The sequence below is a fragment of the Cygnus olor genome, chromosome 2 (assembly GCF_009769625.2).
Source record: "Cygnus olor isolate bCygOlo1 chromosome 2, bCygOlo1.pri.v2, whole genome shotgun sequence".
NCBI lineage: Eukaryota > Metazoa > Chordata > Aves > Anseriformes > Anatidae > Cygnus > Cygnus olor.
Window position 1 is genome coordinate 58,780,896 of NC_049170.1, and position 144,179 is coordinate 58,925,074.

At 45.2% G+C, this 144,179-nt stretch overlaps 1 protein-coding gene and 1 long non-coding RNA gene across 3 annotated transcripts; one reads left to right on the top strand and one right to left on the bottom strand.

Moving 5' to 3' along the window:
• Positions 1–781: 781 nt before the first annotated feature.
• VOPP1 (VOPP1 WW domain binding protein) lies at positions 782–73,229 on the bottom strand. 2 transcript variants are annotated; one of them, XM_040548284.1, is made up of 5 exons: positions 73,002–73,229; positions 24,594–24,652; positions 7,992–8,069; positions 5,692–5,828; positions 782–2,029 (listed from the first exon to the last, which is right to left on the bottom strand). In XM_040548284.1, exons 1-5 carry the CDS (start codon positions 73,050–73,052, stop codon positions 1,848–1,850), a joined length of 507 nt encoding a protein of 168 aa, XP_040404218.1. In that variant the 5' UTR covers positions 73,053–73,229; the 3' UTR covers positions 782–1,847. The 2 variants fall into 2 exon arrangements, with proteins under 2 accessions (XP_040404218.1, XP_040404219.1); XM_040548285.1 differs by lacking the exon at positions 73,002–73,229 and adding an exon at positions 54,719–54,748.
• On the top strand, positions 11,044–28,233 carry LOC121065440. The gene is made up of 3 exons (XR_005817063.1): positions 11,044–11,054; positions 27,050–27,061; positions 28,010–28,233. It is a non-coding gene; the product is annotated as an uncharacterized LOC121065440 (long non-coding RNA).
• Positions 73,230–144,179: the final 70,950 nt, after the last annotated feature.

Here is a 144,179-nt window from a genome sequence, read left to right on the forward strand (position 1 = left end):
AAGATCTTTGAGGCCACCTGAGAATCACCCATCCTTATGCACCAGAACCGCAGCTCTCACCACGTCCTACAAGTGACGGTGTCGCACAAACGGTTTTCCCCAACTCTGAGCAGCCACTGGTCATTGCAGAAGGCAGGTTACAGGGGAGGGTGTTGGGGAACATAACACCAACATCACAACATGAACCAGAGTTTTGATGCTGCTAAGCCAAGCGGGTCTCCCCGGCACACATCAGTACAGCAGGTTGCAAAATACTTAATTTTCCCTTCCCTGTCAAACAACGACTTCAGTTACAATTTCACCCAAGTTCTGCTGGAATGAGCTCCTCAGAGATTCGGTCTGCTCCAGAGTACCACTACCAGCACCACCAGCATTCTGAAGCACAGTATCCCATAGTGTTTTCTGTTAGATACTCACGTTTATGATGAAAGGGATGCTCTTTCCTGTCATTTCCACAAATCTAACTTGCTGCCTAGGAACAAATTCTCACAAGCCACTGGCAAGCCTTAGCAGCACAATAAAACTCTTGCTCCCCGAGCAACATAGGTCTTCGAATTACTCCAAATTACCTCGGTGACCTCTGTGCCCTGGCTGGAGATGGGTCTGAAAGCCCTCACAGGAAAAGGGACTCTGTTTCTTTGAAGGTGTCGACTTGTGGTCACTCAGATACTCAGCCACAAGCATGAAATGACAAATTGGGAAACAAAGCAAAGCACGCAAAGAGCTAACGCAAAACCAAACCATTTGTGCATCAGGTTAAGGAACTGCTTTTAAGCACAAGTCCCAAAAAGTTATTTATTTATCCTAGAGAGGAGAGCATTTTACAAATCCGTCACCCGGATGTGACAGCTCTTCTTTGTACTCTTTGTGGCAGCAGCAAGACCATAATAAAAAGTATTACTTCTCAGTGACAAAATTCCCATCAATTTCAAAGGGAAATGTGCTCCCGTTCCCTCTTATTGTAATTGTTCTCCAAATTATGGAAGAAAATTTTCTTGTGTATTTCATTATTTCTAACCGTTTAGTCTAGAGGCACAAGCACAAGTAGTTCAGAGGTCCTAACACTTCCTTCTCACTACCCACGTTTAAGTCATCAGCTGTTTCACACAAGCTCACCTTTGGCAAAACAAGGGGAGCCAGGACGCAGCTCACACAGGCAGAGTCTAGGTGGTGGCCAAGAAACACGCGGCTCCTGGTCCTTCGTTTTTAGATGCACCATTTCAAGTAGTGAAGGTCTCTTCTCTAGGGCACTTGGCAAAGCTGCTGCCGTGACTCAGCCAACAGTGGTGCCCCAGTCACTCAGCACCTTCTATCACAGCGCCTCTCTGTTGTGCATCAGAACCAAGTTTTACAAGAAAACCATAAACAAAAAAGATGGTGGTCACCATTTCTGGTAAAAGCATTGCCCTGATTTTTCTATGTCTACCCTCTTTCTCTGTAGTTTCCCTTAGGTGAGGGCATTTCTTCCATTTTAGGAGAGTGCACATCACTCTGAGGTTGCATAAAGAGCTGCTACCGTAGCCTGCCACAATGCGGTTATACACATGGTTGAAACGAACAATAAATAAAGAGAAAGACATACAGGTTTTAAATATAGGTTTCCATTAAAAGCATTACAAAGACAACTTCTTTCATTTTGAAGACAAAGAAAAAATTCACTTCTACTGAAAAAAAAGATTAAAAATCACCCCCTTTGCAAGTAACTTTAATGAGGAAAGGTGCAGGGAAGGGAGGGAGAGAGGACGCGGAGAACTAGCAAGTGTTCAAAAGGGCAGATGCCCACCATCTTGGTCATTTTGCAATGGCACCTTCTTCTCACACAGTCAGGTCAGAGCGCCACAGAGTCCTCACGTGGAGGATTTCACCACCTGCTCGTATGGGGGAGGCGGCGTGTTGCAGTAGGAAGGTGGGGGTGGGTAAACCGGGTTTCCCTGTGGGGAGTTGGGCTGGACGTGGAAAGCCATAGCCATGGGATTCATCACAGGTCCACCTGGATCTGTGTAATACGGCACTCCAGGCTGTTGTGACCCTGGAAGAAAGAAAGGGAGAGAAAAGGTATCAACAGCAGCAGCAGCGTCAGGCAGCAGTCATGCTCTTCCAGGGGTTAGGAGAGACCGTGTACCTGTGCTCTGTGCACTCACCAAGTGCTCACCAGACCAAGGACACAGAACCAAGTTTCTCCCATTCCAGGGAAGACCCAGACTGACAGGACTACATTCACTTTTCAAGATTTCAGCAAAAAGTTTCAATTTTGCATGCCATGGAAATAACTTAGTGGAATGAAGGGCACCACTGCCCCAGCAAAATGCCATTTGAAAGGGAGCCCTCCTTGGTTCTCCAGACAGAAGAACTGTCATGCCTACAGAAAGGAATCTCAGATGGACCAAAAGGGGGTTCCTGTTGCACCTCCCAACTCAGGTGGGAAGTCTTCTGAGACAAAGAGGTCTTCACAGATTATTTTCTAACATCCTGGGTTCTCCTGTATGTCAGAGCACATCTCAGACAGACCCATTTCCCCTCTAAGACCGGATATGTCTAAGGAGTAAACAGGTACAAAGCAACAGTCTGAGTTGAAGCCAATTACGGCTGGCTAACAAAATGGGACAATATTGTTCAGCACAGATTAAATTTAGGAAACGACAGCAGAGCCTGCAGGGACAAGGAGAGGAAACTTACAATCAAACACTAAATTCCTTAATTGTGACACATGAGGAGTAACAGAGAGCGCTGCCGTGAGGAGTAATGGAAATAGCATGTAACCCTCCTCAGACATCACAATGTCCAGTGGAAGACTACTGAATGCAATTTTGGCAATTAAAGTCACAGAGCGCCTCTATCTCAATATGTTAATTAGTTTCCTTTTCTTCCTCTCTGTCTCTTTAAATAAGGCTGGACTGGAAGTTTATATATATATATTATGACTGAGCAACACACTTTCTTCTTTTGGTAGTAGTCTATCTTTCCTATAATGAAACAGCCTCTAAGGGATTTTCAACTCAATCTTTCATTTTCATGACTTGCTGACTCTAGGACTCAGTATTACCACAGAAGGAATACAGGCATCTTGAAGCTTTAGGCATCCTTTAGTACTTTAAGCATTCGGGAAGGACTTACATACTGCATCCAAAAATGCACCCTTACAATATTAAGATCAGATTGGTCAAGCCATAATGCCCACGGATGCAACTAATCCCAGAGCCTGGAGTGTCTGGCTCAGGAGGTTTTTTTGGATGCTTATCAGCAAAGAGGACAGAAAGCAGATTGTGAATGCAGTTATTTCCTTCATAACAAGAAGGATTTTTTCTTTTTGCCTATGTGAGCGAAAAAGGCTGCTCCACAGCCTCTCTTCCTTTGCTGTGGAGATGAGGAACCCTTGTTCTGCTTCCACCCAGCATTAGCACGCAGCTGCAGGAGAGCCAGGCTGGGAAAAGGACCCAAGTACTCCTTCTCCAGAGTCTGTGCTAATATCCTCTTAGCACAGAGCACTTTTTCTTAAGCTTTTTTGTTTCAAACTTAAATCCTGCTCAGCTCTAGAGTTTCCAGGTGCACAGGGAGAAAAGAAGTAAGGTAGCTAGCTCGCTGCACTCTGTTTTTTTTAGAAAAACTGGTGTTTTCAAACCCAGCATTTTCATTGCATTTCTGCACCACCAGCTGTCCCTCAGCGCACAGAAACTCAAAAAGGAAGCCATGAACTAGGGCACACGCAGCACCTCACAAACCCACGCAGCAGGGGATCACAACAGAGACACCAAGAAGGTGCAGGAATTCAGAACAGGCAGGACAGCAAGCGAGGAACAGGGAAAGCACTTGGGATTGCTAAGAGACTGACTCCAAGTTCAGCAAAACAAGTACAAAAAAAGTTTTGGTGGGCTTAGCTCAGATCCCAAAGCTTTTACAAACAGCAACAGCAATCTGGAAGTAGGTGGCACAAGCAAGCTACCAAAGGTCTCGTGCTTATTTTATATTTGCTCACAATTTGTATTCCATGAGGTGTCATGAAAAACTAAAAACATGTTCTAAAATTAAATCTGGCATTCACCAATTCAGCCAAAGACGCTCCTTGTTTACATAATCTTGGAGTTATTTTTCAGGCTTAAAAATATCCTTTAGTTAGTTTCATTCCCCGCCTCCAAACCTCCACTGCTGAAAAATAAATACTCTCTGGGGAAATGCGTGGAAAGCAGAAAAACAGATGCTGAATGGATGCTTTCCAAAAATAAAATAAAAAAATAAAAAAATGAAAATAAAAAACCAACAATTTAGGATTTAAAAAAAAGGTGAATAGAGTGATGGTTTGTGTCTGTAACATCTCTTTATCCATTTAGACCTGTGACAGAGAGGGAGAAGTGCATGTCTATGAGCACACGCTGAAGAATGCAAGAAAGAGCATTTCAAAAATCTGTGCAATGCATGAGGGTGTCCAACAGCATGCATGATGGAGGGGAGAGCCTGAATGCTCCATCTCTGTACAATGGTTGTAGTCAGAGCTCGCTGAAATGTTTTTTATGACACTTTTCTAAGGAGGTTGTCTAGTATGCCACAGAGATGTGATGGTTTAGAAAATGACTTAACAAAGAAGTTCGAGGCAAAAGTTCGAAAAAGTTCAATGCAAAATACTCACTTGTATTTCCACTTCCAAGGCAGTGTGAAACAAAAACAAATTGCCAGTTCCTAAAAACTTGTCAGAAAAGGTTGTTATCCTCTGGCTTAAGCTCGCTCTAATATATCTTGTGACAAAATGACAGCCCAGGAAGAAAAGTGCCATTGTACCAAGCAAGCCTGCATATGTGTGCCTTCACAGGCAAGTGTGAGCACTGTCTTTTGCCATCGGTAGACTGGTCAAAAATGTCTTGGTTTGGCCTTGCTGAGACTGGGAAAAGGCAAGCATCTCAGCACTGCGCATCTTCCAACTAGAGGCAGCTGGATTTAAAACGCTCCCACCAGGTACAGACATCTTCTGCTTACAGGTGAGTCTTAACTCTGCAGGATTCTCCCAACTGGGACTCTCTAACAGCCAGAGGGTAAGACATAAGAAGCTTAGAAACAGTACTGCCAGAGAAGCCATCACTAGGTAGATCCTCTTGATGCTCACAGCCACGACTGACCAGAGAGCAATCACATTGACAAAGGCAGAACTTTGCCACAAAAAAAAACCTAGCATGGAACATGGAAGGCAAATCAAAAAGAGAAGACTTGCAATACTGCCAGACCACAGAATAATAATATTGGGCTTTCCTTCACCCCTGCCAAATGCTATTAACTATATTTAAAACTCTTTTTTCATATTCCTCACATGAAGAAAATGTCACTGCTGATTTTGGCTACCTATCACCTTGTCTACACTGCAAAGTGAGCACTTGCCATCCCATTCATGGGTACACAGCTGTAAAGATGCTAGGAACCATAATGGAAGGGAACTGAAAGTTGTGTTATCCTGGGTTTCAAAATACTGTTGCACACTGCTGCTCCACGATGCCATTTGGAAGGCAGAACTTCATTCATCAGAGGAGGTGGCTGAATGGTTTAGTGCAGGGCAATTCCTTGTCCAAATCCCCCAGTTTTCAAAAAGCAAACCCACCCACCCACTCCCAAAAGAAAACAAACAAACAAACAAAAAACAACCCACACAATTTCTAATGATTTGGCAAATATAAGATATTAATGGAATTTGTTAAGTGAGCAGTCTCTGACCTGATGCAGTGTTGACTGGTTGTCTGGTGTAAGACACATTAAAAGTAGGTTCTTCTACTAGTGGAGGAGGGTACATCCGCCTTCGGATAAAGAAACCAGCTCCACAACAGAACAAAACTCCCATCATCAAAAGAAACCTAGGCAAAGAGAGGAAGGAGGTCAAAATCCACCTGCATTCAGGCAGCTCTCAAACTGAGATTGTTCACTGAATGAAACAGAGTACCACCTACCAGCCGTCAACCTATGGCTTATATTGGGGTTTCTTGCATCACAAAATCATTTAGGTTGCACAGGTTGTCTCTAAGAGAGCAGACCTATGGCATGTGAGATCGCCATATCTTGGGGCACTTGTGGACATACTGTGGACATTTCTTGCGCTTTATTACTGTTCAATGTTTACTGGCATATAAAACACAAATCTGAACCTGAAACACCCTTGAACTTTTGGAAAGTTCAGATTCATATCTGACCTTCGTTACGGGATTGTTAAACTGAAATTCCACATCCGTACAGATACAAACTGCGCATCTTGCACCCAAGTCTAGCTCTCACAGCACCTAGGCTGGCCAGTAGGTTTGGGGTGGGAAGGTCTGGCTGTAGGAACAGGAATGTTATTCTGCAGCTGCTCTTAAAAGAAGATTCTTAGATGTTCTTAAATGAGTAACACTGCAATTTTGTCTCCCATGGGAAATATGGTAACTGACATTTAAGTTCAAGCAAGAAGACTGAAGCATTGAGCAGTGAAAATGACAGGTTTTGTTTTGTGCTTCCTAGACAACATATACATTGTTAAAGAAAAGGACATTATTTTGCGTCAGTTCTCCTCAACTCCTTTTCCAACCTGACTAAGGCTTCCTCATCATTCTTCTGCCCTGATGCTGTGAAAACAGGCATATGCAGCAACAGCACATCAGGAGATTTTGTTCTTAAGAGTACTTTAATTCAAACAGTGACTTTCCCTGTGTTTCTTTAATTAGTTATCAGATGCAGTAGTGACTGATGCAAGTTCCAGTAAACCTAAGTGGTTCTTCGACTTTAATTGCCACCTCATTTCCTTTATTCTCAGGGCCCTTTTCGGGAAGACAATAAAGCTGTGCTCTTTTGGAAAGGTTGGAGGCAAGAAGAGCATTTTTATATTTATTTTTTCTGCCTAAGTTGGCCAGAGGCAAGTCTACACACCACACTTATCTTCTCTGGAGCACTCCCAGAGGCCTGAGAGGAACTGTGACACTGCATGACAGTGGGAGATATTTTATGCAAAGGGTCAAATTCTGTTCTTGTTTCTACAGTGGACACAAGAGAAGAATGAGGTCCTGTTTCCCTGAGACAAAATTAATGTATTCCTTTTTGGCTGCGTTCCTGCAAAGGATTTGCTCTGAACAGAAAAACAGAGATTTACGACGTCACTCTAGGGATTCAGATGCAGAACTCTTCAGTTATATCACTAAGGATTGTACGCTGAAATCCCACAGTCTGCTTTGGGAAATCTCTGTATTATATCAGGCTTCTGTGTTTCAGTGGTTATTCATTTCAATTTTGAAGGATTTTTTTTGAGCAGTCTTCAAATCCTATATAAAAATTCCTAAAGCCAGGTTTTCTCAGAGAGCTTTTGCTTTCTCTCTACTGTAATGAGAAGGTTTTATTCAGGTGTTTTCTTAAATTCCTCTCTAAAAATAATTTACCTTATTTTTTCGTTATGCATATAAAAGTGATTAGTTTAAGCTTTATCCAGATTACTGAGCTGCTGATTTCGCAAGCTTAAATCTTTCTGCCTTCTTCTCCCTTGCTGTCATCTCCAGTAAAATCCTCAGAGTCATAAATGTACTACTCTTTCCTTTTAACTGAAGCCTCAATTCATCAGGCAAGACTTTCTTAAACCCTGCTAAAGCACGCAACTCTCCTTATGCAACTCCCTTTTAAAACTCAGTGTCCAACAAAACTGGACAAATGCTGCCATTTGGAAGTAGCTGGGATGGGTGTAAGGACAAATGTGAGATGCCTGCCTGTACAGCCCAACAGGATGCAGAAACAGGAAAGGCCAACCTGAAACAAGTAGCCTCCTTTTCTAGTATTTTCTCACTGCTTATCATAGAAACACTTCTTTGTTATTGTTGGGAGCATCAAGAGGAATGTATAAGCAAAAAAATAAAGTCCTTTCATTTATGCGCACACGTATACATTACCACATACTTGTAACTATTTTAAAATACTAGGGCTGGCAATACCCTGATTCATGTCCTACAAACACGACAAGAAAAGACCACTGGAAACATTAAAATCAAAATTTAGCTGTGACCTACCAAAAATACCATAGTCGCTGGATAGAGAGAGCTCTTACACAGCATCTTGAACCACAGCAATCCTCATAGGAGCGACATCTGCACAGGAAAAAAGAGAAAAGGATATTAGGGGAGTGGTTGTCACTCAGAGCAAAACAAACAGCATCAGATCAGACTGGGGAAGGGAATACAACCTCAACATAAAACTTCCAGCAAATTCAGTTGTTTTAAATTAATGCTACAGAGCTTAAACACAGAGAGGAGTCCCTGACTCAGATGCTGCTAGCCCCCCTGCCAGAAGCTTTATTTACAACATCACTGTGAGCCTGGGAGGCAAAACCTGCAACTGCTGCCCTGCTGGCACAAAGCGCAGCTGGGGCTCTTGATAAGGACAGACACCACTGCTTATTTAGGGCTGTGAAGGAGCTAACATCTCAGACAGTAACCCCGGCCTGATCTAGTCTTGCACCCTGTCCATTTTCCTGGAGTTGCTCCTGGTCCAGGAAGTTGTAGGAGTAAGAAAATACCACGGTCCTCACTCCTCAACTGCCATGTATACATGCTCGCTGGGACTACCACCCAGTGTAGGATCCCAGAGCTACCACCAGGAAAGAAGTCCAGCTGAACTGCTAACAGCAAACTACACGTGGCTAGATAAGGTTGTCACTCACATGTACATATCCATGGCACGGCGCTACCACAACCCAGAAGCTTTGTACATGTTATTGAAACTGCCTTCCTATACACTTCTTTCAAAGCCGCCTCAAAAAGATTGATTTTAGCATTTAATTCTATATAACAGGACATGCTACAAAGAAAAGTGGTATTACTGTGTTTTATTTCACAGTAAATGAATGCTGCATGCATCAAAAATGAACCATTTGGGGTTTTATTCACTGCAACAGTCGAGAATTACAAAGTCAAAAAGTGCCAGATCACTCATTCTTCACACATTGGCAGCGTTCGAACACAGAAAACATCAAGTGCAGAAAAAACTTCAAGTGTACCATTATTAGCAATTTTAAAGGCATTTTTTGCTTTCCAGAAGTTGCAGCAGACTGCAGCTGCCAACAACTCCCATTATTTCAGTAGGCATTCCTCCAACAATGCATTGCAAATTAATATTTCATATCGAATGGAACAGCTTTAAAAATATTACAGCACCAGCCACTGCAAGTACAAGGTACAGCTTCACTCAAACCAGAGCCAGCACATACGTTAACAGCAACAACCTCTGAACAATTTCTATGGTAACTGCCATTCCCAAACCAAGGAAACACGCTACATGTTTAGCAGGATAAAGGACAGAGGTAACACAGAAACCATGGGATGTGACAGACCTGGATGAAAATATTCAGATTATCCACATACCAAAGGAAAAGAGGTGGGTATCACAACTGGATAAATCTTTTTAAGGGTGGCTACATCTGTATGTTCAATGAACACATTTAATTAAGCATCCGGGTTTGGGAAAATTTGCCCAACTAAATAATTGTGCTCCCATATTTGCATGCCAAGCTAAAAAAAACAGTTGGGTAATTGTACAGACATTTACACAGTTACATGCTCAATTAACACACCTCCACTCAGAAAATTCATCAAGTCTCACAGGCTTCAGCCTGTAAATGGGGGCAGAGGAGGATGATCTACGGATACATAATCTGCCAGTGAAAACTGCATCCACCCTTCTGATGACAGGCAGGCAGGATTTCTTCTAGTAAGCCTGAGGATCTGATACTTTGGTCAGCACAGCAAAGTCCCCTCTTATGCTCAGACACCCAGCTTGGCATTTGAGCATAGTAAGCTGCTAACACCAGAGGAGAAAATACCCACTTTACTGTCCCTGAACCAGAAAGCATCCCCATCGCCAACATCTCTTTTTCAAAGCTCACCATGACCCTAACAACTGCTCATACTGAAAACTACCAGATATCAGAAAACTACCAACAGGACTTTGCAAGCCAACATTAACTTTGAGCCTGACTGGGGCCAAGAAATAAAGCATTCCTCCATGCTCCCCATGCAGATCGACCCAATGGGAGCTTTAAAGACAAGCCTTAAATGCACTGACAGGATCGGGCCACTTACAAAATGGCGGAGCAGCCTCTGCCTTCTGCTAAAAAAACAGTGACAGTAACCCTGATGCTCTTAAACACATTAACAGCTGTTAATCCACACCAATGAGCGCTTGCCCTTTTGCTGATGCTGCACAGCAAGGACTTTTAAGGCTCTTTGGGCCAGAAAAGCAGAGGAAACGGCCTGTAAATCCATCCAGAAGGATGGAGCTGGAGGTCTACTGTGTGGGACAACTGTGCTAGCATACAAAAACACTTCTCACAGATTCTTGCCGCTCCGCATTTCGAAAGAGTGAGCTATGCTCCGATCTGTGAAAGACAGGGAACAAGCACCCAGAATCACCAGGGGACTGCCCTCTTGTAGCCCTTCCTCAAGCAACTGAGGCCCCAAAATTGAAGGGTTTGGGGGCTGTGGGCGCTCTGCACCTTGGCCTCCACACGCACACCTCACCACAGCACCTCACGGGACAGGGAGCGGATGCTCTTCTGTCTAACTTGAAAGCCCCTAAATAATTTTCCTGATCAAGCCAAGCCCCAGGAGCTTTGCTTTTATTAGACTCTAGCTAAAATCCAGAGTCTGGGAGATGAGACATACTCCTCCCCCCCCCCCCCCCCCACCTTGCTTATTTTGTATCTGTTTTCTCTAGAACAAGAAGGGATGGGAAAAGGCTATTTTAAAAATCTGTAATTATGGTCGTTCCAACAATGAATATTAAAAATAGCATCTGTGTGATGAGTGCAGTACCTGAATTGACTTTTTACTTTTAATCTCTAAATTATCTAGGCTACAAGTCAGCACCATTTTTAAAGTGTCAGTAGCTTCAATTTTCTTCCTGCAAAAGAAGACAAAAGTACCAGCTGGAAAGCAGAAAGGCTCAACTGCTGAATGTTTATGAAGCTCTTGAGACCACTGAATGGCAAACAAACAGGCCATCAAAAAGGAGTTTTGTCTCCTACACAGATGACTGCATTTTCAAATGGTTGAAAATGAGATGCAAAAGACTGAGGAGTCTCTCCCTATGGCTGTGTTTAGAGTAAACCCATTTTATAATAGCCAATACGCTTTCCAAGGCAACTCATCCAAGGCTAAGCATTGTGTTTACTGGGTTGATCTGTGAAGCTAAACCAGTGTCATGACTCAAGGGAAATCTCTTTGAGATCTGACACAAGTAACACTCACTTTTTACCTATAACAGCAAGCAAGTGCTTGATTTTGTGTCTGTGAGTATGAACACAGGTATGTAGGAGTTCAGAATCACGGATGGTACCACGATCACAATGTGCTGGCTGTTCGTATTTTCCACCAGTTGGTAGCAGCTGCTCAGACTGGCAGAACAAGCAGCCATTTGCTGCTACCACTGCTTGGGCACTGTTCGAAAGCTCTGCTCGTCTTTTGTTCTTCGTTCAATGTACTACGAAAAAACAACACAACTTCTGCCAACATTGATCCTAATTACAACAAAATTAACTTACTTATAAAAGCCATTATTATTTGCAGGCAAAAGACGACAATAAAATCAGCTTATTAATGGAGCAACAAACAAGCTTAAGCATAATCAATCTTTGATGTACTATCTCTTACTGCCTGACAGCAAATCCCAGCAGAATTAAGACTTCGGTTCAGAAAAAAAACAATGAAGCACACACACATATATTTATTGAATTGATATGCATGTCCTTTAAATTACCCTTGTGCATTGGCTGTGCTTAACAGGGAAGGACTGGTTGTGCCTAGTGCTGGTATACCTTCCACACAGAAATCCCAACAGTTATAGCCCCCTGGAACGTATGTCCGCCTCTCATGCTGGATTAAAATTTTGCTTTGGGGCAATTTTACTCGAAAACAAACAAACAAACAGAGTTGCTTGGAATTAAAAAAAAAAACATTTGTCACGTTTGGTTCTGTCTTCCTTAAATCGGACACATCAGTTATTACAGAATTGCATTCTTGAGGAATGAGCTATACAACCAATCTAAACTGGACTGAGTTCATCCCCTACAGAAGACTATTCTAAAGCCAATTTCCCTCTTTCACACATAAACAATGATCCAAGATCTGCATTTCCCCAGGGCGATGCCTGCATCATAGATCAAAATTTAATCCATTATGTAGGATAAGACATGATCCACTAGTTGCTTTGCTAATCTGCAACTTCACCAAGCATATCTTCTCTCTTTTAGAAACTGCCCGCAACGTAATTTATGATTTAGAAGGTACATCTTTTCATTCATAATTCAGTGAAGTGAAATGAATGCATCTCCACATCTAACTACGTGCATTACTAGCACACCAAGGAACTGCTGTGTCAGGGATCAAAGTTACACTCTGTAAGATCACAGCAACAACCTTTTTACATGTGTTTTCACTTAAATCATGAAGCCGAATTTCATTCCTTAATGGACAAGCAAAGCAAGAAGTTTCACATGAAGGGTACAGAGTATGACCCAAGCCCCAAAAACAAACCCTGTACTTGCATGTGTTCTGCAGATAACAACTGCTAGATTTAACAGTCCAGAAGCTATTTTTCCATGTATACGTGCACGTACATAACCAAACAAGTCCCTTCTTAGCAGAGCTGCTGCAGGAAAGAACTGCATCTAAAAGTAATTCCCTGATCAGCACTTGATGAAAACTGGAGAAATTAAAGAGGTAAACAAGGATTACAGTCTTTAGAAGACCGTATGGTCACAGTGGTCTAACTTATTCCCCATCAACACCATCCCTTTGAAACGCAAGCTGTAATGTTCCTAGTTTTCCTCTCTAAACTGTTTGTATCATATGTGCCAAAATCTGATTTAACATTGAAGATGTTTGACTAGCAATGTCTTTTAGAAGCATAAAACAAAACACAAATTGTTAATCCACATGTGGTGGCAGAAAGCCTGCTCTAGACACAGGGACAGAGGAAGGAAGGGTGAAAGAAAACCACGAAAAATCCACAACCAAAAGTCCTTTACATACAGTAAATTGTGTGATTTCTAACTTGCGTCCTGTAGACAAGCCTGACTGTGATACCAAAAAAGGCTGCATGCCAGTGATAAGTTAAATGATTGCTGCATCGTTTATGACCCCTTGGCAGAACCAAGAGTTAAATATAAGTAACAGAGGGCGTAGCAGGAGACTGAAATTAAGAACAGAAGAGAAAGATTTGTGGGAAATGTCTAGTAGCATTAGATGAAGCTAAGAAAGTCCCAGCTGTGGTCTTAATACTGGCACAGGCAAATCACCAGAAGGAGATCCACAAGTGTTGGTAAGAACTGAAAGGGATAAGCCACTGAGACTGGGGCACCTCCATGCAGAGCCGATGCTGGGCCTTCAAGTCAGGTCTGCTACTGTTAAACAGATGAAGGCAGACAGCTGAAGTATGCATACGTATTTATTTGTTCAAGGACAAAAAGAAAAAAAAAAGTTGTGTGCTTTTATAATTTTTTTTTTTTAGGATATTTAATCTGCTTGAAACTCAGATGCCAGGATGCTGTGATGCTGAACAGAGAAAAAACAAACAAACAAAAAACAAACACCAAGCCACGAAACAAAAAAGAAAAAACAAAGCAGGCAAACATCACACAATGATCAGCAAAGACAATCCTGATGAAACTTAGAGGGCTTGCTTGTGCCATGAATGAGGAGCAATGCCACTAAGCTCAAGAGCAATACCCTGCCACAAAAAAATCAGAATTAGACCTTAAGGAAGAGGAACGAGGAAGAGAATCAACAAGAAGCATATTGGAATCCAGTATACTTCACCAAGCATATGGCGTACTGGAAGTTATACTGGAATACCAATATAACTGGAAGAAAGGGAATTATTTTTGTACCAAGTTCATTTCACCACTGATCAATTAATTTACAGCCATTTTGCATGCGCGTTTCTGTTTTTCAAGAAAAAGTAGTTTTCAAAACAAAGCCGCTGCCTGTACAACTATGGAAATAAAGACCCAGGTTACTGACTAAAGACATGGGGGAAACCACCAGACAAGTGAAGGAGCTTAACATTACACGTATGGTGGAGAGGTTGTCTCAAGGAATCCATTTTTGCTATAGCAGCCCACTGAGCATGGAAATCATTGAGTACGCTCCTGAAAACACAGAGTCCAATTCAGGTGTCTCACCTAAGTAATTTTTCAGCAGCAAGTCCCAAAGTGGTTTAATCTCTCTCCAGAAAAATGCTACAACATGAATGCCATATCCCTCCACTGTCATCCACTTAAATGCTTGAGGAACAGCAACAAGTGCAAAGTCTTTGGCTGTTAAAGTGAAGTGACAGGCAACATCTGCTTTCCAGCCTCAGTCTTAGAGCTGGTTGTGTCTCCCTGGCACAATTTTAATTTGGCTAATTTTAAGGAAGGAGACAACCTCATCATGGTTACCTGTAGTCACAGGTTCTCAGCACCCAAAACCATCCATGTTGAGCATGCTTACATGCACACACACTACAAATAAGATACCTTTGACTAGGAGTGATCTATTAAAAAGGTCTTTATCTTACTACTTGTGGCTAATGTTGAGGAGAACCAAAACTCTCCAAGGGATCACAGTAAACCACAGAAGCAAGCCTACTGCAACCACACCTACATTTGCTATGCAAAGGCATGCACCTCTCCAGATAAAATTTAGGGCCCAAGAAATTGAAACAGATTGAAAATCACTGGTTCAGTAGTTATGTGCAACAATCTGGTTACCTGTCAGCCATTGGCTTTGGTTGGGTAAGTCACTCTTGTGTTTCTCTTCTTATACATAGCAAAGGTGATCTCTCAGTGCATGTAAGAACAGCGTATTTTAATATGTAGGTCTAATTTTGGCTAATATAATTATAAGGAATATAACTGCTTCATAGATGAAATGCAGCTGGGACCTCAGTGGAATGTCTGTACTTGGATGTAAAAGACTGCTGCTGGTAACCAGGGGAGCACTCGAGATAGAGTTACCAGGTACCTGAAATCACCCAGCTCTTAACTAGTTAAAATGTAAGGCAAAAAGAAGGTCAAAAGCAGGAAAGGGGCTTTCAGGTAATTTTTTTTTTACTGAGTAGAAATAAGAGAGACAGAACTGATATTTGCTCAGATTAGATTTCTGTCTGCTTTGGGACAATTAAAATCTCCCACAATGAGACAAGATACTTGACCCCTGTCTTTCACACAAAGATGAAAAATAAGAGCAGGCAGCAGACGAAAAATGAATTATTTCACACTTCTTTAGGTGAAGAGCTTATAAAACACTACCTCTGTTCAAGAACTCAGCAGAATACAGTAAAACCTTCCCTACTTCTTATGAGCTGAGAAGTATTTGCTCAGCTGCTCCTATCAAACCAGCCACACCACAAACCTTCTGCTACCCAATGGCTTGCCATATCCTCAGCTCTCTCCTCTTAGACCCCAAGAGGAAAGCCACTCTGCAGAGGGATTCTCTTTGTTGTCTGTAAAGGTTGCATATCTCCTGGCTTTCTGGCCCACACACACACATTTAGACATTTTCTCTGCTCCTACTGTGGCTTTGGGCTTTATCCATCAGTGGCAGTATACAGCACCTCAAATACCCATGTTTTAACAAGGCTGCAGGCTTTTCTTCAGCTGAAAAAAGGCCTAATTTAAGGTTCTAGCAAAATGAAAACATAGATAAACTGTACCATGACAGTTCTTAATTATCTGAAGTTGGACATGTAAATTTCTCATACCAGCAGGAACCAGAAGGTCTCATAGTTAATCATCAGGCCCCATATTAAACACACTATTAGTGCTTCATATCTCAAACTTCTCCCAGTGGGCAAGTAGTCCTACTACATCTAATTCCTTATCTGCTTCAGGAGATTACGAGCAATCTGCTAGCAGGGGGCAATGGGTGTCCAGGAATCCAGTAGGTACTAATGGCCAACAGTTAGGTGCTAGCAAGTCTTTCAAAATTTTCATTCAAGGTCTCCCTGTCCAGAAAGGATTAGAAACTTCAAGATGGCTTTAGGGTCCAGTGCTCCCTGATGCAGTTCACTGGAGCTCAAACCACCTACCAGCCTTCCTGTCCCTCTGACAGGAAGCCAGAAGAAATTGCCTCTCCCCCTTGCATTAGGGTTCTTCCTGGGACATGAAAGAGTTAGTGCTCTGATGAACATTTCAAGCCAAACATCTCCAACTGGAAACACTGAGGCTCACTCACAGCTGTGGAAGTAAAAGGGAGTAGGACTGCATTTCCTGCTCCACCTAAGGCAGAGTCTGATTTCAGACCCCACATCTCCCAGAGGAGTACTTCAAAGAGACAGACTGCCTCCTTTCCCTCCTTCCTCTCTTTTTTTTCCCCTCAGACTAAGCTGCCTACACCTGGTAAACCTCCAACTCTGAGTGAGATGAGACCAGAGCTTCAAATCTCAAATTTGGTCAGTCACCTGCTTGACTGCCTGCGAAGGCAGTGATATTAAATTCTTCACCCCTCACCAGGAATCACTCTTACAAGCTATCCTTTTTGTAAATTTGATAGCCTGACTCACCCCAGGTTGTGCACAGGACAACTGATCCATCAACAAAGATTCAAGGCTTCTAGTAGGTGGGTGATTACGGTGCTCAGGACTGCAACATCCACAGATTTGTCAACATCAAGGGAATCCAGCACCTTATTTTAAGTAAGGACATGGACAACTGAAGCTAGCTGTGATGTTTTGTATCATTACTGTTTAAGACCACATAGGGCTGAACAATGGTGGTGGGGTTTTGTTGCCTTTATATACAGATGGTCTGATAGTTCCTGCTGCCCTCCTTCAACAGACAACCCGTGCGCTTTCATTCCTGAGTTGAACTAAGTATACAAACAGGCCCCTTCCTGTAGCTGCTAAATTGGTAGCCCTGGCCCAAATCCAGGTCTGTTTCTTTACTGTGCCAGCCATTTGAGATGCCTGGAATCGTGCAAAAACTGCTACGCTGCGTCCCCTCTCCCTCCCATGCTGCTTTCAAATCAAATGGAAGAATAAATCAACAGCTAGATTACTGCCCTAAGCACACACCTGCTGACATTTCATGCAGCTGTAATTGCAACTGGAAAGCTAAGTGTATCATCAGGAAAGCCAACTTAATTAAAAGCAGTAAACATAACAGGATGCGGAGCACAGAAAGTAACACCCATAATGCAACAGCCCCTGTCTAGATGGTGGGTTTTTCCTCAGCCTCCTGTACACACTTTGACAGAAGAACTGCTTCCTGAGCTCTCAGAGTAAGGGTGAGAGAGATCTTGTCTATTGTTTGCACCTGGAACATTTTTCAGGTTCTTGGTAATGCAGAACTGTTGTTATAGACTGGCTACCAAGCGAATAAGGGCTTACATTCAAAACCCAAATGAATATGACTGTGATAATGTGATAAATACAACAAAATTTAATCAGCAAACAAAGAATTATGTGGAAATACACAAGAAATTTATTTCAAAAGCCACAGAAAAAAAATACAATCAGCATTCTTCTCTAAAATATGAAAAAGAATGGACTGTTCCTGTACACTGCAGAACATATGTTTGCTAGGATTATTTATGTTCAAAGCATTCATTTTTTAAGATTTATAAGGTTCTTAAACTAATTCAAACTGAAAAATTAAATAGTTAACATAATTGTGTACATGTGCAGCTGTAAGCTATATGCAGTAAACTACCTTCCATGGCAGCAACATATTAGCCTAAAAATACTGTACTTCCATCTGCACAGGCTTTTAACATGAATTCAGGTCCTGCATCATGTAACAAGAATTAGAAGCGGTTACAAGATGACATTCCCCTTCTGTTCTTCACTTTTTTTTGTCAGCAGCAATGGTAGCATTTTCTTCTGAAGAAAGTTTCCATGTTCTTTTCTGGAGGTCTTCCTTGTAATAGCACACCAGTGACCAGCCAAAACATACTTACACAGGAAACACATGACGAAGCTCATCCAATGCAAAAAGTCTGTATTCAAGAGGTGGAACCAGGTACAGGCTCCGAAGGAGGAGTTTAGAAAACATCACATGCGCAAGTAGAGATGACATTTGGAAAGCCAAGCCTCACCTAAAACTGATACTTGCAGAGGACACCAAGAGCAGCAAGAAGAGCTGCTATTCCTACACTAACAGTGTAAGAAAAAAAAAAAAAAGGAAATGCAGACCTTCCACTGAGTGGGCTGAGCAATTTCATGACAGCAGACACAGACAGGCTGGGGTACTCAACACTTTCTTTGCCTCACTGCTCACTGGCAGTATCTCCCAGGCCTCTGTGCTTACAGGTAATCTTGGAGAAGGTGATGGAATTACCAGAGGTAGATGGGGATCAAGTCACAGATTGCTTACAAAGGTATACAAGTCCATAGCACCAGATGAGCTTCACCCAAAGGCAGAGGGAGAGTTGGCCAATGTCATATAGCGACGGCACTTTTCAGCATCTGTGAGAAGTCATGGATACTGGGGGAGATCCCCTGCCACTGGAAAAACATAAATTTGCACCCATCTTCAAAACAGGTCAGAAGTATGATCTGGAGGACTGTAAGCCAGTCAGACTCATTTCAGCTGCTGGCAAAAAAATAAATTAAAAAAAAAAAGGACTGAGTCCTCCTGATACATGTTTTTGGGCATAGGAAGGAGAATAAAGTGACTGAAAACAGTTGGCATAGGTAAATTTACCAAGGGTAAATTACACCTGACTTGCCTGAAGGCCTTCTAGGGTAAAACAATGGTATCTGTAGACAAGCCAGAGAGCAGATGTCACTTACTTTGACCTTAGCAAGGCCTTCTACACTTCAGAGAACAGTGTTCTATGGGTCCCACTCCCCCTGGAGAAGATGAAGTAACCCCTGATGGTAGCACAGAGGCCTGGACTTGTTCTGTTGACAAGCGTGTAACTAATTGGTGATATGGTACTCTCACCAAGTCCACAAGATGACACCAAACTTGTGGAGGATCAGTCAATGAGCTCAAGGGCAGGGCTGCCACTCAAAGACCAGGACTGACTGGAGGAATGACTTGACAGGAACCTCATAAAAATGAACAAAAACAAACACAAAAGCCTTGCCTGTGGAAAGGATGAACATCCTGCAGGTCGTGGAGCAGATCTACTGGAAAGGCCCTAGGGGATCATGGCACATAGCAAGCTAAACACAAGACAGCAGTGTGCCACAGCAGCAGTAAAGGCCAACAGAAGCCTAGTGAGATCAAGCAAAGTAACTATCACCCTTCACTGAGCACTCTTTAGACCACATCTAAAACACTAGTCTGTTTTGCAACGCCCCAGTAAGAAGAATAACACTGATAAACTGCAGCAAGCTCATCAGAGGGGTATATAAAGATACTCAGAGGCTGGAGCACTTGCCCCATGCAGAGAGGTTGAGGGACTTGAGCTTGTTGAGCCTAGGGAAGAAACAACTTCAGAGGAACCCAAGGGCAGCCTGCCAGTACTCAGGAGGGGGTTACTGAGAAGATGGTGTCAGGCTCTTCCTGGTGGTGAAGGGTGGGACAACAACAGACGAATGTATCCAAAGGAGGGTCTGACTTAATATGTGGGAAACACACAAAAGAAACACACTTATTCACAATGAAGACAGACAGGCAACAGACTGTACTGCCCAGAGAGGCTGTGCTCTCTTTTTCCTTGGAGGTTTTCCCAAGACCCAACCAGATAAAGCCCAGGGCAACCTAGTCTGGCCTCATGGCTGACCCTATTTCTGAGGTTGGACTGGAGATCTCCTGAGAGCCCTTCCCATCTGAATTACTCTCCAATTCTCTAGTAAGAGTTACTCTCCTCACTACTTCTCTTAGAATATCACATCATTAAAAACTTCAGCACATAATAATTCATCAGGATGATCTGAAATAATGCTAACTCAATATTGGATAACATCAAAATTCTTTTCTCCCTTTAAATCAGCCAATCCCCCTTACTGTGGGTGACTACTTCACTAACCTGCTGTATTTCCATTTCCCTGAACATGTGCTTACCACTCACACTCAAAAACATTTGTGCTGCTTTATAAATATGCCACAGCGTCTAGAAAGGAAAGGATTAGAAACATGCAGGTTCTAGCATCTGGATTTTATCACTTCATTAGATGTGATGGTAGCTAACAACAGGAGGAAAAATAAACAGAAAAGTCCTGTGGGATTGGTCAGTCATACCTGGAGCATACTTCAACCTGCAATAAGATATACATTCATAATTATTCTAATCAAACTACTCCTCATCAGTGAATGTAAGGCAGCCTTCCCTCCGCTATTCATTCCCAATCAACAAGTGAGAAAAAAAACACAATTAGAGTATCTTCAGTGCTGCTGGCATCTGTATCCAGAGGAGGAGGTTCCGCAATCTAATGCATTCACTGTGCTGTGTTCTGTGTCATCATTCGCTGTGTCAAGTCGGAGAAGTATCTCGACTGTCTCCTCTGCCAACTGTCAGCACTTCAACTACATCTAGAACAAGACTGAGCTAGTTTAAGTGAGGGTAGGATGATGATCCTTGTGGAGAATCAGAGACAAGCCTGTTCCAGCAGCTTCGATTTTGAACTGCTTTTTGTGCATTCAAACAAGAAGTAGGATCTAATTCTTTCAGCACAGTCATGGATAATTTGACTGTCTTCTTTTCCAAAGGACAAAAATTAGAATTCAATGACTAATTCCCTTCCCAGTTTAATTTGTGTTTACTTATTTTTCCTGACCACAGAAATAAATATTTTGCTGAAGCAAGAGAGAAGTAACCAACAGACAATATCTCATGACTCAGACAACTAGTTGGTTAGGTTAAAGAAGTAAATTAAGAGTTCTCTTAGAAATTCTCTGTATCAACAGCCAAGCTGCAGTATGTCTCTAAAAATCCTGGCAAGCTTTCATGAAGACTTCCAGCCTGAAATAAGCTATACCTTAAGTTAACACATTCACACAGCAGCGTTAGAAAACTTTGGAAAGTTATCCTCATAACTCCCCATAATTGCCTGAAGAAATAGAAATCTATCTGGAAAAAAAAAACCACCAACAAAAAAACATTAAACTAGAGCTTATCGCTCATTTATGAAGGCTACAACAATTATGGCCACTGGAAAAATATTAAAAAAATATCAATACCATTAGCTACTTAGAGAGATATGATCATTTCTATAATAGAGACTTCCACCTCTGCCTGAGCTTTAAGTACAGAAAATATAACCAACACATTTTAAGGAGGTTTTGAGCAACACTTGTAACAGCGTTTTCTTTTCAAAATACAGTAGAAGACAAGCTGAATCAAAAAAACAACAAAAATTATATAGAAACCAAACACTCCAGTTACAAAAAAGACAGTTGTATCACTGCAAATTTTGTCCCCAATCTAGCTGTCTGTCCAGGACACTTATTTTGGCACTCTGATTTCTTATCACGCTCCTTTTGCTTAGCAGACACAACCTTATCTCTGGCTTTGGATAGCTGAAGTAGAGGCTTTACAGGGAAGATTATCTCAGCTATTCTGCCACTTAACTTTTATCAAAAGTTCACAACCATTTCATATGATAGGTCACCTCGGATTTCTGTTACTTTGCGCAATTTTAAGAAAAGAGGCGCCTTCTAGGAAGAAATGCCTCCCCAGAAGAGATATGGCACACTGACATGCCAGTCCTGGGAGGCCTTACTCCGAGGGTACCACAGGATAACTCTGAACCAACACAGGACTTCCTATTTCTGAGCTGACAAGCTAATCTATTCGTTCGAATACAAAGTGTCTCCAAGAGAGACATGACATACTGTCAGCACGGGACTGAAATCACAGGGAAATCATTAAGGACTGCACTGTTGGGTGTCATAAGTCTCCCAAGATAGTCTAGAGACCGAAGGACAGACTACATATGTTAACTGGGTGGAAAAAACTTCTGTTACAAAACCAGAGATAAAATGGAATGGAATCTATTATGAACCTGAGTGACTAAATATATCTGCTTCTTATCATTTTCTGGAGCAGCAGTCCATAAGATAAAATAAAACCCACCTCACTACAGCACATTCCAGATCTAGATTTGCACAGAGGAAACACTCAAGATGCAGTTACATATTAGATGTATGAGCTTTAGATGATTTAACATCTAACCACCATATGCTAATGGAGGAGATCCTTTTCATGTATCCTCCCCCACAATATGCATAATGCTCCCTCCTTCCTTCCCATTTCACCAGCATTCGCCAGAAACCGTACCAAGCTGATTCAACACTGACTTTAATCTGCTAAAACGATCTACTTTCTGTGGGACTAGCAAATTGAATTAACTCCATGAACGGTCAAAGAAATGCCAAAGCAACAGGATTTCACCCTAAAATACCAAGATTGCTGTTGTGCATCTCTTTTGCCATGCAAGTGTTGAAAGGCAGCACAACTAGGAAGCAGTGAGCGATCCTATCCAATACGATATGAAATTGCAAAAGTAACAAAGCAGGAAACTCCGGGCATTGCAGAGATTAATGACTTTCCTATACTTTTGGAGCATGCCTCTTCCCCCCTTTAAAACTTCACCCAAATAGACTCTCCCCTCCCTTCCACATTTCTTCACTTGTCAACCTCATCTACCCTCTGAGCTTTATCATCCCCAAACCCTTATTGCTTTTCTTTAGTGTTTCTTCTTCCCCACTTAAATTCATAATCACAATAGTAACAACGGCATCAATACAACGCTCATCACCATCACAATAATCACTGAGCACACACATCCCACCCCCTTCCTCTTCCTTCTTCCATTTATTTGCATTGTCCAGCAGACTGGCAATTACCACGCATTTATGCGACATCTCAGATAATAGGGTGCTGTAGCAACTACCACAACAAACACAATTATGAGTAGCAGTGTTCTGATTGACCTGACATAGCCAACAGATTTCCCTCCACATTATAAATCACATCAAATAAAAATCTCTAAACAAAGCAATTCTTTTTAACAACCACCCTCCAACACCACAGCCCCTCTCCCAGTTCTCAGTTTTATTCACAACTTTCTTCCTTCCAATGTGCAAAGACGTGTGCGATTCCAATTAACCTCTTTGATGAACTGGAAAATAAACACAATGCTTTTCTGCAAGAGAATCCATTTCAGCACACAAAGAAAACAGTAAACGAGTTACCAAATGAAAACCAATTAAAAAGCAACCTTGTGTGCATTAGATCTATTGCAGATAGCAAGCCTCCCCTTTGTACTCCCCGCTTTCACAGGACTCGGTCTGTGTGCACCTGTGGCATGAAGAGCCTGAGCTAACACCCAGTATCCAAGCAGCTACCCCTTTGCATTAACAAGGAAGACAAACATTGTCTGCAAAAACATGCGGGCAGAAACGTAAGCAGAACGCCAAGGTGATGATGAATAACATACTCCTGAATGTCAAGGTACGGGGCGGGGGGGGGGGGTTCATAACACCCCAGCTTCTTTCCCACATTGCAACAAAATAAAATGTAGGTGGAACCAACGTCCTGCTGTTATTAGTATGCAAAGAAAATTAACTCATTGAAATTCACCTATCTGTTCTGGCCAACCATTTATGAGTAACTCTCAACATTTCAGTCACCTGAAAAAAAAAAGACAGTAAATTCTAGGCCCAAACACTTCCTAACCAGTTAATATTCAAGATCACAGATGACTAAACCACACAGAGTTTCATTCTTTCAGTGAGCTTTGTTTCTTGCCTGACTTCCTGGCTGCTTTTTGTCTCTAGCATTTCTCTCCTGCTTCTGGCAAACAAAGTGGAGAAGAAAAGTGAGGAAGGTTCCTGGGGAGCATCAGGATTGCAGTAATTTCCTACCCTGAAGCAAGGAAAAGTTTGCTCAGGGAGCAATGACCTGTTGCTGCTACCTAATCCTCCACCCCCTTTTTTTTTCCAACTTAGGTTTAAAAGGTGTTTGCATTTGTAAAGTTATATAACCCAGAGGCAAAGCCTAGTGCATTTATCTCCTTCCTACCCCCAAATCCACAGGAACAATACCTCCCACCCACACATTTCCTCCACGTTTTTATTGTCGCTGTGGGCAATTTAAAACAGAAAACTGCGATTCAGAAAGATCTTCAATCATGCACCTACAGTTCATTGACATTTGGTTCACATCCAAGCCTGATGTGAATGTAGATGCCACTCATCAAAAGGACAGTTATGCCACGGATAACAAATCTTCTCAAGTCCCTAAATTAAACAACAGTATTACCACAGGGACAAAGTTATTTTCAAAGCATTCTTGGTATTCTGCCTGCTTACCTGCCCTTGTTCAAAACAAAGGGAGAACTGTCCTCGCACAGCTCTACTTACATTTCCTTTCATCATCCTGAAATAAGACCTGTTTAAGATCCAACATTTTGTTTTCAACTGGAAAGGTCGTCTGGGGAAATGAGTCTCTACTTTTTTTTTTTTTTTAATAGGGGGGAAGGGAAAAATATATGACAATACATAGGGAAGGTGGGGAAAGAAAGTTTCTTACATCATCGCTTTTTAAGTTAGACACAAAAAAGGTCTCAAAGAAATTATGGAAGAAATATCATTAATGACAGAATAACATTTTAAGAGACAAAAGAATCTACTTATCTCTTGCTCGCTAGAAAACACAAACAGCAAAGTAATGACTACTTACATATAATATGTAGGATATAATCCTTCAAAGTACCAGCAATGCTTTTTGGCCTCCGTACACTGCAAAGAAAGAAATATATATTATTAATATTTACATAGGACAACGTGAAATTCTAAACGCAACCACTGAGTGCTTATAAATACCGTAACTTTGAGCAATTAGAAAAGGTGTCTTTTCTCAAAGGCTTCACAATCCTAGCACACACAAAAACTGGGAACTCAGTTAATTGGAACTGCAACATGCCCTGTTAGGATTCAGATCCTTCACACCAGGCTTTGTCTACAGGGCCCCAAGGGTTACCACAGTTCATGACCATGGTTAATAGATTCTGTGCAGATACAGGATCCAATTGCATAGCAAAACTCCGGTCTTAAAATCTGGAGAACTTAAGAGCCCATCACGGCTGTAGTCACTTAAGAGACCTCCAAGGCATGCCGGGTTTGACGACACGAGGCATATGACTGTAGAGCGAATTCATTAATCGCAGGGAATTACTCATCTTTGTGGAATTCTCTGCGTGTGGAGCCAGGCTTGGAAAGGAAGAAAACAGAGAACCCATGCTAGGATCCCAGCTCGTCTTCCTACACCTTGGAAATGTTTCAAGTGTTCATTACAGAATCCGGGAAAGGAAACTGCTTTCTGCAGTCCAGGGGCATTGTTCTCTTTTGCAGATTGTCAGTGTATCCTTGTTAAAGGATGGTGACAGGCATTCTCTCAGCATGTGTGTGCAGGCAGTGTGGGAAACGCACATCATTACGGGCACGGCTCGAGTACAGACAGCAGTGAAGAACAATAGCGATGCTTAAAAAACAAAACCAGATGTCAAGCCCAAACTACATATAAAATACAAAATATTTCTGCACATCCTGCTGACATCGCTAGCATAAAATGCTGTATCCCTTGCAGATGTGGTTCCAGAAGCTCCACCACGAGCTGTATTATCTGGTTGCACACAGACTGGGTGTTCTGGGACACCCTCCACAGAGCAGCAAGCTTTATCTTGTGGGATTTTAACAACAGCTCTCTGCTGCTCACACCTGACACCCAAGGTCAGGGAGCACTCGCACACCAGCAGTACTTGGATCATCCTTCATGCTCACTTGGCAGCTCACCTTTAAATAATAGCTCATATAAGTTTATTAGCCTCCCTGAATCCCAGAATACTAAATGAATCCAGCTAAGACAAAGACAAAGTGTTTTTACATCTCTGACTCTCACTCCTCATGAATAAGAAAGGCTGCAAGCTCTTTAATGAGCATCTGATGAGCTAAATCACAGACAGATCAATTACAGCCCATGAAGACAAACTGCTATGGATTAAATTGCTAAGACCAGTATGGAGATGGGGGGAAGAAGGAGATTTTTGATGCATGTGATCAGGCCTGTCCACTAATCATAAGATGGGCTCACACCAGTCTTCAAGATACGCAAGCTTTAGGTTCTGTTGAACGAACTGGAGCTTCTTCCTTTGGGGAAAAACAAAATGAAACAAACAGATTCCTCATTCATTCCCTTCTCAAATCCATGCTGCTACTACAGCAATGTATGCAGGAGGGCTCCACAGCTGCTGCTGGAAGAAGTGGTGTTCAGAGAGCAATCTCCACATTTGCCCTATTCCCCTTCTCCCCCCAAAGCTTCCAACTTCTGAAACCTTTCTTCTGAATCTTGTCATCAGCACGCTATTTCCTCTTACTCTAAAATTAGAAGCACGGCAAGTTTCTCTTGGTATCACTCTGCAAACATATATCCATTGTAAATTCAGCAGGTCCACTGCAGATACAGGGCAAAATACTTTGGCTCTTTTCCTTTGAAAGCTGCAAATCAGCAAGCCCTGGCTAAAACCCCAGTGCCTGCAGGTCATCCCCTTGGGAAGTCTCATTTCAGAGTCCAGCTTGGAGTGTATGCTCCTAAATGTTTTTCTTCCTGCTCCTGAACCAATATGATTCACTGTTTACCTCAACATCCTTAAAGCCTTCATCAGTCTCAAGCATTTTAATTGATGTTTTCCCAGCAATGTTTCTGAGCCTGTGGAGCCTGCATACCCTTTACAAGCGTAAAGGAGGCATTTATATTCAGTACTCGTTCTGCCACCCTCCTCCCCATACTTCAATCCACTTTGCAAGTTCTGAAATGAACTAGGAAGATTCCTCCCTTCCCACATCTTCCAAGCTGTAAAAATTCTGTTTCTGCCTCGATTTATTTTGACTTTTCTGCTTCAGACAGCCAATCTGCTTACTGCTATCCAAAAAAAGGCTTTAGCCTAGGAAAGTTTTGCACATAACTATTCCCTTCAGCTTACAGGGCTTAGACACATACACTAAAAACTCTCCGGTGCAAAGACTATTTTTGTTCTGGGTCCTAGAACAATCCTGATTCTGCCTTTAATATCCATGCGTTATTTATACTGCTGTGAAGTTGTTCAGCTCTCCTACATAGGAATCAGGCAAACAAACAAGTAGACCTCAAATGTAAGCAGCATGTCAGACCCTGGTAGAATCGTGGTTTGGGTTGGAAGGGACTTTAAAGATCACTCAGTTCCAACCCGCCTGCCTTGGGCAGGGACACCTCCCACCAGACCAGGTTGCCCAAAGCCCCATCCAGCCTGGCCTTGAACACCTCCAGGGATGGGGCATCCACAGCTTCTCTGCGCAGCCTGTTCCAGTGCCTCACCACCCTCTGAGTAAAGAATTTCAGAACAGAACATCCTGAGTTGGAAGGGACCCACAAGGATCATCGAGTCCAACTCCTGGCACCGCACAAGTCTTCCCAAAAATTCAGACCATATGACCAAGAGCACAGTCCAAATGCTTCTTAAGCTCTGACAGGCTTGGTGCCGTGACTACGTCCCTGGGGAGCCTGTTCCAGTGCACAACAACCCTCTCAGTGAAGAACCTCTTCCTGATACCCAGCCTGAACCTCCCCTGTTGCAGCTTGTCTTCATTCCCTCCGGTCCTATCGCTGGTCACCAGAGAGAATAGATGGGCACCTGCCCCTTCACTGCCCCTCATGAGGAAGCGCTGAGAACCGTGATGAGGACTCCCCTCAGCCTCCTCTTCTCCAGGCTGAAAAAAACAAGTGACCTCAGCCGCTCCTCATACATCGTCCCCTCTAGGCATTTCACCATCTTTGCAGCCCTCCTCTGGACACTCTTGAACAGTTTCATCTCCTTTTTGTACTGTGGTGCCCAGAACTGCACACAGTACTCAAGGTGAGGCCAGACCAGTGCAGAGTGAAGTGGGACAATTGCTTCCCTTGACCGACTAGCAATGCCGTGCTTGATGCACCCCAGGATACAGTTGGCCCTCCTGGCTGCCAGGGCACACTGCTGGCTCATATTCAACTTGCTATCAACAAAAACACACAGATCCCTCTCTGCAGGGCTGCTGTCCAGCGTCTTGTCCCAAAATGTAAATAAGTATCTGAGGGGAAGGTGTCAAGAGGATGAACCTGGTCTCTTTTCAGTTGAGCCCAGCTACAGGATGAGAGGCAATGGGCATAAACTGAAGCACAGGAGGTTCTGGCTGAATATAAGAGGGCACTTCTTTACTGCGAGGGTGACGGAGCACTGGCACAGGTTGCCCAAAGAGGTTGTGGAGTCTCCTTCTCTGGAGATAGTCAAAACCCACCCGGATGCCATCCTGTGCAATGTGCTCTAGGTGATCCTGCTCGGCAGGGGTGCTGGACTAGATGATCTTCAGAGGTGCCTTCCAACCCTGCCCATTCTGTGATTTTGTGGTTGTGCGATGATTCTATGACGACACCACCACTTCAGGTAAGCAAGAGATGCTGTTCGTTTCTACCATCCCCCTTGGACAACCAACAGCTGCTGATGTTCTGATATTCTTGGCCGATGCTGAGCTCCCAGCCTGGACCCCAGCCTGGCAGATATTGCTCCTGTCAGCATGGAGCAGCCATTTCACATCAGCATTTTCTCACAACAGTCACATTAATTCCCTAAGTGCTGCCGTCAGGGGCACCCCAAGAGCCGTGTGACATCACCACAGGGTCACTGTCACCCTACGGCCTCACAAAATGCAGCTGGCCATAAGTACCCTGAGCATCCAGCCTGCATCGAGTCCAGCTGGTGGCACTCGAGAGCTCGAGATCCTACTGCTGGAACATCAGAGGTGGTGTTGCTAGTGGAAGGTGCGGTGTCAAGGAATGCGAGACGTCAAGGTCCTTCCTGTGGCGAGAGAGACGGTGAGGTGCTTCGGGTTGCAGGTGAGGCATTCAGGTCCTTCTGCTGGGACACGAGATGACGATGTCCTTCTGGGGGCACATGAGATGCTGAGGACCCTCTCATTGCAGGCAAGGCATCCAGGTCCTTCTGGTGGGGTGCAAGGCATTGAGGTGCTCCTGGTGGGATGTGAGCCTTTGAGGTTCTTCTGGTGACCCGTGAGGAAGGTGCTGAAGACCAGAGGCGCTTGACACCCACTTGACATCAGAGCAGTGTCCTGTAGAAGACACTCACCTCCACACCAGAGCAGCTGCAGGCACAATGAGCCCGCCATGCCAGGAGCAGCCAGCGGAGGCCCCTGTAGAAGAGAGCTGCACCATCTGCCTGGGCCCGCTGGCTGACGCAGCTCGGCTGGACCCCTGCGGGCACTCCTTCTGCAGGGAGTGCATCCAGCCCTGGGCCGCCCACAGAGCCACCTGCCCGCTCTGCCGCCAGCCCATCACAGCCATCGTGAGGCTGGTGCCACCCGCCCGACGTGATGCCTCAGCCCGCCGGCCATGGGGAAGGGCCCAACGCAACGTGGGGCAGCGGTGGCAGCAGCGGAGCCCCTCCAGTTACCGGTCCCGCAGCATCTCGCCCAGGTGCAGGGACCGCAGCCCCTCCATGCCACGGCAGCTCATCCGAAGCTTCTCGTGGCACTGGGAGCAGGATGGGCGCAGACGGCCCTGGTCCCCACTGAATGCCAACGCCGGGGACACGTCGTGGCTGCAAAGGGCCCAACAGGAGGAGCCGGTGGCTGGCGACCACATGAGCCGCCAGGCTGGGCCCCGCATTTAAAGAAATAAAAATAAATCCTAAAAAGCAACCCAGTTGGAAGTCATTTGGGGGATGGGAAATTATCATGGAATTGGGTAACTGGGTGAGGGCAGCAGCCATAAAGGTGACTATGCCCTAACTGGAAAAAAGGCTGATAGAAAAAGTCTCCTGAAGCTGGGGTAGAAGAAAATGCCTGCCAGGCTGAGAACTGCCAATCTGGGAGCTGTACCACAGGGTGCAGTCCTTCAGGAGCAGACTGCTCCAGCATGGGCTCCTCTCCACAGAGCACTCTCCGCAGAGCAGCACAGGAAGTTTCTCAGACGAAAGAAGCTCCGTTTGGGGTAAAAAGCGGGCCCATTTTATACCATTTATAACTCTTATACCTAAGAAGGCATAGGACACCACCACATCAGGTAACCAAGAGATGCTGTTCACTTCTACCATCCTCCTTGGACAGCCAATAGCTGATGATGTTCCTGCTATTCTTTAAACAACTCTTGATTTCTCACGCATGTTCCCACTTTCTTGGGCCAATTTCCTCATGCCCAGGCTCTTTTTCACCTTCCCAAGTGATAAGTTCTTCCTCACATTCTTTTTGTTTCCTCCTCGATGGTCTCTTCAGGATGTCTCAGGTGCTCAGGTGTCCAGCTGCACGTCAAGGACGTCCCTGGCTCCCAGGCACAGTTCCCAGGCCGAAGGCTGAGCTCCTACCCTGGACCCCAGCCTGGCAGACGTTGCTCCTGTCAGTGTGGAGCAGCCATTTCATGTCAGCATTTTCTCACAACAGTTCCTGATCTTCCTGATATTCTTTACACAACTCTTGATTTCACATACTACATGTCCCACAGATTCACATACGGAGGACCAAGTGCTGCAGTTTCTGCTCAGTTAAAACTCCCGCTCTCCAGGGCAACTTTGTTGGAGTAAACCCCGACACAAAGCAGTAGGCTACTAACCGCTGTCTGCATTGCTAGTTAGCAGACCTCACGGGAATTCACTGATAAGAAGAGACCGTCATTGCCTCTACAGACCTCCATCTCCTTAGCGCTCAGATACCAGAGAGACAAAGAGGTTAGTTAGGACATGGACTAGTTTTTCCCCATCCCACACACATTCTCTGAAACAGATGATGATCATTCATCTCATGCAAAAATCCAAATAATTCCCCTGAGCCGCTTAGTTAAGCCAGTGGAGAGCCATATGAGCTCACAAGGGGATGTCTGCCACCAGCACTGGGTCTGATACTCACCGTCTTTTGAGGATTACATCCTTGCAGTTGTTTGAGACAAACCCCCAAGGCAGCTAAGAACCCTCAGCTGGCAGCAACTAATTCCAGTCCACAAACAGAAACAAAGGGAAGATTACTCACGTTAGTGAGATAGGACCTCAGACATCAAGGCTGGTGCCCACTCTGAGAGCTCCTGTATGAAGCCAGACTATCTCAGAGTTTCTAGAAGTGTTTGTTCATGTCTTAAAAAGCCACGAACCTATTCACTAATAACAAAAAAGTGTGCTTATGGTTTTTAAACTAAACTTACTTATGACCCTGTGGAGGATTTCAACTTTTCTAGGAGAACAGCTCTGCACATTTCGCTTATAAAATTCCTCCTATGTCCTTTAACAATTTGGCACAGCTATAAAATATAAATACAAGAGTATGTTCATTTTTTTAAATAAATGATGCAGGTCTAATTGGGTGTGCATATGTAGTCTTTAGAGAACTAATGGTATGCGAATTAGCCAGATGCTTGAATACATTCCTTGAGATTGAATATTTGGAGAGAAAAACCACAAAACTTTTTTCTTTTTAAATAAATCAGCATCTCTCTTGTAGCCTGTTTTCTCTGACAGACTACAGCAACGTGAACTGCAAGCCATGCTTTTCTGTGGCCTCTAAATTCATTCAGATTTCCTCTAAGAAAGGAAACGTGTTTCCTGTCACAGATTGAAACTGCAAATGCTACCACTGCTAGTATGAACAATGAGAAAGAGAAGTTACTGAAACATTAACCAAAGACTGGTTTTGATCACACCATAAGATGGAATACATACAGATGCACATGGTGTGGGGGAAGACAGAGTAGGCAAGCTGCTCACTGAATGTCGGAAGGTATGATACAGATCATTAGTTATGCTTTGCAGGGTTTGCAGAAATATCTAGCAGCAATATTCTCCACATTGCACATCATTATCTTTCCATTCACAGGACAATAAAAAGAGAACAGATCTGATCAATTAATTACTCTTTGCAATCAAGGGAACAGTGGATTTACACCCAGTGCTTTTACTGGAGATTTAAAAAATAATTATAAAAAAGTAAAGAAAACACAAAACAAAACAATTTCAGCACCATCTGTAGATGGTAAATACTTTCCAATATAAGTAGAATCAATTTTTGTTATGGGTAGCAATGAAAAAGACAGCCTGCTACTGGTGGACATGGTTGTGGAGGGCAGGGGTAGAAAGATTGCTATCTGTATTCCGAAGGAGCAGTCAGGCTGAGTTTGTGACATCTGCTCAAAGCCAGATTCTGCAAGAGGCACAGGTCTGCTATCAATCACAAAGCCAATGAAACTGTACCAGCTATCAGTAACTGCGGGTACAGCTTGTTCTTTTTAACCAGACAAAACGCTAGATGCTACACACAATCGTCCTTAAGGATTACAATTACAAGAGCCCAAATAGGTAAATTCAGAAGACAAAAAGCAGGAATTTAACGTAGTGACCTGCCATCCTGACAGGACAGAAACAGCTCCTGGTATTCTGGGATGTCTTAGTGGCTGCAACCTCCTGTCCTACTAGTGCTAGGCAGCAGAGTGCCAACTAGTGCTACTAGTAGAGCATCAGTTGATCCAAATCTCATTCTTGTGGCTACAGCCTCTGAAGCTCTGTTATAATTAATTCATCCACAGAGGAACATGGAAAAAGAATTAAAAGCCTGTAAGACATGGCATAAGACCTCATTATTTCTGAGCATCACACGATGTGCGATGTTAGAAAAGGATTTCCCATGCCAGCATACAACCAGAACAGTCTTCCACACAGCCAGACCGAAACTAGTCCATGAGGAAGTGGGAAGGACAAGACCTTTGGCTCCAAACCATCGGAGAAGCAACTGGCTTTGCCTCTGTCACACAGGCTCTGTCACAACAGTCACCTGCATTAACGATCTGCAGTTTTGCTGGTCTCTGCACCTGGCAACTGCTTGATGGAGCCCAGACAAAAAGATGGGGCAGTCTACAGCACAACCCTAGACTGAATAATCGGTTCCAGAAGGGACATTATTGGCTAGGAATCACAATGCTTTATGGGATTTGACCTTTAAAATTGTATCAGTTTTCAGAACACTATCTATTTCAGTGCCTAGACAAGAGCTGAAAGCATTATGAGGTACAAGCTGCTCATTAGATATGGTGCACTGAAATCAGAGGGACTTCTGCATGCTGAGTTTGAAAGATTGGATTTGCAGAGACAAGATGAGCATACTGCTCTTCCATAGCCAAGAAAAGGGCAAAATATCATCCATTAGAGTAACAGACGGTATATACTGAAACGGAAAAGTGCAGCCTAAGGGTGAAAACAATTTACTACAGAAAATATATTTTGCTTTAGCCTTGCCTGAATCCTTCAAAATTCATCCCTACTTCTTTCTCTTGTGACGCTAACAGATGAGGGTAAAAGTAGCCCATCTCCAAACTATTCTAAGAGACCAAGCTCGCAAGGCAGTCCACCACTGACTGCAGCAAATACTTTTCTATTTTGTATTGCAAAAGCAACTCTTACTAAAAACCAGGATTGCATTAAGGTATTATTTACTAAGCTAATGAGGAAACAGCAGAAAAGTCTGCTATAATAGCATGCTGGCTCAATCCTACACCAAGCTTTCCATCCTGCGTAATGCTAAACAGAACAGATATTATTCCAGATATCCAGTTGTTGCAACAAAACCTCAAGTTTACAAAGTCATGTAACACATAGTACAAAGAATTAACTTTTATATTTTTCAGAGGGAATTGTTTCTGTTCCCGTAGAAAGAAGGGAATAGTTCTCACATAAGGTTCTTAATAAAGCAACTTCTCTGCTTCTTGAATTAAACACTGTTCTTTGCAACAGTAAAATTTCAGCACAAGCATTTAACTCGTGTTAGTTCTTCTGGTGCTCTAAGCACATGCATTAATTTTGAGTTAAAAAAAAGATTAATGTGGGTTTAGCATTAGATAGCCTCTCATCAAAAAGCTTTACTTTACATTTAGATCTATTAACCTTTCTCACAAAAGAAGAACAAATATCCCTCGCATGTAATTTCATTTCAGGAGCCTGACTTTTTTTTTCCTCTCCTCCCTCCCACCATTATGCAGCAAATTGCAAATGCACTCCAGCCCTAGAATACTACAATTTCAATTGAATATAATCCTTTCATCAGTCTCCTGGGGGAAAATAAAAATATATAAATAAATAAACAAACAGAAAGCAAAAGGGAAAGTGAGCCTCCTGTCTTGGAGCCTGCAAGAGGCCTCAGTACCTCGGACAGCGCTCAGCACTCCTCTGTCCTCGCCATCATCATTGGGACGCTCAACGGGAAATATCCCACTTGGTCTACGTTGGGACACCAAGACAAAGTGCCAGGAGACCCTCAGCACTAGAGGAGGTTAGGACTTGTGTTCCTATTTCTACATGCGTGGACTCGGCAGAGTTTGCACACGCATGAAAATGGGGTTGGGTCCTAAACCCCAACAGGGGAACTGATGGCACAAAGGGAGGTCTAATGGCAGATGTGTAAAAAAGCATGAGGCGTGCCACATATTGAAAGCATTTTCACCTAAGAACAGTAAAGAGAGTCAACATTCCAACAGAGTCTCGCAACTTCAAGGGGGTAGTGGTAACCTTTTCTGTTCCAACTGGAAGGAAAAGGACTTAACATTTTCCCAACTCTGCTAGAAGCAGTTGATCTATTCCAAATGGTACTGGGCAGGTTCCACAGCTCCAAAATTGAATTTAGCCTCTGCAGTTATTATGTTTCCTTTTATATGTGCAGGAGAAGTAAAAGCAAGGTTATTATTTGCATTCTTTAGCTACAGAATAAGTCATAAGTCACCTTATAAAATAATCCATAAAGGAGGATGTGGGGGGGAGGGATCGTTTGTCAGGAATTGAAATAAAACCATGCCAAGAGTGAGAGTATTTACAATTTCCGCCCTCAATCTCTTTAAAACCAAAACAAACCAGATACTTTTTTTTTTTTTTTTTTACAGTCAAAAAGATTTAATCATACAATGATTTTACTTTAACGCCTCTGATGAATGTAGGTAACACTAAGTGTCACCATCAAGACACCTGTATCTAACTTGATTTCCTTCGATGAAGAACTGGACACTTGATTCATCTCCAGCCCTAACCGTAGGCACTCACTCCTCTCAGGAACTGCTATGATTTAGAATATTTAGTTCATTCAGAACAAAGTTTAGATTTAGCTTCCGCCCCCCACCCCTCCTCCTTTTTAAAAATAAAACAAATCTAAAACCATGCCACCATTCAGCCCCTTCAGTTCATGCTGAACTGGCACATTCGCCTGTTTCCCATGTACATTTCATTCTTACAATTTACCATCCCAAGAATGAAAACAGCCTTTAAATTACCTCATACTTAAATCCTCAGGGGGCATCTTTCATCTCCCATAATAGTAAAACCAAAGGAAAGAAAGACTGAGTAAAGCAAGATGGATTTAGAACTCAATTTTCTCAGTCAGTTGCAGAGCGGACAAGATTGAGGCAGTAACAGCACTGAGCTACAGACGCTGGTTAGTTAAACTATGACAGCCCATCAAAGCCCATCAAAGGCTACAGGAGAGTACATTTCTTTAGTCGTTGCAACACGATGACTCAGGGCAGTTGATTTGGGAGTTCCCAGGCTTTGTTCTGCATTCCCCATGCACTCATTTGTCCCGCAGAGAGAGAGCTGACAGGACGGAGCACAGCTGCATAATCACAGCCAGCCTTGCTCCCCTTCCTTGTACCCTTATTTTTCATTCCTGACATTTAATCCAGTGATGCACACCTTCCTCAGATCTTTTACGCACAGTCATTGGAAAACAAAGTATTTGTTTATTCAACTAAGACCTTCCTTTGCAGTTTTGAGATATTTATTTCAAAACTGCAAACACCGGATCAAAATCCTTCGTGCTTTGAAGTCCTGAAAACATATGTACCACTGAAGGCAACACCTCAGACTCAAGAAACAAGATACAGAGTCCATGACCAATTGCACATCCAGTGCAGGGAACAGAAGAAATTGGCCATAATGAAATATTGCGTGAGCGCTGTTCCCCTGTAAGGTACACAAGGCCAAGGCAAGTTCTCACTTTCAAGAGCTTATTCCAGAAACTCATCATGCTTAATGCCATATTATTGTTAAGAGCATCTGTTCGTTTTAAATCAGATTACATATGCCGTGTATATATTAAACAAGTGAGCATCTGAATACAGTGGAGATGAAAGAGGTTACCTTGGAAACATTCTGATATCTGAAAACCAGTTTTTGAAGAACCTCGGCATGTGAGAACCCAGGTACTTCTTTGAGCAGAAATAACCTACTTCAAAACTCTGCTGGGGGAGCTTCGTTCTTAGCCAAATCCCACCTGCTTAATGGTGAATTGTAAGCCCTGCAGTCAGATGCTATGGACGGCTCCATTAGCCATCGTTATTGCGTTGTTCACATCCTCAAGGTGTCCCGATCTCTCAAGGTAAAAGCACAGATCTGTGATTTATGGTGCAGGTGCAATCTACACTAAAGCAGACTGAAGACCACAAAGACCAAAATGGAACCGGAGACAATTCTAAAGGAAACTCTAGTTCATTTGGGCAAGCTCCATTAGAGTAGCTACCTTGAGGTAAACCAAAACAAACAAACAAAAAAAAACACCACACCTCACAACATAACACAAAGGTGCAGTTGGTGTGGTCTGCAAGGCTATCTTAGAGAGCAGGGCTACGTCAGCCTGATTATTAAAATGCTGAAATAGTCATCTCTGTGTTGCAGTCCAGAAAGACTTTTGCTTTGGCACTCAGCTTCTAGAGCACTGGAAGGAATTTATGGGTTTGGGTTCATCAAGACTAATAATCAAGTCTCTCTTTGCTCATACACAGTCCATTAAAGTTCCTACTGACTGGCAGCAAACATCCCTTTCTCTGGGCAAAATTTTCCTCAAACAAAACCAGCAGAAGAGTTTGACCTGGTATAATTTGTATTTGTTTAACAAGTCAATTCAAGCTTTCAGGGAAATGCTCTATTATGGCTTTTGGGTACACACTCACCAAGTAGACTGAAACATCAATGCCTTTTAAATTAAACTAAGAATCTAGACTGACTGCTACTTAGACAGTCCAATACACTGCCATAGTGATGGTATATGATTATTGAATTCCAGTGCAAACACAATCCAGCAGCTCTACCTCACTCCTTATTTGAGCAGAAGAAACACTGTGTTTGTCCTTGGAGTGTTTCCCATGAAAAGACTACTCAACTCTTTCTGGCAAGTAACAATGCCTACTAATGGCAAGACATTTTTCAAAATGAAGTAACTTCCTACATAAGACCATAATATTTATTTTTCTTGTATTAGTAACCTGGATGTACATCAAAAATGATCTCCAATGTCCCAATTTGTCAAATTTCAACATAATCCACTAGAAGCGTTGACAGATTTCTTCATTTAAATCAAAAGCACACCAGCATTATTTCTTTTAAAGCATCATTTTGTCAGTGTGAGTGATCACCTGAAGCTTTCCACATTTAAAGTGACCCCCTGGAAGAAAGAGATGTGGGGGAAACAGGAGTGTGTGTGTGTGGGGATTTACTGCAGGTTCCAAAGATGACTGGCTTCATGTAGGTACTGGATACACACAACCAGAAAATTTCAAATAATCTTTGTATAGCAACCATGTCTTGGCTCATACTGCTTTTTAACTCACACTCCACCCACGTCACAACTTGATGAAGCACATGCTGGATGGTGATAACTTTTTACATGCCTCTTCTCTCATTCAATCAGTGCACGCTCCTTGCCCACCCATCTGTCCTCCATACACACTGGGACTTTCCTTGGGACCTCATCAAGCTTTCAGCTTTCTCTACTAACAGTTATGATGCAAGTTTCCTTGCCGTCATCACCAGACCTCTAGCTACCTCTAGCTGGTGGTCTGTATTTCACTTGACGTTATGCTCTCCTGCTTGCATTTGATAGAACACATCCATGTGTGGGGAAAGATACTTGACAAGACATACAAAAATATCAGGATGCTGCAATCAGCTCCCTTCTCTTTCACACAGACTACACAGATATCACAAATCTCTTCACTAAGATTATTTTCCTCACAAAGAGTCTTTGAAGTTTCCTTAGGGACATTCTGCAAATGATAACGGCAAGACTGAGATGATGTATAAATGAAACATCAGCTCTCCATTAACATGTAGTCTACACTCCAAAAAAGTTCAACACTCCTGCCTGGAGGTATTACTATGGATGGATAATAGCATGAGATATCGTCATAAATGTTTAATTTATAAACCTAGCAGCTAGAACATTATTCAGCTGGACTGAAAGTGTTGAGGACTTTAATAGTGCCTGCCCACATTAGCAGATGGAAATGGTCAGAACAAAGTACAGGTGCACTTGCATATTTAGTCAGCATTCACAGCATTGTTTAAAACGAACTTTCGGAGGAAATTCAATCCCTAAGAAAGCATTGGGCAACTCCAGAGGTATCAAGGGCATTGCTTCTGTTTCCACAGGATGCATCTTGGCTTGCTGCTCCTCTCTTCAGGTCTGCCAGCTGACACAGAGCACTTTGCTCTTCCAAGCACTACAGCGTTATTTCAGATGAGAAACAGCATCACAAAATGAAGGCACTAAAGCAGCATCACTGTTCTTAAACATTTTTTTTAGGATAGTTTTGTTCAGGCAAATAACCCTTTACACCATAGCCATAAATGTAAACTCACAGATGGGAGAAAGAAGTGGAATAGGAGCGGCAGGGCAGAGAAGTGAACAAGAGAAGTGTCAAAGACAGCAGGCAAGATGAGAAGTGGAAATAAGGCCTGTGAATAAGCAGAAGAAAAGGCAAATAGGGGAAGGAAAGGGAAAGGACAATCAAAGACTGGAATGGCATTTGAGAAAGGAGCAAGTTCTCGTTTCTAGCAGGTCTTATCAATTATGACAGTCTCCCAGTGAAACAGATAGCCTTTCATTCCTTTCCTCCATTAGGGAAACAGGAAGAAATGGTAAGAAAAGAACTACCTATAAAATTTGGGACTGATTCTTCTTTTACCAGGGTATATACCAGCTGGAGTTAACAGGTAACAAGCAAAGAAACAAACCAGAATCATGTTTAGCAATCTCCATTGACCCCCAAGTGACATTTTCAGGATGTGGATTATGCAGAAGAATTTCAGACCTCAGTCAGTTCACTTCCCCTCCTCCCTTCTGCTCCTCAGAAGCAAAACTGTCAGGCAGTAGACAAAGAGGCCAATTGGAACAAATGGCACAAATTCTGAGCTGCAAGCAAGGCTTCTTCCCTTCACTTCTCCAAAGAGGCTACTCCCATGAGAGGCCAGAAACCAACAGGATGGCAGCCAGAGAAATCACAAAGGCAGTCTCCAAATGAGATGTAGTAGCAGTAGCAGGAGGGCCAATATATAGGAGTGATGCCATCTTGGGAAAGGTATGGGTGAGAAGCAGCAGATTCCACTGACTTTGTCTTTGTACCACAGCAGATGCCTGGTGGTGTCAATCAGCCACAGGTCTCCTCTGTGCGAGGCAGCAGTTTCAGCTACAACAAACTGGGAGCCCTCCCTGACAGAGAAGCACGACACTATGAATTAAACGTGGCTCCTCATCCCAGCCCACCGCAGGAACCTGGAAAGCTTGGTATCATCTTCACACACTGCAAGGCAAAAAATTCCCCTTCATTTTTGAGTGTGCTTAACCTCTGATGTGTGAAAGAAAGACTGGCACAACAACATTGACAGATTTCTCACCCTTGGGTCATGCTCATCATGACATTTATCTTTCCATTGGAAATGAACAAAGTTTCTAGAATCACAGAATGGGTTGGGTTGGAAGGGACCTTAAAGATCATCCAGTTCCAACCCGCCTGCCATGGGCAGGGACACCTCCCACCAGACCAGGTTGCCCAAAGCCCCATCCAGCCTGGCCTTGAACATCTCCAGGGATGGGGCATCCACAGCTTCTCTGGGCAACCCATTCCAGTGCCTCACCACCCTCTAAGTGAAGAATTTATTCCTGGTGCCTAACCTAAATCTCCCCTCTTTTAGTTTAAAGACATTCCTCCTTGTCCTAACCCTACCCTCCCAGCTTTCCTGTAGGCCCCCTTTAGGTACTGGAAGGCCACTATAAGGTCTCTCCAAAGCCTTCTCTTCTCCAGGCTGAACAACCCCAAGCCTCAGCCCATCTCCATAGAAAACGTGCTCCAGCCCTCTGATCAGCCTCGTGGCCCTCCTCTGGACTCGCTTCATCAGGTCCGTGTCCTTCTTGTGCTGGAGGTCCCAGAGCTGAACGCAGGGCTCCAGGTGGCGGTCTCACAAGAGCAGAGTAGAGGGGGAGAAACCCCTCCCTCACACTACTGGTCATGCTGCTATATATATACAAACATATATACGCAAACAGGACCCTGTGTTACTATTCCTGGTAGTGAAGTTAAGCACATGCACAAGGGTTAATGGGAACAGATTTGGCTTTGTCCTTAAAGTTTTAGGAAAGTGAGTAAGAACAAACTTAATTCGTTTCCACTCTAACCTAGAAACGTAACAATGCATTTTCAATATGTCTAAGATAACAGCTACAAATTCTCAGTCGTATGCATTCTTTTGAAAACTATGTCCAGCTTAAGAAACGGATGTGTTAACATGAGCTAGATCACAGAGAAAGGCAGAAGAACTGGAACATCCACCCTCCTCAGCTAAAGGAGATCACCTCTTGCTAATCCGCTTTACAAATAAACCAACAATGCACCTATGGCTTGTTCCTGTTGTTGATCAACAGCAAGGCTTCTAAGAAGCATCTTTTTGTATTTGCAGAAAAGGTAAATGTTTCAGCATAGGCTTCCTCCCATTCATACAGCATTCGTTAAGTCTTTAGTCAGAATACTAAAAAGGCCACAGATTAAGCAAAAACCTCGCTTTTTTCCTCAGTGAACCTCACGGCTGTGTTTCTTGCTACATTCCAAACTTCAAGACAACATCCTAGCTCCTTGTAAAGAACATTCACTTCAGGTGCTCCAAAAAGCACCAACGGTGAACTCTGATACTTCATTCTCCCCACATCAATTCCCCGATACCAGTCTGAGAGCTGCCTGGTACTGGAGGGGAAGGAGCAGAGGAGGGGAAGGAGCAGAGGAGGGGAAGGAGCAGAGGAGGGGAAGGAGCAGAGGAGGGGAAGGAGCAGAGGAGGGGAAGGAGCAGAGGAGGGGAAGGAGCAGAGGAGGGGAAGGAGCAGAGGAGGGGAAGGAGCAGAGGAGGGGAAGGAGCAGAGGAGGGGAAGGAGCAGAGGAGGGGAAGGAGCAGAGGAGGGGAAGGAGCAGAGGAGGGGAAGGAGCAGAGGAGGGGAAGGAGCAGAGGAGGGGAAGGAGCAGAGGAGGGGAAGGAGCAGAGGAGGGGAAGGAGCAGAGGAGGGGAAGGAGCAGAGGAGGGGAAGGAGCAGAGGAGGGGAAGGAGCAGAGGAGGGGAAGGAGCAGAGGAGGGGAAGGAGCAGAGGAGGGGAAGGAGCAGAGGAGGGGAAGGAGCAGAGGAGGGGAAGGAGCAGAGGAGGGGAAGGAGCAGAGGAGGGGAAGGAGCAGAGGAGGGGAAGGAGCAGAGGAGGGGAAGGAGCAGAGGAGGGGAAGGAGCAGAGGAGGGGAAGGAGCAGAGGAGGGGAAGGAGCAGAGGAGGGGAAGGAGCAGAGGAGGGGAAGGAGCAGAGGAGGGGAAGGAGCAGAGGAGGGGAAGGAGCAGAGGAGGGGAAGGAGCAGAGAGGAGGGGAAGGAGCAGAGGAGGGGAAGGAGCAGAGGAGGGGAAGGAGCAGAGGAGGGGAAGGAGCAGCAGAGGAGGGGAAGGAGCAGAGGAGGGGAAGGAGCAGAGGAGGGGAAGGAGAGCAGAGGAGGGGAAGGAGCAGAGGAGGGGAAGGAGCAGAGGAGGGGAAGGAGCAGAGGAGGGGAAGGAGCAGAGGAGGGGAAGGAGCAGAGGAGGGGAAGGAGCAGAGGAGGGGAAGGAGCAGAGGAGGGGAAGGAGCAGAGGAGGGGAAGGAGCAGAGGGGGGAAGGAGCAGAGGAGGGGAAGGAGCAGAGGAGGGAAGGAGCAGAGGAGGGGGAAGGAGCAGAGGAGGGGAGGAAGGAGCAGAGGAGGGGAAGGAGCAGAGGAGGGGAAGGAGCAGAGGAGGGGAAGGAGCAGAGGAGGGGAAGGAGCAGAGGAGGGGAAGGAGCAGAGGAGGGGAAGGGAGCAGAGGAGGGGAAGGAGCAGAGGAGGGGAAGGAGCAGAGGAGGGAAGGAGCAGAGGAGGGGAAGGAGCAGAGGAGGGGAAGGAGCAGAGGAGGGGAAGGAGCAGAGGAGGGGAAGGAGCAGAGGAGGGGAAGGAGCAGAGGAGGGGAAGGAGCAGAGGAGGGGAAGAGAGGAGAGGAGGGGAAGGAGCAGAGGAGGGGAAGGAGCAGAGGAGGGGAAGGAGCAGAGGAGGGGGAAGGAGCAGAGGAGGGGAAGGAGCAGAGGAGGGGAAGGAGCAGAGGAGGGGAAGGAGCAGAGGAGGGGAAGGAGCAGAGGAGGGGAAGGAGCAGAGGAGGGGAAGGAGCAGAGGAGGGGAAGGAGCAGAGGAGGGGAAGGAGCAGAGGAGGGGAAGGAGCAGAGGAGGGGAGGAGCAGAGGAGGGGAAGGAGCAGAGGAGGGGAAGAGCAGAGGAGGGGAAGGAGCAGAGGAGGGGAAGGAGCAGAGGAGGGGAAGGAGCAGAGGAGGGGAAGGAGCAGAGGAGGGGAAGGAGCAGAGGAGGGGAAGGAGCAGAGGAGGGGAAGGAGCAGAGGAGGGGAAGGAGCAGAGGAGGGGAAGGAGCAGGAGGAGGGGAAGGAGCAGAGGAGGGGAAGGAGCAGAGGAGGGGAAGGAGCAGAGGAGGGGAAGGAGCAGAGGAGGGGAAGGAGCAGAGGAGGGGAAGGAGCAGAGGAGGGGAAGGAGCAGAGGAGGGGAAGGAGCAGAGAGGGGAAGGAGCAGAGGAGGGGAAGGAGCAGAGGAGGGGAAGGAGCAGAGGAGGGGAAGGAGCAGAGGAGGGGAAGGAGCAGAGGAGGGGAAGGAGCAGAGGAGGGGAAGGAGCAGAGGAGGGGAAGGAGCGAGGAGGGGAAGGAGCAGAGGAGGGGAAGGAGCAGAGGAGGGGAAGGAGCAGAGGAGGGAAGGAGCAGAGGAGGGGAAGGAGCAGAGGAGGGGAAGGAGCAGGGAGGGGAAGGAGCAGAGGAGGGGAAGGAGCAGAGGAGGGGAAGGAGCAGAGGAGGGGAAGGAGCAGAGGAGGGGAAGGAGCAGAGGAGGGGAAGGAGCAGAGGAGGGGAAGGAGCAGAGGAGGGAAGGAGCAGAGGAGGGGAAGGAGCAGAGGAGGGGAAGGAGCAGAGGAGGGGAAGGAGCAGAGGAGGGGAAGGAGCAGAGGAGGGGGAAGGAGCAGAGGAGGGGAAGGAGCAGAGGAGGGGAAGGAGCAGAGGAGGGGAAGGAGCAGAGGAGGGGAAGGAGCAGAGGAGGGGAAGGAGCAGAGGGGGGGAAGGAGCAGAGGAGGGGAAGGAGCAGAGGAGGGGAAGGAGCAGAGGAGGGGAAGGAGCAGAGGAGGGGAAGGAGCAGAGGAGGGGAAGGAGCAGAGGAGGGGAAGGAGCAGAGGAGGGGAAGGAAGAGGAGGGGAAGGAGCAGAGGAGGGGAAGGAGCAGAGGAGGGGAAGGAGCAGAGGAGGGGAAGGAGCAGAGGAGGGGAAGGAGCAGAGGAGGGGAAGGAGCGAGGAGGGGAAGGAGCAGAGGAGGGGAAGGAGCAGAGGAGGGGAAGGAACAGAGGAGGGGAAGGAGCAGAGGAGGGGAAGGAGCAGAGGAGGGGAAGGAGCAGAGGAGGGGAAGGAGCAGAGGAGGGGAAGGAGCAGAGGAGGGGAAGGAGCAGAGGAGGGGAAGGAGCAGAGGAGGGGAAGGAGCAGAGGGGAAGGAGCAGAGGAGGGGAAGGAGCAGAGGAGGGAAGGAGCAGAGGAGGGGAGGAGCAGAGGAGGGGAAGGAGCAGAGGAGGGGAAGGAGCAGAGGAGGGGAAGGAGCAGAGGAGGGGAAGGAGCAGAGGAGGGGAAGGAGCAGAGGAGGGGAAGGAGCAGAGGAGGGGAAGGAGCAGAGGAGGGGAAGGAGCAGAGGAGGGGAAGGAGCAGAGGAGGGGAAGGAGCAGAGGAGGGGAAGGAGCAGAGGAGGGGAAGGAGCAGAGGAGGGGAAGGAGCAGAGGAGGGGAAGGAGCAGAGGAGGGGAAGGAGCAGAGGAGGGGAAGGAGCAGAGGAGGGGAAGGAGCAGAGGAGGGGAAGGAGCAGAGGAGGGGAGGAGCAGAGGAGGGGAAGGAGCAGAGGAGGGGAGGAGCAGAGGAGGGGAAGGAGCAGAGGAGGGGAAGGAGCAGAGGAGGGGAAGGAGCAGAGGAGGGGAAGGAGCAGAGGAGGGGAAGGAGCAGAGGAGGGGAAGGAGCAGAGGAGGGGAAGGAGCAGAGGAGGGGAAGGAGCAGAGGAGGGGAAGGAGCAGAGGAGGGGAAGGAGCAGAGGAGGGGAAGGAGCAGAGGAGGGGAGGAGCAGAGGAGGGGAAGGAGCAGAGGAGGGGAAGGAGCAGAGGAGGGGAAGGAGCAGAGGAGGGGAAGGAGCAGTGGAGGGGAAGGAGCAGAGGAGGGGAAGGAGCAGAGGAGGGGAAGGAGCAGAGGAGGGGAAGGAGCAGAGGAGGGGAAGGAGCAGAGGAGGGGAAGGAGCAGAGGAGGGGAAGGAGCAGAGGAGGGGAAGGAGCAGAGGAGGGGAAGGAGCAGAGGAGGGGAAGGAGCAGAGGAGGGGAAGGAGCAGAGGAGGGGAAGGAGCAGAGGAGGGGAAGGAGCAGAGGAGGGGAAGGAGCAGAGGAGGGGAAGGAGCAGAGGAGGGGAAGGAGCAGAGGAGGGGAAGGAGCAGAGGAGGGGAGGAGCAGAGGAGGGGAAGGAGCAGAGGAGGGGAAGGAGCAGAGGAGGGGAAGGAGCAGAGGAGGGGAAGGAGCAGAGGAGGGGAAGGAGCAGAGGAGGGGAAGGAGCAGAGGAGGGGAAGGAGCAGAGGAGGGGAAGGAGCAGAGGAGGGGAAGGAGCAGAGGAGGGGAAGGAGCAGAGGAGGGGAAGGAGCAGAGGAGGGGAAGGAGCAGAGGAGGGGAAGGAGCAGAGGAGGGGAAGGAGCAGAGGAGGGGAAGGAGCAGAGGAGGGGAAGGAGCAGAGGAGGGGAAGGAGCAGAGGAGGGGAAGGAGCAGAGGAGGGGAAGGAGCAGAGGAGGGGAAGGAGCAGAGGAGGGGAAGGAGCAGAGGAGGGGAAGGAGCAGAGGAGGGGAAGGAGCAGAGGAGGGGAAGGAGCAGAGGAGGGGAAGGAGCAGAGGAGGGAAGGAGCAGAGGAGGGGAAGGAGCAGAGGAGGGGAAGGAGCAGAGGAGGGGAAGGAGCAGAGGAGGGGAAGGAGCAGAGGAGGGGAAGGAGCAGAGGGAGGGGAAGGAGCAGAGGAGGGGAAGGAGCAGAGGAGGGGAAGGAGCAGAGGAGGGGAAGGAGCAGAGGAGGGGAAGGAGCAGAGGAGGGGAAGGAGCAGAGGAGGGGAAGGAGCAGAGGAGGGGAAGGAGCAGAGGAGGGGAAGGAGCAGAGGAGGGGAAGGAGCAGAGGAGGGGAAGGAGCAGAGGAGGGGAAGGAGCAGAGGAGGGGGAAGGAGCAGAGGAGGGGAAGGAGCAGAGGAGGGGAAGGAGCAGAGGAGGGGAAGGAGCAGAGGAGGGGAAGGAGCAGAGGAGGGGAAGGAGCAGAGGAGGGGAAGGAGCAGAGGAGGGGAAGGAGCAGAGGAGGGGAAGGAGCAGAGGAGGGGAAGGAGCAGAGGAGGGGAAGGAGCAGAGGAGGGGAAGGAGCAGAGGAGGGGAAGGAGCAGAGGAGGGAAGGAGCAGAGGAGGGGAAGGAGCAGAGGGGGGAAGGAGCAGAGGAGGGAAGGAGCAGAGGAGGGAAGGAGCAGAGGAGGGGAAGGAGCAGAGGAGGGAAGGAGCAGAGGAGGGGAAGGAGCAGAGGAGGGGAAGGAGCAGAGGAGGGGAAGGAGCAGAGGAGGGGAAGGAGCAGAGGAGGGGAAGGAGCAGAGGAGGGGAAGGAGCAGAGGAGGGGAGGCAGCAGAGGAGGGGAAGGAGCAGAGGAGGGGAAGGAGCAGAGGAGGGGAGGAGCAGAGGAGGGGAAGGAGCAGAGGAGGGGAAGGAGCAGAGGAGGGGAAGGAGCAGAGGAGGGGAAGGAGCAGAGGAGGGGAAGGAGCAGAGGAGGGGAAGGAGCAGAGGAGGGGAAGGAGCAGAGGAGGGGAAGGAGCAGAGGAGGGGAAGGAGCAGAGGAGGGGAAGGAGCAGAGGAGGGGAAGGAGCAGAGGAGGGGAAGGAGCAGAGGAGGGGAAGGAGCAGAGGAGGGGAAGGAGCAGAGGAGGGGAAGGAGCAGAGGAGGGGAAGGAGCAGAGGAGGGGAAGGAGCAGAGGAGGGGAAGGAGCAGAGGAGGGGAAGGAGCAGAGGAGGGAAGGAGCAGAGGAGGGAAGGAGCAGAGGAGGGGAAGGAGCAGAGGAGGGGAAGGAGCAGAGGAGGGGAAGGAGCAGAGGAGGGGAAGGAGCAGAGGAGGAACCCGACTCCCCCAGGACCAGAACAAGCAACTATTTCATGGATTCATGCTGGCCTTTCCTTTGAGAGCACTGTCTCCACATCGTCATTCCTGATGCATGACCACACAACTTCTGGAAAAAGATCTGAGTAGCTGGACTACTAAGGGATATTTGAGAAATCCTGTTTTACCATCATCCTCTTAAGCTTTCTTAGCTTGATTTTAGGGCCTCACGCAAAGATCGTTGAGTGGCATGGCTGCCATGGATTTGGGCTTACGTCTGTGGCTGGGAGTATAAAACAAAACAGAAAATTGCTTGCTGCTGTTAATCATCATGAAGGGCTAGGGCAGATGCTCCTAGCAGCAGACCTTTTAAAGAAGCAGGCTGGCTGCAGAAGATGCTGGTTACCAAACCACGTACTGAGGTGCCAGGCTGCTCTACAACCTCTCCAAAGTGATTCATACCACCAACCAAACTAAGGGGACCATGCAACGCTGGATAAATTGCTATGCTGCCCTCTGTGCTATTTGTTTTATGGATGCTTTTGTTAGGCAGGCCCTTTTTTTTAATTAAAAACAAAAAGTCAGTCTCTTGGGGGATCTATTTTCCTTTCCTCTCTAACTTCAGCACAAACACACTAGAAAAATTATAGCCACAGTACAAATAAAAATAGCTGAAGAACTTGCAGCTGTTGTTAATTTCTAAAGTATTCAACATTGCCCATTTAATGATGAAACAATATGCTCCAGTTTCAGTCCTGGCACAACGCTGTACGAACAGGAGGCAGATATTTTAGTGTGAATGCCAAAGGCAAGTAAACTCTTACAGCACCCAGAGAAAGGGCAGGAGGACAACAGAACGTAGACCACTGGATGTCCACAGAAAATGCTTTTTCCTGCCTTTTCTTTCTCATTTAAAGCCATTCGTCAACTCACCAGTTGATAAGATCAGGCTCACAGGCTTACTAATATGTATAGCTGGAAAAAAAAAAAGTGCTCAATAAAAATTCACAATGTGGAAAACATTTTTACAGCTGAAGAGCTAATTTTTTCTTTCTATTTTAAGTACCGAGTGTTTCTAATGTGAAATGCATTACACAGGGAGGCTTTGCTTGCTTTTCTCCCTCAGAGTCTTTAACCAACTTGCCTAGAGTTAGGAATAATGGATTCCCTAGTTTAGTACAGAACAAAGTAATAAAGTGCTGGGTATTTCTAGGGAGCCAAAATGAAAGAAAACACGCCTCTTATGCTTTGCAAAGGTCATCTAAAAACTAAAACCACATCTAAATACTAAAAACACTTTTGAAACACTGAGGTCAGAAGCAGCAGAAATGCTTATTTAGTTGCATCTCTTGCAGTTCTATCTGCAGTTGCTAAGTATTTTCTCACACTTACCCACTTACAAATGAGACCCCACAGAATTAACAGACAGACACTGCTTATAAATTCACACGACACCCAACAGTAGCAATGAAATACAAAAGAAAAATTAAACTTAGGTACAGGAGTAAAATTTAAAGGCTCAGAAACAGCAAGGAAATTGGGAAACTTGATTACAATTGGAAATATAGACCTACTTCTGTTGGGCTTCGTTTGCCTCGTTCACGTGCATAAAGGCACAGTGAGAGATCATAAAGTCACAGCATTCAGCAGGTAATATTTAATGGAAAAAATCTCTTCCCTTGTTAAGAACCCACTGCTACAGCAACACTTAGAGCATGACGACTAAGGAACAGTTTTAAAGCAGGGGAAAAAAATAAAAGTCAAAGTTGACAGCATTGTCAAGACTACATTACGCTCAGACAGTTCTGATCTTCGACAGGAAAGAAAAACCCAACTCCACAAGCAACCCTTTGGTGAGACTCCCCCTGACTAGCCAAGGCAAGCGGTGCTATCGCTCTGTGAAAGCAAAGGCTCTGTCACTCACTCACAGAGCAGAGAATCTGGTTTGGAGCTCTCTATAACATCAAATAAATTACTGTGCAAGGCATAATTAAGGTGGCAAAGGAGATGCGGATCGGACTGAAAAACAGTCATAAAGACTAGTTTCAGACACGGCCGGTGCCTTCCTGCAGATAAAGCACGGGCTGATATTCAGCCAAAAGCCACCAAGGACCCCGACTCAGCTGTCCAGAGCATCCTCTATGGCACACAGCGCATCCCCTGCCTTGCTTTTGGCACAGCCTGGGCTCCCCCGACCTCATCTTGCTTTAAGAGGGTGCCTTAGCTCCTTTCTGCTTCCTTTCTCCTGCTAGTTGCTGCTGTCTACACAGAGCCCTCTGTCCATATCCCTCTGATGGCTACGGAGAGGGCAGTAACACAGCTGAACTCATGATTAACGTCAGAGTAACTCTTCTGGCTGCTCGCAGCTTGCTCCCTGCGTGCATGTCTGCTGGCATGCCAGAAGATGCTTGTGCACATTTGGTCCCATCATGGGGCAATACGTATAACAAGCAACACATCCACTGAGGCTGCAGCCCTCCATGATAAAAGACTAGGCATTCATGGTTTGACCATCCAGGGCTGCTGCTCTGCACTCAGACAGGATCTGTTCGGTGCATCCTTGCCTGAGAAGATCCTACATACCTCAACATTTCGCCAAAGGAGGAGACTAGACCACAAAAGTAATTTTTTTTTCAGCTTTTGTGTTTCATATTAGAGATGCGATTAATGCATGCACCCTCCTGCACCTCTAATCAATTGCAGAAATAGGTAAAACAAGACAAGGAAAATAGAAAACATCTCCACAGAGAATCTCACACCTGGCATCACAGCAATGCTCCTGCATGCACTGCAGCATGAAGGTGAGGCGCGGAAGGGTTGAAACAGGACCCTGGCCATCACCAGGCTCCAGTGACCCACTTACTACAGCTTTCAGAATGAGAACTTACCCAATATGACACAGATGTGAACAGATCCTACACAAGCACGAGCAGGCAGCCTCTGCATCTGTCTAAATTAGCCCACATGCCATCAGTGGGACCCACAGCATACTTGGGCAGCCTTGATGCTGGAATACTTCCTTCACACCTAAATCCCAGCCCAGCCAATAGTTTTCAGTGAGACTTCAAGGCTTGCAACTATAATATCATACCAGCTATTGCCATTAAGGGACTAACTATGTTTTCCCTTCCACAGGGCGGGGAGAAAAGAAAGAAAATATATAAATCACCACACCATACGGCTGTTTTACCATGGCTCCATGCTCACAGAGTACTTTGGAAAAAAAAAAAAAAGACTCAACACACTAACAAATATGATGTATATGTTCATTTAAATTAAAAGAAAGGAAACGCCATCAGGAGAAATTCTCCAGTTCTGAACTGAAATACTTACCAAAGTTAGTGGGGTTTTGCAGCAGGACACTGTTGGAATGCTTTACACGGTGTATTTTTGTGTTGACTTTTTAATAATTCTGTTCAAAGAACGTCTTGCTTGTAACCATCAGGCTACAAAGGTCCCTGCTCATTCATGGAAGTGATCAGAACCCCTTGACTCCAGCAGCTCATCTTGGCAGGGAGATCAGCCGGCATGAGACTGACAGCTAAATGGCAAGGATTACTGAAAATAATTCCACAATGCACCAAAAGTCTAAGGATGATCATTTGGATGATTTGGAAATTTCTGTCTTATTTCAGAACAGCGCTACAAAAAAACCACACACAACCCTGCCACTTAAAAATGAAGCTAACACAGTAATGGCATTCTTAATATGTTAGAAACATCTCCTTTAAACCCAGCACACATCAGGAGATAGGAAACAAAAGAATGAGCATTCTTCAAAGGATCACAACTACAAAGGTAAGCCGAAAGATGTAAGGAAAGAAAGCACAAAGAACCAGGACGTCAGATCGTGAACTCTTAGACTGCTGCCAAACAAGAGGTACTGCTGAAAATAAGTAAAACAGAGAATAATGTAAATTTAAGAATATGTGCAACCACAGCCAACTAGATGATTAGCAGATGTTCTATATGGACAGCAAAAACATCTTAACAGAGAAACAAGACCTGGACCAGAAGGAAAGGCGATGATATATGTGCTGCTCACACAGTTCTGGAAAAGTGAAGAGAGAAAAGGGAAGACCCTACACTAATGCACTGAATGCTTTTCCAGGTTATATGGACAGGTAGAAATCTGAATTCCCTTATATGTGCCTAATGCACAACCAACTAAATTAAAACATACCACACGATAGAGGCAAATTCTTCCTTTTTTTTTTTCCCCAGTCTGTTTGGAGATAATTTCATCCTCTCCCCTACCCCATGCTCTCCCTGAGGTCATCTGCATCTCTCTTCCAGCATCTGTCCTGTCCTAGCTGATGCTGCATTTTTGAAGTGCTCCAGCTGACTATCCATTTTTGGGAATGCTCATACTCAGTGCATGTCTTAGGACAGTTTGAAATGCTGAAAGCTTTTCCTGGGAAGATCGATCACATCTTTTAATTTTACTTGCTGAATTTAAAAGGTGAGCTTCACAGGAAAGTACCTGGGGCGCACCCACTCCAGCAGGCAGCCCCCACATCTGAACCCAGACTATGCAGGTACCAAAGCCTGAGCGCTGCTTTTGTTTCTTAAACACTGCAAAACACTAGAGGGTAATATATAAGCAGATGGTATTAGTTTATACCTGATTAGGGTTAACTGGTAGCTTTACAGTTTCTGTACACTTTGGAATACACAATATATCAATTGTATAGGCACTTACCAAACCTTAGGTAAACAGAGTGCTCCCAGGATTATGTTTGTCGTTCCCCAGTACGGAAGGCTTCAAGTGCTGGGTGTCACGACATGGGCACGGGTAACCACAGGCTTTGTACAAGGGAAATCTTGGGTCTCCTTTGGGCCTTGTGGGGAGACTCACAACCTTCAAAGCCAACCCACTGTACCTGACGTGTGGGTGGAACATTGCAAACACGTTAACTGCTAGCACTGCAGGACAGAGCAAAAGAAGAGGCCAGATCGGCCGGTCTCATGCATAAAATGCAAAACCTGTCAGGTCTCCATGCACGCAAGTTAACTGGAAAAGCTCCTCGGGCTCCTGGGAAGTTGCCAGCATTGCTGGAAACATTGCAAAGGATATTTACAGAAGACAAAGGAAAAAGGAAACGACAAAGGAAAAAGCCAGCAAATTATGAGAAAGCACTGACTTCTCAACCTCAAACAAAGACTTCACAGCAACCAGCACACATAAGAGTGAGCCTCTGGATTCACTGGCACTAAGTTGACTTTTTTGGAGCCAATTCTTGTTTTTGTCACCGCTGTTTTTCTTTGTCCAGAGCCAGTAATGTTGTTTTGCTAATGGTTTATGCAGGAGTACTGGAGCCAGCAGCACACACACTGGTTGCTTTTATTGGTCTATTAAAATGAAATGAAGCTGGTGCTAAAGCTTTTATAATCATTTAGGATATTTCATTATTCATTCAGGGTAGAAAAGCAAGCAACAACTCGTTATACAACTCTACAGGTACAGTACATCTGTCCCTAGGTCTAAGGAGAAATCCATATGGACTAGAGGGAAAACGAACAGTGGGAAAGTCAGTTCTCCAGAGTTTCTGCTGGTAGAGGCAGCTGTTTACTGTGCTTAGCACTGCAGAAAGAAATAAAGTGGAAATAAATTCACCAGAAGTATGGTTTGACAGGAAGTATGTCAGGATAATTACTATCTCATATTTATCACCTGCTGCATCTAGAAGCCCTATTCAGGAACCAGGACACTGTTGCACAATCACTACACACAACTGGAGCGGGGACTAACAAAGTATAAAACAGACAAAAAAGGACCAGAAAGCAAGATGCAAGAAAGGGTAAAAGCAACCAATGAAGCAATACGCCTTTATCGTGATAGTAAATGGTCTCAAGACATCCACTCAACAGCTGTTGAGTTCTGCGTTCATGTCACAGAGTCCACGGCAGGACCTGCACAAAAGCAAGGGAGGAGATTGCAAGCGTTTCCTGAAAGCCGTTCCCAATGGTAAGGGTAAAAGGCAACACAAAGGAGGCTTACTGAGGACTTCATACATTTATTTGAAGATTAGATTCAACTTAGAAAGATCGAGGACCAGAACAACAGCATGGGGCCTATCTACCCAAAAAGTCTATTTCCAATTACCCTGTTTATGTTTTCACCCAAGTAGCAGTAAAGTGGGAATGTCTTGTAACAACATCAAGGAACGAACATCAGGGAGCAATAAGGAATGAGCCACCACGTTCTTTTCTGGTACTAAATCCAAACTTAACGCTACCGTTCACACCCCTGTGCTTCTGCAAGTCTGCCTCGAAGCACAGTGTCAACAAATACCAAGTGCCCACAGCAAGTACATTAGCCTAACAAGCCCACAAATGTTTTTATTTGGGATTTAGATCTCAACATGTCCTCACCAACAGTGTTCTTCCAGAAAGAGCGATTTTGCAATCCCATCTGTGCTGACAAGTTTGCTACCTGATTTTCTGGCCCAATGTAATCAGACAACACTTTATTTTGGCATTAGGCTGTCAATTAATCTCCTCTCTCTTTCATTTTTTTTTAAACCGTTATTAAGTGACACTCTTGAATTTACTGAACAAATTTTTAAAAGAACTTGAAACTAAGTAGAGGATTGCTGGTGTAGTACTATTTCCCAATTCAATCCAAAGAAAAGTAGTAAGTATATCTGTGATCCAAACCCTCAGAAGAATTTCACCTAAAATTCAAACCATGATTTCTATGCTTGAATTTCACGTCTTCCATTCAACCATCTCAGGTCTAAACTATGGTAATAAATCACCTTTTAATTTATATGACAGAAATCACAGGTCTCTGAATTTTGGTATCAGATACGCTTAAAACAGTACTCCTTAAAACAAAAAAAAGCCATTCACCAGCAAAATGCAGGCAAATCAAAATCTCAAAAGGCTTTGCAAAACAGACTGCATATATCTGGTATTAACAAGAATGGGCAAACAGGAGAAGCAGCATCCCTCTGAGCAAGCAACACCCAGCTTCATGTGCTTTTTCACAAGGAACATTAAATTTTGGGTATTTTTATGAACTCTATATGGATGAACTAACTTACTACAGCCCTCCACCTAGAGCTCATCTAAAAAAAACACCTCATCACGTTGGCTCCTCAGCAGTGGAATTTTGATTTTATAATATTTAATGTAAGATACACTAACAGAAGCATTGGTTGTTAAGAACAGCAAAACTATGTAGTCTGACTATTTGATATAACACAGGTGAAAACATATTCCAGTTACTTAACTCAGTTCTCTCTCCAGCAGCTTGTATTCAGCTAACCAAATTAAGGCTCAAAAGCATCAATTTTCTTTATTTACTGCAATGCTGAAATGGTTAAAAGAGACCTGGATGTGATTGCTAACAATGGGCAGATGATTTCTCAGCTCCACCTGTACCTCACCACTGTGACCACAGCAGTAGCACTGCGGTGACAGGATTAGCTCAGGAATATTAAATGGGCAGCAGAATGCATTTTGAGGATTTTATTTTCAGTCATCTCTGCACACACATCCCCCAGTGGTCAAATTTGCCTGTGATTTCAAGAGCATCTTCAGATGCCTTCACTCAAGCAGAGCACAGTTAAGAGGTGCTGGACTCTAACACAAGATGGACAGCGTCTTGGCATGGATGCCTTTGCCATAAAGCACGCATTTACATGGTACAGCTCTTCTGAGTCAGCCGCGATGACGAACACCCTTCTCTCTGATGCTCACACCACAGAAGAGAACAGAGCATCTGCTGAAGAAGCGTGTGTGGATTCTGATTGCCTTCTGACAGCTGAGCTCATCCACAGTCCTTCAGGCTAAAATCTGTCCGTCTCTCCCTGCAGGCACACACAAGCAAGTCTCTGAGCATTGAGTTTTGAAAGTAACACTAGACTGGCTCCTCTCTTTCCCAGTCTCCGCGCAGGAGATGAACACACAGTTTTACCTCCTGTCCAGACCTATCAAAAGCAATGAAGCTTTATGAGGCATGAGTCAATACACACTTTGCAAGGAAGGTTTCATGGTCTTTAGCTCTGTGTTGAAGAGTTCTTTACTCCGCTAATAACCACATGCAGAGAAAGTTACAACCACCACTCTGTAACGCTACTGGAATCCGACTCAGACCAATTATTTTGTTACAGTTCCTTACAAGCTTAGAAGTTAAAATTAGCTTTATTTTAATGATCAGTTTGAGCTGCAGGGCAATCCCAACTTTTCAGCAGACACTTGTGAGAAATTTCCCCCCAGTAGCTCTTCCCGCACCTCTAACACTTGAGGAATTCAAAGCACCACCCAGCGCTGCTGGCACAGCCAGGCACACATCTCGCCCACCTTACTTCTTGGCATGCCACGAGCAGGAGCTGAACCCATCAGCAGTGGGAAGGGAATACCACTCTGGTCTGTATCTGAAGGTGACACGGCAAAAAGGCTTTATAAAGGTGCTGGAAGCATCCTCATAAAACAGGACAATTAAATCCCCCTCAAAAAACACTCAAAGAAATACCGGGATTAATCCAACTTAATCTGTCGGAAGAAACAGAAAAGATTTCGAATCTTTTGCCAGTCTTGACAAAGTCTTTTAAAATAAAACCAGCATAGCAATAACATTTTTATTTCCTATTTCAAACAAAATAACTGAAATATTCACTATTCGGTATAATCACTGCATAATCACCATTTTATTGAGTTTTAACCACATATCTCAGGGGCAAACAAAAAGTATTAATTACCTAAAACCCACACAACACAAAATACTTCAGATACACGCTCTCTGGCCCTATAGAGAGTTTGAGGCACAAACCAACTATCTATCAAAAACATCTTCGGCAAGTTCATACATGGCTCCATTAAATATTCATATTTTCCCTATGTAGTTGTGGTGGAAGAATCCATAACGCACGATCCTGCGGATTTAAAATCCATAAACAGCCCAAGATGACCACACAATTCAGCACAACAGCTCTTCAAAGAGGAGCAGCTCTTCCCTCCCATGCAAAAGCTCCACAGAACTTAATGGCCCAAGATCTGGCTAAATGAAGCTTTAGAGAGGTCCCTAATTTTAACCAACACCTCCTGAACAGCAACAAATCCCAAGGAACTCACGGATGAGTCTGAGTGGTAGTTTGAGGGTGCTTTTCATGAAAGCATCATGATAAAGTCACAAAAAGGATTTCAGGCTTTAAAATAGATCAAAAACTCTGGGAGGCCTTTCCCACTTAAAATATTTTCTGACAAACTTGGGAAGCATCTGGAAAACCACGGGGAACTCATGACTTTGAGATAACACTCAACTTTGCTTTGAATAAGAGTTCATTTGAAAAAAATTCATTGAAATTCCTTGAAAAAAATCACAAATCAAAACTGCACGGATTTAAACGGGAGAAGTTCACTTCTTTTCTTGCAAAATGATGCGTCAAAGTTCTGTAATACAACAGAAATGGAAAATATCTCCATACTGGGCTCTTCTGTGTACAACAGAAGAAGTGACCGGCACCACCAGGATTCATTACTGACTTTGCCGACAGCCTCGACTGAAGAACAGGGCACTGGGGAGGCGAGAAGCATAGGCTGTGTTTGCACTCAGGATTTATTCACTCCAGGTCAGGTTTGAGGCATACATCTAAGGCACCTGTGTAGGAAGCTTGCTTCGACACTGACTGCGCTGTGCCTGCTTGATGGTAGAGCAGAGGAGTCTTCAGGGACGTTGTACAACCCAGCGTTATTTATGCGCATAAAACTGGGAGGCTACAGATAATAAAAATGTAGGGGTTCCTCTGTGCCTAAATGCAGCGTGCATCAAGAAGCCTGCAGAGCCAATTCTACACGTTGGTACATGGAATTTCTCAGCTTGGTTTGATGCTGCTAATGCACATGCTTTCATCTGAAAATCATCTTTTTTTTTTTTTTGCTATTAGTTTCATCACAGAGAATCCTTTAATCCTCTCTGCTGTCAACAGGCTGCCAGTGCTAAATCAATCCTGATTTAACAGCCCGGTCACCAGCCACAGAAACATAAGATTGGAACACTGGACTAGTCCAGAAAAAGTTGTGCTATTAAGCTGTTGTCACTGGATTACTGCACTGGGGGGGGGGGGGGGAAATACAGCAGCAGACATACGAGATGTATACAGGAATGTATAAGCTCATCACTTACTGTATCCAGATCCAGGGACCGCATATCATCGGTTTGTATTTTAACTAGATGAGAAGGACAGCCCAAAACCCATTCTCAGCATGAACTCCCTACCTCTGGAAGGAACTTAAAACAGAAAGGTCAGCAACACACCAGCCCAGCAACAATCTGGTGCGCTGAAAAGACACCAACCAACACACTACGCCCATGCGTTACACTGATCTATTTCATAATGGTCTTTAGGGTTGGGAAAGGCATACTGGGTGCTGCCTTCTCCGCTGTCCCCACTGAACCACCTTCCCCATGCCTCCAGTATTGCCTGAATGCCTCCCTGCCTGAATGCGCAACAACATCCATAACACTACCGTGAGGCACTCTTGACTTAAAAGGAGGAGGGGAGAAAGATTTTTTTTTAATGAGTTATTTATTAAATATAAATATTTCATATCAGCATATGAATTAGTTATGTAGTGACAGGTAAACTCCAGATGGTGCCAGCTTGATCTGAAACCTTAACAGAATCTTCTGAGAAACCCACCCGTATTAGGGAGTTGGGCATATAATTGTATTTTTTGGTTCTGAAACTAATTATTTCTTGCATTCCTAATTTAGTTATTTACTTTTAAGAAAACTTTGGGGTTTTGGCATCTGTTAAATATCCCAAAGGATACATCTGCAGAACACAGAGGTAAGAGAAAGGAGGAGGTTGTGCCCGTCCCCTTTCAGTCAAGACCTATCCGAGCTGGTTAGCACACTCTGCCAGGATGGGGCAAATCTGCGTTCAGGTCCCACTTGCACCCAGAGAGACCTGACCTTCTCTCCCTCCTCGAACTGAATGAGCCATCAGGTTACAGGAAAATTGAGAAGAAATCTCAGATTTTTCTGCTGGCAGTATTTCTACGTGCATGAAATCCATAAATACAGCACCACACGCCCATCTACACCAGCATCCGATCTCCACCAGTAGAGAGCAGCAAAGAAATTGGGACATCCCATAGAAAAATGAGCAAGGACAGATTTACCTCCTTCCCTAACAGACCCAAGCAGTATCTGCAAATCCCTCACCGAGGTACTTCTAAGTCAGAGCTGTTTAATAGCAACCAAAAGACCTAACAACCACCACGAACATCTGTCTTTGGGTACCCTTCTTAAACTTGCACGTTCCTTCACTTCTGAAGCGGTGTAATTGGAGCAAGCACTGCAAACACAGGTCTCCCTCTTTGAGAGGGCATCTAAGCCACTGAGCAGCTTTCCACCTGGCTTAACGTGCATTTCCTTTGTATTTTATACCACGGAGAAGAAGGATAACAGCAACAGATTAATTCCAGTATACACCATCTCCTGCAGGCTAGGAGCTCTTCCAGGAGATGAGTGATAAACATTCAAATCATCCTGAGGACATAAAGGAAATACAATTGGCCTCCCACACTCTGGGTAAATGCCAAGTTTCTCAGAAAAAGGGTTCCACTCTCCTCTGGCCACATTCTGTAAACATACACTTTCAATTCCTTAGCTTTCGGAAGTATATAAACAAATTCAGACCTTTTAAGTGCTGAAACTGTTTCAACGTGCTGTTATTTCCATTTTGACTAAGACTACTCAGCTGCATTGACCCATTTTGCAAAGCCTTGTCCTACGACTGTATTTTTCAGAGAGCAATAAAAAACAAAAAAATCCACAAGAACAAAAATCTTCAAACCCAAGTGTTAGCTCTTGCAGTATTACAGCATGTATGAATGCAGCACTACAAAGACAAGTTCACTAGATTTAGTCAGAGATCCAAAGAAGTGGAATGCAGGTGAAGACTTCTGCCAGTTCTTATTCTGCCATAGTAATTCTTATTCTACCCAAATAGTCTAGTCTAGACTAGATTAGATCAACAGAAAATCATTAAGTCAAGTCCAAGTACAACCACAACACAAGTACAGTTCAGTGGTAAATATCCAGACACATAAATCATAGAGTTAAAGAATGGTTTGGGTTGGAAGGAACCTTAGAGATCATCTAATTCCATCTAATGTCCAGGGATGGAGCATCCTGGAATCAAAAGACCAGGTTAAAAATGCATGGAATAAGAATCTGGATGCATTTACTGATCTTAGATTCAGTACTAGCAGAATGCACTGTACAAACATCAGGGTGACAATTCAGTATTCACACAAAGCGAAGAGCCCCATTCCAAGAAATTTTCCTCCAGACCATTCAAGTGCCTGGAAGGATTCATCCCATCTACAGGCTGTGTAGCAGGGGACTTCCAAAATTGTTCGTATTTAAGTGACCATGAAAAAGAAGTGCTAAATTGTCCTTCTGCACTGCAAAGCACGTGCTTACCTAGCCCAAATCAACCATTTACTGTGAAGTCAAAGAAGTTTCCATACACTGCACTGGACTCAGAAACTAGTAGTCAAAAATATTAGGTTACTAATTCTGCCACTAACACTGCACATGACACTTTCACTACTTTCAGCCCACCTATCCATCTGTATAACAGTTACGCACCTGGCCTGGATGTGACTGGAACAAGACACGGCATATTTAACGTTTCAAAAGTGCCATGAAATCCTCCCGTGAGAGGTGCCTAAGAAGCACACTTATTGTCATTAGAAATAGTTGCAAGGTTTTTATGGGAAACCAGAATCTAAATGCTAACTGTCAAAGACCTCTGAAGCGTAACAGCTCAATTTATTCTTAATTTGATTATTTGTATTTGAATACAGCATGAATAAATACCCTAAATTACAGATAGGTTTAATCTAATTTGGAAGATGGGTATTTGGAGAAGCAGTTACCATGAATACAGCTGATATAAAAGCCTACAAAATCATGAAGAATAACTCCTACAGAACAATGTACAGTGCTGAGAGAGACAGGAACGTTGGTTTGGTGTTTGTGCGCGCGTGTGGTTTTTTTTTTTTTGCAGTTAAAGAACCAGTTATTAAAATCAGATACGTGGCTACAGGTTTAGTTTTGCTACCTTCGGTGCGTGTCCTAGGAACAGGCACCGGGGCTGGAGCACACACACCTCTGTCCCCACAAGCCCAGGTGTGCCCTGCAGACACAGCTGCACATGGCACACCGGCAGGACACCAGCCTCACCAGCTGTGAGCATTACACCAGGTCCACAGGCACTTTACGCCAAGCTGATCCAAACGCACTCCCAGACACGTCTGTTTATATGGATGGCTTCACAGTTAGGTCTCAATCCTTCCTCAAGACCCGCACGTTTGCGATCCTTATGAGGGAGGCAGTCACCTTCGTGGAGATGTCCAGGGAATCATTACTGCTGCTAGAATAACACTTGCACATGCTGACAATGAAATTACAAGTGCCCTTCCTACTGCTGTGAGCAAGGCTGTGGAGCTCTCCCTAAGCAGCATCAGAAAACCCAGTATTAATTGTCCCTTTAAGAATGGAGAAGCAAGGTTATAAGTGTTCTTGCTTGAAGGAAAGCCCTTTTTACAAAGGATCCCTGTTTCCCTGCCTCTCTAGATTCTATTAAAAGCTTGCTGCAGGAGCATTTCAAAAGGAAGCTCTTTACAAGTTATTAATTTGGCTCCATCAGGCACTTCCAGACAGCGGGATATTTGCAGACACTACTAATTTTCGTCTTCGCGGGACCTGCTTTTGGAAATCTATTTAACTGAACTTTAACTCAATCTATTTAACCGAACCTCCTTAAGATGTTTAATGTCTTTACAGCTTATTTTCTTGGAAGTTTACACATCGCAGATTAGGACCAGAGCTGAAATTCCAAGAACAAGTAACTAATTATCCTCCTCCCACCACAGAGTGCTGCCACCAGATTCGTTAAAGTTGGTACATTCCAGCTCATTTCCAGGTTTTCCGCTGAGGACTAGCGACCTGCGTTATCAAAGCTGCATCTGGAATCCCAGAATACAGAAGAACATATGCTCAGACTAAAATTAATCACATTATACACGCTATATCTGACATTGGCAGCACAGACAATTTGGCAAGAAAAGCTTGTACACGGCTTTCACTCCAGATCCAAAAACTGCACTTCATACCTGTATGCGCTATATTTATATATTTTTAGCCCTGGTATTCAACTGTAACTAGGATATAACATTTTTCTTTGATCCTAGGCAGGAGTTTACAGACATACCTCATAAATATTATGTGATTTGCATCAACTTTAGAGCTTCACTCGTGTTGAAGAGTTAATCCAGTGGGCAAATTTGGTCTTCCTCCTCTTTTCACCACCCCTCATTTGCATATCAGTCCATTAGGATTGTTCTTACTGCCTTGGCACAGCTGCAGGTTAAACAGCTTTCATGTTAAGGAGCTCCTACAACAGCTCTCCCACACCTTCACATGCGCTTGCACAAAAACTCTCCAACTCCCATCTTTTCTTAGGTGTGTAGTTTGAGATAGAGAAGATAAATTCATTAAAATTCTGGGAATTGACACATGTAATTTTATATTACCCACAACTTTTGCCCATGGCAAAAAAAACCACCTGCAGGTCTGTCATGTTCTTTGCAGGGGTTCACGGAAAGCTTACGAGCAGCATGTGCAGTCTCCTCTTCCTTGTTACCATCTACGTTATGAAACAACCAGGTGCTTATTAACAACGTTCCCCTAATACTCTTTTTGCCATGACAGCAATAGCTGTATATTCCAAAGCTGACACTCTACTGAAAAGAGGAGGCATAAATAGGAAGGAAAAAAGGGTCTGTACACCGGGCAACCCTCTGTAATGAGGTCACCTGTGCTGTGAAGAAAATTATAGGGATAGAAATCAAGCTGAACCCTGAAATCTCGACACTAACATATAAAAAAGCACAGAAACAGATATTCAGGCAAAACGGACTGGATGGAAATACATATTTCTTTCAAGCAAAAAGGAGTATTTTTTCCTATCTGTATCCAATGCCTAATTGCAGCACGCTGAAAATGGATTTACGGGGCACTTAAGCCCAGATGGTACACCCTCGGGAGCAGGCCTCTGCAGACACAGAAATGTGAAGAAATGGTGGGAGAAACAAAGTCCACGCGGGACATGGATGTGATAGGGCTGAATCATAGCTGGGACAGAAGAAATCCTAGAAAAGAAAGAGGGGGAAAGCAGAGAAAACATTAAGGGGATGAATTTTAAAAAGGGAACAGGGGTTCAGCAGCCAACAAAGTAGAAGTGATTGCTAACAGCATCAGAATCATGAAATCAATAACGCACAAAGAAAGAAGGAAGTCACCCAAAGCCAAGAGGAGTGGAACAAATATCCAGAGCAAGCCTGGAAGGAGGAAGAAATGGGGTCAGAATTGCAGGTGGAGATAGGTTTACGTGGCAGCGTGAAGACAAACAGCTCGAGCTTCAGGCAGCAAGAGATGCAGAGCCAATAAAGCAACTCAAGGTAGAGAGGATGATGTGGCTGGAGCAACAAGAAAAAGGTGACAACGATGCAGTCAGGACAGTGTACAGGAGGAATCGGGGGGGGGGGGGGGGGGAAGTCACACACAAGAGCAGTGGAAGCCAGAAATAAAACAGGCAGCCACCCAGACTACAGCAGTCAAGCTAAGAACTGCGGCAACATCTTAAGGGTTGGGATTCGTGTTCTGAGATGAATCACTGGTGCTAAGAAAACTCCTTTTGCTTGTTTCCTCTCCCCACCAGAGTCTTTCGCCTCCCTCCCGCCTTCTCCTGAGCTATCCTTGGCTTACCCCCGCGCGGTTTTCTCAGGGCTGAGAGATTTTAAGGAGCGGCATCCTTTTCCTCCCCAAGAGCTGTGTCCCCCCCCCCCTAAGATTTCAGTTAGCTGTATGTGAGCTCTCTCCAGCCTTGGCTGCATCTGATTCTTTCGTGAGTCACCTCCCCCTCTGCAAGGGAGGCAGGCAGGAGCTGGTCTGGAGCACACGCAGCTTTCTCAGTCGTCTCAAAGCAGCACAGGAGGCTTCTTACTCCTCACCAGGAGCCTGGGCACAGTCCAGCCCTCGGCATGCCAGATACCTCACGGGGGATACCAGCAACATCAGCACGAAAAAAATACACCCTGGGAAGCAAGAGAAAGTGAAAAGGGCCCCAAATTCACCGAGAAGAGTTCCCTTTTTGGTCACCCGATCTGCTGATACCTTACACGTCATCTTAAGCGTGCAGCCAACAGCTAGCAGCATCGTACGGGTTTATCTAAAGAGTCGAGAGCAACTCACTGTCCAAACAGCTTTAAAACTTTCCTGCACCTAAGAAGCAGGCGGCAGGGTCATGTCACACTCGGGGAAAAAAAGAGAAAAGCTGCCAACACCTTGCTGCAGCAGCAGGGACACAGCTAAGCTGGGGAGCCTGGGGAGCCTGCGAGCAAAGGCACCCTCACTGGGCCTGCTCCTACCGACACCCGCTTGGGGCTCCTCTCCCCAGCGGCCGGGTACTGAAGGAAGACACGCTCATCTGCCAGCTATTCTTAGGCTCACCGGAGAAGCGATTACAGAATTACTGGGTTACATAATCTCTTTTATATAATCGGTACGAGGCACTTCACTTACGCAACGCGAGCCGGGCATGGGGAGCAGGCAGCCGGCCGCGATAACCCCTTCCCCGACAGCGGGAGACGATTCGAGTCAACTGAGCGTTTCAGAAGCAACAGGGGACAAACACCTGCCCTCGGCCTGGGGAAGGCACAAGCATCGCCCACCACGCTCACACTGATCCAGAAAACACACGGAGCAGGGCCTGCCCGCATCCCAGGCGCTTCGGGATGCCAGAGCCAAGGGATGTGACACGGCGCTGAGTGCTCGCTGGGATCAGGCAGGGCGGCTCCGTTGACTTTTAATGGGCTTTGGATGGGGCCCAGGATTAGGCCTTTAATAAAAATAGGAGGTCAAGATTACCACAGAATTAAAATAAACTTAATCCAAATGCCCTTGGATTTATACCACGGCCATGCCCGCAGCTTCTGCCTGCAGGAAAACCTGGGCAAAGCTGCAAGAGGAACAGGCTGGCTGTTGCCACACAGAGCTCACAACGTGCGTCACTGCAGGCACTGGGGACAACTTCACCTCTCCGAAGGTTTGGGGCATGCTCCAGTGCATCTCCTGGTGCATTTTCAGTACCCCACCCAACGCCTTCTAGCTAACACTGGACATCTACACAGACCATCATTGTGTATGGGGTAAAACAAGACCCAATCTGCTAATGTTTGCTCAGTGCTTTAAGAAACAAGCACCAGAAGCGTTACCTTCAGTGAGATGCCCATTTAAGTCCTGCATACTGAAAACATGAGGTGTTTCATGAAATACAAGTTGTGAGATCTGGAGATTGCACCTGCAGGCCCTAGGATATTTTACCATTACAGCACACAGCGCTGGGCATTGGTCAAAGTTCAATTATAGCTGTGGACTGCTGCCACTGAGGGAAGACACAGAACTGTGAACCCCCGCAACAACAGGGTATCTACACTGCTAAAAACAAAGTCCTCTTTCTCTACGGACCAAAGGAACAGAAAACAGAAGACAGAATCAAGGCTTTGATCTCAGCTCACCTCCTTCGAATGACGCTCAAATCCAAAGGTCTCTGCCTTGGCATTTTCTCAGGGTTATGAAACTAGCGGTATTTGGCTATTATTTAGCACTTAACTGCCTCCTCTGCTCTCTGGTTTCCCTAGCAAAAACGCAGACCATCCCAAACAAGAGGTAGGCAGCCCCCTGGCCCCAGCGTGGCACACACTGCTGGTTTAGGCAGGGACACGGGCACAAGCTTGGGAATTGAGAGTGCCATTGTTTCAGTTACATCAATGAATGAAGCAGCTCAACGTCATCTTACACCACCTCGAAATAAGGGGTGACCCAGTTCTGAGGAGGTTTAACTCAACCCCGTATGCTATTATTCCTTCTGTATTACAGACGGGAGATGTGAATCGTTGTAGTCAAAATGCAGAGCAGAGGAAACTCCGGGTCCCTCACACAAGACCGTGCTGACACACATTTGCCTGCCGCTGCTACCCCCGGATGAGCCGCTGTCCTCGGCACTGCTACTTCTCAAACCCCTGAAAATCACGGCTCTTGTTAGGGATATGACATTTGCTTGGGATAGACAAGACAGCACTCAAGATGGGAAAAGCTCACGTCAGCTTTAAGAAGAAAAGCAAGCCATACAGAAGCAGATTTAAGACTTCTCGCACCTCTGTTCTCCACTTTTTTCCTCCCCCTCTTCAGGCTAGACAGCTGTCTGACCACTTGAAAGCATGATTTTCAGAGTGGAATGTTTCTTCTTCTGTTTTGGACTGAAATCTTGCCAAACTTAATGGCATTGAACAGATTAAGGTAGAATTTTAAGCCTTCCCTGTACTGGTTTGAACCTACTGCTCCAAACATAGTGACGAAGTGCAGCCCTGAGCTGGGAACTCAAATTGTAAGAGAGCCAACAGTGAATTTCTGGATCTCACACCAGTACTGAGATAATTATCTTTAGCGATGAGCAATACATTTTCCCCCTCGAGGAGCACAAAGGAAAGAAAACACTTGCCTGACTCATCCTTACCCGGTTCTCACATCAACAGATAAAAGCATGCTTAAAGTCACCCGTGAGAAGCGCCTGCGCTGACTTTCCTCATTTACTGAAATATCGCAGGGAAGGCTGAAAGGAATTTGCAAACCACGTTAATGTTTTGTTTCATTTTTCTATCCACTATGAAATTTAATAAAATTAAATAAAAAAACAATGAGTTACACCTGGACAATTCCTCTGGTGGAGACCATTATACCGTGCATTTTATTGCACTGTCATTCTCCACGAGGAGTCACTGTGCAGTACAAGCACTGTAACTCCAAGCTTCTGTGCTTACACTGAACGGATTGCACTCAAAGCAGTGTGGCATAAACAGCTACACTTCTCTGTTTAGGTGAGTAGTCTCTCTTATCAAGGAAGGGGGAAATACAGACTCAGGTCAGGATACACGAGAGAATTTTGTTGGTCTACCTATCTTGTGTAAAAAAGACAAATATGCCAGGAAAAAAAATAAAAATACACAAGTTAGAAGCAACTTAAACACACCTTTGCTACTACAGCTCATTGTCTCCCCACCCAATATACATACCCAGACAAAGCCAGCAGCCAGAGACCCCTGCCATCCTCCCACATGCTATGTTCCTTTCACTTAATATTTTCTTTTCAGGGTTCACACAATGGCTTGGGTTGGAAGTGACCTTAAAGGCCATCTAGTTCTTCTTTCTCTGAAGAAGATGCAAACAGACAGGAATACACATAACTAGAGAGGCATGGAATGATGATAAATGTGCTTGCCTTAACCTAATGTACTTGAAGGTCAGACTCATGCAGGTATGGGCTGCACATATGGATGGATGTGTGTGATCCTAACCTCTAATGCCACCAGCACAAGACCTGAGAAGGACAGATTCACCCTCTAAACTCTTGCCAGCTATTAAGTTGCATGACACCATCAACATCAGAAGCAGGAGACCTCTGGGGGCTGTTTTTGTCTTGTTCTTACCCACAGCATGGGAGTAGAAAAAGATTCAATCAAAAAAGGTAACAAACGGGATTGTTCCCAAGGACACACAAGCTGTCAAATCAGACAAGCGGTGTTGTGCAAAAATTCGTAAACAGAGCTGTTTTCCTACATGAGCAGGAAAAAAACCAAACTGCTTACAGAGGGCAAGAGAGCAGCCAGGGCTGGAGTCAGACTGGCACTGGGCAGGGTGCGCTCCTGGTGCCATGCTTCACCACGCTCCAAGAACAGCTGTTCTCCACAGTCATTAAACTTTGAACCTAAGGCCACATCACTCCATCATTACTTCTCTCCTGGATGACGACCAGGAGCCCCCCACCTGACAAGAGGCAGCAGCAGTGCCGGGCCTCAGCCCTGATCCAGCTCCAGTACAAGTGCTTGGGTTGATGTCTCACGCTGTCTTTCGTGGTCGCTTTCAATAAGAGGGATGCAACCGAGGTTCTCTCTTTCAGTCCTGCTTTTAATTGATCCTCCAAACGAGAGAGCCCCATAGGATGGAGGAGGAGCGCCAGAGGAACGCCGGGTTGGCCATCACTCACCAGCTGGACTCCAGAACTACAGCTTCTCCTGCAGCACACCTACCAAGGGACCCTCTGTGGACATGCTCTAGTGCCACAACCCCTCAGCTGCCCCACTGAAAAGAAAGGGCAGGGAGGTCATTAGCTCCAGGTCGAGCACTTCAGCTCCAATGAACACTTGGCAAGTAATGTGGGAAAACAACAGAAACATTTTCTGGAAATGTCAGTCTCAAGAGCATCTTCCAATGGAAACAAAAAACAGACTCAGCTAGTTTTCCCTTTTAGCAGTGTGTGGAGAAGACCTGTTTTCTGCCCCTTGCTTATCGTTACAAATGCAGGTATTGTCTGTCCTGTAACTCCAACCGGAGGTGACGGCTAACATACTGAAACAAGTGTGCTACCAAAATAGGCAGTCCTGCTCCAAATCATGAATTCCTTCTCCTTCCTTGCAGCAAGTTTTGTGATGCTACTGCCGCACAAACCTCTGCTGAACCAAAGGAAAACTACTCTTTCGCTTTTTCTCATCCTCTTTTTGGTGACTTTAGTTCTCCATCGCATCAGTGGGTTGATCTGATTCCTCGGCAGCCGCGTGATAACCAGACCTGTAGGAGCATGCAGCTGGCAGTGGGGTTAGGAAGCACCCTCGTCAGAGACAGCCCACCCCACGTTAGATCAGGTACAGATTAGAAACCACTTCTTGCTAATTCCTCTCCTACAAATCTGCCAGACTGAAAGCTGAGTCAGAGAGAAAGAGGAAGAGATTTTTCGTCAAGTTATTTAAAACACGGGTTTAGTTAGCACCTATTTAGCACAAAGCTGAAGACACACTTGAGAATAAAGACATTGTTAACTTCCCAGTACAAACTTTTCCACTTAATATGCAAGAAGCCTCTCAAGAGGCATCATTCTCATTAAAATACACACTTCTGTGTCTTTTGTAGTACTTCACTAATGTCAGGAAAGTGACAATATCCACTATTTGAGACCTTATCTTTCTCTTGCCTTGCAAGTGCTCTTTCAGACCTACAACTCTGGGTTGTGACCCCAGCCTCCAGACAGAGCTAAGATTTGTTGCCCAAAAGACACTACTCAAGGAAAGAAAAAAAAGATGCTTTTAGAAAGTTTTTTTTTTTTTAAACCACTTGCTAGTCAGAACAGAGTTTTTATTTGCCGTAATAAATATTAATGGGATTTCAACAAAGCCTTCAGCAAAACACACACACTGTGGAAACAGGTACACTGCTGAGGACACAAACTGATGTGGCACCTTCAAAAACGAGGCTGGCCACTGCTTTCTGAAGTGTGTCTTATTTAAATGGATTTTACTTTATATCACAACAGATTAGGAGTACGCAGGCAGCTACCTTGGCTGAGCCAGAAATCAGATTTTTTTTTTTTTTTTTAATTCAGTAACATAAGCTCAAACATCAATCTGCTCCTGTCCATAAATTCAGCCTACACAGATGAGAAGGGCAAACCTGTATTTGGGCACACTTACTCCAGTTTTTCCTAACCCAGTCCTATTGTAGTAAACCAAAATAAGTTTGCATTAAACCAAGAGTTTCCTTGAAGCCTTATTTTCCCTCCACTGATTTTAGCCAAGACCATTTTAAAAGAGCAGCTTAAGCCTAAAGGCATACTTTGGTCAAGTTTAACACATCCGTCCAGACACCTGCATTAGCTGAGCGGGAAGTACCAAGATCAAGAGCGTCAGAGGACTTTCTTTTTATAGAGAAAGCATGACGGAAGGTGCTAAACATTTCTGACTGCTTTAAAAAAAAAGTAAATAGGTTTTATAGATGCTTTTTTCTGATGGGGAGAGGAAAACACCAAAAAACCCACTGCACAGCTATTCATGCCTTCCCTTAAAGAATGCAAATAGCACTCGGGCACCTTGCTTTTCCCTTCCCTTCCCGCAGCTAACACGAATCCTTCTCCTCAGCAGCAGGAACGAAGTGAGAAAGGGGTGTAAGCTCAGTCCTCCTGCCTGGAAATCACAGCCCATCTCGCTGCTGTCAAGAAGCAGGAGAGACTTGCCAGCACCAGTTGGATCACGAAACGATTAATCTTAAGTAAGTTCTCTCCTGCCTTCACTCAGCAAAGCAATAGCTACTTCCCATCCAGCAGCAAGACAGAAAAATAAAAGACTGCCTAAGCTGCTAAGCCCCTATGTAATAAAACTAACAAGCAGCAGAGAGTAAGCGGGCACGGCCACGCTAACAACTCTCTCGCAGAAACTCTAGTACAGCCTCTTCCCATCGCAGGTTGAGGAAAGGATCACGCTTCTCGCCACTTTTGCTTATGCAAAGCCCATAGAAGTTAAAACTTCTGCACTCCATCAACAGGACAGCATCAGTGGGCTTTCATGGAGAGGGACACTGGAAAGGTAACCTCGGTGTGCACACACATTGAGACGTGCAAGGGTACACACATTCCTGGAACACATACATAAAGGAAACCCTGACAGTGAATGGAAAAAAAATAACTATATGTATATATCAGAACCTGTGAGGATTATTGGGAAGATGCCCACAACAATCAGAGCTCTAGTTGTGCCTATCATCATCAAAAGTTGGTGGTTTTTTTCCCCTCTTTAAGACTGGTGTTCTTGCCCATCTTAATGGGCTTGTTCCCACAAAGGCAAAAATCTGCAGAATAGCCAAAGATTTTAGGCTTACCTTATATGCTAAAACCTCTCCTGTTGAAATCCATTTACAAAAACAATAAAAAGCTTCACACAGCAGTTACCCAACTGGGAAGAAGCTGGCCAACTTTGCTTTTTATTTAGATGAATCTTACACGACAGACTGTCACAAGTGCTTGAATTTTATTTAAAGTTAAAACATTTTGCTGGTCACATTACACGTCTGTTCTTCTGTTCTTTAAGAAAAAAAGGCACTTGACTCATTTGTAGTATCTCCCATCTGACAAGGTAACGATAATTACACTCACCATTTTTTTCCAACCATCCAATTATCAATATTTCTATCAGCATACACATTATAATTTCTAGTAAAGAGAAACTGAGCATGCAGAAACTAGTTCCAGGGTTGCTTTGGACACACTGGAGGCCAACCAGAAGCTTAGGTAGCTAAAATTATTTGACAGTTTTCAAGAGCAAGGCTACCCAGCAAGCTACAAACCGAGCTGCCCTCAGCAGAAGTAACTCTACAACTCCTCCTGGACTACCACCAGCAGCATCATCTGCTGGGCTTCAACAGCTCAGACCAGCTTTCCATCCACGAGCTCAGCATCAGCCACTCAGCTTAGCCTGGCACACCTGCAGCTGCAGGAGAGGAACAAAAAGCACTCGTTCTGAGAAGCAACCCACCAGGAAATAGCATGGTGCCCACATTCAGGCTGAAAACAAGCTCACTTAATCATACGGGGGGGGGGAAGAGGCTGGTTTAGTTTTATTTTATCCCATCCCAAAGACAATGATACTCATTAAAGCCAAATGTGAGCAAGCCTTGGGATGTCTGAAGAAATAAAATCAGAAAATCTTGATATATACCCCGGACTACCAAACAGACATCACGAAGGCACTCAAGTCAGTCCATTAAACTGAGAGCCATCTACCTGTACAAAGCTGAGACAAAATACAGTCCTAACAGAGGAACTACATGCTGCACTAGTTAGCAGGACTGCTGACTGAGCAAGCATCCCAGCAAATGCTGAATGCACTACGAGCTTGCCAAAAATCCAGCCTCTTGGAGAAACATGGAGTTTCAGGCAACTGTGGTTAATAACACACTGCTACCTCCAGGTAGCTGAATTAATTTGAAGGAGAAAGATGGATGAATATTTAATAGTATTCATTTCTTCCTGCAAGAACCAAAATTACCTATCTAGTCATCCATCTCAAGAGTTCCTCATTTTAGCTTACACATTCAACCAGACAACAATGACAAAGTTGTGAGCAAAACTTATGGCATCTTTGGCTCCTCTCCTCACAACATCGTCTTCTCAGAGCATAGTTATCTGGGTCTTTGAGTTGGGGATGTTTCTCCCATGGGGGGGGGGGGGGGGGAGGAAATAGGAATAGCATTGTAAAAGTCTTTGTAGTTATAGTGGGAAAACAGTTGTCAAACAAGAAAACTCAGAATTAGTCCCTTTTTCCTGCCAACACGGCACTCTGGGTGTTTCTGTAATTACTGTATTTCAAGCTCTTCTAGAGAAAGGACGAGTGTCCTAGCATCAAGCGCCAGCAGTTTCTTACATGTAAATCCTGTTCTGATAACAGTGCCTTCAGTTGCCTTGGTGCGATCAGCCACCAGTGTGTACCAGCACCTTCCCCTCAATCCCCCTTTCTCATCTTCTCCCTTAAATTAGAAGCAGCAAACAAAACGCGACCTCCCCAGGGGAGTGTGGTGCCGTGGCTGGAGTCCAACCTGCGAGTCACAAAGAAGCGCTCAACACGCCCTGAATTTGATGTACACCTCCTGCTGAAGGAGTTTATTCCTCTCACCGGCATAAACAGAAGCTTTTAGCATCCGTTCGGACAGAAAATACATGCACATCTTATGAGTATTTTGCGTAATTTAAGTAAGGAGAACTTTAAACATCAAACTACTGCAAACTGCTGTGAAGGGCTAAGTGGCTTTTTCCCCCCATTATTCGGATAATAGTCAAAGCCATTTGCAAAATGCTGAATGAAAAATATGTTCCTCAGCTAACACTTAAATATTAATTAAGATCATGTAGAGAGTGCAAATAGATTTAAAAAAAAAGTAACAGTGCAATCTCAGATAATAGCCAGTACAGAAGTCAGCATAGAACACAGCAAAAGTTTCAAATACCAGTAACCTTCTAAACAGCCAGATGTCTCTGATTAGTTATTTAAACTCTCAGTGTTCTGTTTCTGGGCTTTTTCCCCCCCCTGTAGAGCACAACTTAAAACAATTTGTATTACTTCTTATTTACGTCTCATTTAAAAAGGTATCTTAAGTACTTCCAAAAAAAAAATAATAATCCACAGACCCAGATGGCAAAACAAACATTCTAGATCAAAAGGAAAAAATAAAACACACCAACAATCCACCATTAAAATCAGTATAAAAGCTTAAATAACAGCACCATGGGCTACATCCAAAGAAGATTTATGCAAATTACTTTTTCAGGCAGGCAGGATCTTTTTCAACAGAACACACATTACAGAGCGGAGACACCTGATCACGCTGATCCTGGCCACGCACAGATGAATAATCCCCTCTGGGGAACTCCATCGCCCATTTCATTAATCGACATTTTGCCATTTGTACTTTCTGAAGAGCTCTGGCAGAGTCAAGGAGCGATCACGGGCCAGGCCCTGGGCCAGGTTTACAGCCCGGGTAATGAGATGCAGCCCAATTAACTTCAAAAGAGTTGCATTTGTTTACATTAAATGGCAATTCTGATCAGAGCATTTTAATGCGATGATAATGGATGACATAGTGGGCAACATACCAGAAATCGTTCATCTGTGTAGGTGGCATAAACATATAGTAAACACCGTATTCATGAATTATATTCATTACCAAAAACAGTAATTATACAAGCCAGCACTCCAGTTTCTATGTGTGGGTTTGTTCGGATTTTTTTTAACTATTAATTCATTTTCTGCCTAAACCCCACGGAGGGTTCTGTGTTGCCCCCCATGGAGGCAACACAGCTCGCCGCATCTCCTAGACCTGCAGCTGGCCAGCCTGCGAGGAATCAGGGCTTTATAGAGCCGCGAGCATGTCTCAGACAAGCCCACAGGCATCGCCAGAGCCATCTCAACAAGTGGAGAAGGCAGAGACCAGCAGCAGGAGCATGATGGCAAAACCACCGTGGGGACCGAGGGTGGGCATCGGTGCCCTCGGTAGCATGCCTGAGCTTCGAAGGCAAGAGAAGAGCCAGCTCCCTGCCTCGCCAGCAGGCAGACGTGGATCTTCCTGCTAAAAAAGGGAAGAGTTTTCCTGCCCTGTGACATAATAAGGTGGCACAAATCCCCTCTCTGATTAACGTGAGCTGCTATTTTGTTTGCTGTAAGTACCGAAGCCACGCTGCCAAGGCTCTCCAAGAAGTTTAGCACGCTGCTCCTCACGCCAAGGCGACGCCAGTGCATGCCTGCCTTCCCACCTACGTTCTGCCCACAAAATGATACTCAAAAAATAAAAAAAGGAAAGAAAGAAATAGCCACCTTCCACTCTCATCCCTCCTGAAACACACCAGCTGCTTGGTTTCGCTCGCAGGGCCAGCCACCATTCACCAATACCAGCATCCAAGAGCTCCGTACCCCTGCCTGCAGCTCCCTTCTTGAGCCCAGCTCTTGGCGAACCACCCCGTGGTGACCCAAAAAATAAAAACGATAAAGGAACGAAGGCAGGTTGCTGCCGGCAGCGACTCCCGGGGCACCCCGGCAGCGACACCCGGGGCACCCCGCGCCCCGGCAAAGGTCCTCGCCTCCCACCTAACCACGGGGGTCCCGGAGCCCAGCCCGGCCGCCCCCTGCCCGGCCTCACCTCCCACAGCAGCGACAGCAGCAGCGCGACCCCCGGCTGCAGGCGCCTCATGTCGCCCCGTCCCCGCGGCGCCCCCGCCGCCTCACACACGCCCTGGCGCTGCCGGCAGCGCCATGCCCGGCGCCCGGGGAAGGGGCGGGCGGGCAGCACAAGGAGGGCAGGGCGGGCGGCACAAAGAAGCCCAGCACCGCCACCACCACAGCGGCTGAGGGCGGGGAGAGGCGGTGCCCGCCCCGGTACCGCCCCGCTCCGCTGCCCGGCCGGGAGGAGGCGGTGGCCGCCTTCGCCCCTGCCTCGCCGGCGAAGGGTGGCGGCGCCCGCAGCGCGAAATGGCGGCGTCTCTCTACCCGCAGATCAGCCCCCGGCGAGCAGCCCGAGTCCCCGCGGCAAATAGCGGGGGGCAGCGCAGGGAGGCCCTGAGGAAGAGGAGGAGGAAGGGGCAGCGCTGTCGTACGGGTGGGGAGCCAGAGCTGCAAGGGTGGGCTTCGCCCCTGCATGTGTACCTTTGGTGCTTCAGGGGGGCTGTGCATTCATCGTGGTCATTCACATGCTTTATTAATTATCAACAGCCCTTGGCCACCTTGTCTGAAAGGTCTCAGGACATGCCTTGAGCTGAGGTGCACCCTAATGTCCTCAGTGGGCCCCATGACAGATGGCCGGTGTAATTATGTCGTGGATGTTTCTTTCACCGCCACCTTGTCATGGTGCTTGGAGCCTCCTTTTCCAAGCCCTTTTCCACCCTTACCACAGCTAGACCTGACGGTCCTTCAGGGAGGGACAGCTGCCCTTCAAATTTAGGTGGGACTGGAGTTTACCGAGGTGTTCTGTGTTAACAGGAGAGCTAGCTTAGGCCTTGGGAAAATATCAAACTGGATATGAGGGGGGAACTCTTCACCTTCTCCTGCTGCCATCTGAATAACAGACCTTTCTCAGCAGCATTTCTGAAGGAGGTGTACACTCCCACGATCCTGTTGTGGGCTAACGATTTTAAAATGATTAGCACATCCTTGTAACGCACATCTCGTTCTGTGCTTCCCCATTGTCACAGTCTTCAAGGAAGAAACTTGCTGCCTCCTGATGCCAGGTTGCTCAGTGAAATGTCATCAGGTGGTTATTATTTCCGTATGGTGAACTTTGGAGGAAGGCTTCTTCACAGAGGCTTCCAGCTGGCACTGTTAATCATACATCCTCTCAGGCCCAGGTCATACGGTCTGTATAACAGGTATCTGTACACTAAGAGATTCCCACACACCGTATGACGTTATGTACTTGGAGGTAACCGGTACAAGTTTTACCTGAATGACCACTGATTTTGACATCTCCATTGAGATGTTTATTTGTCTCTATTTGATGCCAACCAGTCCAAAACTGCGAGGTATTTTTCAGATGAACACACACATCTCAAACTGAATTTGCTAGAAGATGCCTAAGGAGATGTGACAGCCATCACTTTGTCCAACAGTAAAGGCTGGATGAGGTAACTTCTGAGCTATACACACAAATGTCTATAGAAGTCTGAGTTTAGAAGTCCCACTTTATTTAACCTGGGGTATAGAGAAAGAAACAATGTGTTTTAGGTATCCTCTAGAGTAAGTCAGCTCATGTTGCCTCAACATACAAATACAAAGTCTGGAGTCACTTCAGAAAGGTTTCAATGTATAGAAGTTTGAAAAGGACATACACAGCTGTCTGAGATCTGACAGTTCATTGCTTATTTTCAGAGCCCCATCCTAGCATAGACTTTAATGCTGAATTCCCTTCCCACCCCTAAATTCTGTGTTGCGTGACCCGTGAGGCGATCTTTTAGAGACCCACCAAGTCAGGATTACTCTTCATGCAGAAACCAGTCTGCCCCATTTAGGGGCACCAAATGAATCTGAACATGGGGCTGGGCACAGAGTCTATGCTGCTGCTGCTGGCAGAAATTCTAGCAGGACCCTGGAAACATGAAGGCATGAAGAAAAGGTAGGAGAGGAATCTGGAATTTTGTCCCCTAAGACACCATGGCCTTAAGAGGCCAGCTCTGCCTGCACTTTCAGCTGATGGCCCTGTACCAAGTGTGCCTGGGCAAGAGCCAGCTATCAGGTACACGTCAGTTAATTATGAACACATATAACCCCACCAAGTTTAGGCTGAGAACCAAGAAACCTTGAGAATCTTTTTTTCTAGAAAAAGCAAGGTTTCAGCTGGGGCAAGAAAGAAAATAAAAAGATTAACACTGTGGTGGTTTTTTTGTGTGTGCGTGTATGTGGTTTTTTTTTTGTTGTTTTGTTTTGTTTTTTCCAATGGGAAGATTAGCAAGGGTAAGATAGAGGCAGCAGGCTGGAGGAAGAAGAAGCCTCACAGTCTGCAAGCATATGCTTCCCTGTGCATATATTATCCAGCCTAGATAAGGGTGTGAATATCATAAGCTATAAAATTCTTTCCAGGCCAAGAGATAAACTGAAAAAAAGAAGAGCAGCTCCTGACCCAGGCATAAATGGTTTCAGATTTCATTTCGGTCATATCTTGGCTCCCTTAAGTGATGTCTTCTTTCATTTCCGCCTAGATTCAAGGAACCATCTTCATCCCTGGGGAAAGCCCATTAGCTTTAATGGAGTTAGAGTACAAATGAACTTAGCCCAGCATGTGGCATTTTCTCAGCAAAAGTGCAAGTTGCAGCAGAGCCCCTTAGAGCTTGTCTGGGCTCTAATGAACACTTTCTATCCACCACGCTACAGCTCGTCAGCAAGGAAGGCAGGGTGTGTGTGCTGTGCCAGCTTGACAGAACAGGAAAATGAGATAAGTCTTTTGTTGGAGGCAAGGTCCCTGGGTGAAAAACAGCCCCTTATTTCCCATTCTGATTCCAGTCTTTTTTCAGGTACAGTGTTCAAACAGCTTAATATTCCTGAGTGCCCAGGAACTATGCATAGAAACAAATATTTTAAAAAAATAAAATCTAGTTCCATGAGCAGATGCTTTAATGAGACTTTATTTTACCTGATCAAGGCTTGCACTGCAGCTGGAATATTCACAACATCCCTTTCCTCCATGGATTCCTAGGTGTTCCTTAATAATATTGCCATTCTTCTTTCAGTGGAGGTACCAATATTAACATATTTCTTTTACTCAGCCATCTGTATTTCCTGAAATTTGACAGAATATGATATATTTGAGATAGCCACTCCTCTCCCAATTTTTTTTTTCAAATGAAGTAACAGGTACAAAAATTACTAGGGTGGACTTGCAATACATATGCATGAGTGTATTTTCTAGACCTTATTTCTTCTGAAACAACACTAGTGAATATTATTAAAGCATATAGTGCTTATAAACTGCTCTTTATTGAGCATTTTCTCATTCATGTTGGGACAGTTGTTTCTAATACTATTGAGAAATACTTGATTCCACGAGGGCTGTGTGTGAAGCAGGTAACGATTTTATTATAAGGATATTCAGTATTCTCATTCTTTCCATGAACTGTAAATAATCATTTGTATCTATGATTTTGAATTTATTACCATTACCATTATTGATATTATCTGCTTCACATGTGCTATTAAAATTAGGCAAATTCTTGTCTGTTTTCCAAACTCTGTGATTTAAGTGTAGAACAACCTCATATATATGTTGAGATTCTCTTTTATAATTATTTAAATGGAAATAGCCTTTATCTTTTCAGTAAAAGAAAGCCCTTTTAAATTACATAAAATATTCACTAAATGTCTCAGCCTTCCTAAATTGTCACTTACTCCTTTTGAGAAACTGCATTAGCGTTATTCATTTGAAAACAGATAGAAAAAAATATTGTATTCATGAATACAGCAATAACTCGCCAAGACAAACATGTCATGTTTCTGCAGCTTCTATATCTTGTTCAAAGCACTTTGTTTACCTATGTATTTTTTTTTTAATATCCTATGCATCTTATAAGATGTGTGACATTTTCTGAAAAAAAAAAAGTGCCTTTCTAACTGTCTAGCAGAAGGAGAAGCTCACACAAAGGTGTAGTCTCTTGGCAGAATATTAGTTAAATTATAATCCAACTTCCTAGAATAAAGACTTTTTTTTTTAAATTACTTTCACCAATAAGTGCCCATCATGACTGACTTTAAATGAAACTCAGAAGAAAATCTGACTCAGGGACTTGTTTAAGTTTTAACAACCTGCTCCAAATTCGGTAAAGTTATCCTCAGTGCCTGCATCTTCAATACTTACATCTTTAGGAAGAGTCCATGGAGGTTTAGAGACATTCTTGCCTTTCTTGAAATGGAAATGCGAATATTTATATGTCCTACAACTTAGTTTTAATATGGAGAGATATTACTGAGCTGATCAGCACCAGACAAAAAGATATCTGATTTGTATCTTATTGTTCCAATACACCCAGATAATATATTTTTTTAAATTCAATGCCAGCAACGTCATTCACATCTGCAAAGCACATGGAAAGCTCAGAATTCCTACAGTTTTCCATAACTACTGAAATTAAATAAAAATGATAAACTGAAAGAAAATGACTTCCTACTGGACTGTGTTCGTCAAGCAGGTCCTGCTTGACAAACCTGATCTCCTTCTATGACAAAGTGACGCGCTTAGTGGATGAGGGAAAGGCTGTGGATGTGGTCTACCTTGACTTCAGTAAGGCTTTTGACACCATTTCCCACAGCATTCTCCTTGAGAAACTGGCTGCTCTTGGCTTGGACTGGTGTACGCCTCATTGGGTTAGAAACTGGCTGGGTAGCCAGGCCCAAAGAGTCGTGGTGAATGGAGTTAAATCCAGTTGGAGGCCGGTCACTAGTGGAGTCCCCCAGGGCTCAGTACTGGGGCTGGTCCTCTTTAATACCTTTATCGATGATCTGGATGAGGGGATTGAGTGCACCCTCAGTAAGTTTGCAGATGACACCAAGTTAGGTGCGTGTGTCGATCTGCTCGAGGGTAGGAAGGCTCTGCAGGAGGATCTGGATAGGCTGGACCGATGGGCTGAGGCCAACTGTATGAAGTTCAACAAGGCCAAGTGCCGGGTCCTGCACCTGGGGCGCAACAACCCCAAGCAGCGCTACAGGCTGGGAGATGAGTGGTTGGAAAGCTGCCTGGCAGAGAAAGACCTGGGAGTATTGGCTGACAGTTGGCTGAATATGAGCCAGCAGTGTGCTCAGGTGGCCAAGAAGGCCAACAGCATCCTGGCTTGTATAAGAAGCAGCGTGGCCAGCAGGACTAGGGAAGTGATTGTCCCCCTCTACTTGGCTCTGGTGAGGCCGCACCTCGAGTACTGTGTTCAGTTTTGGGCCCCTCGCTACAAGAAGGACATGGAGGTGCTCGAGAGAGTCCAGAGAAGGGCAACGAAGCTGGTGAGGGGTCTGGAGAACAAGTCTTACGAGGAGCGGCTGAGGGAGCTGGGGTTGTTCAGCCTGGAGAAGAGGAGGCTCAGGGGCGACCTTATCGCACTCTACAGGTACCTTAAAGGAGGCTGTAGCGAGGTGGGGGTTGGTCTATTCTCCCATGTGCCTGGTGACAGGACGAGGGGGAATGGGCTAAAGTTGCGCCAGGGGAGGTTTAGGTTGGATATTAGGAAGAACTTCTTTACTGAAAGGGTTGTTAGGCATTGGAATGGGCTGCCCAGGGAAGTGGTTGAGTCACCATCCCTGGAGGTCTTTAAGAGACGTTTAGATGTAGAGCTCAGTGATATGGTTTAGTGGGGGACTTGTTAGTGTTAGGTCAGAGGTTGGACTCGGTGATCTTGGAGGTCTCTTCCAACCTAGATGATTCTGTGATTCTGTGATTCTGTGAATGTGAGAAAATTCAATAGAAAAAACACCACAGTAGTTTGTATATTCTTTCATTCATTTCTTTTTCCTTCTAAGAGCTTGATAAAATTAATCTTATAAGAGTAATTAACAGTCCTGTTAATGCAGAACTTTTCAGAGTCCTACATTTTCCTCTGAGCTGAGTCCTATTACGAGCTTTAACAGCAGGGTCTGTATACTTCTCTCATGATGCTGTGTATTGATTTCCCTTATAATCGTCATTCTGCCTTTGGAGGGCAGATAGTTTATTAGCACTATCTTCCTCCTTTGGGATTCATGTGAAAGCCTTGTCATTATCCATGGAAGTTACACGAGCGTGTTGGTATAGTGGTGCCTTTGCTGCTGTCCTGAGTTGCGTTGCTTTGGGAAGTTCTTTAATTTGGGTTAATCGCTTTCTGCTCCTCTGTAGCTTGCTCTTCTCTCTGAAGGGTTATGCAGGCATAAAGGTCTCTTTCTTTCTCTGTGGCAGAGATTTCTTTGTCTGCTCTCCCTTTGAAAAAGCTCTTTGCTGATGGAGTGCTCTCCATGCTTTCTCATCTGCTTCGAATGTCCTTAATTTGGTGAGACAGACTGTAACAACTGCAGGAGGGTTATATTTAGGTTTTGTGCCTGGTACATGTGAGCACTGTGCTTGATTTGTTACATTTTTTCCCCTTCGCTGTCAGGTACTACTTTAAAATCGGCTTTCTCTAGTTAGCCTGCCAGTGTTCTTCTGCTTAGACCTGCTGCAGAGCACCAGGGATACAGTTTCAAGCCTTGTGTTTGAGTTGCTAACAGAAGATCCAAATAATGCATAGGACTTTGATTATATTGTGCCCCAAAGATGCAGAAAATCGGACACATGAGCACAGTACTTGATGCTCCAAGTTTCTCAGCATAACTCTTAAAAGGCTTTCAGTGCACCACAGAGAGGTCCGATAGCTTCATGAAGCTGGGGGAAGGGGGAACAATTCAGTGGCCGGACATAAGCAGTTCTCTTGGGGTAAGGTAGACCAGAGTTTGTGGTTCCAGGAGAATGTGTTGAAGATGAACCAGAAGGGGTAATCCAGCCACGGTGTGTTATTTTCGTTATTTCTATGATTCTGTAAAACTGAGGAACAACTTATCACCTGGGAAGGTGGAAATTTTTGCTCTCAGCTCTTTTCCCAGTTGGGCCAGCTCACATTTGTGGCTGCTCCCATCCCCAACAGTTTCCCATTGCCCTTGGTGGTGGTATCTTCAGGCAGCCTCTGGTTCTTAGGTACCCTTAGGCTGCACTTGCAGGAGGCCAGCAGCGCCTTCCAAGGATGCTGCAGGTTGCCAGGCCCGGTTCCCCAGCTGGCAGGCATTCTCTTCTGGCAGGCTTTTAGGAGACTTTTCCCAGTCGGGCCAGGAGACGTTTGTGGCTGCTCCCGCCCCCAACACTTTCCCATTCCCATGACGACTTCTCATCCCCCAAATGACTTCTCATCCCCAGGTCTCACTCAGGGACCCGCCACCCGCAGCCGCTCCCCATCAGGAGCAGACACCCCCAAACCAATTGGCGGCGCAGGCAGTGGGAGAGGGCTGCGTTCAGCCCCGTCCCCGTCCCCCCCCCACCCCCCCCCCCCCCCCCGCTGACCGATGCAGGAATAAGTGCAGGGAGAGGCTTTGCAGGGTGGAACAGTTTGTAATTTATTCCTGGGGTAATTGTGGCTGCCACCCCCAGCCCATCCCCAGGTGAGGCCCGGCCGCCTGCTCAGGCGGGGGGCCCGGCCTGCCGGCCCGCGTGGTCTCCGGCCCCCGGCTCCTCCTGCCTGACCCTATGCAGCCAGGACGTGTCCCCGATGTCGTCGTCCTGCTGGGACCGTGGCAGTCTGCGCCCGGCCTGCCCCGCGTGCCAGGAGAAGCTCCTGACAAGCTCTCCTCCCATGGAGGGGCTGCGCTCCCTGCGCCGGGGCGAGACGCTGCGGGAGCGGTGGCTGGAGGGGCTCCTCTGGCGCTGCTGCTGCTGCTGCTGCCGCCGCCCCAGCCGTGCGTTGCGCTGGAACCTCCTGCGTGGTCGTCGGACCAGGCGCACGATGCCATCGATGTGCCCGCGGCACAGCGGGCAGGTGTCTCTTCCGGCAGCCCAGACGTGGACACACTCCAGGCAGAAGGTGTGCCTGCAGGGGTCGATGCGAGCCGCGTTGGACAGCTGGTCCAAGCAGATGGGGCATGTGTCCTCCCCGGGGGCCTCCTCTGGCTGCTGCTGTGGCCGCCGGCTCATGGTGCCTGTGGCCACCGCAACGTGGAGCAGGCACTTAGCAGCAGCCTGGGGTCTTCAGCAGCTCCCTCGCTTCGCGGGTCGCCGGCAGGACCTCGATGCCTTGCGTGTCGCTGTCTGGATCTCGATGCCTCGCGTGACACCAGCAGGACTACTGCAGATAGGAGGAGGAAGAAAACATTGTAGCAGCAAAGAGACATCAGCTTTCTAGGTTCAACCAATTGTCTAGAGTACTGTAGCAGTAACTGTTCTGTGTATGGATTGCAAACATTGCCGTTAGAATGGCAAATCTGCTTGTGATAGGTTATACATGGCAAGACCGTGCTTAGGACAGATGAGGCACATAGATGTCTACAGATCTGAGAACATTACCGAAGGACCTCGATGGCTCGCGTGCAACAAGAACGGCTTTGCGTGTGCCTCTTGCCACACCTCCGCCTCTCTCTCTCCTTCCAGCCTTAGGACCTCGAGCTTTCGAGTACCACCAGCTGGACTGGCCGCAGGCGCGCCGCGCAGGGCATTTATAGCCAGCCACCTTTTGTGAGGTCATAGAGTGACATCAACCAGGGTCTCGGGATGCCCCTGATGGCAGCACTGACTTGATGGGAGTCTCACGTATTTGAGTGACGCTTTATTCTTGATACCTTAGGGCCCACTCCTTGGCCCACTCTTGGATTCGGTCTCTTCCGAGATGGCTTTTCTTAATTAGCCTGATACCGCTCTCCTTACTTGGCTTCTGTCAGCATGGAGCAGCCATCTCACATCAGCATTTTCTCGCAACAGTCAGGTGACCGCTGTCAGTGCTGCCATCAGGGGCACCCCGAGACCCTGGTTGATGTCACCCTATGACCCCACAAAAGGTGGCTGGCTATAAATGCCCTGCGCGGCGCGCCTGCGGCCAGTCCAGCTGGTGGTACTCGAAAGCTCGAGGTCCTAAGGCTGGAAGGAGAGAGAGAGGCGGAGGTGTGGCAAGAGGCACACGCAAAGCCGTTCTTGTTGCACGCGAGCCATCGAGGTCCTTCGGTAATGTTCTCAGATCTGTAGACATCTATGTGCCTCATCTGTCCTAAGCACGGTCTTGCCATGTATAACCTATCACAAGCAGATTTGCCATTCTAACGGCAATGTTTGCAATCCATACACAGAACAGTTACTGCTACAGTACTCTAGACAATTGGTTGAACCTAGAAAGCTGATGTCTCTTTGCTGCTACAATGTTTTCTTCCTCCTCCTATCTGCAGTAGTCCTGCTGGTGTCACGCGAGGCATCGAGATCCAGACAGCGACACGCAAGGCATCGAGGTCCTGCCGGCGACCCGCGAAGCGAGGGAGCTGCTGAAGACCCCAGGCTGCTGCTAAGTGCCTGCTCCACGTTGCGGTGGCCACAGGCACCATGAGCCGGCGGCCACAGCAGCAGCCAGAGGAGGCCCCCGGGGAGGACACATGCCCCATCTGCTTGGACCAGCTGTCCAACGCGGCTCGCATCGACCCCTGCAGGCACACCTTCTGCCTGGAGTGTGTCCACGTCTGGGCTGCCGGAAGAGACACCTGCCCGCTGTGCCGCGGGCACATCGATGGCATCGTGCGCCTGGTCCGACGACCACGCAGGAGGTTCCAGCGCAACGCACGGCTGGGGCGGCGGCAGCAGCAGCAGCAGCAGCGCCAGAGGAGCCCCTCCAGCTCCCGCTCCCGCAGCGTCTCGCCCCGGCGCAGGGAGCGCAGCCCCTCCATGGGAGGAGAGCTTGTCAGGAGCTTCTCCTGGCACGCGGGGCAGGCCGGGCGCAGACTGCCACAGTCCCAGCAGGACGACGACATTGGGGACACGTCCTGGCTGCATAGGGTCAGGCAGGAGGAGCCGGGGGCCGGAGACCACGCGGGCCGGCAGGCCGGGCCCCACGCCTGAGCAGGCGGCCGGGCCTCACCTGGGGACGGGCTGGGGGTGGCAGCCACAATTACCCCAGGAATAAATTACAAACTGTTCCACCCTGCAAAGCCTCTGCCTGCACTTATTCCTGCATCGGTCAGCGGGGGGGGGGGGGGGGGTTGGGTTGGGGGGGGACGGGGACGGGGCTGAACGCAGCCCTCTCCCACTGCCTGCGCCGCCAATTGGTTTGGGGGTGTCTGCTCCTGATGGGGAGCGGCTGCGGGTGGCGGGTCCCTGAGTGAGACCTGGGGATGAGAAGTCATTTGGGGGATGAGAAGTCGTCATGGGAATGGGAAAGTGTTGGGGGCGGGAGCAGCCACAAAGGTTTAAATTACTCAGTTGTTTTATTGGCCTCACGTGATAAGAAGACTCAGTTCTATCCACAAAATCCTGGCTGATGAAGGAACACGGTGACCAAAGTAGAACTTAAATAATTTAGCTGAGTTTGTAAAAGATCAAAAGTGCTGAAGCAGTTAAACAATGACTGAGCATGTGCAAAACAGAAAGAAGTAGAAGATGAAGAAGACTATGAGCCTTCATCAGAAAGCCCCCAAAGTGCGACCTCCAGAGGTTACTGCGCCTGCGATAGTAGGAGGGACAATATGATAATTAGGTCTGAGAAACCATTAGCATAAGTCCTGTCCTTTCTTGTGAACTGCATGAACATGGATATCACTGTACCATAAGCAAGTATTCCTTGTCTTCCTTAGGTGTACGTGTTGGGTGGAACTATCCCCCCCATACCCAGCGCTGTTAATAAAGAATACCTGCTTTCTAATTCTCCAAAACGAGTCTTGGAAAGTGTCCTGGTTTCAGTTAGGACAGAGTTAATTTTCCTCCTAGTAGCTGGCAGGGTGCTATGTTTTGGATTAGGATGAGAAGAGCGCTGATAACATGCTGATGTTTTAATTGTTGCAGAGCAGTGCTTACACCAAGCCAAGGACTTTTCAGCTTCTCGCTCTGTCCTGCTAGCGAGCAGGCTAGGGATGCAGCAGGAGCTGGGAGGAGACAGACCCAGGACAGCTGACCCAAACTGGCCAAAGGGGTATTCCATACCATCTGGCGTCATGCTGAACAATATATAGGGGTGGCTAGCCGGGGTGGAGGGGGGGCCGGCTGCTCGGGGATAGGCTGGGCATCGGTCAACGGGTGGTGAGCAATTGCATTGTGCACCACTTATTTCGTACACATTATTACTATTAATGCTATTATTATTATTATTATTATTATTATTATTATTATTATTGTTATTATTTTTCCTGTCTTAATAAACTGTCTTTATCTCAACTCACAGGCTTCACTTTCCCGTTTCTCTCCCCATCCCGGAGAGGGAGGGGGGAGGGTGAGCGAACGGCTGTGTGGTGTTTGGCTGCCAGCCGGGCTAAACCACAACAGTCCATTTGGCACCCAACGTGGGGCCCGAAGGGTTGAGATATCGACAGATTTGACCAGAGTGTGTTAAACTAAAGTTGGTATAAGTATTCGACCTGCTTAATAGTTGCTAGTCACAATGTTGATTGCCTTAATCTCAAGTCTGCTGTGCCTGTTTCCCAAATTGAGTTTTATAGCACGTTACTTTCTGTATGTGCTCCCTGTCATGCTGTTTATCCTTTCCGGGCCCTGGTTTAAGATTGTTATGGTACTGTGTGGTGTAACGATGGCTTATGAAATGATGAGATTTCTGGTCATGACTCTAACCTGGTATTTGTACTCAGCACTGTCGTCGACTCTATACTTCGGAAACCATATCTCAGAAACTATTAGCAATTACACCTATTGCCTTTTTTCATCAGGGAGTCAATCTGTGGAGGGGACAGGGGAAGATATTTTTTCCTACCTGTTCACTCTCCCTTCCTCCTTCACCACCCTCTTATCCCCCGAGCTAGTTACGGTAGCTCTCCAAGATGTTGAATATCCTTGGGATACTCAGACCAGCATGTTCTTGTTGTTATGTCTCCTGAATGCGCTTCAGGTTTTGTTTAAGGTTAAACAACTACTTAGGAATCTCATCTGGAGATCTGTCTTGAGGCGGGATAGTTGCGAGTGGCAGGGAGTGTGGGAGGATATGGGCGGGTTTCTAGAGCAGTGGGCACCTCCAGTGTTTTGGACATTCACCCCTGAACAACTGCAAAATCCTAAAAAACTGGTAGAATGCTTGAAAAAAAGGTGTCATGACTCTGGCAGTTCCAAAGTGACACAAATCACTGTGGCGTGCTGGGGTCTGGCTTGTGCCTATCGAGCTGCCATTGATGCTACTATCAACCTAGTGACAGACCCTGCGGCCGTTCCAGTTCCAGCTCCCGCAGCCATTCCAGCTCCAGCTCCCGCAGCCGTCCCAGCTCCAGCTCCCGCAGCCGTCCCAGCTCCAGCTCCCGCAGCCGTTCCAGTTCCAGCTCCCGCAGCCATTCCAGCCCCTGCAGCTGCTCCAGCTCCTGCAGCCGCTCCCACTCCTGTGGGTGGGTCAGAGAAATGAACTGTAGCAGTGCAAGTTGTCCCTGCAGAGGGTATTCCAACCCCTGTGGCAGACCCTGTGGCTGGGTCGGAGAAACGAAGATTCTGACCAGGACTAGAGGGGCCGTGCCTCCAGCCAGGGGGAGGAAAGGGACAATCGAGTTTATTGGACTGTGTGGATTCGATGGCCTGGCACGTCTGATGCACTGAAGTATAAGGCTTTAGTAGACACCGGTGCACAATGTACTCTAATGCCATCAAGCTGTAAAGGGCCAGAGCCCATCTGTATTTATGGCGTGACAGGGGGATCCCAGCAGTTAACTGTATTGGAGGCTGAAGTGAGTCTAACCGGAAATGAGTGGCAAAAGCACCGTATTGTGACTGGCGCGGATGCTCCGTGCATCCTTGGCATAGACTATCTTAGAAGAGGATATTTCAAGGACCCAAAAGGGTTCCGCTGGGCTTTTGGCATAGCCGCCTTAGAGACAGAGGACATTAAACAGTTGTCTACCTTGCCCGGTCTCTCAGAGGACCCTTCTGTTGCGCGGTTGCTGAGGGTTGAAGAACAGCAAGTGCCAATCGCTACCACAACTGTGCACCGGCGGCAATATCGCACCAACCGAGACTCCCTGATTCCCATCCATGAGCTAATTCGTCAACTGGAGAGCCAAGGAGTGATCAGCAAGACCCATTCACCTTTTAATAGTCCCATATGGCCAGTGCGAAAGTCTAATGGTGAGTGGAGACTAACAGTGGACTATCGTGGCCTGAACGAAGTCATGCCACCACTGAGTGCTGCAGTGCCGGACATGCTAGAACTCCAGTATGAACTGGAATCAAAGGCAGCCAAGTGGTATGCCACAATTGATATTGCTAATGCATTTTTCTCCATCCCTCTAGCAGCAGAGTGCAGGCCACAGTTTGCTTTCACTTGGAGGGGAGTCCAATATACTTGGAATTGGCTGCCCCAGGGGTGGAAACACAGCCCTACCATTTGCCATGGACTGATCCAGTCTGCGCTGGAGCAGGGGGAGGCTCCTGAACACCTGCAGTACATCGATGACATCATTGTGTGGGGTGACACTGCAGAGGAAGTTTTTGAGAAAGGGAAGAAAATAGTCCAAATCCTTCTGAAGGCCGGTTTTGCCATAAAACAAAATAAAGTTAAAGGACCTGCATGAGAGATCCAGTTTTTAGGAATAAAATGGCAAGATGGACGTCGTCAAATCCCAATGGATGTGATCAACAAAATAACAGCTATGTCTCCACCAACTAGCAAAAAGGAAACACAAACTTTCCTAGGTGTCGTGGGGTTTTGGAGAATGCATATTCCAAATTACAGTCTGATTGTAAACCCGCTCTACCAAGTAACCCGTAAGAAGAATGCTTTTGAATGGGGCCCTGAGCAACGACAAGCCTTTGAACAAATTAAGCAGGAAATAGTTCATGCAGTAGCCCTTGGGCCAGTCCGAACAGGACCAGATGTAAAGAATGTGCTCTACACCGCAGCCGGGGAGAATGGTCCCACCTGGAGCCTCTGCCAGAAAGAACCTGGGGAAACTCGAGGTCGACCCCTGGGGTTTTGGAGTCGGGGATACAGAGGATCTGAGGCCCGCTATACTCCAACCGAAAAGGAGATATTGGCAGCATATGAGGGAGTTCGATCTGCTTCGGAAGTGGTCGGTACTGAAGTGCAGCTCCTCCTGGCACCCCGACTGCCGGTACTGGGTTGGATGTTCAAAGGAAGGGTCCCCTCTACACATCATGCAACTGATGCTACATGGAGCAAGTGGGTTGCACTGATTACTCAGCGGGTTCGAATAGGAAACCCCAGTCGCCCAGGAATCTTGGAAGTGATTATGGACTGGCCAGAAGGCAAGTACTTTGGGATATCATCAGAGGAGGAGGTGGTCCGTGCTGAAGAAGCCCCACTGTACAACAAGCTACCAGAAAATGAGAAGAAATATGCCCTGTTCACTGATGGGTCCTGTCGTATTGTGGGAAAGCATCGGAGATGGAAAGCTGCTGTATGGAGTCCTACACGACGAGTTGCAGAAGCTGCTGAGGGAGAAGGTGAATCGAGTCAGTTTGCAGAAGTGAAAGCCGTTCAGCTGGCCTTAGGTATTGCTGAACGAGAAAAGTGGCCTGTTCTCTCTCTCTATACTGATTCATGGATGGTAGCAAATGCCCTGTGGGGGTGGCTACAGCAATGGAAGCAGAACAACTGGGAACGCAGGGGCAAACCCATCTGGGCTGCTGCATTGTGGCAAGATATTGCTGCCCGGGTAGAGAACCTGGTTGTAAAGGTACGCCACGTAGATGCTCATGTGCCCAAGAATCGGGCTACTGAAGAATACCAAAACAACCAGCAGGTGGATCAGGCTGCTAAGATTGAAGTGGCTCAGGTGGACCTGGACTGGCAACATAAACGTGAATTATTTATAGCCCGATGGGCCCACGACACCTCAGGCCATCAAGGCAGAGATGCAACATACAGATGGGCTCGTGACCGAGGGGTGGACCTGACCATGGACACTATAGCACAGGTTATTCATGATTGTGAAACATGTGCTGCAATTAAACAAGCCAAACGATCAAAGCCCCTTTGGTATGGAGGACGATGGCTGAAATACAAATATGGAGAGGCCTGGCAGATTGATTACATCACACTCCCCCAAACCCGCAACGGCAAGCGCCACGTACTTACAATGGTGTAAGCAACCACCGGATGGCTGGAAACATATCCTGTGCCCCATGCCACCGCCCGGAACACTATCCTGGGCCTTGAAAAGCAAGTCCTATGGCGACATGGCACCCCAGAAAGAATTGAGTCAGACAATGGGACTCATTTCCGAAACAACCTTATAGACACTTGGGCCAAAGAACATGGTATTGAGTGGGTGTATCACATCCCCTATCATGCACCAGCCTCCGGGAAAGTTGAACGATACAATGGACTGTTAAAGACTACACTGAAAGCAGTGGGTGCTGGGACATTCAAAAATTGGGATACACATTTGGCAAAGGCCACCTGGTTAGTCAATACTAGAGGATCTGCCAACCGAGCTGGACCTGCCCAATCAAACCTGTTACGCACTGTAGAAGGGGATAAAGTTCCTGTAGTGCACGTAAGAAACATGTTGGGTAAGACAGTCTGGGCTACTCCTGCCTCAGGAAAAGGCAAACCCATTCGTGGGATTGCTTTTGCTCAGAGACCTGGATGCACTTGGTGGATAATGCAAAAGAATGGGGAGGTCCGGTGTGTACCTCAAGGGGACCTAATACTGGGTGAGAATAGCCCATGAGTTGAATTGTAGTATGTTAATTATCATATAACACTGTATGTCATCACTACCATGGTTGCTATATATCATAGATGAAAATGGTGATTAATTAGAAGGTATTGGAAAGAGTGTAACCTGAGCATGACATAAATGGTATGGAATAAGGGGTGGATATCTGTCCTGGTTTCAGTTAGGACAGAGTTAATTTTCCTCCTAGTAGCTGGCAGGGTGCTATGTTTTGGATTAGGATGAGAAGAGCGCTGATAACATGCTGATGTTTTAATTGTTGCAGAGCAGTGCTTACACCAAGCCAAGGACTTTTCAGCTTCTCGCTCTGTCCTGCTAGCGAGCAGGCTAGGGATGCAGCAGGAGCTGGGAGGGGACAGACCCAGGACAGCTGACCCAAACTGGCCAAAGGGGTATTCCATACCATCTGGCGTCATGCTGAACAATATATAGGGGTGGCTAGCCGGGGTGGAGGGGGGGCCAGCTGCTCGGGGATAGGCTGGGCATTGGTCAACGGGTGGTGAGCAATTGCATTGTGCACCACTTATTTCGTACACATTATTACTATTAATGCTATTATTATTATTATTATTATTATTATTACTATTATTGTTATTATTTTTCCTGTCTTAATAAACTGTCTTTATCTCAACCCACGGGCTTCACTTTCCCGTTTCTCTCCCCCATCCCGGAGAGGGAGGGGGGAGGGTGAGCGAACGGCTGTGTGGTGTTTGGCTGCCAGCCGGGCTAAACCACAACAGAAAGTTACATTGCTTTTTGCATTCCACCATTGATAAGGACACAACAAGAAACCAAGGAACAACTTATCACCTGGGAAGGTGGAAATTGGCCAGAGACAGTGAGAACGTGCATGAGAAACCTAGGGTTGTTTAGAGAAAATCAGGAAGTCATGCTGTGGAGGGGCTACACTCCCTGTGCCTGGGCGAGGCGCTGTGGGGCTGGTAGCTGGCAGGCTCCTCTGCTGCTGCACAACAGCCCCAACAGTGCTACAGGATGGGAGATAGATGGCTGGAAAGCTGCCTGGCAGAGAAAGACCTGGGAGTATTGGCTGACAGTTGGCTGAATATGAGCCAGCAGTGTGCTCAGGTGGCCAAGAAGGCCAACAGCATCCTGGCTTGTATAAGAAGCAGCGTGGCCAGCAGGACTAGGGAAGTGATTGTCCCCCTCTACTTGGCTCTGGTGAGGCCGCACCTCGAGTACTGTGTTCAGTTTTGGGCCCCTCGCTACAAGAAGGACATGGAGGTGCTCGAGAGAGTCCAGAGAAGGGCAACGAAGCTGGTGAGGGGTCTGGAGAACAAGTCTTACGAGGGGCAGCTGAGGTAGCTGGGGTTGTTCAGCCTGGAGAAGAGGCTCAGGGGCGACCTTATCGCTCTCTACAGGTACCTTAAAGGAGGCTGTAGCGAGGTGGGGGTTGGTCTGTTCTCCCACGTGCCTGGTGACAGGACGAGGGGGAACGGGCTAAAGTTGCGCCAGGGGAGGTTTAGGTTGGATATTAGGAAGAACGTCTTTACTGAAAGGGTTGTTAGGCATTGGAAAGGGCTGCCCAGGGAAGTGGTTGAGTCACCATCCCTGGAGGTCTTTAAGAGACGTTTAGATGTAGAGCTCAGTGATATGGTCTAGTGGGGGACTTAGTGTTAGGTCAGAGGTTGGACTCGGTGATCTTGGAGGTCTCTTCCAAGCTAGATGATTCTGTGATTCTGTATTCTGAGACTGTCAAATGAGAGTCCATAGTAGTCCTGTTTACTGAATACTACTGCACCAGAAGTCTGTGGCCACTTCAGACACCATTTTCAATAGAACATAACATATTTAACTGACTTGCTAAGAAATGAAGGGTGGACTGATTGTGTACAAACTGTCATGCCTAGGCTCCAGAAAAGCAGTCCTGCTGCTCACATTCTGTGACTTTCAGACTCTTGGTGGAGTCGGATATTTGTCCATTGTATTAAACAAATAGTTCTATAACAAACAGTATCTTGAGGAGCACCAAGTATAAGATAAGCATTAATATTCAGGAGGATGAAATTTATCAATTAAACATACTATAAAATGCAACCAGAAGAGCCGTATCAATCAAATCAAATGCTTTTTTCTTCAGTTTTCTCAATCAAGAATGAAGTTTATCCTCTCAGCAAAAATACTAATGGTCTGTGTTAGGGAACTCAGGATCTCAAGGGGAATATATTTTTCCTGAAAGATGGATCATTTATAAATGCAAACTCTTTGTTTATGGTCCATGGTAAAAGGTCAAATGTTTGCTTGGTGGAAGGAGTAAGGAAGGATAAGTTCACTCGGAGTATTGTTACAGGAACAAAACTCAGCCAATGAAACATTTAGGCTCCACGTTCCTGTTACTAATTTCAGTGGATGGTTAGAGGTCTAAACACATGCAAAGCACTGTCAAATTGAAGTGGGAACTTTCTGTGCTGCCTTCAAATTGTTTGTAGACAGAATGAGAAGGCCTTCTGGGCTGGTGGTCATGTGGCTGTCTGTTGGGGAGGAGGACAGTGCTGAACTTCACCAGTGGGGAACAGGAAGATCAGCTGAAACAACCTGACTTTGGCCAGATGGAATCAGGCTCGAAACTGAGTAAGATTTTGTTGGGAGGATCTGGAGGCCATGAGAGTATGAGGGAGGTGGAGCAGGGTGGGACCTGTAGAGAAAGGCATAATGCAACAAAGCACAGTGAACGTAAGCAAGATGGTGTGCAGGGGTGGAAATGACCTGAAGCAGAGTCCTAGTGGTGATAACACATACAGCTGGTGGCCTGCAAGCTGTGGAGTGGTAGTGACGTGGGGCAGATAAACGCATTTTGTGTTGTCCCATGGGAGAGTGAGAGCCTGTGATAGGCAAGGTAGGAGAAGGAGAGGTGGAGCCCTTTTCCCCTTACAGCCAAGTATTGAACCAACTGCTGCTGCCCGCCATCACTTTTTCCTTTAGTAACCCAGCTGTAATTTAAATATAAATATGTAATATTACAAACCACATTTTGTTCCAGAGTCTTTATTAAGCAGTACAGTAAGCTGCAAATGGAGAAAGGACACTGGAGAAAGGACAGGAGCAGACACCCCCAAACCAATTGGCGGCGCAGGCAGTGGGAGAGGGCTGCGTTCAGCCCCGTCCCCCCAGCCCCCCCCCCCGCTGACCGATGCAGGAATAAGTGCAGGCAGAGGCTTTGCAGGGTGGAACAGTTTGTAATTTATTCCTGGGGTAATTGTGGCTGCCACCCCCAGCCCGTCCCCAGGTGAGGCCCGGCCGCCTGCTCAGGCGTGGGGCCCGGCCTGCCGGCCCGCGTGGTCTCCGGCCCCCGGCTCCTCCTGCCTGACCCTATGCAGCCAGGACGTGTCCCCGATGTCGTCGTCCTGCTGGGACCGTGGCAGTCTGCGCCCGGCCTGCCCCGCGTGCCAGGAGAAGCTCCTGACAAGCTCTCCTCCCATGGAGGGGCTGCGCTCCCTGCGCCGGGGCGAGACGCTGCGGGAGCGGTGGCTGGAGGGGCTCCTCTGGCGCTGCTGCTGCTGCTGCTGCCGCCGCCCCAGCCGTGCGTTGCGCTGGAACCTCCTGCGTGGTCGTCGGACCAGGCGCACGATGCCATCGATGTGCCCGCGGCACAGCGGGCAGGTGTCTCTTCCGGCAGCCCAGACGTGGACACACTCCAGGCAGAAGGTGTGCCTGCAGGGGTCGATGCGAGCCGCGTTGGACAGCTGGTCCAAGCAGATGGGGCATGTGTCCTCCCCGGGGGCCTCCTCTGGCTGCTGCTGTGGCCGCCGGCTCATGGTGCCTGTGGCCACCGCAACGTGGAGCAGGCACTTAGCAGCAGCCTGGGGTCTTCAGCAGCTCCCTCGCTTCGCGGGTCGCCGGCAGGACCTCGATGCCTTGCGTGTCGCTGTCTGGATCTCGATGCCTCGCGTGACACCAGCAGGACTACTGCAGATAGGAGGAGGAAGAAAACATTGTAGCAGCAAAGAGACATCAGCTTTCTAGGTTCAACCAATTGTCTAGAGTACTGTAGCAGTAACTGTTCTGTGTATGGATTGCAAACATTGCCGTTAGAATGGCAAATCTGCTTGTGATAGGTTATACATGGCAAGACCGTGCTTAGGACAGATGAGGCACATAGATGTCTACAGATCTGAGAACATTACCGAAGGACCTCGATGGCTCGCGTGCAACAAGAACGGCTTTGCGTGTGCCTCTTGCCACACCTCCGCCTCTCTCTCTCCTTCCAGCCTTAGGACCTCGAGCTTTCGAGTACCACCAGCTGGACTGGCCGCAGGCGCGCCGCGCAGGGCATTTATAGCCAGCCACCTTTTGTGGGGTCATAGGGTGACATCAACCAGGGTCTCGGGGTGCCCCTGATGGCAGCACTGACAGCGGTCACCTGACTGTTGCGAGAAAATGCTGATGTGAGATGGCTGCTCCATGCTGACAGAAGCCAAGTAAGGAGAGCGGTATCAGGCTAATTAAGAAAAGCCATCTCGGAAGAGACCGAACCCAAGAGTGGGCCAAGGAGTGGGCCCTAAGGTATCAAGAATAAAGCGTCACTCAAATACGTGAGACTCCCATCAAGTCAGTGCTGCCATCAGGAGGCATCCCGAGACCCTGGTTGATGTCACCCTATGACCTCACAAAAGGTGGCTGGCTATAAATGCCCTGCGCGGCGCGCCTGCGGCCAGTCCAGCTGGTGGTACTCGAAAGCTCGAGGTCCTAAGGCTGGAAGGAGAGAGAGAGGCGGAGGTGTGGCAAGAGGCACACGCAAAGCCGTTCTTGTTGCACGCGAGCCATCGAGGTCCTTCGGTAATGTTCTCAGATCTGTAGACATCTATGTGCCTCATCTGTCCTAAGCACGGTCTTGCCATGTATAACCTATCACAAGCAGATTTGCCATTCTAACGGCAATGTTTGCAATCCATACACAGAACAGTTACTGCTACAGTACTCTAGACAATTGGTTGAACCTAGAAAGCTGATGTCTCTTTGCTGCTACAATGTTTTCTTCCTCCTCCTATCTGCAGTAGTCCTGCTGGTGTCACGCGAGGCATCGAGATCCAGACAGCGACACGCAAGGCATCGAGGTCCTGCCGGCGACCCGCGAAGCGAGGGAGCTGCTGAAGACCCCAGGCTGCTGCTAAGTGCCTGCTCCACGTTGCGGTGGCCACAGGCACCATGAGCCGGCGGCCACAGCAGCAGCCAGAGGAGGCCCCCGGGGAGGACACATGCCCCATCTGCTTGGACCAGCTGTCCAACGCGGCTCGCATCGACCCCTGCAGGCACACCTTCTGCCTGGAGTGTGTCCACGTCTGGGCTGCCGGAAGAGACACCTGCCCGCTGTGCCGCGGGCACATCGATGGCATCGTGCGCCTGGTCCGACGACCACGCAGGAGGTTCCAGCGCAACGCACGGCTGGGGCGGCGGCAGCAGCAGCAGCAGCAGCGCCAGAGGAGCCCCTCCAGCTCCCGCTCCCGCAGCGTCTCGCCCCGGCGCAGGGAGCGCAGCCCCTCCATGGGAGGAGAGCTTGTCAGGAGCTTCTCCTGGCACGCGGGGCAGGCCGGGCGCAGACTGCCACGGTCCCAGCAGGACGACGACATTGGGGACACGTCCTGGCTGCATAGGGTCAGGCAGGAGGAGCCGGGGGCCGGAGACCACGCGGGCCGGCAGGCCGGGCCCCACGCCTGAGCAGGCGGCCGGGCCTCACCTGGGGACGGGCTGGGGGTGGCAGCCACAATTACCCCAGGAATAAATTACAAACTGTTCCACCCTGCAAAGCCTCTGCCTGCACTTATTCCTGCATCGGTCAGCGGGGGGGGGGGGGGGGGTTGGGTTGGGGGGGGACGGGGACGGGGCTGAACGCAGCCCTCTCCCGCCGCCTGCGCCGCCAATTGGTTTGGGGGTGTCTGCTCCTGATGGGGAGCGGCTGCGGGTGGCGGGTCCCTGAGTGAGACCTGGGGATGAGAAGTCATTTGGGGGATGAGAAGTCGTCATGGGAATGGGAAAGTGTTGGGGGCGGGAGCAGCCACAGAGGTTTAAATTACTCAGTTGTTTTATTGGCCTCACGTGATAAGAAGACTCAGCTCTATCCACAAAATCCTGGCTGATGAAGGAACACGGTGACCAAAGTAGAACTTAAATAATTTAGCTGAGTTTGTAAAAGATCAAAAGTGCTGAAGCAGTTAAACAATGACTGAGCATGTGCAAAACAGAAAGAAGTAGAAGATGAAGAAGACTATGAGCCTTCATCAGAAAGCCCCCAAAGTGCGACCTCCAGAGGTTACTGCGCCTGCGATAGTAGGAGGGACAATATGATAATTAGGTCTGAGAAACCATTAGCATAAGTCCTGTCCTTTCTTGTGAACTGCATGAACATGGATACCACTGTACCATAAGCAAGTATTCCTTGTCTTCCTTAGGTGTACGTGTTGGGTGGAACTATCCCCCCCATACCCAGCGCTGTTAATAAAGAATACCTGCTTCCTAATTCTCCAAAACGAGTCTTGGAAGGTTACATTGCTTTTTGCATTCCACCATTGATAAGGACACAACAAGAAACCAAGGAACAACTTATCACCTGGGAAGGTGGAAATTGGCCAGAGACAGTGAGAACGTGCATGAGAAACCTAGGGTTGTTTAGAGAAAATCAGGAAGTCATGCTGTGGAGGGGCTACACTCCCTGTGCCTGGGCGAGGCGCTGTGGGGCTGGTAGCTGGCAAGCTCCTCTGCTGCTGCACAACAGCCCCAACAGTGCTACAGGATGGGAGATAGATGGCTGGAAAGCTGCCTGGCAGAGAAAGACCTGGGAGTATTGGCTGACAGTTGGCTGAATATGAGCCAGCAGTGTGCTCAGGTGGCCAAGAAGGCCAACAGCATCCTGGCTTGTATAAGAAGCAGCGTGGCCAGCAGGACTAGGGAAGTGATTGTCCCCCTCTACTTGGCTCTGGTGAGGCCGCACCTCGAGTACTGTGTTCAGTTTTGGGCCCCTCGCTACAAGAAGGACATGGAGGTGCTCGAGAGAGTCCAGAGAAGGGCAACGAAGCTGGTGAGGGGTCTGGAGAACAAGTCTTACGAGGAGCGGCTGAGGGAGCTGGGGTTGTTCAGCCTGGAGAAGAGGAGGCTCAGGGGCTCATTGCTGTAGCCACCCCCACAGGGCATTTGCTACCATCCATGAATCAGTATAGAGATAGAGAACTGGCCACTTTTCTCGTTCAGCAATATCTAAGGCCAGCTGAACGGCTTTCACTTCTGCAAACTGACTCGATTCACCTTCTCCCTCAGCAGCTTCTGCAACTCGTCGTATAGGACTCCATACAGCAGCTTTTCATCTCCGATGCTTTCCCACAATACGACAGGACCCATCAGTGAACAGGGCATATTTCTTCTCATTTTCTGGTAGCTTGTTGTACAGTGGGGCTTCTTCAGCACGGACCACCTCCTCCTCTGATGATATCCCAAAGTACTTGCCTTCTGGCCAGTCCATAATCACTTCCAAGATTCCTGGGCGACTGGGGTTTCCTATTCGAACCCGCTGAGTAATCAGTGCAACCCACTTGCTCCATGTAGCATCAGTTGCATGATGTGTAGAGGGGACCCTTCCTTTGAACATCCAACCCAGTACCGGCAGTCGGGGTGCCAGGAGGAGCTGCGCTTCAGTACCGACCACTTCCGAAGCAGATCGAACTCCCTCATATGTTGCCAATATCTCCTTTTCAGTTGGAGTATAGCGGGCCTCAGGGGCTCAGCACTCTACAGGTACCTTAAAGGAGGCTGTAGCGAGGTGGGGGTTGGTCTATTCTCCCATGTGCCTGGTGACAGGACGAGGGGGAACGGGCTAAAGTTGCGCCAGGGGAGGTTTAGGTTGGATATCAGGAAGAACTTCTTTACTGAAAGGGTTGTTAGGCATTGGAATGGGCTGCCCAGGGAAGTGGTTGAGTCACCATCCCTGGAGGTCTTTAAGAGACGTTTAGATGTAGAGCTCAGTGATATGGTCTAGTGGGGGACTTGTTAGTGTTAGGTCAGAGGTTGGACTCGGTGATCTTGGAGGTCTCTTCCAAGCTGGATGATTCTGTGATTCTGTATTCTGAGACTGTCAAATGAGAGTCCATAGTAGTCCTGTTTACTGAATACTACTGCACCAGAAGTCTGTGGCCACTTCAGACACCATTTTCAATAGAACATAACATATTTAACTGACTTGCTAAGAAATGAAGGGTGGACTGATTGTGTACAAACTGTCATGCCTAGGCTCCAGAAAAGCAGTCCTGCTGCTCACATTCTGTGACTTTCAGACTCTTGGTGGAGTCGGATATTTGTCCATTGTATTAAACAAATAGTTCTATAACAAACAGTATCTTGAGGAGCACCAAGTATAAGATAAGCATTAATATTCAGGAGGATGAAATTTATCAATTAAACATACTATAAAATGCAACCAGAAGAGCCGTATCAATCAAATCAAATGCTTTTTTCTTCAGTTTTCTCAATCAAGAATGAAGTTTATCCTCTCAGCAAAAATACTAATGGTCTGTGTTAGGGAACTCAGGATCTCAAGGGGAATATATTTTTCCTGAAAGATGGATCATTTATAAATGCAAACTCTTTGTTTATGGTCCATGGTAAAAGGTCAAATGTTTGCTTGGTGGAAGGAGTAAGGAAGGATAAGTTCACTCGGAGTATTGTTACAGGAACAAAACTCAGCCAATGAAACATTTAGGCTCCACGTTCCTGTTACTAATTTCAGTGGATGGTTAGAGGTCTAAACACATGCAAAGCACTGTCAAATTGAAGTGGGAACTTTCTGTGCTGCCTTCAAATTGTTTGTAGACAGAATGAGAAGGCCTTCTGGGCTGGTGGTCATGTGGCTGTCTGTTGGGGAGGAGGACAGTGCTGAACTTCACCAGTGGGGAACAGGAAGATCAGCTGAAACAACCTGACTTTGGCCAGATGGAATCAGGCTCGAAACTGAGTAAGATTTTGTTGGGAGGATCTGGAGGCCATGAGAGTATGAGGGAGGTGGAGCAGGGTGGGACCTGTAGAGAAAGGCATAATGCAACAAAGCACAGTGAACGTAAGCAAGATGGTGTGCAGGGGTGGAAATGACCTGAAGCAGAGTCCTAGTGGTGATAACACATACAGCTGGTGGCCTGCAAGCTGTGGAGTGGTAGTGACGTGGGGCAGATAAACGCATTTTGTGTTGTCCCATGGGAGAGTGAGAGCCTGTGATAGGCAAGGTAGGAGAAGGAGAGGTGGAGCCCTTTTCCCCTTACAGCCAAGTATTGAACCAACTGCTGCTGCCCGCCATCACTTTTTCCTTTAGTAACCCAGCTGTAATTTAAATATAAATATGTAATATTACAAACCACATTTTGTTCCAGAGTCTTTATTAAGCAGTACAGTAAGCTGCAAATGGAGAAGGGACACTGTCTGTGCCTACTTGCTCTCTGCTTTGCCCACCACTAATTTCTTCTGCAGAGCAACTTCATAATTTAAAAACATAACTATTCGCCCTATGCATTAAAGGAACGGGGACAAGGAAAGGGATGATGACAAAGACTGAAAACTAGAACTGATCATTTTCTGGAGCATGTTGTATATCCAGACATGCTCTGGGAGCTCTCTACACACTAGAGAAGATGCCTAGGGGAAATAATTCCAAGCACCCAGTGGCAGGATGGAAATGCAAAGCTATCCTCTGTGGCCGGGGAGGACAAGCCCCTTGGAGTGAAGAAGTCTGGAGCATGTAATTTTTGCTTTATCTTGTCTTTTTGTCCATGGCACAGCCTTTCAACCCTTACAGCATCCTCATAGACAAAGAATAAAAAGCTCTATCAAGTCATTGTTTACAGTTGGGAATAACGAGGCTCTGCTTGTTTGATTCCTCTCATACCAATGTAAATTAGGATTAATTCCACTGAAGTCAATGGGATAAATATAAAACCCATGCAGGTGGAGAATCAGGTTTTAGATTTCAGCTTAAAGCTGAAAAAGTCAAAGAAAAAGATCAAGTTGCCTAATAGGGGGTTTCCTTCTCCATTTAAAATAGTAATAATTTCCTGTTTGTTTGTTTGTTTGTTTGTTTTTATCCCCAGTGTGAATCTATCTGTAGCACACTGAGAACTCCTTTACCCTGATAGCCTGGTTATTTCAATGTGAGAAATAACATCCCATTAAATACAGATGGAAAACTGTATAAATTGTCTGGGAACTACAGACAATGTGTTTATTAACTAATATCCCCCCAGCAATCTCAATTTTCTCATATTGCTATCAGAGAGAAAGAGAATTATGCTGTTGCTGGATTGAAAAGAAATCAACAGTAGATGTGTTCTAGAAATCACAAGGGATAAAATGCAACTGCTGTCAGAATGACAAGAAATCATAACAATACTAATGGGGCATCTGATCTGTAAAACAAAACAGCTTTAATAATGGAAAATATGTAGGGCTGCAGAAAGAACGGCAATGATGCTCTTCACTTGGTCTGTTGTAGCAGCCTTTGAGAGTCTCATGGGGTCCATTATGAAAAGGAAAATTATTTAACCTTTAATCAACCTTCTTTGAGATGTGCTGTCTCTGCATATGTTCACACACACAACACTGTTAGTCAGGGAATATGTGCCTCAGTGGTTCCCCCAGTAGCATCTCTATCCACCTGTCCTCCCATGTTTTCCCACTACTACTCCCATGTTGCATGCAAAGCCAAAAGAGGGGATCAAGCATCTCTCCTGGCTTCCTGAAAATCCAGCAGGGGCTACAACAGGGAGCAGAAGGTCAGTGGTGGTAGATGATTAACCATTCCTTATCACATATGTGACGGTCTGCAACTAATAAAATGTCTACCTACCAGCCAAGGTCTGGGTACACAGCTTTGATAAAAATGCAGGGCAGGTATATCTGCAAAGCTAGCTGGCATGGACAGCACAAGGTGTAACAGAGTCATGATTTGTTGTTTAAACTCTGGACAGGGTGGTCCACCATATGCTTGTGTGAGGTATAGTCAGGTAAGGAAGTTTTCAAGAGAGATGATGAGTCAAGGAAGGTCAAGGGAGAATACAGCATGTAGGATGTGGGTTTCATCCATTGGGCAGGGTTTCCAAACACTTGTCTCAGAGTTGTTTTATAGCATGAAAACAACACTCGAGGACAAAACACAGCACTTTTGCTACCTAAGTGGATCCTGAGAAGCTGGGGACAAGAAAGTTTTAGGTTTGCTCAAATAGATAGATAGTGGTTTGTTTGATTGTTTTTGTTTGTTTTGTTTTGCTTTGCTTTGTTTTCCCTTAAAAGGAGTATCTCTAACCATCAGGCCTACCTTCTTCAGGAAATCTGAGGACCAGAGCTAAGAATTTCTCCCCGGCACTAGCATGCAGGCAAGTATACATGCAGGCACTGAAGCATGTAGGGCCCTGCATGAGCAAACTACCTTGATTTTCTTTAACCGTGCATACTGCTTGTCATGAAAATCAAGATAACTCCTTCAGCGGAGGAGTTTGCTCTACTAACTCAAGATGCATTCTGTCAGTACAGTTCATTGTGTAAATATAAATGTGAGGACTTGGTAAACAGTAAAGTCTGTTGAAGTCAGTGATTTATTATTCACTTGGCCTTAAGAAGCTGCTAATGCTGTTCAGCATGGCCAACATCTCACGTATACTTAAACTGCACTACAGGTATTATTATCCAAGATGCTCCTTGCCAGCGCTCCTAAAACTATTGCAGTGTGCTGTGCGTTGTTAAATAACTTTCAGGCAACTCTGTTTTCAGCTAGAATAGATTTTATCAGTGCAACTTGTCATACGTTAGCATGTATTTGCCTTGCCCTCAGTCAGTTTCAAGTCCTATCATTAAAATCTGTGTTTGTATTCCCATGCCCATTTCTTGTAATGCTCTCTGTTCCAGCTGGCCCAGCCTTGAGAAACCAGCTATGAACACGCTCCAGGGCATCCTTGAATTATAGGAAAGAAGACATGGATTTTCTAGAGTTGCTGATGCAGAACAGGCAATGTGTGCCCAACTGCAGACATAAAGCTGTTTTTTGGGCACAGGGGCCAGGATGTGGCAGAGGAAGATAACACTGCTGGGACACCAGGATGGAACTAAATCAGTCCCACCAAAGACAAGAAAAGCTGGTAACCTAACATGGCCCTCTGTAGCAACCACTGTTAACCAACAGCATATGCTATGATGGGCAGGTATCTCATTAGTGCTTCTGTCTGACAGCAGGGGCTGCATGGCATTCAGACCTCCCAGAAGCATAAAGTGGTGAAGCATTTGAGGTAGAAACCTAAGAAGGTGCAGACTCCATAGAGGAGGAGAAATTTTCTGAAAGCCACTCAGGAATGGTATAAACATCAGATCCTTCAAGAGAAAAGAAACTGAGAGAAAAATGTTTCCCTGTTCATCGCCCCAAGTCTCTCCAACCTCAATCATCCCATCTCTTTCTACCTCCTCTCATTCCAAAACAGCAACTGATTATGCACAAGGAAGGAAGAAAACAGCAGATTTGAAGTGTCCCAATATCTTTAAGAACATATAGTTGCAGCCATAGCCCCCCCAGAATAATAAAACTATTGTACAGTTGATCCAAGAAGCATTCCAAGGTGTATTTTTTTAGCAGACAGACTGAATTCTTAGCAGCAAACATCAAGGCATACAAAAGAACCGAAAACAGATTTAAAACAAGAACGTTTTCAGGGGATAGCAAACACTGAACAATAGATCCAAAGGAGAGCCACTTTGGAATGCAGTTGTGTTAAAAATTTGCTTGAGAAGAGTTATGCTCTGATACAGACAGAGATGCAGAGAATTGCTTCTACATATAGAAGTGTTGGTATCCTACAGTTCCATCAGACATCCATGCATTAGACAGTGGAGTAACAGCCAGCCAGGTATCAAGAAGCCAAAAAGCACTGCAGCTTTTCCCAGTGAAGCTAACCATTCAGTTTGCTCTGCACACACCAGAGCTATACACAGCAGTAAGTGGCAATGTCAGCATCAATTATTTACTAATTATTATCTATTTATTACTATTAATAGAGTTCCCTTCGATGTTTGCAGGGATTCTGCTTGCAAAGAGTGATGCATTTCCCAAGGTGAAGTGCTTCTGGACTCCATTCAGGATGAATATCCATTATCCTCTTGTCTCTTTTTAGTGGTGGTGAGTGGTATTTACATGAACAATAGGGCTGACAGGAGAAAATATCTTTCATAAAGGAGATGGTAGTCTAACTTTTTACTGTACAAAAAAAAAAAAAAAACACAAAAACAAACAGGTTTGAGGGCAAGGATAAAAACACTGAGCCAGACATCATTGCAGCTCATCCTTAAAGTATTTACACTGTGGCTACAAAGAGTAAAACTTGAGATATTTGTTTGGTAGGTGAGGCTGATAACATGCATAGTCTGTACTAGTCTGCAGTACTCACACTTCATAAATGAGAGAACCCGTGCTGAGATATGGAGAGAAAGAGATCCACCTTCTGAAAGAAAAGAAAGAAAAAAAAAAAACACTTTGCAATAAGATACTCTTTATCTCAGACTTGATGGTTTACAATGTAGATGGTCTTAAGAACGTAGAGATATTCTTGCTGTCAGTAAACGGTACTCCTTTATTACTAACTCGATTCACATGCATTTCAAATGGAATGTGAAATATTATAGCTGAAAATAAAGCAGTGAAATTATTGTGTTTCTAATCGAAATAACCGATCGCTTTGTCTTGTTGCATCCTAATAGGATACTATCAGACCTGTAATTTTAATGGTGTAAACCAAGTAGCTCTAATAGCTGTCTTTTCATCCACCCATCCTTCCTCATAGAAATAAAGACAAACGCAGCATGTTAAAGTGCTTTTTCAGACCACTAGACCAACCTAATCTAATTTATGCTGGCAACCTTTAATTTTAACTAGGTCAATTCACCCTATGAAACCACAGAGAAAACTAACCTGACAATGCAAAATTATAAAGTATTGGGAACAATACGAGTCTGAAATTGCATGTACAAGAACAGCAGTGTATGAAAGAAGGCAGCCACAATAAAAAATATTGTGCGAAGCTGCCACAGGAAAAAGAAACTCACTTTTGAAAAATGTCATTTACTCGCGTTGGGTGAGATCCAACAAGCTATTGAAGCCAGCAGGGGATCTTTTTCTTGGTTTCAGTGGGCTTTGGCTCACAGCCATTGTTTCTCACAGTTCATAGAATCAATTTGGTTCTTAGACTCTCGAGACTGAATTGAACAAATAATACTTATTCTGATAATGTGGAGCCCTGCTTGACTAATTCAAGTATGTTTTGAATGACTGCATGCATGCCACCTTTATTGCTGGTGTCGCTGAGCTTTACTCGGGACCCCAAGAACGCCTCGTGCCCGTGTGCTACCTGCAGCTGTCCGAGAAGCAGGGTGCATGGTAAGGTACTGGGTGATGCTGCTTTCAAAGACCTTCAAGAGCTCATACACATTTTAATATTCCTAACTTACAGATTTTAATTAAATCAAATGTCAGTGGAATCATATTATTTTCTACTGGTTAGATTTTAATGAAGTTTTAAACTGATCCTTCACTTTAATGAAATAATTATGTAACACAGGGATGTGTTCTGCTATTCATCTGAATTAATAACATGATTGCTTTGTGTGCTGTCATTTTCTGCCAGGGAGGAAGAATAACAAAGTTTTCTCAATTTGCAGATAAACGAAGCAGAATTCTTCCCATTTGTGGTTACTGCTGCAAGATAGGAGCTCTCCCCTGCAGACCATGTCTTACTTACATTTCCTCCTTCACCTTTTCTTACTCCTAAAACTCGTGGAATCTATTTTGCTTCTAGTTGAAGAAGCCAGGCTAGCATTTTGGGGCCTGATGACCATTGCCTACCTGCTTGCAGCAATGCAAGCAGATTCAATGAAGCGTCTCTCGGTTACACGGAATGAAGCATTAAAGCCTTCTGTTACAGGCAGTCAACAAAAAATAAACAAGTCCAAGCAGCTTTGAGAATTAGGAGAGTGGGTTAGGATAAAATGCTATTTAAAGGAAGTGGGCACTTAATGCTGAGATGAAAGGAGAGTCAATAAGAAAAACAGAGGAGATGGCAGTGGTGTTTGGCCTGGTGGCATTTCTCAAGGGCCTCTCTTCTTCGCTAGGGCTTTCATCCTTATTTTTCTATAATTATTCTGTATGCAGTGAAGTAATTAGAAAGATGCTAGGTGCTCTGGTGAACCTTCAAAATTCATTCATTTCCTGCAGTAGTCCTGTCTTTGCAAGGGACACAAATTAATCAGGGAAAAGTTGCAGAAACCCCATGAGTGCACCTCAGGGAAAATTCCTGTTTGTCCCAGCGTCCACTCACAGTATTCGCTGCACTTGTTAAATTTTCATCTCTAACAAGTAAACAAAGTCATCGAAAAGAGATGTTTTTACTATCTAGGTATACATGAAAAAACATTGATATCTCTTTTCACCTTAATGTAGTTAGCCATTCAGGGCCTTACAGGGATGTTCCCTGGAGGATGAAGTTTCTCAATGAAACCAAGCAGATGAATTCTCAATATAGTCTCGTCTTACTACAGTGCTGTACACAAAGACTGTTTCCTGAGCATAAGTAGAAGAGATTGCTGCCTGTAGAGTGATCCGAGTAGTAACTGATTATCACTGCAGCAACACTGAGTCTGTTCTCCCTTAAGGTCATGCCTTCCTCATGCTTCCTGCTCCAACACATTCACCTGCAGCCACCCATCCTCAGCCTCGAGCAGCTTCAGGTTAGTCTACTTTTAGCCTAATGCCTATATTGTCCCAGCCCTTCAAGTTTCTACTGCATAAAGAGGCTTGATTTATACTTTTGTTTTGACCTGGAAAAGAAGTTTAACAAGCTCTGTGCATGTCTCTGGACGTAAATTTCACCATAAATTTACCAAAAGCCACATTTCCAGTAATCAAATTCTGTTGAAAACCAAAGAAAAATTAATAATTAAAACGCCCTGTGCAAAGTCATTACTCAATGTTTGCTTGTTAGGAAAGTCACTATAGAGTAGAATCATAGAATATCTTGAGTTGGGAGGAACACACAAGGCTCCTGTCCAGCTCCTGCCTCCACATAGGACCACCCAAAAATCAGGCCATACATCTGAGAGTGTTGTCCAAACAGTTCTTGAACTCGGGCAGGCCTGGTGCTGTGACCATTTCCCTGGAGAGCCTGTTCCAGTTATTCCTGCCTCAGGCAAAGGCAAACCCATCTGTGGGATTGCTTTTGTTCAAGGACCTGGGTGCACTTGGTGGGTAATGCAGAAGGATGGGGAATTCTGATGCATACCTCAAGGGGATTTGATTTGGGGTGAGAATAGCCAATGATTTGAATTGTATGATGTAAGTAATGTGCTTTACACAGCAGCCAGGGAGAATGGCCCTACCTGGAGCTTTTGGCAGAAAGCACCAGGGGAGACTCAAGGTTGACCCCTAGGGTTATGCAGTAAGGGATACAGAGGATCCAAGGCCTGCTATACTCCAACTGAAAAAGAGATATTGGCAGCGTATGAAGGGGTTTGAGCTGCCTCGTAAGTGGTTGGTATTGCAGCACAGCTCCTCTCGGCACCCTGACTGCTGGTTCTGGGCTGGATGTTCAAAGAAGGGGTCCCCCTCTGCACATCATGCAACTGATGCTACTTGAAACACGTGGGTTGCACCAATCACATCAACTATATTGCAGTGAGAGTCACCCAGGTTAATGAAGAATGAATTTTGATGGCACCAAGCAAAATGCAGCAGTGATAGAACCAGACAAGTGCGGTGGTGGTGGAACCAGAGGCCTCAGCGTGAAACAGTCCAACACCAGACACACCATCTGTCCTGCCCTGAAGGACTGTCATGACAGATGGAGCCTAAAGTCATGGACTGAATGGACTCAACGAACATTTTAGAGGGATGGTCCATAGACAATCTTACTCTTGATAAATACTAAGGGTCTATATCAAAAGACAGGAATTGGCTGGGGAGGATGGCAGCTGCTGCTCGGGGACTGACTGGCCATCAGTTGGCAGGTGCTTAGCAATTGCATTGTGCATCCCTTGTTTTGTGTGTGTATATATATATATATAATTATTATTATTTTCCCTTCATTTTCGGTCCTATTAAACTGTATTTGTCTCGACAGTCTGTCAGCTTTAGGTAGAGGAGAAAGAGATTGATTTTAAGGGTTCAGCAAATCCTCCATATCAACCGTAATGGCACCTCGTTGCATGCTCCCTGTTTAGGACTTATAAGAAGAGCTACCATGGTCATTTCTAAACTGTTTTCAGTTCACAACTCTGCTTATTTCTGCGGATGCTTAAATGACAGAGCTGGTATGACACATTTCTGTCCTTAGCAGAACATTATGAAGTTTCATTCACTTCAATTTGTATTCAGGAATTAGCCTAAAACTGCTTCTTGGCAGAGTTTTCCCCCTTCCAAAGGCTGCTGTGTTCTTCTTCTTCCTACCGCCCTGCATCTTGGTGCATGAAGAGAGGAATTCAGTATGTGGACAACTGGATGCTGTTTCCCACTTGGTAGAAATATAGCGGTTTAAAAGTGTTGGAAGGTTCAATCCCTGCCCGATTAGCATTTTGAGTCACTCCACAAGTTAGTCCTTAGGCAGTTAATATTGTCTTTGAACATGTAGTGACACTCCGTAGCTATGAGTGACACTCCATAGCCAAACAGGGCAGAGAAGCAAAGGAGAAAGGAGGAGGGTCATCTATCCACAGATATCATGACACATTCCTATCTGTTTAACATTTCTTAACAACAGTCTTAGGCACTTCTGTTTAAATTCATGGCAAATTTCAATTATAATTCATCTGAGACAGCTTCAAGATGTTTTTGTCTCTTACTATTGTCAGAGCGGGTGATTAATGAACCTCTGCTTGTTATGTAAAAGTGAATAAGGCATTTATTTCCTGATTTCTGTAAGTAGGGAGGGAGCTACCATAACTTACCCCAAACTGCGTGGCTCCCAAACACGTTCTTATCCCGTATGTTTTTCAGTTACAATGAAGTCCAGATCAACCACTTGGCTATCATATCTTCTTGTCCCATTTTCTGCACTGCAGGACTTTTCCCTAAGTGCTTGTGATGCCTATCCCAGGACTGTTTTGTACTTAAAACAATCCTCCTGGTTGTGACTAATTTTGTCACAGTATCAGTGTTGCTCCTCTCCCCTTTTTCTGATGGACAGCTTCCTGGTTTAAACAAAATATAACATCATTTTTTTCCAACCACTTCAAGCACTGTGCAACAGATGAAAATCCCTCATTTCCACCCAACTTGGCACAGTCCCATGCTTACAGCACTCACTGCAGTGGGGTCCCACACTCCTTGCTTTCACAGGAGTTTCCTCTGCTCTTGCCAGTGCAAGCACTGTGATGAATCTCACAGGTTCCTAAAAACAGACCTGTCAGAACTCCCACGCTTTGCCTTACAGTCTGCTTCAAGCCTTGTTGGCCTGTTAAACTACACCGCAATGCCTCTCTCACTCCTTCGTCCAATGCACCAAGGATGAGGCTGGCCTGATCCTGACCCCCTCATCTCACTGCAGAGGAGAGCCAGCTGTGTTGCACCATAAGGCGTGATGCTAAAGTCATGGTCAAACTCCCAAACAAATCCCATCAGAAGGCAAGTTCTCCATCTGGTTCTCACTGACCATGAGCTTGGCAATACCAGGCATAAGCACTGCTGCTCAAACAAGCCTCACAAGAAGTGCCCCCTAAACCTGAGCATGCATCAGGAAAGAATATGTCGCTGATACTTAAATCCAGCTAAGCATTTATTAATTGGTCCAATAAGAGATTCCCCGTATTGTCTTAAATGGAAATGTGAAGAGCTCAGGGCTACCCACATCCTCTGTCATTTTTGGGGGTCCCTTATCTTCTTTCTAGCAATACAGTGAAGTCGGTCAGGATAATAAGGACGTAACCAATCTGTCCCATCTATCTTTGATGTTCAGCCTGAACAGATGCAAATAACCAAACATTTTCAAAGAATGGAAAGGAAGCGGCATTGATTTTCTAATCAAGCATCGATTGCCCAATGTCACTAACATTGAATATAGGGTGTTTTATAACTTTAAAGTGTTCTTTCTTTTTCAAGCAGGCAGTTGTAGTCAATAGATGATAAACAAGGAGTGACAAGTTTATATCAGGAAAAAGATGTAGTAGGAAAAAAAAAGAAAAGAAAAGGAAGGTATACCGCATATTCTAATAAGCTTCCTATTTTTTTTCCATTAAGTAGGAATTTAACTTGATAAAGGATTTTGAATTTTGTCCCTGTATGAATTAGGATTGATTTTCTTACCCACAGAGCCCTTTCCACACAGGGTTAAATAACAACATAATTTGTCTTTTCTTTGATCAAAGTTTAATCAAACAGTAACCATGGGGATGTGAAGATGTAAAGGCAGAAAAATCAAACACCATGCATAATACCTTTTAATAGAGGTTCAGCAACCATTAAAATAAATAGACTGTCACTGTTTCTAGGTTCCTTGATCCAAACAGATGAAAACATGAGATTTTATCTGTATTGCTAAAGTCACAAGACTGCGACTGGAAGAATACCTGGGCATGTGATGTTCTATGGAAACAATTACCTTTGACTAATTGCAGTCTTTTCCTGAAGGAGAGAAAGGCACTTCCCATTTTTAGCTTCATGTCCCAAGGCCATCAAAAATAAATGCAACTGTGAAATAAGGACAGATGTTTGTTTTACACTAAGGGCCAAATCCTGCAGTCCTCATTTGAAAAATTACCTCCTTCTACTTTAAGAGTTGAGACAAATAAGCTGGCCCCACTTTCACCACAAAAACACATGTGGAAACACAGAAATCTGCAAGCTTCGTTCTGAAAACAGAACCACAGACTCAGCAAACAAACAGCGCATAATTATTTGCTCAGTTTTTGGAGCATGACATTCAGTTGTGCTAGAGTTGGGAGGAGGAGGATGGTGCTCAGTGAAGATTTTTTTGATATTTTTCTGTAGGTTTATAGTACTGTCAAATCTTGGCAGATCACCATGGGGATAGCAAATACCACCTTCTTCTAACACTTCAAAGTGTTAGAAACATGCTAGAACTTCACCGTGGACAAAATAATGCCTATTCTTTAGGTAACACCTCAATAAAAGCCTTCAAACCAGAATGCTTGGAATTTTTCCACAACTCCTTAGGCTGAGCCAGGTACCTGGTGTGGAAAATTACAGTCCAAATGGACAAGAATTGCTACAAGCAGTTGAAAACAGCTTCCCACAAGGCAAAGTGTTGGGCAACCTTGCTGATAGGCAGTGCAACAAGTTGAGAGCTGGGACAGTTCAGCCTGGAGAAGAGGAGGCTGAGGGGGGATCTCACCAATGTCTATAAATACCTGAAGGGAGGGTGCAAAGAGGACAGAGCCAGGCGCTTCTCAGTGGTGCTCAGTGATGCAGGACAAGAGGCAGAGGACACAGACTGCAACCCAAGAGGTTCTGCCTAAACATCAGGAAGCATTTCTGTGCTGTGCATGACAGAGCACTGGCACAGGTTGCCCAGTGAAGTTGTGGAGTCTCCTTCCATGGGGACCTTCAAAAGCCTCCTGGACATGGTCCTGGGCAATCTGCTCTAGGTGGCCCTGCCTGAGCAGGGTGTTGGACCAGATGACCTCCAGAGCTCCCTTCCAACTTTAACCATTCTGTGATTCTATGATAAAGTGAATACAAAGTAAATAACACTTTTGTTTCCATTGTTCCCACATCCTGCTGAGATGGTCAGTGCTAACTGTGTAACTGCTCACTACAGCCACTAATGTGAAGTCAATGACTTTCTCTTAGAGCAGGTTGTGAGATTTTGTTTTCCCCACCGATGTGGCCCACCATCACTAATTCCACTCTCCTGCACCACAGCAGAGGGTAAACTAAACATGCCGCCGCATAGCTCGGTCTCATTAGCAGCCGTAGCCTGACAGCAATCTGGATTCTTGCTTTCTGAGAGGGGAAAAGGTAACAGAATCTGGCAATTTAGTTTAATTGCACAAGGTGCACGGCCAAGCTGCCCGAACTGGGGCGAGGTGCACCCTCCTGCCCTGGCTCTCATCTCCCGCTGCCAGCAACCTGCACAGGAGCAGGCTGCTGCTCTCTGCAGATCTGATGGCAAGAGCCACTGCACATCACTCCCAGACAGCTCTTCACCTTTTATCCTGCTATTTATTAACTGATGCTCGGAGATAATTCCAGTGTACTCTGGCCTCGTTATGAAAAGGCAGGCTTTCGGTTCAGTAATCTCCCGGGATAAAAGACAACAAGAAAAGAAGAGAAAGCAATTTATGTACTTCAGGCACTGTGCTGAGGCTTGAGAAATCTGGGCTTGTTCCCCAGCTACTGCGCTAGACATCCATGAGCGGATGGATGGCCAGCCTTTGTCCCACTGCACCTCACTTGCCTTAGTTACTGCATCCATGTTAGCATACGCGTGGTTTTCTCTTCCCTTCTGAGACGGGTACTGTCTCTGATGTGTGCTCGCTTGCCCCACTCTACAAAGAAATATTGGGCTAATTGAGCACAACTGTGACACCAATAATTACAAAGAGATGGGGTTATTAATTATTTAAATGCCAGGGTTTTCCTCTTACCTTTGTGCTTTTTTTTTTTTTTTCTCTTGCCCACCCTATAAGCCTCAAGCCCAGGGTCAGGGTGCAGAAGGCCAAAAATGCCCCTCATTTTCTCATCCTAACCTGGCCTCCCCCACTACCCGCTCCATAGGGCAGTCCCCAAAGCAGCAGCCTTTAACAGTTAAACTTCCAACACTTGCAAAAATAAGAACACTGGGCAGAGTGAGACCTGCAATGTTTTCAGCAGCTGAGCTCACAGCAGAGGCTAAAACCCCACCCCACAGCCCCAGTCTGAGGTGGCTGAGACCGTGCCCTACCCTGCAATGTGCTCGCCTCCCACTTGTGCCTTTCTGACTCTGTAAAGCTGCCCTGTTAAGCATGAATAATGAACTGATCTGGGTTAAAAATAACTTTCTTTTTCCTCTCAGCTATGTTTTTCACCCAGATCATCCTCACAAATCCAATCCACAAAGTAGCTCTGCAAATCATTTGTCTAGCAGAAAGGCTGCTGCCCAAGTGCAAAGGCAGAACAAGCAATCCTGGGCTTAACACAGCATTTGTTGATGGTCCTCAGAAAATAAAATAAAATAAAAAAATCATTCCTGTGTGCAAAACCCCACAGACTTGCCTTACAGAAGAACCGTGGGGTACCTGGTCAGAGGAAAAGAACCTGCTCTCTGTCACTTGTTGCTGCTTCTTTATTGAGGCTGTTATTCCCAGTAATCATTATCTTCGTCTAATTCTGCACTAAAGTGAAAAGTAGGCTCCATACATTCCTACAGACTCTCCTTCCACCCATATTTTATGAACACAGCTGCAGCTTTTGGAGAATGCCAGCAACCCTCAGTCAGGACCCAAACGCACACCTTCCTGTACTGCATTGCCCTGTCGATGGGCTGGCTGTATGTCCCTGTCCAAACTCCTCGCCTGTAACCTGCCTGCGCTTCCACAGAGGTTACAAGGCCTTGCTTAGGAAGGCAGAGGGAATTTATTGGCAGCTGGAGATCTGCTTGCCCAGCATGCCTGCTCCGAGCATAGAAATCTGTGGAGCTGCACTGGGGAACACAATAAACATGAGCCTGCTTCCTGCCTCCTGTGATCATCACAGACGTGGCTCCTCATCTCTTCATGGTTATTACTTTTCAGTACCACCTCCCGGTTCCCCCTTGCAGCTTATGAAACCTCGTAACCATTTTTCATTAATGTCAGGGTGCATATTCTATAACTAATTTTTGGTTTTATCTGCAGGCAATTATTAAACCACTTTTCTTATCTCTGCTTTCCTCCACTGCTAAATATGTCACCCGTTCCAGTATCTATGCTACCATTCATACTAACTACCTCTCTCCTCCCTTTCTGTCATGTATCTTCACTATCTGCTCTATGCAGAAAAACTAAGGGAGTTCCACACTGTGGGGCTCTTTTTATTTTATTTTATTTTTTTTTTTTTGCTATTTGCCATTTTCACCTTGAGCTCTTTGCTAAGTCTACTTGCAGTAAATCAAACCCTTTAGCACTGTATAAGCATCTCCTCGCTGGAGCAGTCTGGGACTGATGGATTCACTACTGCTTCTGCATAATACCCTTCTCGGAGCCTGTACAAAGGACTTTGTCATCCTTCTTGAGGCCAATTTAAATATTTCCTGCCATACCAGTGTCCCTAATACCTCAGAAGTATACTGCAGACCTTCTTCCAAAAGCAGCTGTTCTGGCAACTCATAACTGATACTACTTCAGCTACTTTTACAGGAGAGATTGTTTTATAATGTGTACCCACTCAGGCCAGAGAGAATATCCAATAACCACCACTCAGTACAATTTCTTATTCTTCCCTGTGATAGCAGCATGCTTCTTCAAAAATCCTATTTTCTTTCTACACCCTCTTTACATTTTTATGAGGTGGGGCAGATGCAGAGCCTCCTTCTTAGTTTTATAAATGTCTCACTATCTTTTTTTTCTCTTTACTCCTATGCCATAAAATACCAGGCAGCAAATTCCAATTCTGGAAGTCATTTAATTCATTATTCTTAGATACACAGCAAATGCAATGACTATGCTGTACGATAATTGCTCACCCTGAAACTACCCTTCTTATACACTAATTCTTAGAAATATATTCAGCTCCAGCTCCAATACTCACTACTAAGACACACAAAGTGAGAATAGTTTCATAAGCTCTCCACAGCCTTAAAGTTTTGCAAGTGAATAAATTTAGGAACAAGGTATTGATTCATTCCAGCTGAGATTTATGGTGACTTTATTCCACCCACAGCTCCTTATGCTGCCATCAGTCTTTGGAGTGCCTGCATTCAGTGTGGTCCTTTTTGTAAATTCCACAGGTGAAATTATGCCCTGCTTTTACAATTTACCCTGCTATGTGCTTCTTGCCAGGCTTTTACAGCACATACACCACAGACCTAGGTTTTGAGGAATTCACAAATGAGTTCATCAGTATGTGATCGCACCAAATACAGCTCAGCATTTTTCTTTTAAATGTTCCCCTTTCCAACATGTTTGGATCCAAATTCTACGTAATTACCGCTAGCTCTAAATACCTTTGAACAAGACACCATAGCAGGAAGACTGCTTCAGCTTTGCTTTTTGCTGTGATGTTGTAAAAGTGTTCTCTTTTACCTTAAGCTTGGCCTAGGGAATCTTCATTGTCTTCTGCCCTACCTCTGCCATTTTCAGTCCAATACACTGAATCCTCACACTAACAACATATAGGCCCACCATCTCTATAAATGTACAGTCCCGGGGAGCAATGCCATGCCTTTTTAGCCAAGAACCACTTTTCTGCCAAGCTTGCCTTTCCCACAAGCATCTCTATTTCTCTTCCTCAGCTTGGGGTCAAACAGGGCCCCCCTACACTGGGCCAGCATCTCTACGCTGCAGCTTGTCCCACAAGCTCAACTAAAACTTTGAGGTGCTAAGCACTCTCTCTGAGGTAACATGGCTTCACCTATTTTTCCGGATCCCACAGAATATCCTGATCTATATTGGCCCCCTCCACCACTTCTTTTTTTTCTTTCTTTTTTTTTCCTAAAGTTTCTTGCAGACGTCTTCATAAAGCCAGAGATGTTCCAGTGTTGGAGCTTTCTGTGGGTGGGTGGGGTTCAGCCAGGGCTGTCTCCCCACCTCCTACTGGTGAGCTCCTTTTTCCAACTCCAATCATTTTTGCCCCAAACCTGAATGTTATCGTCCTTCAAAAACATCACCAGGCTAGCAGCAGGCAGTTTTGTAAGCTTGTCAGGACTAATTCTTGTTTAATGTTACTTGTGACACTAATCTTCAGTTGCTGCATTAAAATCTGTAGCAGGCATGTAAAAAAGAGTACATCATTCCCCTAAAAACTCACTGTTCTTGAGGAAGAGATGCCTTTAGCTTGTGAAGATGGTTTTTTCCAGTCCAAGCATGACTAGCAGCTCCTCCTGCATCATCCATAGCAGGGGTTTCTTACATCTGCATACCAGACCTATTCACACAGCACTTCATCCACCACCCACAGTCTCACCACAACCAGTAGATACCTGCTCCTCAGCAACTCCAGGTATCTAACATTACCACCTTACCTCGCATCCTTCCTGCTTCTCCACTTGCAATACAAGCCCTACCGACACTACACATGAATTTTCCTATCCTCTTCACACTGTCTTTTTATTGACATTTTCATAAGTGTTTGTGTAAGACACCACAAAGGATTTGACAGGCGCTTTGCTTGCATTAAAATGAAAAGTATTTCTGGTAAGCAATATTATTATTACCCTATTCCTAGTGGGATAATCACGTGCATTTCAACCTTTTAGGCAATGTTTTCCTTTTTTTTTTTAAAGAAATCATCTTGTTTTGCTCGATAAAATCAGGTGGAGTAAAGCATCACTTTCTACATTGATGACATTGCACATGGAAACAAGAGTTCAGCGGGGCTTTTCCTCATGTAGACTACATATTATGTGCAGATTATGCTATTGAGTGTGTCCCCCAAACCGTGATCAGAAGGGACTGGGTTCCACTCCTGGGTTCCTGTGGCGAGTTACCCGCTCTCTTCTTTCCATCCTTCCAGTGGCATTTTTGTGCAGGAGTTAGCAGGGCTGACTGATAGAGCTTTATACTAGATTTAAAGGGAGAAAGGGATAAAATCAGGCCCACTGGTGATAAGCTATGGGACGGCACCCAAAATCTGAGGGACTGAGTGCTGGTGAGATCCATCAGTCTGCTCCACGAGGTGCTGGGTACCATGAAGCCCATTTGAAATGTTTCTACAAAAATGCACACAGCATGAGGAAAAAACAAGAGACACCAGAAGCCTTGGCTCAGCCCCGGAGCTGCAACATCATTGGCATAAGAGAAACCTGGTGGGAAGAGTCCCATGGCTGGGAGGGTCTTCAGAAGGGGTGCTTCAGTTGGAGGACCATGACTGCAGTCGCAATAAACTCCCAGCCAACGCTAAACTTGTGCAAGATTTGCTGTGCCACCTGGATGCATGTAAGACTACGGGGTGTGATGGGATTCATCCAGGATACTCAGAGAGCTGGTTGATGACATTGTGAGACATTTTTCAAAGGTGTTTGGAATCTGGAAAGGTACCAGCTGACTGGAAGCTGGCAAAACTTGTTCCAATTTTCAAGAAGGGCAATAAAGAAGACCCTGGTAATTACAGGTCTGTCAGTCTCGCTTCAGCGCCTGGTAAAATTATGGAAAAAATATTCTGGGAGTTATTGAGAAACACCTGAAGGACAATGCAATTCCATTTATTTTATTTTATTTTATTTTTAAAGAAATTTCTGGCTCATTAGCAGGGGCAAAAAAAGGGGGGGGGGGGGGGCAGGAAGATCCAGGATTAGGCTTTACCTGATACAAAGCAGTCTTTAACTGTAATTGGCCATGTTGTTGAAGATAATGTGATGCAAGACAAACTTTTAGAAGGTCTCAGCAGCTGCCTGACTCTGCTCGCCCACCCTGCTGGTACCAGCTTTGACTTCAGCAGAACCGATTCCAATCAATCAGTCCCAAATACCTGGAAGATCTTTTTTGTAGGGTTTCTAGCTAGACTGTTTAATACAAAATGTACTGTTGTCTCTTGGGAACCATACGGAACAAACATCTTCTGATATATAATTGCATAAGTGGTGACACAAAGTTCCATATTTATTATGTTAGCAGTTTCTTAGTTAAACATCTCCATTTACACCTAAAATGTTTCCTTTGGCTGCCAGCATAACAAACGCAGTCTGTGATGCAAGAGCAAAGCTGGCTGGCGGTGATTCTCTTGTCAACAGAATAAAAATGTAGCAGATCAGACTCTGCCTCCAGATGAACTTGTGCAGGAGGGAGCTCGCTTTCGTCCTGCGATTGGCTGTTAATTAGGTGTGCTATACTAAGCAGAGCATAAGGCAGAGAAGAATCTTACAGAACTTTCATAATTAATGAAAAAGTGCATCTAAGTCCACAGCTTGAATTAAAGCATACACAGAAGGAAAATCTTTTTTTGTTAAATTCCAGGCTACTATAATAAGTATCTATTTTCAATGAACTGAACCAAAGCATTTGAATGGCTAAGATCTGGATTTATACTTTGGGACATAAACCCACCATTATTTATAATCTTTGGTAGTATCTAAATGGTAGAAAAATATTTTTCCTGCTGTTTTATAGCACTCGTATCTGCATGGAAGAGCCTGGAATTATTTCAAAATAGCATGCTGCAACCACATGAGACTGTTAGAATATAAAACATCTTCAGAGAGCATAGCATGCATCTCCAGCACAGTAATGTAGGATGGTCATGGGCTCTGAACAGTGCTTTCCCCGTTGTTTGAGAAGCTTGCAATTTCTGCTTTCTATTGTAAGTCTGTAATAGGAATACTAAGTGAAATATGATTGAAATTTATAATATATAAAATAGAGAAAGAGAAGAAGAACATTGATGAAATCTGTTCTGCAGTTTATGGTAGACAACACACAAAAAAGAAAGTAGCTGCAAAGTATTGAGAGGCAAAAATAGAGCAAGAATCAAAGAAAACGGGTAAGAGAGAAGAAAGCAGAATGGAGGGTCAATACCTTTTAAAAACATACATATATCTTGAATATATATGTTCAACTTATGAACATGATTCAGTTGTTGCATTGTAAGGCAGCAGCATTATGACTTCTGCTAGAGTCTTAATACCACAAGCAAGGAGCCCTGTTTATTTATCATTGCTATCTTATCAGACATAAGCCGAATATCCTGTATCATTTCCCTCACGCTGTTTGCTATTAGCAAGGTTTTCCCTGCCTTTACTAAGGCTCAATCTTACCACATTTAATGTGTTTGCACAGAGGCACATGGTCAAATGGGCTGCCAATGCCAAGGCAACGTAGAGCCCACTTCGCTGGCACAGGTCTAGTCCAAGTCTAGCACCACCACTTTTATTTTAGGGGGCAGAATAAAATCTTTAAAGTGGGTTATATTTGAGAAGATGGTGATGAATGCAATAGCTAGGTAGTATATGTGTGAGACCAAAAATAAGGCCCTGGCACAATAAGCATCCTGAACACATCATCTGCATTGAAGTCGATGGGAGAAATGCTCGGCAACAAGCACACAGGATGAGAACATGATATTGCGTGACACTGTGGCTTCCCTCGCTGCGGTGGCTTATAAGAGCTGTGTAAATACAAGAGAAAATAACTGAAGTGCCTTGATTTGGAGATTTCAGTCCTTTACCAAAGCCTCTGCAGATGACAAATAGTTTTTATGCTGCCTTTCACCAAAATAAATACGATATATTTTCCTAGGATTGTTTTTCCTCTGTGTAGAGGAAAACTCAAATTCAAAATGATTACTTCAGACTTCCAGGAGGAGAGTGCTCAGGCTTTCTTGTTCATAAATACATTAAAAATGTCACACTCTGGGAAAAAAAAAAAAAAAAGAAAAAGGGGGAACTTGAAGTCTGAAACTACATTCCTGTTACTTCCCCAGCTACCTTCAAGGACACCAACAGGCCAAGTGGATTTCAGCAAGAATAAATATTTTGAAATGCTGAAATAAATGCCTGAATTCTCAGAGTTTAGCCATGTATTCCTAAACTTACCTTTAAAGATTTTAGGGAACAGTCTAGTGTGTGAAGAGCTGATAAATGAGATACTTAGCTTGGGTGTCCTGTTGTTCAAGCTAACAGAAGCTCAGATCCTTGGTGAAAAGTAATTTCCACAACACAAAAGTTTCCATTTGTTTGTAAACATAATAGCCCCTCACCAACACAATACACCCTAAATACTTTATCAATTTCTGTAAATCTTTCATACACACTTCAGGGTACTGATTACTGCATCTATCGCTTCTTTTTTCATTGCTGTCTTTGGAGTGCTTTGTTGCAGGGCAGCACTAAGGATTTTAGCTGGCAGACTTACACAGTACATAATCCCATGGTTTATCTGTTATATATGTGACTCAGAGCTAACTTGCCCAAGGGAAAGGTTAAACAAAGACCTCTCCTACTGTAGGGCTTTGATGCCTGACAGAAGCCAGACTTAACCCAGCATTTTCCCTTGTATGAACATCTTATATTGCCCATTCCTCCCAGCACCAGCACAGCTCAGTGCCCGTGCTTTCATCTCCTCCTCCGCAGCCTCCTTGCCCCAGGAGCAGCAGCACAGCCAGGCGTGGCCACCAACAGCAGGGTTGAGTGGCTGGCTCCTGGCCGCCAGGAGGGCTCGGGATTTATTCCCAAATGAGCTCACTCGGTATCGGGGGCATGTAGCCAAAGCGGCCAGATTCCTTTCCCCTTTGCTGCAGCCACGTGCCAGGCTGAGATTTTAAACCTCAGCCACCTAGCTTGCAGTCAGATCCCAAGACCCAATACCAGAATAAAAACATTTTTCTGTTACCTTGGTGTGCTGACCACTTCTCTTATCTGTACTGTTTTGTGCCTTTTTTTTTTTTTTTACCCTTAAATAAGCCAAATGCATTTATTTCCTTACAGTTTGGTGATACTCAATGACAGCTTTTGTCTGTCAGTTTTCCTGTCCTCTGCATTTTCTCACTGAAGCCTTTGCTAGAAATAAAATACTATACTAAAAATATATTACCACAGTCACTTTCTCCTGATCCAAAATCTGCAGATATTTCTCGTGCCTGGGGCTACAAGAAGGACCCAGCAGACCCATCACAGTCCATTGCATTGATAGCTGCACCGTGTCTCCAAGTAACCTGTTAATTTGCACCAAAGGAAACGAGAGGGCAGCCATTTACACTTCCCCACAATAACAGATTCTGGCGTGTCTTCCCAAAAACATTACAACCTAAAAAAAAAAAAAAAAATTAATTCACTGTGTTTAATAGAAAAAAGAAAAAAAAATATTATTTTAGGTTTTATTTTCCATCTTATTTTTGTTATTTTCAGCCAGTTGATATTTTTTTCCCAAATTAACATATTGCTCATGTTTTCAGATTAATTTAAGACTCTGATCTTAATACTGAAATTTCACATCTGCTAAAAATTGTGAGTAACTTTAATCTCTTTAAGACTGCACACAGTCTTTATTCCGTATTAAAAATAAATAAATAAATAAATAGAAATCTGAGCTAATTAGTACACCATCCTTGCTGTTATGAATGAAAATCTACATAGCTATTTGGGCCACAAATAACCAATCTTGTTATTTTCAAAAGAGCTGGAAAGTTACAACAATCCTGGGACAAGTCCAAGGACCATGATACTGGGGCTTTAGCACCCCAGGGCCTTTTTCCCCCTCTGGTGGTTGCTTCAGCTGGCTTCCAAACTTGGGACCCTAATCCACCAAAACATCTTAGCTCGTGTAGCTTTTAATGTGAAACGGCACAGGCTGTGCCATGCTGGCAAAACCATAGAATCAGAATAGAACTAAATGGCAACCTCCCTGAAGAGGCCCACATGTTCTCCCAGCCTTCTACCATGACAAGGAGAGCCGAGGAAGCTTCTCTCCCTGCTCATCAGTGAATACGTCAGAACATACCCAGCTCTTTGCTTAACCACATCTCACCTCAGCTGGTGCCAGGCTAGCAATTTTCACCAACAGTAGTGTTAATTTGATGAAGCAAACGAGGAACGTGCTCATCTGGGGATGAGCCACAGCTTAGTGGTTCCTGGCATCCCCAATACTTGTGTAGGCCACTGACCCATTTCAATCACATTTGAAAAGGAGAATAAATAGTTTCCAACCTATCTGGACTCCTACAAGTTTTGTGGAGAGATGGGTAGCTCGAGAGAGAATGCAGATCACAGCACATTTAGTATCTCCTGCAGGAGGCATTTTACAATGGGCTTTCCATGCAGAAAAGGGAATTAGGGGACAAAAAAGTACAGAAAACAAAAAACATAGCAAACCAGACTTCGTTAGCTCTGCTGCTCACAGAACAACTTGCACTTGTCTCTGGGCAATTATCAGGCCAATCATGACATCTCCAACTAGCAGAAAGTTTTAAATGAAGACAGGGAGCGTGCAGAGGCTGTTCAATTACATGCTGTCCTACACGTACAATCATGCTCTACAACATTTAGTGTACTGGAATATTTTTATTTTGCTGTCACATCAAAGAATCCAAAGGACAGCTTAGGTAGGGAAATCAGTTGTGAAAGTGAGGAATATAATTGTCTTCCAAAGCAGCTGAAAGAGAAAAGTACCATATTTTATACAGCTAATATTGACATGATGAGTTAGTATCATTATTATTTTTTTTTTTTTTTCCGGCAAGTAGAATCATAGATTACACCATAAAGCAAGTTCTGATTCAAACAGCTTTCCTACTTTTAGGTCTAAAGGCATTAGTTATTTCCAAAAATATGACAAAAAATAAGGAATGCTCCAAGTTCAACCTCTTCTTTTGTGGTTGCTGTTAGAGGTCACTGGAAGTTTGTAAGAGTGCTACTCTGTGAATTGCCAGCCTGTTCTGCAGCATGCTCCTTGGCTTGCCACGGGGCACACGCTCCTCTGTCACCTCTCCTAACATGAGGGAGAGGAAAGCCAGATGCAATCAAGAGCAACATCCACACATGAGCTTTGGCGGACATATCGTTTACAACGAATTTACATGTTGAATCTATATGGAGCCTGTCCAAATGCCCTGAAGCAAGAAATGTCATTTATATTCATACCCGAGAAAGGAAGGGAAAATTATTCCAAGAGAATTGCAGCCTGCTAAGCATGAAAGAATGCCAGGCTTTTAGTCAAAATCTGCGTTGCTTCACATAGGCACAAGGAAGGTATTGTTCCCCTTTGGAAAGCCAATTAGTTCTATATGGATGCTGTTTGTCATCATCCTTAGTTTTCAGGATGATGCACATCCACAGCATAATAACACTTTACTGTAGAATAAGCAGCTTTTAATGATATGCTGCATGGCACGGAAGGAAGAAGAACAATCAGTATGCTCTTGGCTTTTTCTCACTGCATCCCTGAGCTGTGGCATTTGTATTTATGGTCTGCTTTGGACTATCAGCTGGTTCTTCTAGTTGGTGGATCAACCAGTTCTCCCTGCCCGCTTGTGGCTGTGGCACAGTGTCATCAGGAGACCTGAGGCAGAGCCAGGCCATGCAATTCCACTTTCCTTTGAACCAGCCCTGGTCTCAGCAGAGATCTCTTTACATGTGTTTCAGAGATGAACTCACCAGATCTGTTCTTTCAGCCTGTATCATTCCTGATTTGCCTGAAAGACATGTGTCTTTCCTTCCTCTAAGGTATGTTGTTTGCCTGCAGAGCCCTGAATAACTGAGAGTGAGAGCTGAGAGAATGAAATTGTCCAAATAATGCTTTACTCAGCTGAGAGTTTACGGGTTGGGCTTTGTCTCACAGAAGAACACAGAGAAACAGACGTTGAGATCAGCCCTACTCTGCCTGGCACCTCCTGAGGTGCAGAGATGTCTGTGGACCATGTATGTGGCTTCCTGACATCCAGACTGATGTTCTGAATCAGTGGGACACAGGGGAACAGGCGTACGTTTGTGTGCAAGACTAGGACAGATAGGGACTTGATTTGTTAGACTGCTTTTACCATCTTGTGTTAAATCCATCCTTAGACCCTGCAAAACCACGTCAGCTGTTCTGTCAGTTCTAACTCCTTGCTTTGGAGGAGCACCCAAGGAAACCCATATGCCAGAAGCAAGCCACGTTGGTGTTGCTGTCCCTGGAGTGTATAGGTTACCCTCAGAGTCAAGAAGCTCTACTTGATGGGATTTAGGAGACTTGCTCGTTTCAGTCATTAACACAGAAACATAGCAAACCCCATTAAGCAATCAAAACAAACCCTAGAAAACAAATGACCAGTAATGTGAAAATTCAATTGTTCAGTTCTACAGTCAAGAATCTACCATAGCCTATACATGCAAGGGAAATCAAAAGACTTGGTGTTCTCTACTTAGTCATTTCCTACGTTGCCACGTGCCAATGAGATTAAAGAGTGATTTTGGCCTTTGCTGGGATGTCTCAGTAACACTATCCTTCCTGTTTTCCTTCCTTCCAGAGAGCAGGCACTGACCTGCAGGCATGACAAGCCAGGCTGGGAAAGCAAAGGCATCTTTTCTTCTAAACACACTGCTTCTTCTCCATAGCATGACAGATCAGTAAGTGCCAAAACGCAGCAGAGAGAAAAGGGGGCAAGGGAGGCAATGCAAGAGATGTGGGCAGGACCATTGCTGATTTCAAAGCAATTAGCCACACTTTGAAATATAGCATTAATATACCTGATGGCAAGGAAATACATATCCACTTCTTTGCATAATTGGCTTTTCAAAAAAATGTTTTCTCCTCACTTCTGAGACTCAGCTACTGAGCACTTCAAGAGAAAAAAAGTGCATCTGTAAAACCTTGCATATGTCAGGAAGAAGCAGCTGCTGGTTTTCATGCATTGTGTAGTTTCTATGCCTCCATCCCTGCTTCCCTTCCCCCCTGAAAATAAAATGGAAAAGAATAATCAAACTGGGGCAAAAGCATTGTGTTTGAAGCCAGCATGAACCCAAGGTATAGTCTGCTCTGTGTGTAAAAATTAAAGAAATGCCCAGCCAAAACAACTAACTGACCAGATCTGGCCCCAGAGCTTTTAGTATTCATGAAAAGATTTCCATTAATCTCAGCTACAAGTTGCAGAGAGATGGAGCCTGCTGGGTTCCTGCACCGCAGGACCTTTCTTCTGCTACATGCTAACTCATCAACTGTGATCTGCCAAACACAAAATCAGTTTGTTACTGGGTTTATGCATCAGGATCTGTATTCTTGCAGGCTTTAGATGAGATCCAGGGCCATGCTGTCTCGTAGTCTCAACAGAGGAGGCACAGCACAAGGAAGTGGGAAGAAATCATGACTAAAGGGCATTTCTGTGTTCCCCCAGCCCTGCCAGTTCTCTTAGCATCAAATGCCAAAACAACACACTTCCACAGGCCAGAAGCTGTGGGAGCTCGTAAGCTATGCTTATCTTTGCTCAGAGCAGTCAAGCCACTGGCGCTCTCCTTAGTCCAGGGTTTGTGCTCTGCGGGAACTGCTAGTTACCCTGCTGCCAATTAATCATTTACCAGGATCTTTCTACAGGGGTACTAAGCTGGTAAATTAGGCCCCAAGGGGAGCAAAATATCCTTTTTATTCCCAGGTCTGTCATTAATCTAATCTTTCCCATAAACGCAGCCTCTCTGCTGAGTCTTTCGTTCCCTATCCCCTACTCTTCCATTCTCCCCTGACTCCAGGCCTTTGCCCCTCTGGTTTATTTTAAACCTCGCTGATGCAGAATATCAGTCAGAAGGAGAAATGTCTGCCTGGGGAAAAGAGCCAAAGAGGACATTTTTGTATCTTTTATGGGGACTGATGAGTAGAAAGGAGAGTCGATAGTGACTCCTCCACCAATGCTCATTTTTTCTTCCTGTCGGGAAAACAGACATTAAGAAATAAACATCATAATCTGAATCCTTGGCCTGTCTAAACCTTCCTCCTAACACTTCAAAACCTGTCTTTAAAGTGAGAGTCAACAACAGAGTCAAACAACATCCTGTTATTATCCATCAAGAAAAACTTGCCCCTGGTAAATTTTGGCTCTTTTGTGTTTTTGTATATATTCTGGGTAGATACATAAGAACAGAAGTTTCTTGAGATCAGGAAACAGGGCACCAACATGCAACAAAACCGCTGCTTTGTCCAAACTGCTTTCTGTGGGAAAAAGAAACTGGCTACCAGAGCTACTTCTAAGCAACCAGAATGTCACGAGATTCAGAAATGCTTGTCTGGGGAAAATATGCATCCCAAGCACAGCTGAATAGGACATGTCCAGATGTCATCCTTTTTCCATTCCGGGGAAGGGGGAAAGGTTTCCTACAACAACATATTTTCCCTCTGTCTCAGGAAAAGCTGGATTAACAAATAAGCATCACAATATGAATCTCTGCCCTGCCTCCATCTGTTAAGCCACTCCAAGACTCCAGGGAGAGTCTTCACACAAATAACACTATATATAAATTTTAGGCTGATCTTCATTTCTTCCTCAGAAACATGAAATAAAGTCCATCCTCCCAGGGTGAAAGACACTCTGAACTGTTACATTGGCTTAAGTTCCTGCGCTGGAAGCTGCTAGTATACAAATGGACCTTATTGAGCACCGGTCAGATTTTTTATTGATCAGCTCATCCTTTCTCAGTTAGTGGATGAAGGAAATGCCAGTCAGTTCCTTCTTGTACCAGAGGAGCAAAGAGGTTATCCTGAAGCATGGTCTCTGCTGCAACATGGTTAACAGCATGCAAGACAGACAGCATGAATGAGACCCAAGACTGGGTCATAAAGCTTCTCTAAGGAAATTTCTCTCTAACCTCACCTGAGAAAGGGTTCCTTTTAATCTCCATTCTCCCAGCTATGTTTTCTGTAGAACTTCCGTAATGGACTAAGATTTTGGATAGTTAGGAGTAGAAATTACAGACAAAGGACAGGAGGGCGATGAGTGATAATAAGCAGATACCAGCCCACTGGTCTTTGGAAATGAAACAGCCAACTGCAACTGGAGGAAAAACTAGGAGGAAATTGTCCTTAGAAAGTAAACTATGCCTTGGCAAGGCTGTAGGTTGCTATTTCAAGAGCAGGAAAGGACAGTTTTTGGAATAAAGTTCACCACATAAATGAGTTACGGGTAACATTTCAGCAGATTATGTAAAATAACCTACAAGTCTGAGTCGACAGCAGCAGTACAATACCTTTCTCTTCCCTCTGAGATCAATACCTCTTGGACTCCCCAGCCATTTCTTGTATTAGAAATATTTACTTTCTTTAAATCTGTGTGCTAATCTTTAATTTCCCTATTAGTACTCTGTTGTTGTTGTTACTAAAATTGTTTGCTAGTTCACATCAGTTTCAGCTGACTTTCAAAGTGTCCCTTTCCATCCTGCATTTTCTGCCTTTTCTGCAACCTCACCTCTATAGTCTACTGTATATCCATCAGTCTTCTGAAACTTGCCTAACATTCATTCATGAATATACTTCATATACTTCATATACTACCCAACAAGCTCTCATAACAATTTTCAGTATTTTGGAACTTATAAAATCCTTTCCAGTGACTTGAGATCTGTGCTTTCTATATATTTACTCAGGTGTCTTTCCAAGTCTTTAGCTTTGCACACAAAAATGATCAGCACTATTATAAATTAATTGTATTAGAGAAAGCTCACTAAATTCCTATGCACCGTGGGTACTCTGATTGTGCATGGGGTAACTCCAACCAAGCAGAATTTCCTAGCAAATCTGTCTGTCTTTGGACACGTGGACTCCTTAGGCTATTGGCTCCTTTAGCTATCTGCTCATTAACTCATTACGCCTTATTGGAGGGGAAGTAGGACTCAGTTCTGCTGACCTGCATCTTCCAGAGTAGCAATAGCAAAAGATCAACAGCTGAGTGTTTGGGACTTGTGACCAAGCGTCTCCTGCTTGTGCTACTTATTTGATTGCTAAATAAAACACTCACCAGTCATGTCAGTGGGCTTGCACCACACTGGACGCTGTCTACCCCGAAGGTAGCCAGTACTTGCTTTTTTCAACCTTTGCAGCCCAGGATTCATCCTGACCCCACCGGCCACTTTAGCACTGGAAACACCCCCGATGGTTTCTGCAAACACGCAGACAATCTGTCACTGCCACAGTCATGGTGAGGAGTCCTGTTGTCTTGAGTCCACTCTCCTCCCAAGCAGAGTGGACCCCTGAGGACTCCTTTTCCTCTCCATCAGTTCACATTTATTATTTACCCTTGTTCCCTCATCTTGTGTTTTATGAACCCAAGTACTTTCCCCCTCCCCATCTGCACCCTGGGTTTCTCTACATCCTGCTTGTAACCTCAGTACCAAGTAGGATGCTGTGTAATACACAGGAACTTGTTTGTCATGTATTGGCTTGGCACACAATGCTCCAACTGCTATTTTTATACTTCTTAACTGCATGTCTTGCCACTCGCATTCTGAACAGCTTTTAAGTCTTTTTCTGTGTCCTCCTGCTGAGAACTATTAATGTCCATCAATAACCTCTGCTACTGGGTCCTCACTCTCTGCTTCTCCTCCCATCAGTCCCTCTTGCCCGCAGGGGACCCAGGCCAACATCCCTAAGTTCACATTTCTCCCCAGCATCCCAAATCTCTCTTTCCATCCATTTGGTAACATTTTCCCTTCTGGGATGCCAAAGTCCCTCCCTGCCCCCAGTACCATCTCATCTACCGATTACTTAAAAATCATGTGTTACTTCTGTCACCATTTCCATATAAAAGTATACACAGTTTTTGTGACAAAGCTGTCATGGCAACTTGAAGTTTGTCAGGTCTTCACATTATACATAATCTGCAAAACTGCACATTATTAGACATGTTCTGATGCTCCCAATTACTTACAAATTATTCCATTGCCAGATCCCACTGCTATATTCAGTCAACATTTGTCATCCTGAAGAAGACTTCCAGATTAAGTTACTATTGCTTCAGGGTATTGAGGAGGGAGGGTGCTCTTCTGTCATGCCTGGAGCAGAATTAGAGGAGATCAAAGTCTAATACTTCTCTGGCTCAGCTGGTGGATGGACTTAAGAGCTGCAGTAGGATGGGCTGCTAGGGAATGTGATTACTTCTGCATGCATCTACTGAGCCTTAAAAACATGATACAACAGCTGTTGTCATCTGTTTCCGAGCACGTTCTGCATTAATACTCACACTTTGGTCAACTAGCATCAAGTGAACGTATGCTGATAGACCTAGACACAAACTGCATAATCCATCACATTATGCTGAAACTCCAGGAGGTACTTAACGGCCCTAACTCTCCTGCTTGAAGCCCACAGAACTGCTGTGTCTGGCTGGCAGAGTCAGACATTTCATACACATCTGTGCCACTGCAATGACATTTCATTCACTAATTTCATTTCCTATTTCTTTTGACTTGCGAACACCTATTCTGAGTCTGGCTCAGCCTGCAGTTTGTGGCAGATGGATTCTCCTTATTTTTTATTAGGCAATGAGGGCTAGGTGTGGGGAGGCCATTTTATTTCCTTTCTGATCTTAACTTTAAACGTAGTTGCATGCAAGTATTTTTCCATCTGTTACCTGATTTTCTTCCTCAGAGGATCTAGAAATTACTGGAACTACTTCACCTTGCAAAAAAAACCTCTTGCTTTAAGAAAGAATACGGAGACTGCTAAGGTTTTTTCCCTGTGGAAATTGAAAAGATTTAATCAGGTAAAATACATTGACTGGTTTCTAATTTTTAAAATCCCATTTTCAGACTCCCAAGAAACTTTTTTGTACTTTCCAAAACTGTCTTAATAAATCAATAAATAATTACTGATCCAGTTACCAAGAATTAAGGTAATAAATTGCTTAATAAATAATAAAGTATTACATGAACTTGCTTTTTCTTTTCCCCCTCTATATGCAGAGTGACTTCTGGGGTATTTATTTCTTCGATGACAAGTTACATTTCCTTTGCATTCTCTGAACAGCTTTAAACATTTTATTTCATATTTGATCCCACTAGGACATCCAGAGACAAAAACCTGAGACCAAGGTTTAAGAAGTGTGTGTTTCTCACCGTGTCTGGAGAGAGATCAGGCAGAATTGCATACATTGCCTCCCCTCTGACAATCATTCTCCACATCGCCCAGCAGCATCCCAAGGTCCTTTTCTGACATTGCTGAGGAGAACATATTACAGTTTTCTCCATCATTTATCAGGAGCTGGTACTATTTCAGGGTATCTAAGGGATGTCCATTCTGATGTGCTTCAAATTGATTCTTACGTTAGTGGATGCAAGAGAGGCTATCGATAGATTATTTTAAAATTGGGATTATCTGTAATCCACCGCTCTAATCAAGTTAGAAATTCTGCTTTTCTCTGCATTTTATGAAACAGACAAGGACACGCTCTGTGGCTTTGTGCCAGTGACAGTACTGTTCCTCCTCTAAATAAAACCTTTTTTCCCTCTCTGATTTTACCAGAGTAAGCAGGAGAATAACGACGGGAGCTCTGGCTCACTATCTAAGGAGATGTCTCTTGACAAACATCCATTTCCCAGGTGAATGACTTTATATTCTACCACTTCTATCTTGTAGTAGCCTCTATGAACTTTCCATCTTCCACATGCTCTCCAGTAGCTACCAAATTACCCACCTGCTTCTTTGATATGTCACAGTATTTCTCAGCTTTTTCAGCCAGGGCATCAGATGCTGCAGTGTGCATCAGCTTTCAATTCTGTGATCTTCTGCTCAAGTTTTTGATTTTCACCTTCATCTGTTTCTTAATCTGTATGTTAAATTTTTCACATCCTCTTTCAAGGCCTCATTTTGCTCCGCTATAGCAGTAGTTAGTATATGTCAAACCCTGAGCAACTGCAGCTGTGCTCTATTCTTGTCAATATTCTTTTTAAAAAAAAAAAAAAAAAAAAAAGATTTAGAAATTTCCAGCACCTGCTTCAAACACATTCTGATCCGTTTGTATAACAATCCTTTTGAGGGATTCAAAGCCAGGTGCTGCTAAATAATTACCTGTGCATCTTCCCTGAATACCTGGTGTCCCATATCTCTTACCTACTGCTCCCAGTAATTCTAATCCATGCTTTCAAGATTGGTAACAGCCTAATCTGTAAACTGGCTGCAAATAACTCTGTGCTTATCCCTCTGGGATCATCAGCTTCTTGACCTCCTTGAATCTTCATATGCTAACTTTATAAACTCTCAAAATCCCTTCCTATTTCTGCAATACTAACTTCTAACTTTAACTCATTTGATGTCACTGTAGTTCCCTTTAGTTTTTGTCGATTGTGATACTTTGAACCGCACAAGCTTTTCTACCAAAATGTATTAGTAGTATTTTCCATTGGAAGTAGTTCTCATTCAGTGGCCAAAGTTAGCCTCTGTACTTTCATTGTACACCATTTCCTCTCACTTGCTACAGTTGTGTTCAGATTTATTGATTTTTGTACTTAAATGGTCTCTATATTGCATTGCCCAGTGGCCTGTGAAGTCTCCCCCAGCAAAGAAGGACTTCCAGCTGTTTGTAACTGTTGTAAAGAGCCACTAACAAAAAGATTCCAAGAATCCAGCACTGTCTGGAAAAGAAACACTTGTCTCAAGTAAAGAGACTTCTCCCAGGAAGTAAACCACAGACAATACACTATGGTCAATGGAAAAGCAGAGTGCTTCATCTATAGCTTAGCAGAAGTTGACTAACCCTCTGCCTAAAGTATCTGCTAAATTCAACCTGAGGTCATCATGACACTGGGAAGGTACCTTCTGAACTTGTTCCTGATGAGTGAGGATGGATGGATGGATGGATGGATGCTACTTGATGGGGAAGGTCTCCTCACAGACAATGACACAGGCAAAGCAGAGATGTTTAATGCCTTCTTCGCCTCTGTCTTCAACACTGATGATGGACTTCGGGACCCAGGGTGCCCTGAGCTGGAGGACCATGACAGTGGGAATGACAAACTCCCAACCGACCCTGAACATGTGCAGGATTTGCTGCTCCACCTGGATCCATACAAGTCCATGGGTCCGGGTGGGACTCATCCCAGGGTGCTTAAAGAGCTGGCAGACGTCATCGTGGGACCTCTCTCAATTATTTTTCAACAATCTTGGTAATCTAGAGAGGTGCCAGTAGACTGGAAGCTGGCAAATGTGCCAATTCTCAAGAAGGGTAAGAAAGAAGACCCTAGCAATTACAGGCCTTTCAGTCTCACGTCAGTGCCTGGTAAAATTATGGAGAGGATGATCCTTGAAGTTATTGAAGCGCACCTGGGGGGACAATGCAGTCATTGGTCCCAGCCAACATGGGTTCATGAGGGGTAGGTCCTGCCTAACAAATTTGATTTCCTCTTATGATAAGATCACCCATCTAGTCGATCAAGGGAAACCAGCTGATGTGATCTTTTTGGACTTCAGCAAAGCTTTTGACACGGTTTCCCATAGGATCCTACTGGACAAAATGTCCAGCATACAACTTAACAAAAACATCATGCGATGGGAGAGCAATTGGCTGACAGGCAGGGCTCAAAAGGTCGTGGTAAATGGGGCCACATCTGGCTGGCGGATGGTCACTAGTGGGGTCCCTCAAGGCTCCATTTTAGGGCCAGTCCTCTTCAATGTTTTTAGAAATGATTTGGATGTAGGACTAGAAGGTGTTCTGAGCAAATTTGCCGACGACACCAAACTTGGAGGAGTTGTGGACTCGGATGAGGGTGGAAAGGCCTTGCAGAGAGATCTGGACAGATTGGAGAGCTGGGCGATCACCAACCACATGAAGTTTAACAAAAGCAAGTGCCTGGTCCTGCACCTGGGACAGGGCAACCCTGGCTATACGTACAGACTGGGCCACGAGACGCTGGAGAGCAGCCCTGCAGAGAGGGATCTGGGGGTTGTGGTTGACAGCAAGGTGAATATGAGCCAGCAGTGTGCCCTGGCAGCCAGGAGGGCCAACCGTATCCTGGGATGCATCAAGCACGGCATCGCTAGTCGGTCGAGGGAAGGGATTGTCCCACTCTACTCTGCGCTGGTGCGGCCTCACCTTGAGTACTCTGTGCAGTTCTGGGCACCACAGTACAAAAAGGACATTAAACTGTTGGAGAGTGTCCAGAAGAGGGCGACGAAGATGGTGAAGGGCCTAGAGGGCCCTTGAGGAGCGGCTGAGGTCACTTGACCTGTTCAGCCTGGAGAAGAGGAGGCTGAGGGGGGACCTCATCGCAGTCTACAACTTCCTCGCGAGGGGGAGTGGAGAGGCAGGTGACCTATTCTCCGTTATCACCAGTGATAGGACCCACGGGAACGGTGTTAAGCTGAGGCAGGGGAAGTTTAGGTTGGACATGAGGAAGAGGTTCTTCACCAAGAGGGTGGTTGCACACTGGAACAGGCTCCCCAGTGAAGTAGTCACTGCACCAAGCCTGTCTGAATTTAAGAAGAGATTGGACTGTGCACTTAGTGACATGGTCTAAACTTTTGGGCAGACCTGTGCGGTGCCAGGAGTTGGACTTGATGATCCTTATGGGTCCCTTCCAACTTGGGATATTCTATGATTCTGTGATTCTATGAAATGGCAAGTAGGAATAAGCATGGAAGATAATAGGAAAAGCAAGTATCAAGAAGGCGGTGGAAAAGAATAGTGTGCTACTGAGAGGGAGCGTATCCTGTTGTGTCCCCTGAAAACTCCTTTTCCTCTGAACTCTATTTCTTTCCTCTCCCTCAGTTTATTACCCCTTCTGGCACTGGTGCTCCAGTTCCGCTCCCTGACTGATCCTGTCTCTGTTGTGACACTAACATTCTGCCTGCTGCTCTAAGCCCATCTTCTCTCTGAGATGTAAGCCCCTTTTCTCCTTTCCCTATATTATCTTAATTGCCTAAAAGACACTCTATCTCTCATCAGCACTTCCAAGCCCATTACATTTCTCATTCTTTCCTCAGGTCTTTCTCCTCAATAAAGGTCTTCCTTTGATAACCACAAATATGCCTCTTTCCAACCCAGACCAAGACATTCTTTCTCATTGTTGCCTGACCACCACTTTTATGCAAGCCACTCCAGTTTCAGTTTTTATGCCTTAAAATGACTTCACCTTCTTCCTTTTCTTGAGTACTTCATTTTCTTACCCAATCATCCCACTCATACTTCCCCTCCCACACACTTCCTCTCCTCCTCCAAACCCAGCCCCTGATTCTCCTTCCTACAGGTCCCTTTCTCTTCTCTTCTCTGAGATCTGCCAGCTCTCAACAGCTTTTCTGCCAAATGTTTTTCTCTCTTCACCAAAACCCTAATTCTACCTGCAAATCTCATCTTGCTAGAGCTCACTGGGCCCTTGCTCAGTCACACTCAGCTTTCTTCAAGGTTTTTGCTGGTGTGAGGCCAGCCAGGACATTTTTAGTAGCTTATATAAAGAAGCTTCCACTTCATAAATCTCAAAATGATGTTGACAAAGGCTTTTCAAAGGATAAGTGAGTCACTGTTTCTCTGGCACTATTTTATCCCTACCTACTCTAGGACAGCTGGATCAGCTCATTTGACAAACATAAGAAATCACAGAGAGGATTTGCCTCAGTGGCACCAACAGCAAGCAGTAATGCACAACCAACAGATAAAGAAGATACTACAATAGTAATATCAGTTCAATATGGCATTTTGCAGCCCTTTTTCTTTTGTTCTAGAAACCCCATACATTCTAATAGCATTGAATGTTTCATGTTTTCATTTTCTCGATTTGTTTCTGAGCCCCTCCAGCCAAACTGTAAACTTTGCACTCCAACAAACCACATTAAATTGATTAATAAAAGATGATTCTGCTTAAATTTATATATTGCCACAATATTTAAAAAGGATCCTGCACAAATTTAGTCAACATACTCTGAATTTTATGGTAGGACAAAGATAACAAGCAAATAGACACCAGCAACAGGAGGCAGTAAGCCAGTATAAACTATAAAGGATGTTTGGAGGACTCTGTCTATATTCAAAAGAAAAGGGATTCACAACTCAAAGAAAAGAAAAATCTGACTAAAATAATCCTAGTCCAGTGAATTAAAACACATTACTTCTTTATACTGACCTAATAGTATTCACTTGTTTTTTCCATTCAACCTAGAGGTTAAATGCAGTTGTGCTGTGTGTGTGTACAAATATATGTATTTCCTGTCTGAAGTGACAGAGCAGAATCTGGTGCCCACAGCACTTAACACTAGCAATTACTAGACAGAAACAGGATGATTACTGAATTTGCATACAAGCTGAAATAGGATCAATAATTTCAGACTTGCATACTGCAGGGGAAGCTTGCTAGACTGCAAGAAAAATGTCCTTTTATGTGACTAGTGCAGCAAATTGAATTTGCCAATCCAGAGGTAAACTCAAGTAAACTCAAATCAAGGTAACAGGCCAGGAACAGGGCTACCAGATCTCCATTCTGACATTTCCTAGGGCCAAAATAGCACAATTCAGGAGGCAAGGGATATTTAGCAACCCTGGACACATCTCCTTTCCCAAGAAAAGTAACTTAGCACCATCTTGGGTTTACCTAGTTTTGGACAGTGCTCTTGCTGTTAATGATTTCTGGTCACACAGCGGTAATACCAGTGACAAGGATTGTTTCAAGGGGAAATTCATTCTCTTCCAATGTCTGCCACTGGAGGGTGCCTCTTCCCTGAGTCCCCGTCATGTTTTTCTTTGACTCCTCTAATCTCTCCCCAGCCAGGAGCTCTTCCAGTTTCTCTGAAGCTCTGCTGATTCAGAGTATCAATGCAGCTGGAGGAACGTCTCCCTAGGGAGAAAAGCCAGCTCCCGGTTTGGAAACAGGGGTAATTTTCAGATGTCCTTTTTCCCCCAGGACGAACGGCATCCATTCTGACCCCTCCTCCTCCCTCTGAGAATATTGTGGCTTTTTTTTTTTTTCTGTGTCAGAAAATAAACTTTAGTAAATAAATACAATCAATTTAATCCTTGTCCTGGCTGAGTCTTCTTGCAAAACACAGCAAACTGCTGCCTCTCCAGGAGTGAAATCTATCATAAACTTGTATTTCGAGTAATACTCTAAATATTAATTCTACCATGGTTTGTTTTGTGTGTGTGTGTTGAAGCTTTTGTTATTGTTGTTGTTTATAAAAGGAGCAAAACACCCTTGAGATTTTGGAAGAAATATGACATCATTTTGTACATTTTTTTTTTTCCCGAACATCTTTTCCACAGACACCCACCCAAACATTAGACCTACCAATTAGAACAGTGTTAAAATTCAGCAATAGCTGTTTGGAGAAAAATTATATTCAAAGTGCTGTTGCACATGAAGTTACAGCTGTCTTTCTTTCTTTCTTCTTCTTTTTTTTTCTTTTCTTTTTCTTTTTCCCCCATTTAGGTGATTCTCCAGCTTTCCTTCTTTCTTTCCCCGCCCCAGTGCCAAGGCAAATTGTGCTCATAAATGAACATCCCAAAGATCCTAATGTGGGTCTCTGTGCTGAGTCTTGCTTCAAAACTAGGGACTCCTCTCATACAAGATAATTACAGCTGAGGCTTCTTTTTTTACCCAACTCAAAACCACAAGTATGAGGAAATACAGGTATGCCAGCACCACTCCTCCATCTCATACATCTCCATGTAACACATCTGGAAAGTATTGAACAGATCCAGCCAATCCAAATCTACAAAGGCAATTTTTTGTCACAGGTCCCAGAGGACTTGCTTTCTGCATAGTCTGAGCTTTGCATCAGTTACAGTCCTTGCCGGAGAGGAGAGGAGAGGAGAGGAGAGGAGAGGAGAGGAGAGGAGAGGAAAAAAGGGAATGGAAAGGGGAAAGGTGGAAGGGAAAGGGAAAAGAAAAAAAAAAATCCCCTACAGCTACTTATGTTATCAACTCAGTCAAATGGCTTTGGGTTTCTAAGGGCTTGGAGAAAAGGGTCTTGGCATTGTATTAGTCAACGAGGAGTCAGAGGTGGCTCAGTGACTTGCCACCTCTCCCTTCATCACTGAGCTGGACCCGGCTGAGGAAGAGGTGACAGACCTTTCCTTCAGCGCCTGAGCCCTCTGGTGGCTGCTGGACCTTTGCAGGAAAAAGGGTCTGGGGCACATCTTGCCCACATCAGCCGCAGAAGAAGAGCACAGCTGGACACAAAACCCTGGATGATATATGTCTGCAGTGATGGGCCAGGAGGAAAGCACCTGGCAGATTGCAAGCTCTGCAAGCATTTTGAATAGAGGTAGAAGTCTGCAGGAGAGGAGTATACTTGATCTGGGAGCTGCAGGAGGGCAAGAAACTTAGAAATCCTTGATGCTACGGTCACTTTACAGAGTACAATGTATGGTTAAGAGGAAATACATCTCTAGTTACTTATAAATACATATGTCACCTATTTAAAATAATGTAAATTTCTAGGACTGAGCCAAATATTTGCCCTGCTTTTTGATTTTGCTTGGTCTGGGTGACACAAGCAGGAACCGTTTTTATGTCTCTTCCCTCTACCAAATTCTAGCTTCCTTTTCTCCTGATTTACCATTTTTGCCAGTCACTGGTGAACAGCAGGCTTGCATTTACAGAGGGGACAAAGGGGGTTTTAGGCACCTCCTCATTGCAGTCCCATTGCCCGGCCCCACACAACAGTGCTGGGAGTCCAGGCCCTCCAGAATATTTTGGTGACAACCAAATGGTGGTGAGTGATAGGCACAAGGAGTCAGAAAGAGGCTGTGATGCCTCCTAAGAGCCAGGAAGCCTGAGTCCTCATCAGCAGCCCTCCCACACCCTGCCCAGGCTCACTGCTGACTCCTGCTCTCCTCCCTCAGGTGGAGTATATCAGTGGTATACGAACAGTATATGAACAGTGGAGCTGCTGTTATACTTCAGGAATGGCAGCAACAGCAGGTGAACCGTTTTGCCTGGTCTAAACTCTTCAAAACCAAACTCCTCACTTACTCTGTAAGGTTTCCAGTTGCATAAACCTGGAGCACAATGGAAGTCAAAGCTGTGTAAAAATCCCACTGCCCAGCTCCATGCTCAGCTCCTCACCAGGACCAAATGAAGGGGCATGTCTTAACGCATCAGGAAAAGCTCATTACGGTGCTGAAGGGATCTTTGAATGAGTATCAGTGGTGATTAGGAGGGGACAAAACAAAGTTATGCCTTACCTGTGACAGTGCCTTTCATATCTGCCAGGCTGCAAGGAAGCATCCAGTTTTTCCAAATATTCCCATGCATTGGTTGCAGGCACGTCTGGATGTCTTCCACAGAACCTCCCAAGCTCTACAGCTTTTCATCTGCAGGCAGTGGAAATATCCCAAACACACCAAGCCCCCATACCACACTGTGGGCCTAAGGGACAGACAGAATAATAGCACAATGGGGTCAAAATTCAGACTGCAGGCTAGCCCTCCCCCTGTTTTCCTGACAAAGGTGGTTGATGTATCTCAGGAAGTCCAGCTTTTGGTTCAGCTTTATTTTGGTCTCTCCTCTGTGATTTACATGAGGGTAAGACTTGCCTGTCTTTCTGTAGAGATCCCAATATTTTGGGGAAACTGTTGCTGATGGTTCAGATAGGTTCCTTGTCATGCACTACAGGGCGGACTGCACTTCCATTTAGGCTCGCAGGAAGTCAAGTACCAGTATTGTCTAAAACAGCCGTCGTCTTTCCACTAACCAGTGAAATATACCTTCTTGACAGCACTTCCTCTGCAAGTCTTTCCATCTCTTGCCCACAAATCCTGCTAGCAAGAAGATAACATCCATACACTTCATTTTTTAACTATTGGTAGTCTTCTTGTTACATTTACAAATGCATACCCCACCCTAGATCAAATGTCACAAGATGTAATTCTCTACCTGAACTATGTGTACGGCTGAGCCTGGTTTCTGTAAGGGGCTTGCCCAAGCCCAGTTCTTCTTCTGAGGTGGCATCACAACCTTGTCCAGTTGCACACCCAACTCTCTCAGCACTTTTATTCATTGACAGGACTTCAGTGCAGGTGCTTACAAATTGCTTCTTCAAGACCTGAGGACTGTCACTGGGGCTGGCAAAGGCACAGTGCTGTGGTGGGTGAAAAAACACCAAGGAACTCTTTCCCTAACCCTCAGGAGCCCAAACCTCATCTTAGAGATAGCAACCACAGCTAAGCCTTGTGTAGTATTGACAGTGCAATAAATTGCTGCTACTGCACTACTCTCCTTTAAAATTTATCCACAGGTGTTCCATTAAAGTGCACTGGAGAGAAAGACTTGACAGCTGATGGAGTGGGAGTCTGAGGCAGCACAAACAGACTACCAAATGTTTTATCTTCAGCTCGTGGCTTGTAATTCAACTGAACTCTGACATGATAAAAAATAATTGCTGTCCGATGCTTGCTATGAACTGGTGTGGAAGGAGGTGGTGGTCCCCACACCACCATCTGAGCTATGAAATCCAGCACCGATGACAGCTAGCCGTCTCAATGGAGAATACTGCAGAAAAATGTAAATCAAAGAGATTTAGAACTCTGATTCTAATTGGGAATTAAGTCAGGAAGGCAAAGCAGCTCAATTTAAATAGCAGGCTTTAATCCTGCATTGAATATGCACTCTGTACTTATTCCATAAACCAAAATTGAACTGCATCAGTGAATAACCACTGAAGACAACCCAGGTAACTTCTGTGTAAAATTTACTTTTCACTTATGTTTCAATACGCAGAAAGATATAATACAAGGATGCAAATGCTCATGTAACCTAAAATGTATGCATTCAGATTTTTATTGATAAAACTTTATAATCTTATAAAAATGTCATTTCTTACTTACCGAGCTATTAAATACTTTGCTCCTGATTTGCTTTGGATGGCAGGTGGACTTTTCTATTTCATAAGGGTAGTAATGCAAAACTATATTGAATATACTGAAAAAAGAAGAAAAATGGTAAATTTATCCTTAAAATGTACTGTATTTAGAATTGTTTTATTACTAAGAAATCTGGGGTAGGTGAACAGGAGTCTAAAGATTTTCAAACTGTTAGATAACACCTCATACCTAGTTTGTAAGCACAGGGTCAAAGAATCAAACAGGTATTCCTGCTTTTTAAACTTCCAGGCATTTTGTTTATTATTATTTAATTATACTTTGGAGCAAACTACCCTGAAATAAACACAGTAACACGAACAAACCAGTCTTTGAGAAGTTAGGGCTATAAAAAGCTATTTTATCAGCAAACTATTTTATCAGCTGTTTATTCAGCAAACTCTGGCCCCAGTCATTCTGTGAAGAGATTCCCACAGTTTCAGCAATTTCATCTTACACTTATGTGGCAAAAATGCGTTGCTTTATTGATTTTTTTCAGCACATTACTTTAATATAGTAGCTATAGGCATTGAATTTGTATTTGAAATGCAATTTTGACTAGATTTGCTTTTTAATTTTTTTTGTTTTTAATAAAATCTGATTTAACTTGTGACTATTTTTGTCTACAATCCCTGAAGTACAAGCATTGAGATGCCTTGGAAAAAAGAAATCTCACATGGTGGGGCTCAATCCTGGGAAAGCATCTATCAATCTTCCCAATGGATCTGTTTCTTACTTGCTGCTTCATTAAAGCAGAATATTTTCTTACAAAGAAATAGAGTCTGCACTGAATGACAAAAACACTGGTCTGTGAAATTTGTGCTATACTTGACTTGGAATGATCTGAGAAAAAGAAATAAAACAAGCTGTTATGAATGAGGTAAAGCACAGATGTTACTTTGCATTTTACAGATCTCAATACTATTCAAACTCACTGTTTGCATCCACAAAACATTGTCCAGAAATTCTGCTTTCTCCCAGTCTGGATAGAAGTAAATTCAGGCGCTACAAAATGGAATTATTCTTCTGCCAGCTCTGCTCCAGGCTCCCATTTGGTTGGCATTTATTTGCTGGGCTCTCTACAACAGCAAGATGAACAACTTGGTTCTATTTCTGCATCTGCACAAGTCCACTGAACACCTTCCTCCAATAACTCCCCTCCTCTGTGCTGATGGGAGCAATTTTATCGCATCTTCAGTCAACAGGTGTCCCTCCAGCTTCTCTTTTCCCTCTGGCTTTGATGGGCTAGTGGTGCAGTTTCTCCACGAGGGTCAGTCCTACATGGAATTCAGGTGGACAAGTACCAATTGGCAAACAGTTCAATAGACTCACCGTTGCTTTGTGCTTCATTCAAAGATGTGGCACACTTCAATGTGGTTGCCCTTTGTACTCTTTTGCACAAATAGCAATCTACACGAGACTTAAGTTATGAAGACTGTTTGCTTCAGTCTGAACGAAATGATCAGTCAAAAAGAAAATAGCTGCAAGACATCGCTTAAAACAATCTTGTTCCCTGACATGAATGGCTAAAAGCAGACAGGCAGATTAAATCGTGATTATTTAACATGGTAAGAATCAGCAGGCTATGTTCCCAGGATAGTCTGAGATGTTGGCATATCTTAGTTTATGTCCTGAATTTCCAAAAGATCAGAGCTGCATTGATAACGAGACATTACACTGCCAGTAATAACTACCTGACTATGATTTACTGCGGTTTTCTGCCTAATAAACAATCCTTAATGTATTCAGTGACCACAGCATTGTGAGTGATATCTTACTATAAGCTGTTGCAAAATGAATATCAATGCACAAGAAATCTTTTCAGCTACATATGCAGAGGTTACATCAACTTTGCGGTGTATTTTACTGATGTTACTAAGCGTAAAGCTAAAATATTCATTATACATTATTACAATGATTTAGCTTTCCCTGTTTTATCTTTTCCCCATATGCCTCTGCTATAACAACTCCTCACACTCCATACCAACTGTTCACTGCTTTGTACCAGGGCTGGCAACTTAAATCTGTATAAAATGCACTTGAAGAGAATAAATAGGTCTACACATGATGGAGTAAGAAAATAGTCAGGCTCGTACTCAGTACTCTGTAGTATTCATGATGCTATAGATCAAGCTCTAGTTTAAATTTTACTTGCAAAACTCAGATGCTTACACAATGTCATAGTTAGAGTGTAAGGCTTGCCTCTGATAGAACAGCATGGCCATCAAAATTCATGTAGTCATGAAAGGCACTGCTTCTTCCCTCAGAAGATGACTTTAGTAAAACAGTTAAAAAGAGAAGGTACAAACCCTGCTGTGTAAATGGTGATAAGCAGAAGTCAAAGTGACAGTGATCAGCCCAATCCCATGCTGAGTCCAGAGCAAACCACATGGAAATATCCAAATTCTCCACTCCAGGCTTTCCAAACCCAGAAGACAAGCCATTAAGACTTGAAACTTTCTGGTAGGAACTTAGCATGCACAAAAAGAGGACATGAGGTCCTGGTGAAACTCTGCTCGCTGCTCCTGGCTGGGTTTCCACCATTCCCCCTGCTTTCACGGTGAGGTGTAGCTCCTGCCCACAGCCCCAGAAAGTGGAGGTGGTGCTTTGCCTTCACCTTCATCTCACCTCCTTTCCCAGAGCTGAGTCGTGCCATGGGCTGGCAAGGAGGAGCACCTTCAGATGGCTGCTAAAAGGGACGTGGCTCTGCTAAAATGCAAGAGAAAGCAAGGTACATGTGAGGAAGGTCTGTATGAAGAAGGGGCAAAGGGCTGGGAGCCTTTCTGTATGAGGCTGTATGCCTTTCTCTGTGACTGATGTCAACCATCTACATGGACACTTACGCTCATTCAAAGCACCTCTGGTAGGACATCAAAGAGGAGATCAAGAGCTTGGGATATGGAACTGAGTCCCTGAAGCCAGTCCTCTGTGACAGCTCACCAGGTATGGAATAATTGCTGAAGGTGATTTATTGAGAGTAAAGGTATGTCCAGATCTTAAAAGAAGGTACAGCATTGAAGAGACTTCCAGGGTGAGATGCAGCAGATATGCAAGGAATCTGTTCCATGATAGTCCCCTCGGCAACATAGCCTGCAACCTTAGGTATTGGTGACACCAGGGAGCTTGGTGTGCAGACTCTATGAGAAATAGCATGGAGGGTGGGACGGAGTGAAGACACCACAGCCAGGCTCTGCTATCACCACAGGGATGGGGAACTTGATGGTATCATGGGACTGATAAACTGCACAGCCAGCCCTGAGGTGGCAGTTTTCTGATTTTTGTCAAAATCATGTCCTCTGGTTGAACTTTGCTCATTATAATCTCATTATAATGCCAAAACACACCTCCAGACAAAAGGCTACCTGCCTCCAAGGTGTGACCACCCCTCACTGAGCGAGCATGTGCTCTGAATTTCTCTGAGCAAAAACAAAAACATGAAAACAAAACTTTAAACAAAAGCATGAAAATTTTATACCAATCATAACAAAGACAGTTGTGACTAGAGTCACTCAAGCTCCACCTAAAAGTAAGAAAATAGTATAAAAATGGCTCAAGAGAAGACAAATGGCACGTTAGGGAAGATACTATTGCAGACAAGTCGGGAGGACATTGCTGGCTTCTGGGATCTGTCAATGGGCTGAACCTCTCTTCACCCCTATAGGGATGCCTATCAATTGAGATTGGTTATGCTGAGTGCTTCCCTGGGAAACCTAATGTTTTCTATAGAGTTGTTTCATAAGTTAACTCATTTGCAGTTGGCTGTATTAGTTACATTCTTGGTATTTGCACGTGCTTTGCAGACAGTGTATTTTTCACCGGCAATCCAAAAGAACCTGTATTCCTGTTGCTTCAACAAACTGCACCAGCCATTAATCTGAAGGTCTGAAGGTGTATTGTGCTATTTGTGCATCTGTGATTGTGGTAATTCAACATATTGAATATGACTGGACTTGTAGTGCCGAACTGGGCATCACTCAGAACCTAAGCCCAGCTGCCCCAGCCCCTCTGATATCTGAGGACAAGCTGGAATGCAAGGGGGGTTTAGTTCCTGCCCGACTTCTTTACCCTTTAATGCAACACGATGTAGTAGGTAGATACCCAGTACAGAAGAATCCACGGCACACCCCCTGTGCAAGCCCTTGCTCACTTTAAAGTGCAACAAGAACCTCCCAATACGTAATAACAAACATCGCACCAGACACGACAGCAACTCCCAAGAGATGATGACCTACCAGCCAAGGAAAGCAGGCTTGCCTGCAAGAGAAACTTGAGCTCATGAGTCTTGTTTGTCCTCCTTTCTCTTATTTTATTTCAAAAACCCTCCTGCTCCTCCTCAGTACAAGAAAAGGAGCCTCCACAAGAAGAAAACATTAGCGCAGAGCAGGCAAATTACAGTGGGGCTTTTTACCCATCAGAAATCAATGCATCACCTACAGAGAGGTGCACTCAGTGGGGTTTGGGTCCTTGAAATTATTTTCATCAGAAAATTACAGTTTTAATTGCACTTAAGACATTTCATCCACAAGCACCAGAAAAAAAAAAGGTTATCTATGTTGTCAGAGTTACTGTCCATCAAGAAATGTAATGCCCCCTACTCTATTTTTTCCTTTTTCCTCTTTCTTTCTTCCCTGATGTGGGAGTGCTGGTGAAGTGTTAACCAAGAGTCACAACTTGGTCTCTTGGCTCCTCTCTCCACACTAGAATCCATCCCTCTAACTGCTGGCCAGATTTTTGAATACAAAAGCCATGATGTCAGAAGATAATAAGAAAAGGCTTTCCATGTGAAGCATTGGAAGAAACGTACTGCCTTCGATGGTTTCTCACACTGGAAGGACTGCAGAGAACATACTGCACAGAAGAACTCAACAGATTTGACCATCTCAGGGCTGTCTGCAGCTGTAGCCCTGTAGCCCATAATGCTATGCACCAGAGAAAAAAAGTAGGGATATTTGCAGAGCACATGCCTCTTGTGGCAAGTTCACTGGTACAGAATAGAAAAAAAATATCTAAGCGTACTGCTTGAGCTACACAAAAATTCATTATTTTCCTGCGAAAAACACTTTTGCATCAGAGAAGCTCTTTGGAACTCTTTGCTTCTCTGATGAGTGAAATCAAGGACATTCCAAAATGATTCATGAGTGTGTAGCCTGGCTACAGCTGACAATAGGGTGACTGTGCCTTGACAGGCTAGGATGACAGGCTGAAAGATGAGCTCCTAATGAAATCAAGCTCAAAAGCTAAAGTAGAGAAAGCTCTAACACCTGATAATTTAACGTAGAGAAACTTACACTGTAACTCCATATGGAAGTGCTCTGGTGCACAACGATGTAATAAAACGGGTATCTGTAGCAAAACAGATATGAGCAATGGTCTCATGAGCACACAGAGGTGAGGGTACAACAGCAGGATATGGCATTACAAGGGAAGCAAATGTATTTACACAGCAGGTTTGCAGCAGAGGGGGATTGCACTATGCAAAGCAAAAAAGCATGCCCAGCAAGAGGGAAGATACACATGAAAAACTACATATAAATGCATCCTGCCCAAATTCCCTGCATCTAGACTAACAGAGAAGCTCAGTGCGTAGAGCACAGAAACAGTGACACAGATGGCTTGGGTCTGTTGGGTTTCTACCATAGGACAAAATAAGGTAAAGACAGTGATAAGGCATTTGTAACTCAAATCTTAACAGGTCCTGAAGAAAGTGCCTTAACATTCAAAATCTGGATGCAAACAGACTTCATCAGAGTGAAAGGAAAAGTCTAAACATTCACACTATGTGAACAAGACTTAGGTATTTATACATTCCTCATATGCAAAAATGCTATGTTGAAATGCAGGTACAGTCAAAGATAGGAAAATGTCAGAATCTAGACCTTTTTTATAATAAATGTGTATTTTGCACCAGTACTAGAAAGAAAAGTCTTCTTAAATTAAAAAAAAAAAAAGGAAGAAGAAAATGTGTCCTCATTCATTTAAAATGTTACTGAATCTTCGCATAAAGGAGACACTTCAACTTACAGCACAATGGTATATTTTTGAAAAGGCAAAGGAGTCATTGGTGTTAGATCAAAAAGAATAATACAGGTGCAATTTGGTCAGGAGGACAGAGGAGGAGAGAGAGAGAGATGCAAGCATCCCCTTAGGAACTACGCAAAAGCATACTGCTGCCTACCCAGCCTAGGCCATCAGCGTTAAATCCTTGCACCAAACACATTCCTCGAGCAAACAACTCCAGCCAGACACTGCCACATCACAAAAGACAAACAGGTTAGCTGCTTTCACAGTCACAGGCTTTCTCTCAGGGAACTCATCAAGGTGACATGCAAAGCGAAATGTAAAACCAAACACTGTTGGTGTGCCGCTTCCTAAATTTCGGGCAGAGACTCTCTGAATTAGAGAAAAAAAAAATAATAGTTCACCCACTTCTTCTCACTAATACAGAACTATCCCTAGTATATTTATTTGCTTCTGGACTTTTAGATGTCCCAAGTGATAGATTACTCACAAAGGAACATTATTCCTGACAATGAGATCTGTTGTGCTTTTCTCAACTTCCTGCTAATGTTTAACCTAACATTTTAGAATTAATTTGCTTATCTGTTGCTTGAGTAACACCTACGCACTAAGCACCAGAAAGCCCTAATTCAGTGAATTATTTGTTCATTACATTCAGGCAATCTGGCTGTTTTAGAGACAAGTTACTGCGTTCTTTGTAAGGTAACCTTTATCAGGGAAAGCAGTGACTCACTGGACAGCAGGCAGAATGGCATGACACACTACGTATGGCAGACAGTAATGTCAGTAGGCAGACTGTGACATTGGCAGCAGTGACAAAACCAAAGTCAGCTCACACTAAATGTGATTTAGGATGCCCTGAGTATGAAGTTTTAGATAAGGTTTTTGAAGTAGTAACGAATACTAAATAAATTATTTTCATTAGACCAAGACACATTTAATTGAAAGAGCTAGCAGGTGTATCTGTAAGCTATTATTTGAAACTCTTGATTACGGCATTTTGGACTTCAATTATTGTTTTGAAGTTTCCCTCCTCATTTATCTGCACATGGCTGGACCCCAGTAAGGTGTGCTTGTTGTCCAAATGTGGAACACAAGCAC

Excerpts from the sequence above, each read along its gene's own strand:
- VOPP1 (XM_040548284.1), bottom strand. The coding sequence starts at position 73,052 with ATGAGGCGCCTGCAGCCGGGGGTCGCGCTGCTGCTGTCGCTGCTGTGG. Across the intron at positions 24,653-73,001 it reads TGCTGTCGCTGCTGTGGGAG|TGTACGGAGGCCAAAAAGCA; the intron begins GTGAGGCCGGGC and ends CTTTCTTTGCAG. Across the intron at positions 2,030-5,691 it reads ACCAGTCAACACTGCATCAG|GGTCACAACAGCCTGGAGTG; the intron begins GTCAGAGACTGC and ends TCTTTCTTCCAG.